At 40.9% G+C, this 126,263-nt stretch overlaps 1 protein-coding gene across 1 annotated transcript; it reads left to right on the forward strand.

The window, feature by feature from the left end:
• Positions 1-6,479: 6,479 nt before the first annotated feature.
• LOC149222781 (uncharacterized) lies at positions 6,480-121,613 on the forward strand. Its single transcript, XM_089387675.1, has 2 exons — positions 6,480-7,066; positions 121,431-121,613. The coding sequence occupies exons 1-2, from the start codon at positions 6,809-6,811 to the stop codon at positions 121,611-121,613; spliced, it is 441 nt and encodes a 146-aa protein (XP_089243801.1). The 5' UTR covers positions 6,480-6,808.
• Positions 121,614-126,263: the final 4,650 nt, after the last annotated feature.

Here is a 126,263-nt window from a genome sequence, read left to right on the forward strand (position 1 = left end):
CAATCTTTCTTAAGTTGATCATCTTCAACCATATCCAGAGCACCCGAGAAATAAGTTATCGACTGAGTCACTCCTTGATTTGCCAACCGATCTGCCACCTGGTTTGCTGATCTTCTGACATGCTGGAAGGTTATGTTGTGGGGAATGAGGAGCTTTTCCTCCAGGGATTCCAGACGACTTAGCAACCTCCAACTTTTTGCAATCTTGACAGCTCTGGCTCCAGCTTGTATTCTTTTGGCTGCCTCTACTAGTATGAGCGAGTCCCCTTCAACTTCAAGGGGGGAGAGGTTATACTATTAAGCTAAACATATTCCTTTCCATAGTCCTTCCAGCTCTGCGGCGTTATTGGTGTTTTTGCCTAATGTGCCAAAATACAAGAGTATCACATCTCCTGAATGATTTCTTATGACCCCTCCAAAGCCTGCAGGGCCGGGGTTGCCTTTGGCAGCTCCGTCGAAGTTTATCTTGTAGGAGTTTAAGGCAGGAGGGGACCAGGATGAAGGAGAGGCGGATTTGAAGCAAGGGGAGGTTTTTACCTTGACTAGGGGCTTGAGATCAAGATCCCATTCCTTCAGTATTCTGCATTCTTGCGGGGTCTCGGGCATATCAGTATCATTCCAGATTCGAATGGCCAAGGTTTCCTGTATATTTTGTTTGAGGATGAGCCAGAGATCATCCATGGATCGGTAAGAGTTGTTGAAAATTCGGTGGTTGCGCTCTTTCCAGAGAGTCCAGTACAGGAAGCCGGGAATGATGTTCCACAGAGAGTTTAGAATCTGGCATTTGAACGGATTTTTGGCCCAGTTTCTTGTATTTTCCGTGACGTCCGCCTGTCTGGGGATTGCTCTCATATTACAATTTTCTACTTTCTTCCATATTTGTTTTGCTAGGGGGCAATCTCCCATTAGATGACTGATTGTCTCATTATTAGTGTTGCAGTTTGGGCATCTGGAGGGCCCAATGAATCCTCTTTTTATTAGGTTGTCCCAAGTAAGAATGCGCCTTTTGCTTAATAGCCATATGAAGGTGGAAATCTTGGGCCATAGCCCTGTGTGCCAGACTTTCTCCCAAATTTGATCTTTCTCCTCTTGGAGATTGGAATATCGCAGATGGTGAGCTTCTTTAGTGGTGAAGGTGCCCCTGGTTGTGTAACCCCATCGTAATTTATCCTGCTGATTGGAATAGCGGATTCTCCTTTCTTTGAGTTCCTGTTCCATTTCTGTGTAGGTTTCTCCCTGCCAATCTATTTGCCATTGTTGCGCTGGTTTCCATGTCTGAAAATCGTGATTTGGAGAAGGCTGCCAGAACTGGTATACCTGGGTGATACCTGCTTGCTTCATATGAGCCTGCCAAAGAGGTTTATGGAACAAATTTGCGAGTTTTGGGAGCTGTTGCCAAGAGTCCTCCCAAAATCTGGCGGCAGTCCCTGAGTGTATTTCCCAAAAGCTGTGTTCTTGAATGAAGCGGCTTTGCGTTTTTGCATTGTTCCAGATGAGCGAACCTTGCGCCGTGGGATTAATTCTGATGAGGTCGCTCCAACAGCTACCCCTGGCATATTTTGCTTGCCATAATTGAGCCCATGGGGTGTTTGGCTTGGAGACCCAGTTCCACCATATTCTAGCCCCCATTGTGTTATTGCTTTGAAGCGGATCCCGAAGTCCTAAGCCTCCTTCTGATTTGGTCTTGCAAACCTCTGTCCATTTGACAAGAGCCCATTTCCTATTTAGGGCAGTGGAACCCCAAAGGAAGTTGCGTTGCAGTGTGCGGATAGCCTTCAGTATCCCTTTTGGAGTTGCCAAGATGGAGAAGAGATAGAGCGGCATTGCTTGTAGAACTGATTTAATGAGGACAAGCCTACCAGCTAAATTTAGAGCCCTGAAAGTCCATGAGGAAAGCTTTGATTCAAGTTTGTCCAGAAGTGACCTCCAAGACACTTGTTTGATCGCTGAGTCAGAGAGGGGGGCTCCTAGATATTTAGAAGGCAAGTGGGAGATTGTGAATCCCAGAATTCTGGCAATGTTCCTTTGCGTGGAGGGGGGAGTATTGAAGAAAAAGAGCTGGGATTTTGCAGCATTAATGGATGTGCCGGAAGCTTCAGCAAAGATATTTAGAAGAGATTTGAAGACGGAGGCTTCTTTAACAGAGGGATGCCCGAAGAGCAGAGTGTCATCAACAAATTGTTGATGAGTCTGGGGAGGGCGGCCGTGGAGGGATAATCCTTTGAGAGCTTGGGAGGAAACTGCTGATTTGAGGAGCCTACTTAATCCTTCAGCCATTAAAACGAAGAGAAATGGCGAGAGAGGATCCCCTTGCCTAATGCCTCGTGAGGATTTGAAGGGAGGTGAGGGAGATCCGTTCAGTAAGACAGAAAAACTTGGAGAAGTTATGAGGTTCATGATCCATCTGGTCCAGGTTGCATTAAAACCAAAAGCTAAGAGCATTTTATGAATATAATTCCAGCTAAGTTTGTCGAAGGCTTTGGAAAGGTCTAGCTTGAGAAGCATACCTGGTTTTTTGAGAAGCTTTAGAGAATGTATGACTTCATTTGAGAGAATTATTCCATCCATGATCTGCCGTCCCTCGACATACCCCGTTTGCTCTGGAGAGATGAGCATTGGGAGTAGCGGTTTGAGTCGGTTTGCAATGACCTTGGAAATGAGTTTGTATATCACATTGCATAACGTTATTGGTCTGTATTTCTCAAGCTTGCTGGAGGCTGCTTCTTTGGGTACCAAGGCTATGAAAGTTGAGTTGAGGGCAGGGAGGACCCAGTGCATGCTTCGGGATTCTTCCACTAGATTCCATACTTCAACTTTAATGAGCTCCCAGAATTCATGAAAGAAGTTGGCTGTAAATCCATCTGGCCCTGGAGCTTTGCCATCTTTGAGTTGGGCCATGGCTTCTTCTACTTCCTTCAGTGTAACAGGTTGGAGTAGCTGATTGTTGTGGTCCTCATTGATGATTTTAGGAATGTGCTGCGTGATGGCTCGGATTGCCTCATCCCGATTGACTTCAGGTTCCTTTAGAATGTCCTTGAAGTAGCCTGTGAATTCTTTTTCCATTTCTTCATGAACTTCTATTCTATCACCCTGTTGATTATTGACAAAGGTGATTTTGTTGTGCATGCGCCTTTGTATGGTAGTTTTGTGGAAGAACTTTGTGTTTTTCTCTCCTTCTTTCAGCCAGCTTATTCGGGATTTTTGCTTCCATAAAATTTCCTCTTGTTGATGGCGCTCTTCTATCTGACTCCAAAGGCTCTGCTCCTGTTGAATTTGTTCTTCTGTGCGTCCTTCCAGAATGAATTTTTGTTGAAGTTCTTTCATTTGCTGCTCCAGCTTTTGTCTGCTCTCCTGTATGTTGCCAAAATGAGTGCGATTCCATCTTTTTAGAACTTGTTTCAGATGTTTTAACTTTTCTTGAAACTGATACATCTTGGCTCCCGCTGGTGGTAAATATGATGTCCAGGCTTGGGTAACAACATCCTTTAATTTGCTGTTTGTGAGCCAAAAGGCTTCAAATCGAAAGGGTCGATTGCAGCCATGACCTGGTCTTGACCAATGAAGCAGAATTGGCCAGTGATCCGAGCCGCTTTGAGGAATGATTGAGGTGCTAAAGTCTCCTCCGAGGTGGATCGCATTGTCTGAAATTAAAAATCGATCCAGCCTTGAGGCAATTTGGTGAGCTCCTTTGCGTTTGTTGGACCAAGTAAAAATACCATTGGAGGTGGGGATGTCCATGAGCTGATTGTTCTGTATGAATTGCTTGAAGCCATTGCTGTCGCTGTCGAGCCGGACTCTGCCCCCTTGTTTTTCCTCCATTGATTTTATGATATTGAAATCACCCCCTCCAATCCACAAGGGGAAGAGTCTATTTGCGTTAAGGAGGGAGATCGTATCCAGGAGGTCCAATTTTTGCTGAATCGACTGAGGGAAATATACATTGGTGAGGTGCCCATGAATGTTGGTGCCTATGAGATGGAAGGTGGCTTGAATGAGATGGAGAGTGGCATGGAAATTGTCCAACATAACAATTTGCGGGTTCCATAAAATGGCCAAACCGCCTGACGCCCCTGAAGCGTCTACTGATATTGACCTGCTACCTGCCCATATTTTGTTGCTGAGCTTGTCTATCATTGTGCTACTGCCTTTTGTTTCTTGGAGAAAGACTACTGCTGGTTGTTCTTGCATAATCAAGTTTTTTATCATTCTATGTTTAGAGGGACTGTTGAGTCCTCTTACATTCCAGGATATGAGCTTCATGGAGATTGAGTTGTGGGTTTGTAGAACTTTGTCAGCTTGGGAAATAGCCCCGAATCCATAAGTATTTCCCCAACTGTTATTGTTCTCTGAAGGTCTGTTTTTCTGCCTCGTTTCTTTGTTTCTTTAAGGATTTTTTTTCCATCCCAGTGACTCCCTCCTTGAATACCCAGACTTTTATGGTGATGTACTCGCGACAAAACTCCTTCAAGTTTGTCTATTTGCCAGGGGGGGATTGAGTCATACTCTTTTTGTTTGCATGCAGTCTCCAGTTTGGAGATGTCAAGCTTAGAGATGTCAAACTCTTCCAGATTTACATCTACCCTGTCTTCCTCCATAATGATTGGAATGTTTGGTTCCATTTCCTCTGCATTATCATGAAGACTCAAGGCTAGCGCTGCATCAAGATCCATATCTGATGCTATTTGATTATCATTCAAAATGATTTTCCCCTTGGAAGGGAATGGGGGTTCGAGATCTGTGACAGATTTGATTTTCGCCAATGAGGATATATCTGCGGATTTGGAGGAGGCTGGGTCCGAGGATGATAAGGTGATGGAGCGGTTGGAGAGGGGCTCGTTGGGAATCTGTTGATCAGGGTTTTCAGAGAGGGGATGCTTTGGAGAATCCTGTGAGGCTAGGACAGAGAAACGGTTCTGATGGTGCACCTTGGGTCCTAGGTCTGGAATAGCTTGGTTTTTCTTGGCATGCCGGCGGCGGGTGGGGACTTTGGTGTAACCATCTTGGTCCTTAGATGCTTCATTGGAAGGAGCCAGTGGCTGAACATTTAAAGGACAGTCACGGAAGAGATGGCCGTGTTCATGACATTTTCTGCATCGAAAAGGGATGTGCTCATAATCTAAAGACTGCTTCCATTCATAGTCATCGTGAAAGAGACTTACCGTGTCTGCAAGGGTCTTGGTTAGGTGCATCTTGACGCAGATCCTGGCATAGGAGGTATATTTGCGAGTTTTTGTTTCGGTTGCAACTTTGATGAAGGTCCCCAGCTTGTTGCCAATGTCAGCCAGCGTTTCTTCTTTCCAGTATTCCACAGGAAGTGAATACATTCTTATCCATACAGGGGCCCAGCTAAAGTCTTCTTTGTCCGGGTTGAATCTTGGCTTCCATTCCGTTAGATACAAACCAGAGGAGTTGAAGAAGTACGGGCCGCCTTCGAATACCTTCGTTTTGTCTTCGAGACAGTTGAAGATAGCTGTGAAGAAGCCCTTTGGGCCAAGCTGCAACGTCACTTGTCCTTTTGGCTTCCATTTTGAGGCTATCCAGCCTTGTAAGGCTTTCTCTGTGGGCCAGAATCCCAGAAACTTTCCAATGAGGGCGTAGTCCTGCATGTATTGTATTTCTCTGTTGATACGGTGGCTTGGCAGATCCACCTTGATCGATTCTGCCGCTTTTGGTATGCAGGTGGCTGAGGTCGCTTTTGTCTTAGGTGGATCCGCATTGGTATGCTTATCATTGTTTTCTGTATCCTCTTCATTCTGAGCTGAATGCAGCTTTTCCTTCTGCGTCCTTTGCTGGGTTTCTTCTGTTTCCGGATCTGTGTCTGCGGAGGGCAGAGTCACAGGCTTTCGCTTGTTGTCAGATATGTGCATGTCCTGTGGAGGGGAGGCAGAGCTCTCCCCTCCTGCATCTGGTATCATGTGCGGCCGTCAGTGGAGAAGCCTGCAGCAGCTATGGCAGGTCCGTGTAATGGCGGCTAGGTTTTTGTCTTTCACTGTCGAATCGCCTCAGAGCGCATTTCAAAATTGTGTTCTTCACTACTAAGATCTCCCAACAACAATATTAACCATACATAATTTTTACATTTAAATTTAAAATTTATGAAATATTAAGGGACACAAATTTAAAAAGATGTTTGTATTTAAAAAAAAATGTTATTTTATAACATTTAACGATTAAAAATTTGATATTAAAATAAATTTAAATTAATAAATAATTTAAGAAATTAGAATTTAATTATTCACCTTTTAAACTAACTATACTTTGTTATAAGGAAATAATATTTGATGAACGATTACTTTATAAATGTATAAATAAACAATGCTAAAAAAAATTTAATATTATTATTATTTTTTTCTTTTCTATATTCACTTATTTTCATTGTTGGAAGAGTGGACCATTTTATCATAAATTTAAATAAAAAAATAATTAAATTATAAAAAGCAAAAAAACCTGTAATCTTATGAACTATTTTTAATATCTTAAACGTTAAAATATCATATTATTTCAAACCTTAATTTCCATAACTTCAGGATGAAAGATTCAACCGAAAAGCCGAAGCCCTGGCACATGCTCGGAGTCCAACCCTCTGAAATATTTTATCAATGAGAAAATCTTGGTTTCCGTAAGTTCCAACGAAAGATTCAACCAACAAGCCCGCGCGCAAGCACATGCGCGAATTCGAACCCTCTGAATAGCACATGCTCAAAGTCGAACCCTATGAAATATTTTTATTGATGAAATTTGTTGGCGACGTCTTACTTAGTGGAATGAAAGGGAATGCCGAACCATAGGAGCAATTCCATCTGCGAATAATGAAGGTTCTTGTAACGGGTGCATCGGGATACTTGGGAGGAGGAATATGCCATGCACTGTCGAGAGAAGGGCATTCAGTCAGAGCCTTTGTACGGCGAAGTAGTGTTTTAGACAGCCTGCCAAACGGAGTCGAGACTGCTTATGGAGATGTAACAGACTTGACTTCTCTTCTGGAGGCCTGCAATGGATGTGAGGTCGTCATCCACTCTGCAGCTCTTGTGGAGCCCTGGCTTCCTAATCCATCCAAATTAATTACTGTAAGTGATTTCCCCTTCCCACCTTAAATGGAATGAGCTCTGATTCCTGGTTCAAGAGTAATTCAGTGAACTTGTTAATGGGTGATCTTGGGTGTTCTTTCTAGTTCAACCCATATTCAGTTCCAAGCTTGGAAATTTTCGTCGATATTTTTCTTAAGGTGGTGTGGTCGATGGATGACTATCGACACCATTTTATGGATACTTTAGTTCAAGTGCAGGGTAAGTATCGTTTTCCGTTTACTTATATTTTGAGTGGCTACCATCACTGAGATGCATCTCCACTATTACAGGCGAAAATTACTTGCATTAAATGGGGAAACAGTACCGCTATTTTATTACTTCAGGTGATAAAATGCCCAGTTCTTCCAATTGGGCACATCCTAAAATAATTCCCATTTTGTATTCTACTTGCACCATCAATAGTGCCACGATAGCATCTGACATGCCTTTATTGAGTATATCCAGCATATATCATCTCGATGAAGTAAGACATGCACACAATTTGTATTAAGTGCCTTTAGTTAGGATGACATTGCAAAGGAATGATACAATTCAATTTCAATACCTTCATGGTGTGTACTCTTTCTTTCATCTATTGCTACTTTGAAATTTAACATGATATCAGAGCAGTTGTGAACTTGTGCCTGAGAGATGATCATAGCTTTGTCCAAGGAAGAGAAGAAGTCTCCTTTGCGCATCGGACTAAGGTATGGTGAAACTTTGCAAGTTAAGGAACTCATATTGTTCCGTAGCAAGTTGAGAGGAGAGTTGGACCCTAATGTTGAAGGAATTCTTGCTTCAATGACTTTTTGCATTTGGAAAGCGTCAAAATCAGATATAAACCAGTCAAAGAGCACCGTCAACAGCCAAAGAATAGTTATGTTCCACCTTGACAGCCAAAAAATAGTTATGTTCCACCTTGAGGAGGTCAAGCGATTACAGCAATTGAATTCCCCAACTCAAGCGATCACATTGCGTTGGATTCAATATATAGCCAAAGGAAACCTCCAACAAATTACTCTTCTCAGATTTCAAGATAACAACTACAACCTAATATGCTGGACAAAACAAGAATCCGTTGGTGTCATTGCTGAGCCTCTTATTATTATTTTTTTTAAAGAAACGGGTAGCAATTATGTTCATGAGAAGCTTTGTTTGAGAGTTTTGCAGATAAATATTCATAGAGACCTTACTGTTACCATTTTTATTTCTATATACTATCATTGCATCATTTAAACTATATATTTTCCAGAAAACACCACAGAGCTTTACTATCGACAAAACATGAAAATTAAAACGACAAACTAACCGCAGCGTCCAAATTCTTTGTCCTCCTAAGCCACTTCGGAAGGCTGGCCTAGATCCTCATTCCTCACAGCATTAGGCTCCGGTACACGATTCACTGCTTCTGCATCTTCCTCCGCCATTGGGGTGGGTGCATCACACAACCCAAAGACCTCTTTCAGCACTCCGACGGTGGCCGTTTCTACTTTAAATTCAGGTTGATCATTTAAGTGTTCAGGTGTTCCATGGCTTTCTGAAGCAGCTCCATATCTTTCCCTATTCCAGACAGGTGGGATAACACAACAGTCATTTGTTCCTGAATCTCCTTCGCAATTTGCTTGCTTGAGTTATCGATCATCTCCGCCACATTTCCACTGCTCTTGAGCTCCATTACCACTACCGTTGTTGCTAGCTGAGGCCATCTTTCTCGCAATCCTTCCCTGCACAAGAACAATGCTATGCTTGCGCTGCACCACCTAGCTCCTCTAAATCCCCGCTTGTTCCTTTTCGAATGAGGCTCCCATCTTATCGAAATTTAATGTCTTCCCTGCCTGCAACTCAACCAAGGCACGATCCTCCATCCTTATCACCGCCAAATTGCCTTCAAAATGATACACAGTGGTACTGAGTATGTTTTCACCTGCCTTCCATTTAATAACCAACGGGAATGAGACCACTTGTCGTGCAACATGGATGCCATTCTCCAACGTGCCCATCTGTTCATTGATACACAGCTACCCTCGACAGCTCCCGAGGAGCTCCTTACTATCCCCAATGTATTAATGTGATTAGTAATCCGTTGATCCTTGGTTATTCCAACATTCCACCTGTAATCCATTAAGGGTTTAATAATTAATTAATCCCTCCATTATGGTACACGACACATGACAATGGTTTGATCAATGTGTAATACTCCTTGTTCTAAAGCCACGCCCATGTTGGCTTGAAGGTCTGCCTTATGGTTGTTTTCCCTTTTAACATGAAAAAAAATTGTATTCCTCTAATTTAATGAGTAGATTCATAATCCTTATAATCAAAGGAGAGGGATCAGAGTCTATAAGATGCTCGTTCTTGGAGAGCCTTATGCATTTTTGAATTACCACCATTGAGTCACCAACAATAATCAATTTCTTAATGCCTTTGGAGATACTAATCTTCAGGCCTTGCCACAATGAGAGTACTTCGACTTGGTTGTTCGAGGCTTTCCCCAGTCCTCAAGCGAACTTTGTTTCAGTTTTTTCTTCGAGGTTATAAAACACCTCTCACGCACCTGCCTCCCCATTGCTGAGCCTCTCATCTTACTAATCTAATACTTGTTAGGTTTCTTGAATCTAGGTCAAATTTTATGCCCAATAATATTACACTCAGAACAAAACAAAAAATTAACTTTAAGGTCTGAATTTTATGATACCAAATACAGTGGGTTCCTAACTTAGCATGCACAACATAAATAAAATAACTAGAAAACCAAGCACATAAAAATATTTTGACACAGTTTTACCTTGGAAACCCTAATGTGGGGAAAACCAACAATGTTTGGGCTTCTACTAAGCTTGGAAATTTTGATTACACTAAATGGACACTTCAGAAACTTACATTAGCAAAAATACTCAGTAATTTCCCTGTCACGATCTACCTTGTGTGGCCTATTCGACCCAAAAAATACTGTTGTATGACTTCAGGAAATACAATTTGTACAACCCAATCATTTCTCCCTATATGGCTTGTTACCCACCATTTTGTGGGTGATATCCCTAGGAGAATTTTTTTCTCCAAGATGGTCCTCAGCCGACAGCCAACAACCCATTGCAGCCACCAACTAGCTCGTTGTGCCATTTCTCCGCCACCTGAGCCAACCATGTTGTCGCTCACCCATCTGTCATGATTGTATGTTTGAAAGTGGGCCTCCTGAACCTAAAGGTATGACTTGCTTATCATGGACACCTCTCGACATGGATTAATGGGGGGATTTGGCAGAAAGAGTGGGCTAGGTCTGTACTTTTGTTCCCTAGACCTCTTTTGGATGTTAACCTTGGACCCTAGTTCCGTGGGATCTCTTTTATTGACCTTTGGGTTTTAGGGATGGTACTACAGGGGAAACACTAATTTTGGTTGTGTGGTCCCGCTCCCTCATCGGCATATATCACTCCCCTCCCACTCATTATAGCCCCATTTATCATTTCTCCCACTTGGGTCCACATTCCTCCACTGGGTCCACATAGGGTTAGCCTACCCCTTTCCCTTGCCCACACCTTGGGTTGGGTCTGGAATGATGCTCTGGAGGTTGATGCAGCTGAAAAGAAAAGTAAAAGCATAATTGGCCACATTCAACAGGAAGATATACCACAAAATGCAAAAGATGGCTGAGACAAACACATTTAGCACATGGGCAAAAGCCAATACATGAGCTCTACTCCATCACCATGGTTCTTACAGGCCCTAGATGAGCCTCCTTTATCATTTAGGAACCCATGATTGTCCGAACCCCTAGTGGGCAATGAACCGCCCTACCTTAAAGGGGTTATCCACTACTATATCTCACACATCATGCTCTTATCCCTTGAGCCCCAAGCAGTGAATTAAAGAAAAATCATAAAAGGCAAAAGGCATATAAAGAAGGGTGGAAAAATCAAGGTCGGGGCACCTCATGTACCACGATTGCTCCCTCTTATACATTATATACCTCTGTGTGGGCTTCCCTTTTATTAGCTGCCCTTGTACCCCAGCATGTGGTCCAAGGCTGCCCCTTTTCATCCCCTACTACATTCATCTCTCTATCACATGCCACCACCCTTTAAAGGATGTACCTTGGACATACTATCCCCTTTAGAAGTAGAAACCACCTAATAGGATACTTGGTTAACCCCATTTGGAGCTTGGAGACATTAGCACATGCCAGAGCCCACTATGGACAACTGTTGACCATGGTTTGTAAACTCTTTAACTCGATTGCCTTGATGACTTGTTGTACTGGAAGGCTGGGGGACTTATTGGATCTTATGCAGGATTGCAAGTGGTCTCCATTTTGGGTTTGGTCTCCCTATATCGGGTCCTAACCCTCCAGAGGGCTACATTGGCACATGTAGGGTGTGTGTTGAGAGCCATGGGCCTCCATAATAGTAGACAACATTCCATGGATCCCCAGAGTGTTAGTTTTTGTAGCATCAGATGTGTTCTAGCCACAAACTTTTGTAGAGAGGCTAGAATACATGAGATCCCCAAAACCCAGAAATCATTTATGGAAATTCTACCTAGAAATAACTTAATTAGATTATTAACCAATTTTTAAATATTTCCTAAGTCTAAACTTAGGGAATATGGTTAATTTATCACTATTAATTAAGTCAAGGCGAGAATCATGTAGAAACTCTCACACGGATCGATCCAAAGATGATCCTAGCCATTGATTAAGTCTTGGCCGTTGGTGCTCCAATAGAGGATTATAAGAGGAGGTCGATGTGGTGATGGAGAACACACTCAAACAGTTCGATGTCTGAGCAGATCGATTTCCAGAGTAGTAGCAGTCAGTTGCCAGAGAGAGAGCTAGAGATCGAAGCAGTGAGAGAGGGGCAGAGAGTGAGGCTGAAGGAGGCATTCTAGATCCAACAAGTGCATTTGGAGAGAGGCAGAAGAGCCACAGAGCGGCTGATGTAGGGTCAACGCAACAGTCTCTAGAGGCAAGATCGATTTACTGAGAGGGAGAGACGTTTTTCAGTTCCAGAGGCCGGGAAGGAGTCCTCGAGTGTCGGAGAAGCATCTTTCCATTCAGCAGAAGGCATAACGACTTCTTTAGAGACTAGTTTGAGGTTAGACGTCCAATAGACGACGCAGAGCAGCGTAGAGGCTGGCGCAGAGGGTCAGAGGGCTGAATTTCTGAAGGCAAGTTGTGCCAAGAGTTTGCCTGTGGGGTGACGAAAATTCCTCACTATATTTTTTCCAGCATTTTTTCTCTGTAGGATTGCTAGATTTCGGCGTCCAGTTGTACTTAGAATTTCTCACTGTTGCTTAATAATAAAACCCTCAATTGCTGCACCAGTTGGGTTTTTCCGAGGACTTTTGTCCAAAAATAATTGTCTTAATTTTATGTGTGTGCTAGCATTTCTCAGCTTCCAACGTTTTATTTTTCCACAGAATTCTATTTGTGAAGGTTGCAGTGTATTTATTTTGATATTTTCCATGGCAGATAAATTGTTAATTAATTAACAATTAGGAGATATAATATCAGTTGCTGCAATAGGATTCCAATGTAGAAATTTTCACACAGAGATGTTCAAAGATTGCTCGAGATTCACCTATTGGGCGAGGAAGATGCACTTAGGTCACCTTTGGCTAGCCAACCCCACAGTTGTACCATGCACTTGGCAGATGACCTAGGACTTGTATGCTAATTTGGCATCACTTACACCATCATTTGAGCCCTTACAGATGGTCTATAGGCATCTTCGACTTGCTTGGAGACCCATGAGGTCACTTGTGTGCCCTCACACCAATTGGGAGCACCACAGGTTTATTATGTGGAGAACAAGGGGCCAACCCCTTGTCCATTACTTTTGGAAGTCCTATTCATCATTATGACACTTATGGACTTCATCAGGCCTCGTAGAGAGCCCAATGACATGTACTATTGATCATTCGACCTCTTGAGAGGCTTTTTTATTTAGTTTATGAGCTAGTTTGGTGGGTTTGTCACCAAAAGTTAGTTATTTGCACATTATTTTTATTTTAGGGGCTAATGTAGGCTCAAGTAGCTAAATTGAACTCATTAGGAGTGTATAAATACAAATGATGAGAGTTCATTTCTCATCATCACTTGGTTTGGACTTGTATCTCTCTTGAGATTTTCGCTATTCCTTCTTGGTGGACGAAATTTTGGAGCATGGATGAATTTTGATGTATGGATTATCTTTTCTTACCTTGGAGCTTCTTAATTGGCAAGTTTATTGATGGTTGGATATATTCTCTTACATGTAAGTACAAATTTAATGCTATTTCTTCTTTTATTTTGTCACATGCATTAATGATGAAATTTTTGCTATACTAGGGCTAATCGCTGCATGCATTTACTACGAAATTGTGGGATTATGTTTCTATATAACATCTCTTTATGCATGGGCCATGTATGTTGAACGAATTCTCCTAAGGATAATTTTATGACTGAATTTATCTTGACAGGCCATCTTACCTTGCTAAACGAAGTGTAAAAGCTTTTAAGGTTACTCTCCTTTGCCCTAATGACAAGCGAAGTTGTCCTTGAAGCCTCCTTGACCTAGAAACGAAATCCATTCTCATATTTTTCTTGACTCCAAACTCCCCAAAGGATTAGGCATTGGTCTACCATAAGGTGATCACTTAAAGAACCATTTTTCTTCACCTCTCTTTCTTTATTCTAGGTCTAGCTACATTAGGGCTCCTAGGGCATCATTTTCCTGACAAACAACCCATAGAAAAACTTCGATCTCTTGGCCTCTACTGCGCTGGTGTGTCTCCTAGGCCTCCTCCAAATTTGAGGGAATTCCGACAGTGGAGTTGTGAGAGATCCCAAGCCCTAGCCTTGAGATTGGTTTTTGCCCTATGTTTCCCTAGGCTAGTTCCTCATAGGGATCATTTTGCACCTTTAAGTGAAAATCACTTCTTTGATCCCCTTCTCCTCCTTATTTAGGTCAAGTCTATCACTGGTTACTAAACTCTTCCTTCTTGACCTAACTTGGGTCCACTTAATCTTGTGTGGTCCCATATCTTATCAAAGTCAACTCTTCAAAAACCACTTGGGAGTACAAGTTCCATAAGGATTTTAGGGTTTGGGAAGTTCCTTTACAATTCATACACCTTAAACCCTCATCCCCTTTTCGTAGAAAGCTGTGTACTTTGCTTTCGAAGTAAGCAAGTCTCATTCTTGAGTCTCCCCTAGGAAAGGGTCTCGAGATCACTTCACATCCATCTTAGTTGATCTATCCTTCATAAGTGATTCTCTATATATCGAATCTCCTCCCATCGGTGAAAGCTCGTAAAGAGTAGAAAGCTTTAGCTATGGTGACAATGGACTTTAGCTTCATTGTTGCTCTTGACCTTGCAAGTGCCCCTTTAGGACACCTGCTAGTTTGAGCGGTAACATTTTGGCATTGTTGCTGGGGAGGAAGCAGGTCTACCTCCCTAGTGAATCATTGAGGAATTGATTCATTAACGACAATTCAAGTATTCCACTGGCGACTCCACAACCTCTTTCCTAGATGGAAAACCCTGAGATTATGACTTACCATTGAAGAAGAGATGATGAATCCCATACTCCATTCTTTAACAAGAGGATCAATAAGTTGAGAAGGAAACACAAGCTCTTTAGACCTCTTAATCTCTCTGATATGGTTGGGGCTCTCTTTAGTTCCATACTCGAGGATCCTGATAAGCCTATGTTCACAGGGGAAGAAGACCCCCAAGAGCATCTTATGAAATTTGAGTATCGAACATGTGATGAATCGTACAATGAGTATAACCGAATGATTGCCTTTGCCACAACCTTGATAGGAAGTGGCTAGGAATGGTATTTTAATCTTCCCCCATCCTTCATCTCTACATGGGAGGGACTTGTCCAAACATTTGAAAGAAGATGGTTCCCCAAAAAGGACGTAGTCCAAATATACAAAGGCCTCTTGTCTAGTGAAAGAAAGGAGGGTGAAATCATTGCTGAATTCAACCAAAGTTTCAACATGATTATCCGTTCCCTCCCTCAAGAGCTGTCTCCCCCAAAGGAAGTAGCTATGGCTGCCTATCTCAATGCCTTCAAAGGAAAGTTAATCTTTGATGTTAGGAATAAGAACCCCTCTAGTCTCTTCCAAGCTCAAAATATGATGTTTGACCTTTGGCCAAGCCATGAGGCACAACTCCATCAACATGCTACAAATTAGCAAGAAAGCAAAGGAACCTCCTGACCTCGCCACGAGAATTCCTTTAAGATTGATTCTAAGCATGATTGGCCCTTTCTATGTAACCCTTGGGATAAACGGACACACCTTGAGAAATTGCATCCTAAACTCCAGGAGCCCAATCCATATCATGCCCTTGAGTATTATGAAAAAACTCGGAATCACCTTATCAAGGAAGTGCTTGGGCAAGATGATCCTAAACTATGAAGAACTTAGGGTGTGTGGGCTGGTAGAAGAAAGAAGGGCTTTTCTCCATACATATCTCGAGAAAGAATTCTCTATAAACATTGTCATAGTCGAAACAGATCTGACATGGGGGATGATTCTATCAAAACAATTGATTGAAGATCTAAACTTGTCCATCAGTGAAGATAGTTCCACTATATACCTCCCTTGGAAAGAAAACTCCTATGTGTCCATCCCTAGACAAGAATTCTCTGCCCCAATGATCGCTGCCTCCCAAGAATCTGATAATGACTTAGAAGAAGAGAATAATAAACTTGGGGAATGGAGGATTTAAAAAAATGAACATATCAATACCCCCCCTTCCCCCTAGGCTTTGGGTAATGTATTTTGATGGAGCTCACTCTAAGGCTGGATCGGGGGCTGACATTGTCACCATGTCCCCTTCCAAAGAGTACTTACTATTTGCTTTAAGACTCCAATTCACTTGCACCAATAATAACCCTATTATTGGGGCTTGAAGCAGTCTAATCAAGGAAAATTCAACAATTAGTCATAATTGGGGATTTTGACCTAGTTGTCTCACAAATAAGGGGAATTTTTGATACAAAGGACGAAAAGTTGAGGCCTTATAGGGAAAGTATCATTCATATGATCAAGGGCTTTAAAGAACTACATTTCAAGGCTCTAAATCAATGTTTAAACTTTAAACGACATGGCCAATGCCTTAGCCATAGCTGCATCCACATCCTCAATCATTCGCAGTGATATCACCAAGAGAAGGAAGTATATAATTGACACAATCCATAGACCCTCCATCCCTGACTATGAAGATCATTGGCCTGTTTTTGAAGACGACCAAGACATAAGCAATTTTCTTCAAGACCATGAGGATCCCGATAGGAGAGGTAAAGATATAATCAATGAATAACATTTTGATAGGAATGACATTAGTATCACTAAGCATGATGACCAAGAATCACCTAATACATTGGACCTCAATCTTGGATCCGAAACCTCTTCCTAAATGATCAAAATCGGGGAAAACTTATCTGAAGCAGAAAGAAATGAGCTCGAAAAATTATTGAGGGAATTCAAGGATATTTTCGCTTGGTCCTATGATGATTTGAAAGCCTATAGCCCTGAGGTCATCCAACATACCATCCCTCTCAAGGAAGATGCGAAACCTGTTAAGCAAAAGTTGAAAAGAATAAACCCCAAACTTGCCCCTTTGGTCAAATATGAACTACAAAGAATGGTTGATGTTGGGATAATTGCTCCTATACGACATTCATCTTGGATCTCTAATCTGGTGATCACTCATAAAAAGACTGGTAATATTAGGATGTGCATTGACTTTAGGGATCTCAACTGTGTGTGTCTAAAGGACAATTACCCCTTACCCAATATGGAGAATCTCTTACAAAGGATAACGGGATCCCAAATGATGTCATTTCTTGATGGTTTCTCCGGGTATAATCAAGTCATTGTGAAAGAAGAAGATCGCTTGAAAACCTCCTTCACCACACCATGGGGAACATACATGTATCTTAGGATGCCCTTTGGTCTCCTTAATGCTCGATCCACCTTCCAAAGGGCCATGGATTTTTCTTTTAGGGACCTCATTGGGAAAATCATGGAGATCTATCAAGATGACTTGACTGTCGCCTCTAAAGAAAGACACGATCATTGCAAACACCTAAGAAAAGTATTTGAGAAATGTAGGCAATACAACATCTCCCTAAATCCTAAGAAGTCGATATTTGGTGTTGACAAGGGTAAACTATTGGGGCACGTGATTTCCAAGGATGGGATTATTATTAACCCTGAGAGAATCCAAGCAATCAAAGACATTTCCCCTCCTAAAGACCAAGGTGCTCTAAGATCCTTTTTCGGCAAGATAAACTTCGTAAGAAGATTTGTACCAAATTTTGCTGAAATCATCAAACCCATGAATGACCTCCTAAAAAAGGATACTCCTTACTCATGGAACCAAGCAACAAATAGGGCCTTTGAAGAAATCAAGGAAAGAATTGCCTCTGCCCCTATCCTCATTAGCCCCGACTACACTAAGGATTTTATCATATATTCCTTTGCATCTAAGGATACTATCGCTAGCATCCTCATGTAAAAGGATGATGAAGGAAGGGAGAGGCCTGTAGCTTTCATGAGTAAGCCTCTCCTGGATGCGGAAAAACGATACACTATCACTGAAAAACAAGCATACACTCTTGTCAAATCTCTTAAGTACTTTAGGGCTTATGTGGGGTATAACAAAATATATGCATATGTCCCTTACCCCGCCGTAAGAGATGTACTATCACAATCCGATTAAATTGGATCTAAGGGGAAATGGGTGTCCAAAATCCAAGAGTATGACCTCGATATCTGTCTTAAGAAGGTCATCAAGGGACAAGGCTTAGCTGAAATTCTTACTGAGGGTAACAACGAAGCCATTAAGGAAGGAGAGGAGGAGCAGTTATGCGCCACATCCACTGAACTCGAAAACGATGACTGGTACACATACATTGTCTATTACTTATGCAATTTGTCTGGCGCCCCTCACCTTGTTGATCATAAGAGAAGAGCCTTGAGATTGAAAGCATCTAAGTTTTGCTTGACCGAAGATGGCCTTGGATGGATGAGTCCTGATGGGGTAATCCTCCGATGCGTTAGTAAGAAAGAGTCTGAGAAGTTGACGAATGAATTCCATGTTGGTTTTTGCGGTGGTCACTATATTGCCTGGACCACTACTCATAAGATCATGAGGGCAGATTATTACTGGCCAACCATCTTTATCGACACGCTGAACTTCGTAAAATGATGCCAACCTTGCCAACTATTCACTGGAAAGCAACACCTTGTAGCTATGCCATTGAAAAATGTTGCCATCTATGCACCTATCCAACAATGGGGTTTAAACTTTATCGGTGAATTCAAAGACAATTCAAGTAATGGACATAGATGGATCCTCACGACGACTGATTATTTCACCAAGTGGGTTGAAGCAACACCAACCAAGAAAACAATTGAACAGGTAGTTATGGATTTCCTCGAGGATAAAATTATTACCAGGTTTGGTGTTCCTGCCAAGATTATCACTGATAATGCTAAAGCTTTTGACTCCATGGCTCTGACATCCCCGTGTAACAAGTATGGCATAATCCTATCACATTATTCTAACTATTACCCCTCAAGGAAACGGACAAGCTGAGTCAAGCAATAAAAACCTCATAAAATCTATCAAAAGGACTATTGGCAATAATAAGAAGGATTGGGATAGCAAGATTAAGTATGCCCTATGGGGTAACAGTGTAAAGGCTTCCACTGGTTTTAGCCCGTTCCAATTAGTCTATGGTTATGAGGCCAAACTACCTATCCAAATGCAGTTGCCCATCCTTGAGTGTCTAAAAGCTTTCCCTGATCAACAGAATGCTTTATAATCCCGTATTGATGAAATAATTGAGAATGATGAGAATAAAAGGAAATCTTTTGACCAAATTGGCCGTAGTCATGATAAAATGAAAGTTGCTTTTAAGCACACCCAGTGCAAAGCCTTCAAACCCGGTGATCTTGTACTCCTATGGGACAAAAGAAGAGAGAAGCTCGACATGCACATGAAGTGGGACAACCTATGGATAGGTCCGTTCAGGATAATTGATATGGCAGGAATAAACACATACCACTTAGAGACCCCCGATGGAGAGTCCATTCCCCTCCTCGTAAACAGACAACTCCCAAAGGAGTCTTGCCCGAGGCCACTTTATATTGTATCATATGCATGGTAGAATAAGATGCATGCATGTTGATTTTGCATTAGAACTAATGTCATATGATATTTCTCGCGATAGATTAGCCGCATTTAGATTTGAAAACTGCATTTTACTTTTATGAGTCAATTTTATGGGTCTAATCCAAGCATGTGCGATCATGAGATGCTGCGAAATCATGTTGCCCTGTGTTTTTCATCTATTATATGTGCAAGTAACAGGTCTATGGTAACCAAGAGATTGCTGGAGTTCTCATGACCTCTCGTTTGAGTAGCTTCATCCACTTCTTTTAGAGATCATGTCCTAAATGGAGCCAGATGTTACCCACCATTTTGTGGGTGATATCCCTTGGAGAAATTTTATCTCCAAGATGGTCCTCAGTCGACAACCAATAGCCCCTTGCAGCCACCAACTAGCTTGTTGTGCCATTTCTCCGCCACCTGAGCCAGCCATGTGGTCCCTTACCATCTATCATGATCGTATGTTTGAAGGTGCGCCTCTTGAACCTAAAGGTATGACTTGTCATTTGGTAATTGAGTATTGTAGTTTGCTTATCATGGACACCTCTCGGCATGGATTAATGGGGGGATTTGGCGGAAAGAGTGGACTAGGTCTGTGCTTTTGTCCCCTAGACCTCTTTTGGATGTTAACCTTGGACCCTAGTCCTGTGGGATCTCTTTTACTGACCTTTGGGTTTTAGGGATGGTACTACAGGGGAAACCATGATTTTGGTTGCGTGGTCCCACTTCCTCATCCACATATATCACTCCCCTCCCACTCATTATAACCCCATTTATCATTTCTCTCACCTAGGTCCACATTCCTCCGTTGGATCCACATAGGGTTAGCCTGCCCATTCCCCTTGCCCACACCTTGGGTCGAGTCTGGAATGATGTCCCAGAGGTTGATGTAGCTGAAAAGAAAAGTAAAAGCATAATTGGCCACATTCAACAGGAAGATGTATCACAAAATGCAAAAGATGGCCTGGACAAACACATCTAGCACGTGGGCAAAAGCCAATACATGAACTCTACCCCATCACCATGGCCATCACCCTGGTTCCTAAAGGCCCTAGATGAGCCTCCTTTATCGTTTAGGAACCCATGATTGTCCGAACCCCTGGTGGGCAATGAACCACCCTACCTTAAAGGGGATATCCACTGCTATATCTCACACATCATGCTCTTATCCCTTGAGCCCCAAGCATTCAATTAAAGAAAAATCATAAAAGGCAAAAGGCATATAAAGAAGGGTGGAAATATCAAGGTCAGGGCACGTCATGTACCACGATTTCTCCCTCCTATACATTATATACCCCCGTGTGGGCTTCCCTTTTATTAACTGCCCTTGTACCTCAACATGTGGCCTAGGGCTGCCCCTTTTCATCCCCTACTCCATTAATCTCTCTATCACATGCCATCACCCTTTAAAGGATGTACCTTGGACATACTATCACCTCTAGAAGTAGAAACCATCTAATAGGATACTTGGTTAACCCCATTTGGAGCTTGGAGACATTAGTTCATGCCAAAGCCCACTATGGAAGGACATGCCATTATGAAGTCCCCACCCATTGTCCATGGTTTGTAAACTCTTGTACTTGATTGCCTTGATGACTTCTTGCACTAGAAGGCTGGGGGACACATTGGATCTTATGTAGGATTGCAAGTGGTCTCCATTTTAGGTTTGGTTTCCCTATATGGGGTCCTGACCCTCCAGAGGGCTATAATGGCACATATAGGGTGTGTGTTGAGAGCCATGGGCCTCCACAACAGTAGACAACATTCCATGGATCCCCAGAGATGTTTAGAGATTGCTCGAGATTCACCTATTGGACGAGGAAGATGCACCTGGTTCACCTTTGCCCAGCCAACCCCACAGTTGTACCATGCACTTGGTAGATGATCTAGGGTTTGTATGCTGATGTGGCATCACTTACACCATCATCTGAGCCTTTACAGATGGTCTACAAGCATCTTCGACTTGCTTGGAGACGCATGAAGTCACTTGTGTGCCCTCACACCCATTGGGAACACCACATGTTTATTATGTGGAGAACAAGGAGCCAACCCCTTTTCCATTACTTTTGGAAGTCCTATTAATCATTATGGCACTTATGGACTTCATCAAGCCTCTTAGAGAGCTCAACGACATGTACTTTTGATCATTTGACCTCTTGAGAGGCTTGTTATTTTGTTTATGTGCTAGTTTGGTGGGCTTGTCACCAAAAGTTAGTTTTTTTTTTTGGCTGTGGTTCACGGACACCCTGGTCAACGGGTGGCACTATGTCCACGAAAAAATCTGGGCTAATCGACTCCGAAGGGAATCTAGCCCTGCGGCCCACTAGCAAGGCCTAACCCCAAGGGATTCGGGGAGAATGGACCCTGTGACCTCCCGATGGTGAGACACTGATTTTGACCAACTGAGCTAACCCTTGGGACTACCAAAAGTTAGTTATTTGCACATTACTTTTATTTTAGGGGCTAATGTAGGCTCAAGTAGCTAAATCGAACTCATTATGAGTGTATAAATGCAAATGATGAGAGTTCATTTCTCATCATCACTTGGTTTGGACTTGTATCTCTCTTGAGATTTTCGCTATTCCTTCTTGGTGGACAAAATTTTGGAGCATGGATGAATTTTGATGTATGTGTTATCTTTTCTTATCTTAGAGCTTCTTAATTGGAAAGTTTATTGATGGTTGGATATATTCTTTTACATGTAAGTACAACTTTAATGCTATTTCTTCTTTTAATTTGTCACATGCATTGATGATGATATTTTTGCTATACTAGGGCTAATTGCTGCGTGCATTTACTACAAAATTGTGGGATTATGTTTCTATATAGCATCTCTTTATGCATGGGCCATGTATGTTGAACAAATTCTCCTAGGGATAATTCTATGACTAAATTTATCTTGACAAGCCATCTTACCTTGCTAAATGAAGTGTAAAAGCTTTTAAGGTCACTCTCCTTTGCCCTAATGACAAGCGAAGTTGTCCTTGAAGCCTCCTTGACCTAGAAATGAAGTCCATTCTCATATTCTTCTTGACTCCAATCTCCCTAAAGGATTAGGCATTGGCCTACCATAAGGTGATCACTTAAAGAACAATTTTATTCACCTCTCCTTCTTTATTCTAGGTCTAGCCACATTAGGGCTTCTAGGGCATCATTTTCCCGACAAACCACCCATAGAAAAACTTCGATCTCCTGGCCTCTACTGCGTTGTTGTGTCTCCTAGGCCTCCTCCAAATTTGAGGGAATTGCGACAGTGGGGTTGTGAGATATCCCAAGCCCCAGCCTCGAGATTGGTTTTTGCCCTAAATTTCCCTAGGCTAGTTCCTCACAGGGATCATTTTGCACCTTTTTAGGTGAAAATTACTTCTTTGATCCCCTTCTCCTCCTTATTTAGGTCGAGTCTATCATTGGTTACTAAATTCCTTCTTCTTGACCTAACCTGGGTCCACTTGGTTACGTGTGGTCCCATATCTTGTCAAAGTCAACTCTTTAAAAACCACCTGGGAATACAAGTTGCATAAGGATTGGGAAGTTCCTTTACTATTCATACTCCTTAAACCTAGCCCTTAAACCCTCATCTCGTTTTCCTAGAAAGATTTGTACCTTGCTTTAGAAGCAAGCAAGTCCCATTCTTGAGTCTCCCCTAGGAAAGGGTCTCGAGATCACTTCATGTCCATCTCAGTTGATCTATCCTTTATAAGTGATTCTCTATATATCGGGTCTCCTCCCATTGGTGAAAGCCCGTAAAGAGTAGGAAGCTTTAGTTGTGGTGACAGTCGGCTTTAGCTTCATTGTTGCTCTTGACGTAGCAAGTGCCCCTTTAGGACCCCTGCTAGTTTGAGCTATAACATGGCCCCAGTAATTTCAGCCTGTACAACCCTGAGACTATTGGTCTGTACTGCCCAAATAAACTCAATCTGCTTGCTATCCATACTGAGTCTGTTTGTTGCCTCTGAAACTTGACCTGTTCGCTGTCTTCTCTTGCTGTCAGTTTGACCTCATGTTTCTTGGCTGAAAGCCCAATCACTTGTGCCAAATCGAGTTTCTTCTCCAACAACTTATCTCCCTCTTTATAATTTCTTGCCTAATCTCCAAGGTGATGGAGGGATGAGATTGCATCTCCACATTTGAGACCTATAGTCATGATATAATTTTCGTTGACCTTTCTAATTTTATAAAAGTTGACCAATAGAGTAAAAAATTTAATTAGTGACTTTATGCCCAAGGTCCTATTGCCTCGAAATCTAATAGGCCTTGTGAGGGTGACTCATAAGACAAAAGCTAGACTAAGGGACAACAATATGAGGTGTGGTCTACTGTCACCACAACCACTACCTCTTGCTCTTTTGTGAACTTTCACCACTAGGAAGGCTTCCCATTATTAGGTCACCTAAAGAATTTATCAAGGACAAGGGATAAGGTGACAAATAGGCTCAAGGAGGACAACTCTTCCTAAGAACAACACTTAGCTAGCATAATAAGGCAATTCACAACCTCCAATATGCCTAATTAGGGCACAACATGATCTAGGGCTTGAGAAATAACAAGGTAAATAGATTAACCTAGGTGTTGAAAAGTGTAACTAGGTTCGTTCTTCATAATGACATGTGTAATTGTGATTTTATGTAATTGATGAAAAGAAGAAAATAAAATTATTTTTGTAGTACTTGAATCATGAGTTTCATGATCAAGGAATTTTATTTTAGTTAATGTTCCCATTGTGAACCTTTAGGTTTTGTCATCGAGTCATAAAAGTCAAATTGAGTCAATGTCATGTACGAAGGACCCTTCTTGGGTATGTTACATTTTTGTATGAGTAATTATATGAATAAGAAGGCTGTTTAAGACCAAGCAAAAGTATCTCCTTCAAGTCGGCTTCAAGATGGACAATGAAATCTCTCCAATGAACATGTCAGCCTAGATCCCTATCAAGTCGGCTTAGATGCATGGGCAAAACACTATATATAGGCAACTTGACTCCCATTTGGAAGTAAGCAATTTGGTCAAGAACAGGTCTGAAACAAAAGGTGCGAAGATCACTTGGGAAGGAGCCTGATCATCAACGAAGGAAGAAAAGGACGAGCAAAGTCTTGACTCCCATTTGGAAGTAAGCAATTCGGTCAAGAACAGGTCTGAAACAAAAGGTGCGAAGATCACTTGGGAAGGAGCCTCATCATCAACGAAGGAAGAAAAGGACGAGCAAAGTCTCTAGTATCATTTTTTGGATATGTTTTGGGTCACTGTAATATCACACGTGCGAGGAAGTGGAGGATCATTTTGCTGTAGAAGAAGCCGAGAAGAATTGCAGTCCTCTTGGGTAACCGAAATTGGAGAAGGGCAAGTTGAAAGAGAAGCCAAGCTAAGCTAGAAGGAGACTCTATCCTAAGCAAGCAATCAAGGGCATTATATAAGGTGACACTTTCCAAGAAGATGCAACTAGGGTTTCTGAATTAGGGTCGAAGATTGCAGACCTAAATCAAGGGGCCAAAATTTTGAAGGGTAGTCGAGAAGAAGGACAAAATAAGAAGGTTGACTATCGTTGACTCAAAGGAACTTGTTAAGGAAGCTTTGTGTCTTGGTCTTGGAGTGGCAAATAGGTCAAGGGTCTTGGTCTTGGTATTCGTCAATTGAAGTCTCTATAAGAAGAAGAATTTGTTTGGGTTTTCCTCTCAATTGGGAGAGGTTTTGGCCCTGGTTGATAGCCTAGATTGTGTGTCTCTTGTCTCTTTATTGTTTTTGCATTGGTAGTTGTTTGATGAAGAACTTTTTGATGAAAAAGAACACTATAATAACATAAGTAAAAGAAGATTCTAATCTAAGAAGTAAAAAGCATTCACAAGCAGTTATCAATAGAAGAGAAATCACTTAATTGCTATGCCCTAGATTTCTCAACACCAGGATCACAAGGCCAAGAAAAGACTTCTAATAGATGGATACCTTCAATGCTTGGAACAAGAAGCCTTCAATAAGCACCAAGTTGAAGCCCAGGGCAAACTAAGGCTTTTCTAGGGAAAAATCTACCTAGGGCACAAGATGTTAGCCCTAATATGGATGGATTAACCACTAAAAGGAGTTGATTTTGAGGCAACCACCCTTTGGACAAGGGTTGAATCCTCCCAAAGGCCAACAACTTCAACCCTAGTTGAGATTCGTGCCCTAGCCCTAGCTAGCAGCGCATCTTTGAGGGGTTGAAATTAAGGCTTATCCAAGGTACACTTACAAGATAAAATGCATGAAGAAAGCCTTTATTGCGCCAAAATGACATCTCCGAAGAAATAGCTCCAATAGCAAAAATCCACTATAGCTCACATCTCCACAAGATACAAGAACACAATTAAGCTAGGCTGAATTCTCCAAGAGGGCCAAAATAGTCACAAGTGATCATAAGAAATGAGATTAACCTACCCTCTATTTATATGAGGATTAGGTCACCTAATTTTAATTTACAAAGCCCCTATCAACAAGTTTGATTGCTAAATGTGCTTGGGTTACAAACCAACACTTAGCTTTACGAAAACAAGCCTAGTTTTCCCACCGTGTCAGCCCTGGCCTCTAAAATGTTTATATCATCCATCATAAATGCTCCAAATGCCATGTCCAAGGGTGATGAGGTGTCAAAGAAGGTGTAGATTTTTGGAAGGTCCATGATTTGAGGGTTTGCCCTCAAATCCACCTGTGGGGTCCCAAGATCCAACTGGGTTACCATAAAGTGGTCTCCATGGGTCTCCATTTGTAAAATAAGGCCTCCTTCTCTCCAACGTTAGGGCTTCCTCTAATGCAACAAGCCCTCCCTAGTCTCTCAGGGTGAGATCATCCTCATCCGAGCTCTAAATCAACTCTAGCCCATTAGGTTGTGTCAAGGCCAATCTGGGGGCATACTGGGTCTAGTGGTGTATTGGGTCTAGTGGTGTCATCCTGAAGAATCCTCAAAAGCGGGTCAAGGCTGACCAACCTGGGTCCTGGAGGTACTCTAGGACATGTGTCATCTGATAGTGCTGTCAAGAGGTTAAGATCTCTCAACACTGCACCTGCTTGTGCCATGTACTTCTCTGAAGGGCCATGGGTACTTGTGGAGTGGGTGCCCAAGGCTTGGGCTGTTGAACCATCTGACAAGAACAATAAGGAATCTAGTGAAAGCAACGAGTCATTAAGGACAAAAGACCAATAATGCATCTAATTGAACCAAACTTGAATGTTAAGGGCAATTTAACACTTAAACAAGGATCCCCTTCCAAAATTAGGACCAAGATCTCGCAAAAGTGTTTTATCCCTAGGTATGGGTGACTAATTCTCAACCCTATTAGCTGCTTCCAACCCTCAACGGGAAGTAATAGTTCCTTGGTCCACCCTTCAATTGATAGGTGTTAGTGAATAATAATTTGGAAATGGGTCTAGTAAGGGTAGATCGAGTGGTTGAGGTGGGATGCTAACTCCCTCACCACCCGTTTTCGATTCCCCAAAATGACATGCTTAGTTTGTTTTGATTAGGCTCAAGGAGTAGGTAACCCCAAGGAGTTTTCACTTCGTCCGTGGTCAATACGAGACGTCTCGGCTCTTGGTTAGTCGTTGGGTGATCACTGTAAAAAAAATAATAATGTGGAAATGGAGGGGAGAAGACTTCATGGTCAGTGGACCAGTTGATGGGAGTGTCCACATCCTCTATATAAATGTGAGGAGGGAGCATTCATGGATGCACGAGATACTAGCTTGACCTGATTTTTCCACCCCTCTTGTGCGCCTTTTACTTCTTCTTGATTATTCTTTGTATTACCACTTATAGCTCAAGGGTTAGAGCTTGCTTTGTATGATGCAATAGTTTTATTACCCCTTTATGATGAGTCAATTTATTGCTCATCAGGGTTGGGACATGCAAGGGTTCCTTTTTGATGTAATGGAGTATCATGTGCTCAGGAACCGGGTGATAGCCATACGATGGAGGTAGAGCTCATGCTAGGCTTTTGCCCACGTGCTAATTTCTATGTCCCGACCATCTTTTGCATTTTGATTTTTCTTTCTTTTGTTTTATTGTGGCCATGATATGCTCTTTCTTTTCTTTCAGCTGAATCAACATGCTAGGCTTTTGCCCACGTGCTAATTCTTATGTCCCGGCCATCTTTTGCATTTTGATTTTTCTTTCTTTTGTTTTATTGTGGCCATGATTTGCTCTTTCTTTTCTTTCAGCTGAATCAACTTCCCAAGGCAAAGTTTTTAGGCCCTACTCGAGGTATGTGAACATATGAGTGCCAAATCTTCAAGAACCAATGTCAAATACCTGAATAATGGAGGTGACATAGGGCTTGTAATGTGAGATGGAAGGTGTTAAGTATGGTATATGGGAAGATGGAACTACACTATCTCAATCATGGCTATCGAAGTAGTGCCCCTCCTATAACCCAAAGGGCCTTAAAGAAGGTCCCACTTGACTAGGGTCAAAGATTAACTCCCTAGTAAAATGAGAGAACAAAATTAAGTGTCATGTCCCCATTTTTATTTTCCTCTATAGTACAACCAGGATGGGTTTCCAGGGTATGTGGTGCCCAGGCCGTAGGAGTAAGCTTACATCATCAGGGGTTCGAGAGGAGTTTTGAGGAGTTTTTATGGGATTTGATGGCATTCGCTTGGCCTATTCCATCATCTGCATAGATTGCCTTTCGTTCCATTGCATTCCGACAAATTTAAAAAAATGGGGTTATCACTGGGCATGACTTAATTAATTATGCTTGAGGTGGCATTCCGAGAGGATCATTTGATGAAACGCCTCAATGTAATAGCTCGTTGGAATTGAAACAAGAAGATCTATAGGATGGGATGTTGAGAAGTGACTTCCAATGGCTGGAGAGAGAATGATGGGTGATTTATCATTTTCCTAGATTAAAAATGACTTTAATTAGTCATTTAATTAAAAAGAAGAAAACAATTAATTGGAGGAAAATGCCAAAAGTGACTTAAGCGAAATAAAATAAAATTAAAAGGTCACTTAAGATAAAGTCAAGGAAGGAGCTTCTAGAATAATAATAAAATAATAAAATAAGATGCTTCTAGAGGCTTGGGGATCTATCTTTGGAGTTTGTAAAAGGAAGAGGAGATCATTTGGGACATCTTGGATTGGAGTATTTGTCTTTGGTGTGGATTGGAGAATTCAATTGTCTACCATAGTAGCCACATGATGGAAACCCTTGGGTGATTCAGTGAGAGTGGGCGAGTACCCAACTCTCACCTTGGTGAATTCATCCAGAATTAATAGGAGCAGTGATCAATGTCGCTTTATTTTGGAAGCTGGTGCAGTATTGTTGCAGATTTCTTGAGGGCATCACCTCAGCCATTTCCAGTTTTTGTGTCAACATATTTTATATTAATAAAATAAGGCTGAGTTCTTTTTGCATGTTATCTTGTCAATTTTCAGTTGCAGATTTTCTTTCATATCTTTGCTGTATAGTTTGTGGTTCAATTTATGCAAATTGTTTATGGAGATTACAACCTAAATTTCTGAAGCTATTTTCTGCAAAAAATTCTCTTTGGAACAATACATTGGTATCAAAGCCTTGATCTTGGCTCAACCTGTGGGTTATCAGTTGCAGTTATTATGGTTCGAGGGTTTCAAGATTATTTGCAGTAATTCCGCAAAGTGCTGCATTCTTCAACTTGCTTGATTATCTCAACAATTCTGGGAGAAATTTGTCTTGAGTTTTATTATCAAGCAGTAGACAAATTCTTTCAAATTTGTCTTCTAATTAATAATTGTGCTACAAATTGGGCCAATGTTTTTTTTTGTTATTCTTTAAAAGCTGAATTATTAAAAAGGAGGGCCAAACTTTTATTGGCCAAATTATTATCATTTTTGAAAGGGCCCAAGTATTATTCTAAGCGGAGAATTAAAATTCAGCTTGATCAATTTTTTTTAAAAGGAGAGACCGTGTTAAATTTCAAAGGTCGTAAACATTATTGAAATTTCTAAGGACCGAAGGAACCAAGTTGTATTTCATTGCAAGATCCAAAAGGAGAGCGTATTTCCTAGGGCCGACAACTCACTTCTTCCAGAATTTTTTGAATAGCTGAATTCATTAAGAAATTTATAGAAGTGAGCCACTGTAGAACAAATTATTTGAATTGCCCTGTTGCTCAATGGAGGCCACAAGCATTCTGTTAGTGGATTGAGGATTTTATGTGCACACTTGAGGTCAAGGGATTTTATGTGCACACTTCAGGTCGAGTTTATCTCAGCACTTGATTGGAGTGTGTTACTTTCAAGAAGCCAATTCATTATTGGATGCAGGGCTTCTTTGTCTATTGTTCTGGCTGAGGCGTGCGTATTTATTTTTTCGTTTTGGCAGGATGAGGAGCATGGAGATTCCGAGTGAACTAAACTAAGATCATCATTAATTCTGGGCGCAATCCTCTTAATATGCAGACCAAAATCCTGGGCGTGATCCTTCTCCTTCGCCAGGGCGAAATTTCACATACTTAGGCATGCTTTTCTCTTATTGTGGCAGACAAATTCTCATTACAATTTTGGTCTGATTATTCCTAGACAGTGTGGAGTTTGATTTTGTCAGCAGAGGCCGATATTATTTTGCAATAAGCAGTGAATCCTTGAGGTCGAAATACTGTGCCAAATAGAAGGGTTGAATACTTGTGTAGTTGGTCTAGAATTGATATTTCACTGGGCCGTATTAATTTTGATGAAGCAGATCAGTCCTTCCATTGTTGGTTTGAGCCATTTATCCATTCTCACATCTCTGTCTACAAGATAAAGGGGATCAGATCATTATTGTCTTCTAAAATTGTTGAAGGGAGGGCCGATTGCTTGTGGAATTGTTGTTGCACTTCAAAAATTAACTCTTTAGTGGGCTGAAATTATCACCACTGTAGAAGACTTGTTCAGAAACAGATCAAACCATTTGTCTTAGGAAGAAAGCCAACCCATTGGAGTCTGCAACATGTTGACACCCAACTGTTTGACTAAATTCCCCAACAATTATTGACAGAATAGGGATATATTTTCAAGGCAGTGACCATTGTCCAACAATATTTTGGAGAGATTGAGTAGCAGTATATTGAGGATGTTGGTATCAGTTCCAAATAGAAGGATATGGAATGTTCCAGATCTGAAATAACACACCATACAACAACTTATTGATAGAGAACGAGTTGGTGTTCCTTGTAGCAGCTCTTTAGTTAAGGCCAAATTGGTTTTCAAGGCATCCCCAGCACAGTCTCTATTGACTGATAGTTCTTCCAGGTTCATTCTTTAAGTTTGCAATATTTTGTAAGCTAATAAGTTCCTATAAGTATTTCTGGGCATGCAATAATTATTTAGCATTCACTAAATAGTAAACATATCCTTTGAAGAAAACTCGAAAGGAAACACTTACAACAAAAACTACACAGTGAACAAACTATATTGACCCTACATTGCTATGTGCACTGCATAGTCATAGTGGTAGTCTATATGCTTCTGCCGTGGGGTATGTATTGTAAGGCTGAGAGTAGGGTTGAGTGTTATTGTTGGTACTAGTTGATGAGCAAAGTTTTTGCTGTTTTATTATCCTGAATTAGTCATATGCTATGGTTAGGAGAGTTGGTGAGATGATGTTCACATATTGCTAGTCTAGCTACTGTTGAGGGAATATATTTGTGCATATTGTCATAGGAGATTTACAGGCAAAATGGGTATTGAAAGGAACCTAGAAGACCTAAAAAATGCCCTTAATAACTTAAGATGGGAGCAACAACACTTTAAGAGATTACTTGGCTCTTCTTTGCACCAAGAAATATGTAGTATTCCTAATGGGAAAATTAACAGTGGTAATCAAGCAAAACACACATGCAACACAAAATTTCAGACAAGCATTTAGACACCCACAAAATTGCCAAAAACTGCACCAAGCTGAGCCATTTTATTATCATAGAGGGAAGTACAATATATGTATGGAATATGTGCACCTAGGCTTGCTAAAGCAAGCTAGACAAACTCCAGGTGAGGAAATGTGCTGCCCGGATGCTGGAAAGTACTTCCTCTTCAACCTCTGCATTGGTCCTGGAAATTTGTTGTTGCTGGTTGGAAAGGGACTGCTGTTTGACCCCTCTAGAGTGCTCAAAAAATTGTGTAAAATTAACCGCGAGCTCTCCTTACCAAACCCACAAAGACTCAGAAAGGGTTGGGCCTCGTTCCAACCTTCCGAAATTACCCCCAATTAGTGTGAGTTCCTCCTTCGGCTGGGTAATTCGCACTACCTGAGAATCTGCTGCCAAAGCCCTCCAAAAATGTTGAGAAATCCCTCCAACAATTCTCATTATGACCCCTAACAAAGCTCAACCTCAAACCCTTGATCAGGCCTCCCACAACAAGTGCACTCCTCAGGTGACTGCGCAGGCCCAGTCATGTTAAAATTGGCAACTAGGGCCAAACTCCATGTGGGTCATCTTATTAATGGCAGCTGATATTTTTCTTGGATCCCTCTCATCGAGAGGTGTAGGATTGATCTAAAGATCATCTGATTCCAATAAGTATTCATGGAGATATGAGTTTATTTGTGTTATGGGACAATTCGTCAAGGTCGGCCAACAACCAAATAAACCCCACATGTGCTCAACGTTTTAGTATAAATAGAGGTGCTTTGAAAGTCATTTGGATACACTCACTTGGGGTCTCTTCCTCTCTACTTGTCTTTGGGTTTTGGTGGGAGGAGAGATCCTAAGGGACAATGCTGCCCTAATGGAGAAAGGTTCTACGCTATCATAGGAGATGCCCTAGAAGGCTCTATGCTGTCATGGAGGACAACCCTTATCTCAGCCACAAGGAAGCACTGACGCTGCCCTTTGGAGAAGTACGCAGTCAAGAAGGGCAACAACGTAAGCCCTCTAATGCAACCATGGTAGAAGCCTAAGTACTCTACGTGGAGGAGAAAGAGTCCACCTACAACAACCCTAATCCCTAGTCGCAACAAGAAAGGGAGATTCTAAGACAGTGTGAAGGAGGCTGAGTTCATCAATGGAGGTTGAGTTAACTGTTGGAGCTATAGTGACACTTTGGTGGAGGCCGAAAGACTGTCATGGATGTTGCAAGCTGTCTTGAGGGCTGAAGGCATAGTTTTGTGGGGCTATAACCCTTGGAAAGGGCTACCGCAGCAAGGGATAGGCTTGCTGTAGCTAGCCGCAATCCCTATCACACCTACAGGTCTATGTTAGGAGGGCGTAAGGCCTGCTAGGGTATGACAAGCCAACGTGGGATGTAGGAGTGCTGAAGAAGGGTGACCGTAGCCTTGGTAGGGATGTTGCAACTGATGTGTGAAGGTTGGTTGGACTGTCATTGATGCCCTAACCAGTCCATGACCACATTGTGAAGGTTGTCCTAAATGCAGCAAACAACAACATGATATGATATGATGTGACAACATTGTGGCGAATGTTGTAGCATGATGATGGGTATAGTGATGAAGTGTATCACAACACAATGGTGAGGTGCAACAATATGATATATTGCAGCAGCATGATGTATTGCAACAACAACCGCAAGTTCATGGTGCTGCAATAGTATAGCACATTGGGACAACAGTATGGTACTTGGTGCAACAAGTACACAAAGCAGTTATGGTGCGCAAGCACATGGGTGACAGCTTGGTGCAACAGTGGCACACGGTACAATAGTGCCAAACACTGGGACAACAATGCAAGAGTATGATGTGAACAACATGGTCATAAGGTCCAACATTGTGATGATGGGTATAGCATGGTGCAACACGGTGAGGTGCAACATAATGATGAGATGTGACACAATGATAGGTGAAGGAGTCACCTTGGAGAATTAGTTGAAGCTGCATGTCTTCAACTGATCTCATGTATCATCTTCTTAGATATGATCTATGCTCTTATCTAGATAAGTCAAAGTGTTGACTTTTGTTGTAAATGTACTATCTCTCTCTTTGCTGAACTATTGAAGAACATATAAGAAAAATTGATCAAGGGTTTCCCCACATTGGGGTTTATCACTGGCTAGTGCCACATCTTGTGTCCTCTTGTCTTGGCTTGTCTTCTGCGATTTATGTTTATCTATCTGCAGTTTACTTTAATGCTGATGTGATTGCTAATTTGGAAAAGGTATTGAGCTAACTATGAAAATTGAAATAAATTGCTCTAAGCATAGAACATACCTAAACTTAACATGGTATCAGAGTTGAGGTGAAGACAATGCCCAAGCAAGAGTGAAAAAGCAATCGCCAAAGACAGTTGGGAAAGAACGAAAGGATCAATGGATTCCTCATCCCTCTTCTAATTCACCTAGGGTGAAGTCGAAGTAGAAAATGTTATCAGAATGGCGCAGCGGAAGTTTCTGATGGCCTACAAATCACTTCAATGGGAAGTCCAGATCTAAGGGTGGAAGGAAAGGCAGATGCCTTGTTTGTAATAAATTCGACCATTATGCGAAGGAGTGTCCAAGTGGCAGGGACACATCACTTGATGATGATAACAATCATTCCAGGACATCTTCAATGATCAGAGGAATGACAGGTAATGCAGGTCATCAAGGAAATAGTCGACTCTTCAAGGATAGTAAGGAACCCAAGGTATGGAGAATCAAATGTTGTTTCTAATAAGATAAAGAAGCGTTATCTTGTATTGGCCCTCTCCTTCAAATTCTTTGGGAATCTGGCTTATTGATTGTAGTGCTTCAAGGCATTTCATCGGATAGAAGGGTGCTCTCTCTAATTTTGTAGAGATGGAAACAATCGTGGGATGATACTTGGAGTCGATGCTACCTATCACGGAAAGGGTGTAGGGAATGTTACCCCTCAATTGAATGAGGGTAACTCGATTCATTTACAAGAATCTCTTTTGTGTCCCTGATCGCTAGAAGAAACCTGGTGTCCATTTCGGCTATGGAATTCAAAGGTTTTAGGGTGTCATTCATCGATGGAAAGGTACGTGTTTGAAAATGGAATTTCCATAGATGCTTTTACTCATGGGTTCAGGGTTGGCAATTTGTATCAAGTTGTAGGATGGTCCATTGGGGACCATGTCAGCTAACACATCTCATCTATAGCACCGAAGGTCTACTTATTATGGGGCCCTACCCAATGTGAGTTAGAGGGTGACAGGGATGCCTGAATTCAAAAAGAGCATGAAGGTACATGTCTGAGATGTACCGAAGGAAAATCTTACAAGGGGACCATTCCCCTCATGTAGCAGGTCCACAGGTTCGGAACAACCCGAGGGGCTTGAGATTCATGATCAGGAATCTCATGTATGCAGTTAGAAGAAAGCCCTCTATGGTTTGAAGCAAAACACCCCGGACATAGTATGAGAGGATTGATACCTGTCTGATGAAGCTGAGGTTCATTAGGAGTGAAGCCAATCCAAACCGTTGCTTGAAGGTTGTGGGTGATAGACCTCTCATACTGGCACCTTCTGAGGACGACCTATTTCTTACAAGTGCAGACCCTCTCATTTGCAGAAGTAAGAGGGAGTTGGATTTCGGATGTGGAATTGTAAACTGCAAGCCCGTGACTACTTTGAGGCTTTCAGAAGTTATATGGTAGTGATAGAAATGCCTCTGAGTTTCATAAACTCATTCGCGTTGATGTTCTTGGTGAACTTTCGTCCGGACATATGATTCGCAGTTAATATGATGAGCTCATACATGGTTGAGCCTCACTGGATTGGTGCCAAGAATCTTTTGAGATATCTTCAGGGCACAATCTCTCATGAATTGACATACATTGCCAAGCTGCATGATTATTCGAATGCTGACTCGGCAGGGAGTGTGAAGGATTGCAAGAGCATTTTTGAGTGCTGGTTCTCTTTAAGTTCTACTTTGATATCATGGATGAATAGGAAGCAGAAGTCGGTTGCTATAAGCACCATCAAGACTAAATACATAGCTACGAGTATGATCTTGTATGAAGCTGCCTGGTTGTGGAAGCTCTTCAGTGAGCTATTTGTACACATGATGGATACCACTGTGATCTTCTGTGTCAACCAGGGGGGATTCGATTGTTGAGGAATCCCATATTCTATAATTGCTCCAGCATATGGACATCAGATACTACCTTATCTGGGATATGGTATGTCGATGAGCAAGGAGGCTCCATCGCATTGAGACTGATGTACAAGTCGCAGACATTTTGTCAAAGCCCCGGGCAAAGGTCAGATTTGTGACTTTCCCAAATGACTTGGAGTCATTGAGGGACCTTCTTATAAGGGTCCTGCATGATGCATGCTTTGAGCTCTGGGAGCTCCAGGGGGCTTGGGGTACTGCTTGGAGCAACACACAACCATAGGGCGACTCACCCTCCTCTAATGGTACGCTATGTACAGGGTGAATGGCTCATCCTTCCCTTGTGATACCTCGTGGCGACTTAGGGACATGATGATTAGTTATCTTGTCGAGTCATCGTAACCACGCAGTCTGGGACTCATGGGAAGTACCTCTCATCTGATCAATGAGCAGGAAAATGGGGTTAGGGACAATAGTAGTACTATCAATGGACGCATCGTTGTATCTATCGTACTCGCTATGCTAGGATGACCTCCATTGATTTGGGATCAATATGAATGGTTTGAGACACTCTCTTGTGATATTGATCTGGGATCAATAAAACCGACTTCGGGTCAATAGAGAATGGTATTAGACATTCTCGATCAATTCTTCTTCTTCATGGTTCAACAGCGCAGAGCTTGGCAGAGCAGAGTAGAGTAGAGCAGTGCAAGGCACTGATGGCAGAGATAGTACAGTTGGACATATGGATTAGCGGATGGAGTTCTCCCTAGTTGAGAGGGAGTGTTAAAATTGGCAACTAAAGCCAAACTCCATGTGGGTCATCTTATTAACGGCAGCTGATATTTTTCTTGGATCCCTCTCATCGAGAGGTGTAGGATTGATCTAAAGTTCATCTGATTCCGATAAGTATTCATGGAGATATGAATTTATTTGTGTTATGCGACAATTCGTCAAGGTTGGCCAGCAACCAAATAAACCCCACATGTGCTCAACGTTTTAGTATAAATAGAGGTGCCTTGGAAGTCATTTGGATACACTCACTTGGGATCTCTTCCTCTCTACTTGTCTTTGGGTTTTGGTGGGAGGAGAGATCCTAAGGGACAACGCTGTCGTAATGGAGAAAGGTTCTACGCTATCATAGGAGATGCCCTAGAAGGCTCTACGCTGTCATGGAGGACAACCCTTATCTCAGCCACAAGGAAGCCCTAACGCTGCCCTATGGAGAAGTACGCAGTCAAGAAGGGTAGCAATGTAAGCCCTCTAATGCAGCCATGGTAGAAGCGTAAGTACTGTACGTGGAGGAGAAAGGGTCCACCTACAACAGCCCTAATCCCTAGCTGCAGCAAGAAAGGGAGATTCTAAGACAACGTGAAGGAGGCTGAGTTCATCAATGGAGGCCGAGTTAATTGCTGGAGCTGTAGTGACACTTTGGTGGAGGCCGAGAGACTGTCATGGATGCCGCAGGCTGTCTTGAGGGCCGAAGGCATAGTTTTGTGGGGCTATAACCCTTGGAAAGGGCTACCGCAACAAGGGATAGGCTTGTTGTAGCTAGCCGCAGTCCCTATCACACCTACAGGTCTACGTTAGGAGGGCGTAAGGCCTGCTGGGGTATGACAAGCCAACATGGGATGTAGGAGTGCTGAAGAAGGGTGACTGTAGCCTTGGTAGGGATGTTGCAGCTGATGTGTGAAGGCTGGTTGGACTGTCATTGATGCCCTAACCAGTCCATGACCACATTGTGAAGGCTGTCCTAAATGCAGCAAACAACAACATGATATGATATGATGTGACAACATTGTGGCGAATGCTGGAGCATGATGATGGGTATAGTGATGAAGTGTATCACAACACAATGGTGAGGTGCAACAATATGATATATTGCAACAGTGACCACAAGTTCATGGTGCTTCAATAGTATAGCACATTGGGACAACAGTATGGTACTTGGTGCAGCAAGTACACAAAGCAGCTATGGTGCACAAGCACATGGGTGATGGCTTGGTGCAACAATGGCACAAGGTACAATAGTGCCAAACACTGGGACAAGAGTGCAGCATAAGGTGCAACAATATGATGTGTATAGCATGGTCATAAGGTCCAACATTGTGATGATGGGTGCAACATGGTGCAACACGGTGAGGTGTAGCATGATGACGAGATGCAATGCAATGATATGTGAAAGAGTCACCTTGGAGAATTAGTTGAAGCAGCATGTCTTCAACTGATCTCATGTATCATCTTCTTAGAGATGATCTATGCTCTTATCTAGATAAGTCAAAGTGTTGACTTCTGTTGTAAATGTACTATCTCTATCTCTCTCTCTGTGCTGAACTATTGAAGAACATATAAGAAGAATTGATCAAAGGTTTCCCCACATTGGGGTTTGTCCCTGGCTCGCGCCACATCTTGTGTCCTCTTGTCTTGGCTTGTCTTTTGTGATTTATGTTTATGTTCTATCTGCAGTTTACTTTAATGCTGATGTGATTGCTAATTTGGAGAAGATATTAAGCTAACTATGAAAATTGAAATAAATTGCTCTAAGCATAGAACATACCTAAACTTAACAAGTCAAGCCACCTCTGTGCATGTCCAGAAATAAGAAATTTGGCTAGAAGAATGGCCACCCAATCAGCCCACCAAACCACTGCAAAAATGCTACTAAATGCCAAGGAAATGTGCTCCTAAAACCCCAGAACCAGCTCTGTCCTGAAGCTCTCTCTCCACAAGAATGCATGGTCCCTTTCTGCGCCCAGTCTGCTCCAAAGATAGCTCGAATCTCCCTATAGAATCTCCTAGAACAACTCCTCAAATGTAGCAAAGGCTCTCCTAGGGTGGCACTCGAAGTCCATCGAAGGAGGAGTTGAGATCTCCCCTCAGAAATCTAATGTGTTGAACAACACTTTGTAGACTTGGCTCAACAACTCAAGCGTACAAGAGAGTTTGTTTGTCAAATGATCAAAAAGCCCCCAAATGATGCCTTCTCCTCCTATTTATCATTGAGCTCTTCCTCTCCATGTGGGCCCCATACATCGACCCCTTCTTCCCTCTCTCTCCACAAGTGCGTTTTTCTCCAAGGGGTGCGTATTCCTCTTGGGGTGGCCCCCACCTTCCACTAGGAATTCGATTTGCCTCCTTTTCCCTATGTTGGAGCCTCCATAAGCCAAAAATGCCGAGTGGGGTCCTCCTAACCACTTTTCCAAAGTCTAAGATGGCAAAACTTCAAAATTGGCGAAAATGGTAATTTACCTAGGAAAATTGCTAAGTAGGAATATCACAGTCCTCCCAACGCAAATGTTGCTTGTCCTCAAGCAACTACAGTGATGCGTGCTGGAGTACCTGTTCCCCTTCCCAAGTGGCACCCTCCTCTGGCAAGTCCTTCCACTTCACCAGAAACTCTCGAACTGTCCTGTTCATGAGCCTCCTCTCTCTCACCTCCAAAATAGCCTCCGATACCTACACCAAATGCTCCTCATCATCCAAAGGAGGTAAATTAGTAGCCATTGCCACCTGCTGCCCCAGAGCCTTTTTCAAGCATGAGACATGAAATACATTGTGCACCTTGCTCCCAGGTGGGAGCTCCAGCTCATAGGCTGTTGAAGAGTCAAGGGCACTGGTGTTTGTTAGGATTCTTCACTGCTCAATAACAATTTGTGAAGCACTTTTACAATTATCTTAGCTTGATCTTCTTCTTCTTATTAGTGTGTGTTTTTCATCAAACTGCTACCAAAAGAAACATAAAGAGAAGAAATGTTGGCTCTTTTCTAGGGCCAAAACCTCTAGCTCTTGGAGAGGAAAACCCTTTGGTAAGTTTCTCTTGTTGAAGCTTCTTATTGATCACTGCCAAACCCTAGACCCTTGAATAGGATGTCCTCCAAGCACAAGTCAAGTCCTCTCCTCTTTTCTACACTTTGTTCCCTGGCACATAGACTTCCTCCTTCCGACACTTTGCTCCCCAGCGCTTCGTCCTCCTTCTTTGTTTCTTGTCTAGAGATAGACCATCCTTGAGTGAGCCTTCTAGATGAGATGATCCTCTTCTATCGTTTGCTCAAGTAGACTTCTTCAAACAAGATCCTTCTTGAGATATAGGTGTATGACTGTACTACTATTCTGCTGCCCTAGTGTTCTCACGTGTGGAGGGTACCCTTAGTGAATTAGGGTCCGTTTACCTTCGCTAGATAGAGAGACTTCTTCACTTGACTTGGGAGGCCTTGTAGGCCTAGTATCTAGCCCAAACACGAACAAATCTTGGATTGAAAGGTTACTACTGTTATATCTACAATTTGTCCTCCTTCTCCTCGCACGTGTCACTGTTTCTAGCCCTAGAAACAGTCCCCTACACTTCGGTCTTCCTCCTTTCTTTGCTTGTCTTGGAGACCCTTAGACTTGCCTTTTCCCTCCACTTTCTTGGCTTCTACCTTCTCTGATTTTAGAGCTTGCATTGTATGCTTTATGAGGGAGTGGACAACCTCTATATATAGAGAACTGTCCCTCCTCTAGGCTGACATTCTGTCTTCAAGCTGACTTGACCATATCTTCACTATTTTCTTCGTTTTACTTCATTTGGATGACGTTGCTGCATGGAGAGGACTTGGACTTTGCTTGGAGGTATTCCTTTGACCTTTATACTATTTTATACATAGTGTAACATGCCCTCAAAGGGTCTTACATAAATACATTGACTCTTGACTTCCTAGAAGCACTTTAAACATGTGCTTGACCTAATTCAATGAGCAAGAAACTCATTGACAAATATCATAAAAATAATTTCTCTTTTCTTGAATAAATACAAAAGTCAAACTTACATTTATGAAGACCGAACCTAGTTACACTTCCTCCAACATAGGCCACCTCTCCAACCTACTTGGTCACCCTGTAAGGCCCATAGAAACGTGGTTTGAGCTTCTTCGCTCTCTTTTGCTTTAGAGTAGACTACTTGTATGGTTGGAGCCTCAGAAAGACTAGGTCTTCTACCTCAAAATGTCTCTCAACCCTGTGCCGATCTGCATAGATTTTCCGGTGATTTTGGGCTGTCTATAAGTTATCCTTGAGAGCCTTGAGGATGTCTTGTCTCTGCTGTATGATGTATCTAGTCTTTGGTCCCTAGGGCCCTATTGTCTCGAAACACCAAGTTAGCAAATGTTAGAGCATCATAACCATATAATGCACGGAATGGAGACATACATATTGACATGTGGTATGTGGTGTTGTAGCAGTACTCTCTTAGGTGAAGTCACTCCAGCAATGCTCGCTGCTACCCAGTCACGTAGTTGCGCAAGTACCCCTCTAACCACTTGTTCACAATCTTTGTCTGATCATTGGTTTGTGGGTGATAACTGTTACTAGGTGTGAGCTCAGTCCCCACTAACCAAAACAATTCTTGCCAGAATCCCCCCATAAATCGGCTGTCCTTGTCACTCATTATGGTCATGGGGAGACCATGTAGCCTAAACACCTCCTTGACAAACAACTCAACCACCTCTGGAGCTGATGACCGGGAGGGTATGGCGAAGAAATGGGCGTACTTGGTCAGCTTGTCGACCACCACATATATGTAGTCCTGCCCCTGTGTTGCTGGCAGCCCTGTAATAAAATCCATGGATATACTCTCCCATTTCCTCTCAGGAATGGGGAGAGGCTGCAGTAATTCCGCGGGGTGTGTCTGCTCTCCCTTGTTCCTCTGACAAGTATCACACTCCTGTACGTGCCTCAAAACATCCCCCTTGAGGCCCCTCCACGTGAAATGCTCCTAGATAGCTCGGTATGTCTTGAGGAACCCTTGATGTCTTGCTAGTGGAGAGTCATGCACAACCTAGATAATCCTCTCCCTCAACTGCGAACTAGGTACCAAATAGATCCGGTTCTTGTAGTAAATCACCTCATCCATCACACGAAACTGGTCATCCTCTACCCGGTCATCAAGGATCTCACATGCATGATGATCCTTGGAGTACTCAACTAATAAATGCGCCTTCCAATCCGGGGTGATGCTCATAAGCGAGAGAGTCGTGGGCCTCCTAGACAGTGCATCTGCGACCCCTTGACATACTCTATGTCAAAGTCGTAGGCCTGAATATTGCTCACCCACTTCTGTTGCCTCTCCTCCAACTGCTTCTGCTCCAAAAAGAATCTAAGATTGTTGTGGTGACTCTTTACCTTGAACCTGTTGCGCATCAGATATTGTCTGAACTTGGCCAATGTGTGCATGATGGCCAACATCTCCTTGTCATAAATAGAGTACGACCTCTCATGGGGCTGTAGCTTCTGGTTCTCGAAAGCAATAGGATGTCCACCTTGCATCAAAACTGCCCTGATGCCCTCCCCAGAGGCAACACGCTCCAGTACAAACAATTGTTAAAAATCTAGCAGCGCTAACATTGGACAACTGCTCATCACTTGTTTAAGGCGCTCAAAAGCCTCCTGCGCTACATCCGTCCACTCAAACACACCTTTCTTGGTCAGATCGGTAAGGGGTGCTGCCAACTGTGAAAACCCCTTCATGAACTTCCTGTAATAGGTGTAGATGCCGAAAAATCCACGTCGCTCAATCACACTACTAAGTGTAGGCCAATCCAGTATGGCCTTGATCTTCTCTTGGTGCACACGCACCCCATCTCTCCGATGATGTGGCCAAGGTATATCATCTTTGTCAGTCCAAACTCACATTTGGATACGTTGGCATATAACTACTGCTCTTCAAGAATACGCAACACCTCCTCCAAATGCTTCAAGTGCTCCTCCCAAGTCTTGCTATAGATAAAGATGTCATCGAAGAACACCAGCACGAACCTGTGAAGCTGCTTGCAGAACATGTGGTTCATGCAAGACTAGAAAGTAGCTGGGGCATTGGTTAGCCCAAAGGGGATCACCAAAAAATTGAAATGCCCATAATGGCATTGAAAGGCTATCTTCAGGATGTCCTGCTCCTGAACTTTGATTTAGTGGTAGCCTGAGCGCAAATCAATCTTAGAGAAGTATTTAGCTCCTCTAAGCTCGTCCATCAACTCATCTATGCGCAGAATCGGATTCCGGTTCTTCAACGTCTTCTTGTTCAATGCTTGGTAGTTGATACGCATGCGGAGGGTCCCATCCTTCTTCTTCACCAGCACAACTGAAGAAGCAAAGGGACTCGAACTGGGCCTAATGTGCCCCAAGGCCAACAACTCGTGTATGGCACGCTCAATCTCATCCTGGTAAGCCTTGGGATGTCGGTATGGAGTGGTGATCACGACATGCACACCCTCCTCTAACTCAATCGTGTGCTCAAATCCCTGGTCAGGTGGTCGGCCTGGAGGAATGTCTCCAAAAACTGTTGGGTACCTGTCCAATATCTCCTGAATGTCTGGGTGTACTGGCTGTGGCTAAGTCCTTGCCTCTGTAATCCTGAGCTCCACTGCCCACTCTATGTCCCCATGTCATAAATCAACCTCCATCCGATGTGCTGACACCGTCTGTGGTGGGTATGAATGCATCCCTCACGACAACACGAACTTCCCCATCTGGCCCCTTAAACTCCATCTCCAACTTCCTTTAGTCTGTAGTGACTCATCCCAAGGAGTAGAGCCATTGGACACCCATGACTATGTTGGTGTCCAGAACATCGACCACAAAGAAGTGATCGGTCATAGAGTAATTTCCCATAGTCACTGTCAGACTAGGGACATATCTGGTGCACTGCATAGTCTTGTCTCTTGGCACCAGGACTAAAAACCCCTCAAAGCTCTCAGTCTGTATACCTCTCCGCTCCACCATCTATGCATCAATAAAGTTGTGGGTTGCCCCACTGTCCACCAAGACTGCTACACGCTGTCCCTGCACTGTGCCCCTGATCCTCAGCGTGAGATACTTGGGGACTCCCCTCAGTGAAGCGATGACCCCTCTAGTGGGTTTGAAGAGGTCTCCATCAGGTGGGGGTGGTGCTCCTCCTCCTCCACTACCTTTGATGGTCTGCAACTCACCACTTCCCATTGCATCCTTTGGCTCTGCACTGTCCTCCGACCCACTGTCAAAAAACACCTCTATATAATGGGCCTTGTCGTTGGTGCACCTATGCCCAGGTGCCCATGGCTTCTGGCAAGTGAAGCACAACTTCCTCCTGCGAAGGTCTCTCCTGGTCTCATCATCTAGCTGCCCACGCCCCTGAACATCTCTCTGTGGTGGGGGTCTAGTGTCACAACCCCTTTGTGGGAATGGAGCTCATGGTGGAATTGGTGCCCTAGTCTTAGGAATTACGTCAAGCAAATCCTTGTGTGATTCACTTCCTCCTGTAGAGTAGCGGGCTTGCTTGCCCTCACTAGCCCACGCAAGGGATCAACCAAACCCTCCACAAAGGTGTAGACCCTCTTGGCATCTGATACGTCCGGTACCATCACCAACACCCTCAACAACTCTGTGATGCAATGCTCGGGGCTGTCTATTTTCTTGAGCTGAGTCATCTCTTGAAAATGCACCTCTGGATGCTTCCTATCAAAATGCTCTACAACCCTCCGTGTGAAGTCCTCGTAGGAAGTCATGTTGGCATGCCCTAGCATGGTCAACCCATGGAACCACCAATCGTGTGCCTCTCCCTCCAAGTGCAAGTTAGCCATTTTGATGGCTCCCACCTCAGTCATCTAGCTAAGTTGAAAATATTTATCTAACTTCTCCATCCATGCCCTAGCCGTGCACTTGGATGAACCATCAAATGTGGGGAGATACATCCTCCCAATGGTACAATGCAACTCAGAGTTCTGAATTCCTGAACCTCCTGTGCCCTTGCTCTTGTCATTTTGCTTGAGTTGGCAATAATCCCAAAAACTCAATGTAGCATGAAATTCTCTCCCATTGACTAACACTCCCGGAAGTACTCTCCCATGGGTCTTGCCCAACTTGCTCACCAACTCCTGAAGATAAAAATGTGGGCAATGTGGTTCTGGTTTGCCCACTAAAGGCGAGTGGGTGAGTCAAAGGGGAATGGTGATCGTATTGGTGGGAAGCCCTTGAAGTCTCCCCAAACACAAAATCCTCGTGTACACTCTTGTCACGGTTCTGCTACTTAAGCTCCTCCAACATTTCTTTTTGCCCCTTTGCCAGGTCATTCAAAGCCTTCAAGAGGCTATTGAATGTTGCCTCCTCTTTGCTTGTTGGTTCCCCCATGTTCACTTCCACTACCTCCTGTTTTGGGGTTTCAGTATCAGGTGTGATCTCCAATTCCCTCTTCTGACTCTTGTATCTATACCTCCTGTAGGTAATGTTCTGCTTCTCTTATGTAGTCAGAATATTTCCTCCACGACTGAGCCAAGACCGGTGCTCTAATACCACTGTAGTATTCCTACTGGGAAATTAACAATGATAATCAAGCACAACACACATGCAACACAAAATTTTAGACAAGCAATTAGACACCCACAAAATTACCAAAAACTACGCCAAATTGAGCGATTTTATTATCATAGAGAGGGAAGTACTATATATGTATGGAATATGTGCACATGGGCTTGTTAAAGGAAACTAGACAAACCTCAGGTGAGGAAATGTGCTGCTTGGATGCTGGAAAGTACTTCCTCTTCAACCATTGCGCTAGTAAAAGGACCAAAAATCTCCCAAATGATGCCTTCTCCTCCTATTTATCATTGAGCTCTCCCTCCCTCCATGTGGGCCCTATACATCGACCCCTTCTCTCTCTCTCCACAAGTGTGTTTTTCTCCAAGGGGTGCATATTCCTCTTGGGGTGGCCCCCACCTTCCAGTAGGAATTCGATTTGCCTCATTTTCCCAATGTTGGAGCCTCGTTAAGCTAAAAATGCCAAGTGGGGTTCTCCTAACCCACTTTTCCTAAGTCTAAGATGGAAAAACTTCAAAGTTGGCAAAAATGGTAATTTACTTAGCAAAATTGCTAAGTAGGAATATCACAAAATAAAGCAAAACTACAAACTATTTTCCAGAAAGGTCCATAATATGTTAAGGCAGAAGCAACAAAGGGACTTATAGAAGGAAAAATAAGTGGGAAATTGGCTTTATGCACTTGGGATGTGTTGTCACCTGCCGCGTACACCTACCTACAGGTTAGTGAGAAAAGCCTTCAACCCCACAAGGTGTGGTTGGTGGCAGGGAACTCAAAGAAGGGGCTGTCACACTAATCCTGACTCTCTTCGTTTGAGCTATCTCCTAGGTTAGCTAAGGGGGGTGGTCCCTAATGAAAAGTTAAGTTAAAAGTGATATGAGGTTCTAGGAGGAAAGTTAATTTGGATTACTTGTCAAAAATAACTTGTTTCCAAGAATTAAACAAGCATATAAATGCGCAAATTTCAATGATATATTCAAAGTATAGACCAGTAACATTAGCTTGCTCAAAAAATGAAATCAAGATACAATGATAGACAATTCGAATGTTAGACCAGAGTAAGCATATAAACACTAATTGCTACTATAAAGGAAATAATACTTTGGAAGAAAATGCCCCAAATAACAAGATACATCAATTACTCATGAGCATAATTATCATCAAAGCAATAACATGAAATAGAACTACAACAATGATCAATATTCTAAGTACAAGAAAATTAAATTGTTGCAAAAGTAAAGGACTCACAATACTTGCATCATAAACGCTTCTTGAAATGAAAATAATGATATTTGCAAATGAAATTCAAAACACATCAAGATAGAAAAATGGGAAATTTCAAGTAAAGTAAAATGATGATGTAAATGTGCTCTTGGTTGATTTTATTAGTTAAATTCTAAAAGCAAGCTTTCAATTAAACTCCAATCCTTAGACCTCATCCTCGCTTGAAAATTCGGACCTCACAGTGATGAGTCAATAGAGGTGGAGGGTTCCTAAATGTTTGTACAACTAACTTAAGTTGGATGTTAATTTTGAATGAGACTTTGAAAGCTTGTAAAATGCAACTAATTTAATATGTCTACTATGTCATGCAAGTAAATATGCAAAAGTTAAGTAAATGATAGAAATTGCCTTAAACACAAGATTGCATACACGTGGGATTTGTGAAAAATATTTTCTTTGCCTTATGATAGTTTTGTGATTTACCAAAAAACAAATAAAACTTGAAAAATCCCTTGCATGTAAGTAAATAGCAATGCTTGTAATTAAGTGAACTCAAGATTGATTAACTTTGCAAAAGAAATGGTCTTGAATTTGCAATATGAAATTAAAGTGACATAGAAAATTAAGTTAATGAACATGTGAAGAGTAGTTTGTTCAAAGTAAAATGTTTGTAGCTCAAATCAACATATAAAATAGAGAATGCAAAACCTTAAGTTGAATTTGTAGCAAACTTATTTGAACAAAATAAAAATGTGATAAGTGAGGTTGTGTAAATTTTAAGCATGCAATTAAAATGGAAAACGAGAAGATGCAAAAGTTAATTCACCCACATTTTTCTCTCTAAATAGAGAGAATCGATGCCATGGGTAAAACCCAAGATTCCACAAGAAAAATAGATCTTTTATTAGCTTTTTACAATGAATAGAATGCCCCTTAATGGGCTGCCCAAAAGATGGAAGAGACAATTACAAAATAGAAGTCTATAGGAACCAAGATCTTCTTCCAATAATTGGCAACCACAATGCCAAAGAAACAACTCTTCAAATCTGAAATTACAAGTGCACAAAGGTCCGTGGCCAAGCTAATTTGCTGCTATCCAAGATTGCCCACGACCTCCCTAAAGTTGATCGTCAAGTGCTCTTGGAGTCCTACAACAAATAGTTAGAGTTTCAAACTTTAGCTTCCTCAATCTTGTCAACACAAAAGGTGAGCATAATCCATAAATAAATCTAAATTTTTTTGCAAAACCCACACTCAAACTTAGTGTAAAACAAAGAGGAAAGTTAACAAATATAATTTACAAATATTCTACAAAATTTAGACTAGGGAATTGGAGCGAAACTCCAATCTTTGCCTAATTTTCAACATGCTCTTCAATAGCAAAATAAAATCGTTATTAGCACAAGAAATTGAGACAAATGATTTTAATTGAAATTGGATTTTGAAACACAAGCTAAAAGCCAAGGATCCCTGCAACACAAAATCGTGAGATGAGGCCTTGGGAGATGACAAATGCGGGTTTTTCAATGAACTTGCTCAAGAGTGGGATGATTCCTCCAAGAATTTTCCCTCATGCTTGAGGCTTGATCCAAGAGATGTCTCTACACAACTTCAAATAAACATTAGATTCACATGGGTTAAAAGAAATACAATGATAAAGAGATCTTAGAGATTTATTGGAAAATCAACTAAAACTTTATCTAGAGCAAACTCTCAAAACCAAATGCCAATGTGAGATAGTTGCACATTAACAAATCTCTAAAAGCATAATGGAAACTAATGAACACAATAACATAAGTAGAAAATGAAACACAATGATCAAGATATTACCTTGCTCAAGAAAAACAACACCTCATATGTGAATCCCCAAAGTCTTTTATTGCAATAGAATACAAGTGTACATAAGAGTAGTGATTCCTCAAGCACAATAGCTCTTTTTCAATAATAATAATACGAGAACCAAAACTCATTTAAACATACAAATGTGAGCCAATCCCAATGACCAATCCATCAAACAAGTGGCACATAATTGTCAATCTTGACGTGAAGTCCAACTACATGTGGCAAAGATAACTGTCCCATGTGTTTTCAAACTGCTGGTGTGAATTCCTGTGACTAACTGTGTGTGTCATCTCCACGAATCGTGTAGATTTCCTTGGCTGCCAAGTACCTTGAGAGTAAAAGTGGTAGGGGAGACAAACTCCGATCAAATCTCAATAAAAATCCAAGGGAATGACACCTTGAAAACCAAATTCCAATGCTGTCCTCTTTGCTGCATATTGACGGTTGTTAACTGTGCGTACAAGTGTAAAGGATGTGAAGTTGTGTGGAGATATGCTTCCAAAATAATAGCAATCAGATCCACCATCACAAAATCTGAACCATGCGTTGATTTCCCTTGCTGTAGCATTGATCTTTGACTGCCAACGTGTACCTAATTTGCCATTACGGGGAGCTGTCTCCTTGATTGGCAATGTAAATATCTCCTTAAAAATCTGTTGTGTAACATCATGTTGTTGCATTGGAGTTTCCCTTGCTGCATGGAACCTTCTTTTCCCTTTGCGTTGAATTCTTTAGTGGCGTGTGCATAAATCTGTTTTGATTGCCTCCTACGTAGACTATATGATTGAGGTGGGGTCCAGTCCCCACCCACTTTAGTAAAATTTAGACTTTAGACTTATGCTCCATCACATTTAATCCATAACATTTGAATTATATCCTAGGTGAACTTTTGGCCATATGTATGAACTCAACAAGGGCCCAGTTTGACTTTGACTTGAATTGTAATTGAGCTAGTGCCTTTTTGGTGGGCCCCATGTAACTGCCACATCACCTTTGACTTCCTTGGAATTGCCATGTTAGTTGTTTGACTTTGGAAATTTTTTTTTTTTTAATTGAATTTATTTATTTATTTTAATTTTTTTTTTCCTCTTTTTTGCCACTCTCATTAGGAAAATTGGATTTTGCGGGACTTAAGTCGTTTTTTTGACCCCCAAAGTGGATCTTAGGCTAATGTTGGGTCTCTAAGGATGAATTTCGAGTAGTCACATGCCCTAGACATTTCCTAAGGCCACTTATTTACATTATCACATAAAAAATAATTAAAAAACTCTGTTTTGCGGGAAATTTTTAATTATTAAAAAATCCTACTTAGACCTAGCCAAATTCCACGAAATTTTTTGTGTGATTTAGTATGGTAATATACATTGACTCTAGACACTAAGATGTGTTAGGGGTTCAACCTTCAAACCGTCACCCCGACTTTGGGGTAAAGAGAGAAAAAACCTAGAAAATTATTTGCCTCTGAAAAAGAAGGGATAATTAACCAGATAAAAAAACACTCCAAAGTGTACTCGTTTGCTAATCGAGTCCCAACATCGACTTTGGGGTAAAGAGAGAAAAAACCTAGAAAATTATTTGCCTCTGAAAAATAAGGGATAATTAACCAGATAAAAAAACACTCCAAAGTGTACTCGTTTGCTGCATATTGACGGTTGTTAACTGTGCGTACAAGTGTAAAGGATGTGAAGTTGTGTGGAGATATGCTTCCAAAATAATAGCAATCAGATCCGCCATCACAAAATCTGAACCATGCGTTGATTTCCCTTGCTGTAGCATTGATCTTTGACTGCCAACGTGTACCTAATTTGCCATTACGTGGAGCTGTCTCCTTGATTGGCAATGTAAATATCTCCTTAAAAATCTGTTGTGTAACATCATGTTGTTGCGTTGGAGTTTCCTTTGCTGCATTGGAGTTTCCCTTGCTGCATGGAACCTTCTTTTCCCTTTGCGTTGAATTCTTTAGTGGCATGTGCATAAATCTGTTTTGATTGCCTCCTACGTAGACTATATGATTGAGGTGGGGTCCAGTCCCCACCCACTTTAGTAAAATTTAGACTTTAGACTTATGCGCCATCACATTTAATCCATAACATTTGAATTATATCCTAGGTGAACTTTTGGCCATATGTATGAACTCAACAAGGGCCCAGTTTGACTTTGACTTGAATTGTAATTGAGCTAGTGCCTTTTTGGTGGGCCCCATGTAACTGCCACATCACCTTTGACTTCCTTGGAATTGCCATGTTAGTTGTTTGACTTTGGATTTTTTTTTTCCTCTTTTTTGCCACTCTCATTAGGAAAATTGGCTTTTGAGGGACTTTAAGTCGTTTTTTTGACCCCCAAAGTGGATCCTAGGCTAACGTTGGGTCTCTAAGGATGAATTTCGAGTAGTCACATGCCCTAGACATTTCCTAAGGCCACTTATTTACATTATTACATAAAAAATAATTAAAAAACTCTGTTTTGCGGGAAATTTTTAATTATTAAAAAATCCTACTTAGACCTAGCCAAATTCCACGAAATTTTTTGTGTGATTTAGTATGGTAATATACATTGACTCTAGACACTAAGATGTGTTAGGGGTTCAACCTTCAAACCGTCACCCCGACTTTGGGGTAAAGAGAGAAAAAACCTAGAAAATTATTTGCCTCTGAAAAAGAAGGGATAATTAACCAGATAAAAAAACACTCCAAAGTGTACTCGTTTGCTAATCGAGTCCCAACATCCTAGGCCTATTACAGACTCAAAAACTCGTCATTACTAGTATCACTTATTACAATTCCCCGCAGGGTGTGGAATCTGGGTACAAGAAAGATGATGAGAAGATAGAAATAGAGTTAAAAAATTCTGTTGACCGATGATATTTGATGGTACAAATGTCCTCTGGATCATCTTTGGGCATGGAGTCTTTCATATAATCATTAGGTGCCACTCTAGTGGTCAACATTTGGCTCCATATGGGGATGCGTGTTAGATACGAAGTGATAGTGTGCAAGAACCTGGAATTTGCATCCACCGACAAGAGACATATATTAGTAGTATCCATTCAAAATATCATTAAATGAAATAAAGTACAAAAATGAAGAAATGGAAATTTATTCTAGGAGCATAAATGACAAATTTATTCATGAACTAAAATGACAAGGGATAAAGTTAGAAATATGATACAAAAAGATGCCCCATGGCATCAGATGTCTTTGGTGAAATCCATCTTGAGAACCTGTCTACTCATAGGCAAGTCCATAGGTTCTTTTTTTGATGCGCCTTGTCCAATTCTGACTATCTTGGGACTATGACTTGCCCCAATATTAACCTGTTTGTGGCCATTAGATATACCAAACCTCTTCCTTTTCCTTTTTCGACTATTGATGCATTGAGGTTTGATCCTGCTCAAAACTGGTGGTTCATTTTTTTATATCTTTTTTATTTTTTCACTTTTTTCTTTTCTTCTTGGTTAGTTGCGATGGTGATGATGATGCATTTATTGCCAATCCTACTGCTTTGTCTTGAAAATGCTCTGATGGAAGATTTGAAGTACCCAAGCTTTTTGAGCTATGCCTAATTTCTTCGTTTTGAATCTGTTCTGTTAGAGGGGGAAGAAAATTTGTCAACACTGCATCACTTCCTGTCTGGCATGATCTATAGATAATCTCATTGTTGGGTTTCCTTGGATCCTCAACATGATATCTTTTCTCTAACTCCCAATCAAGTTTGACAAAGGTATTATTAGGCATGGGGATGGTGGCATATGATAAGTCCATTTGAAGGCTACCACCTAAATCTGATGCCCATTTTCTTGATAGGAGCATTCCCCATGAATCAGGAACATTTATCACAACAATATCCATAGTCATTATTCTGTCTGGGTATGCAGCTAGGAAAACCTGTAAATCTTTAATTATCCCACACACTTCAATTCTTTTAGAATCCATTGAACATATGTTGTGATAGGGCCTAGATACCCTTAAATTTAGTTGCTCCATGACTTTCTTGGTCATGACATTTGATGAAGCCCCTGAATCAAGCATGTAGTTGTGTAAAAGACGATCATTCACTATCAAAGAAACATAAAATGGTAGATGATCTTCGTTCCCCACATAATAGTTTATACTTTTAAATACAATTTCCTCATCTTCTGGTTTGTCACTAGGCTTTTCTTCCCTTTGAGTAACTTCAATGGCACTTAGTAACTTGGCCCTTTGAGATGGTATCTTTGAAAGCTCTGTCACTGGAATAGAAACCTTTGCATTATTCACCCAATTGCCCAAGTCAAAATTTAATTCTGAAGTAGGAGGAGAATTTTTTTTGTGATTATTCCAGTCTTGGATATCCCTTCTCTGATATGTCATCCATTTGTGTTTTTCCATAGCAAGAATCTGTCCAGATGTAGGCTTTTCCCCAAAAATCTCAGCGACTTTGTCAAAATTTGCAATCATATTGTCAACCCCAAGATTATTAGGCCTATTGTCAATCTCTTGATTTCTCTCAATGGTGTATATCTGATCTTCCATGGAGAACATATTGATTTGACCACTTGTCCTTACATGTTCATTTCCTAACATGTCACTTTCCATGATTCTCTTCACATATGGGCATGTGGCCTCTTCATGGAATTCATTACATGGCCTACAAAAAAGGGGAATTCGATCTACCATGTTGATGGATTCCAATGGATTAGGAGGCCTATAATCTTGTGTAGGGCCTTTGTTCTTTTGCCATCTATCATTTGGCCTAGGTTGGAATCTTTGCACTATCTTTCCATGGCCACAAACCTATTTTGCATGGCTTGCATTTCTTTAATGTGATTCATTTCCATGCTCTTGATGAGTTGAGTTAATTCTTTAATAGGATCATGTGTAGTCTCTTCCTTGCCCTTGTCTTTGGAATCATTAGATTTTGATGGCCCTCTATTGAAACCAGGAATTTCATATTTTCCTGATTGCTTTCTAGCCCTTTCTATCTTCAAGGCTTCAAATTGAGCTACACTTAAATTCGTAGGCTCCTTCCTCTTCAACTCATAGGCAGTGTCAACACCAAAAACATCTAGATATGAGTATAAAAGAAATTCATCAGGGGGTTTAATAGTAGCAAGCATGCTTTTTACTAATTCATTGAATCTCTTGTTAAACTCCTCCATGGTTTCATTCTCATTTTTCTTCATGTTGCTAATGACATTGATCAAATGCCTATTTTTCTTCTTCTCTCAAAACTTATCTAAAAATGCAGTTAGAATGGCTTATAAAGAGTTATATGAGTTAGCAGGTTGCTCAATGAGCCAATCAAGAGCATCCTCTTCTAAAGATAAAACAAAAAGTCTCATATTCATATCTTCATAGTTAGCAGTGTTACACCATTTAAAGATACAAACATTAAAGTTTTTCACATGTGATGTAGCACTAACGTAATTGTTACCTTGAAAGGAAGACAACTTTTCAATAGCCTTGTCAGGGATCTTGTGAGGATAACCATTTATGTTAGTGAAGTCACAAGGAGCAAAAGGATCTTTCATGATGCTAGGCTCTACTTGTTATTGAAAAAACAAATGAATATCAGAAATAGCCTCTTGCCCAAGACTAGCAAGAGCTCTGTTATGAGAAAGTCTATTCAACATTTCTCTAAAAACCCTTTCAGGATCAGGAGAGGGGCTAACTAGACCACTTGAATTTCTCCTAGTAGAGATGTTTGCAAAATTTAGATTGAGTGGAGTTGCCACTTGAGCAAGAATCTAAATCTAAAGTTCTAAAATGATAAAACCAAAAGGTTAGTCTATTTCCCAGGTACAAGAAAGCTTGTCCCCGACAACAACGCCAAAGATGTTGTCACCTGCCGCCTACACCTACCTACAAGTCAGTGGGAAAACCCTTCAACCCAACAAGGTGTGGTTGGTGGTAGGGAACTCAGAGAAGGGGTTGTCACACTATTCCTGACTCTCTCCGTTTGAGCTATCTCCTAGGTTAGCTAAGGGGGGTGGTCCCTAATGAAAAGTTAATTTAAAAGTGATATGAGTTTCTAGGAGAGTTGTTAGAGTTAAATTGGATTACTTCAAGATTATGAGCAATTTCAACAAGTATGATGGGAAATACAATATATGAAATGAAATATATTCCCAATAATCTTCAATACATAATTCGAAGATAAGCATGTAAAACCAATGCCTTAATAACTGCCTCAAAATAAACACTTGCTCAAAAAAAACAAACAAGTAATCCTGTAAGACAAGTCAATATTAGATCAAGATGAGCATATAAATATCACTTGCAACTATAAAAAAAATGGTACTTTGGAAGAAAATGCCCCAGATAACAAGATACATCAATTACTTATGAGCATAATGATCGTCAAAGCAATAACATGAAATAGAACTACACCAATGATCAATATTCTAACTCTAAGTACAAGAAAATTAAATTGTTGCAAAAGTAAAGGACTCAGAATACTTGCATCATAAATGCTTCTTGAAATGAAAAGAATGATATTTGCAAATGAAACTCAAAACACATAAGATAACAAAGTGGGAAATTGCAAGTAAAGTAAAATGATGATGTAAATGTGTTCTTGGTTGATTTTATTAGTTAAATTCTAAAAGCAAGATTTCAATGAAACTCCAATCTTCAGACCTCACCCTCGTCAATAGAGGTAGAGGGTCCCTAAATGTCTGTACAATCAACTTAAGTTGGAGGTTAATTTTGAATGAGACTTTGGAATTTTGTAAAATGCAACTAATTTAATATGCTTACTATGTCATGCAAGTAAAGTTGCAAAAGTTGAGTAAATGATAGAAATGGCTTTAAACACAAGATTGCATACACATGTAGGATTTGTGAAAAATATTTGCGTTGTTTTATGCTAGTTTTGTGATTTACCAAAAACAAAAAAATTTTGAGAGATGCCTTGCATGTAAATAACAATGCTTGTGATTAAGTGAACTCAAGATTGATTAATTTTGCAAAAGAAATGGACTTGAATTTGCAATATGAAATTAAAATGACTTATTAAAAAATTAAGTTAATGAACATATGAAGAGTAGATTGTTCAAAGTAAAATGCTTATAGCTCAAATCAACATATAAAATGGAGAATGCAAAACTTTAAGTTGAATTTGTAGCAACTTTATTTGAACAAAATAAAAATGTGATGAGTGAGGTTATGTAAATTTTAAGCATGCAATAAAAATGGAAAACGAGAAAATGCAAAAATCAATTCACCCACATGTTTCTTTCCCTAAACAGAGAGAAGAAATGTCATGGGTAAAACCCAAGATCCCATTAGAAAAATAGATATTTTATTAGCTTTTTACAATGAGTAGGAGGCCCCTTAATGGGCTACTCAAAAGATGGAAGAGACAATTATAAAATAAGAGTCTATAGGAACCGAGATCTCTTTCCTAGAAGTGTCAACCATCATGGCCAAGAAACAACTTTTGAAATCTGAAAATTACAAGTACACAAAGGCCCACGGCCAAATTAATTTGCTGCTATCCAAGATTGCCCATGGCCTCCCTAAAGTTGATCCTCAAGTGCTCTTGGGGTCCTACAACAAATAGTTAGAGTTTTAAATTTTAGCTTCCTCAATCCTGTCAACACAAAAGGTGAGCATAGTCCATAAATAAATCTGAATTTTTTGCAAAACCCACACTCAAACTTAGTGTAAAACAAAGAGGAAAGTTAGCAAATATAATCTACAAATATTCTACAAAATTTAGACTAAGGAATTGGAGTGAAACTCCAATTCTTGCCTAATTTTCAACATGCTCGTTAGTAGCAAAAAAAAATTGTTATTACCACAAGAAATTGAGACGATTTTAATTGAAATTGGATTTTGAAACACAAGCTAAAAACCAAGGATCCCTGCAACACAAAATCGTGAGATGAGACCTTGGGAGATAACAAATGCGGGTTCTTCAATGAACTTGCTCAAGAGTGGGATGATTCCTCCAAGAATTTCCCCTCACGCTTGAGGCTTGATCCAAGAGATGTCTTTACACAATTTCGAATAAACCTTAGATCCACATGGGTTAAAAGAAATACAATGATAAAGAGATCTTAGAGATTTATTGGAAAATCAACTAAAACTTTATCTAGAGCAAACTCTCAAAACCAAATGCCAATGTGAGATAGTCACACATTAACAAATCTCTAAAAGCATAATGGAAACTAATGAACACAATAGCATAAGTAGAAAACAAACATAATGATCAAGATATTACCTTGCTCAAGAATAACAAGAATAACAACACCTCATATGTGAAACCCTAAAGTTTTTAATTGCAATAAAACATAAGTGTGCATAAGAGCAACGATTCCCCAAGCACAATAGCTCGTTTTCAATATGATAATACGAGAGCCAAAACTCATTTAAATAGGCAAATGAGAGCCAATCCCAATGTCCAATCCATCAAACAGGTGGCACATAATTGTCAATACCAATGTGAAGTCAAGCTACATGTGGCAAAGATAACTGTCCCATATGTTTCCAAACTACTGGTGTGGATTCCTGTGACTAAATGTAGGTGTTTTTCCCTTCGATTTTTATTGAGATTTGATGGGAGTTTGTCTCCCCTACCACTTTTACTCTCAACGTACTTGGTAGCCAAGGAAATCTACATGATCTGTGGAGATGACACACAGTTAGTCACAGGAATTCATACCAGCAGTTTGAAAACACATGGGATAGTTATCTTTGCCACATGTAGCTTGACTTCACATTGGGATTGACAATTATGTGCCACTTGTTTGATGAGTTGGTCATTGGGATTGACTTCCATTTGCCTATTTAAATGAGCTTTGGCTCTTGTATTATCATATTGAAAATGAGCTATTGTGCTTGGAGAATCGCTGCTCTTATGTACACTTATGTTCTATTGCAATAAAAGACTTTGGGGTTTCACATATGAGGTGTTGTTCTTCTTGAGCAAGGTAATATCTTGATCATTGTGTTTCATTTTTTACTTATGCTGTTGTGTTCATTAGTTTCCATTATGCTTTTAGAGATTTGTTAATGTGTATGTATCTCACATTGGCATTTGAGTTTGTTCTAGATAAAGTTTTAGTTGATTTTCCAATAAATCTCTAAGATCTCTTTATCATTGTATTTCTTTTAACCCATGTGGATCTAATGTTTATTCGAAGTTGTGTAGAGACATCTCTTGGATCAAGCCTCAAGCGTGAGGGGAAATTCTTGGAGGAATCATCTCACTCTTGAGCAAGTTCATTGAAGAACCCACATTTGTCATCTCCCAAGGCCTCATCTTACGATTTTGTGTTGCAGGAATCCTTAGTTTTTAGCTTGTGTTTCAAAATCCAATTTCAATTAAAATCATTTGTCTCAATCTTTTGCGCTAATAATGATTTTATTTTGTTATTGAAGAGCATGTTGAAAATTATGCAAAAATTGAAGTTTTGCTCCAATTCCTTAGTCTAAATTTTGTAGAATATTTGTAGATTATATTTGCTAACTTTCCTCTTTGTTTTACACGAAGTTTGAGTGTGGGTTTTGTAGAAAATTCAGATCTATTTATAGACTATGCTCACCTTTTGCGTTGACAAAAATTGAGAAAGTTAAAGTTTGAAACTCTAACTATTTGTTGTAGGACCCCAAGAGCACTTGAGGATCAACTTTAGGCAGATCGTGGGAAATCTTGGATAGCAAAAAATTACATTGGATGTGGGCCTTTGTGCACTTGTAATTTTCAGTTTTCAAGAGTTGTTTCTTGGCCATGGTGGTTGCCACTTCTTGGAAGGAGATCTTGGTTCCTATAGACTCATATTTTGTAATTGTCTCTTCCATTTTTTGGGCAGTCCATTAAGGGGCCTTCTACTCATTGTAAAAAGTTAATAAAAGATCTATTTTTCTCGTGGGAGCTTGGGTTTTACCCATGACATCCCTTCTATCTATTTAGGGAGAGAAAAATATAGGTGAATTAACTTTTGCATCTTCTCGTTTTCCATTTCAATTGCATGCTTAAAATTTATAGAAACTCACTCATCACATTTTTATTTTGTTCAAATAAGTTTGCTACAAATTCAACTTAAGGTTTTGCATTCTCCATTTTATATGTTGATTTGAACTACAAATATTTTCCTTTGAACAATCTACTCTTCACATGTTCATTAACTTAACTTTCTACAAGTCATTTTAATTTCATATTGCAAATTCAAGTCCATTTCTTTTGCAAAGTTAATCAATTTTGAGTTCACTTAATCACAAGCGTTGTTATTTACATGCGAGACATCTCTCAAGTTTTATTTGCTTTTGGAAAAATCACAAAACTATCATGAGACAAAACAAATATTTTTCAGAAATCCTATGTGTATGCAATCTTGTGTTTAAGGCAGTTTCTATCATTTCCTTAACTTTTGCAAATTTACTTGCATGACATAGTAGACATTAAATTAGTTGCATTTTACAAGCTTTCAAAGCTTCATTCAAAATTAACTTCCAACTTAAGTTGGTTGTACAGGCATTTAGGGACCCTCCACCTCTATTGACTCCTCACTGTGAGATCTGAATTTTCAGGCGAGGGGAAGTCTGAGGATTGGAATTTAATTGAAATCTTGCTTTTAGAGTTTAACTAATTAAATCAACCAAGAACACATTACATCATCATTTTACTTTACTTGCAATTTCCCACTTTGCTATCTTGATGTGTTTTGAGTTTCATTTGCAAATATCGTTCTTTTCATTTCAAGAAGCATTATGATGCAGGTATTGTGAGTCCTTTACTTTTGCAACAATTTAATTTTCTTGTACTTAGAATATTGATCATTGGTGTAGTTCTATTTCATATTATTGCTTTGATGATCATTATGCTCATGAGTAATTGATGTATCTTGTTATCTGGGGCATGTTCTTCCAAAATACTCTTTTCTTTATAGTTGCAAGTGATATTTATATGCTCATCTTGATCTAATATTGAATTGTTTTGTAGGATTACTTGTTTGTTTCTCTTGAGCAAGTGTTTATTTTGAGGCAGTTACTAAGGCATTGGTTTTACATGCTTATCTTTGAATTATGTGTTGATGATTATTGGGAATATATTCATTTTCATATATTGTATTTCCCATCATACTTGTTGAACTTGCTCATAATCTTGAAGTAATCCAATTTAACTCCAACAACTCTCTTAGAAAACTCATATCACTTTTAAATCAACTTTTCATTAGGGACCACCCCCCTTAGCTAACCTAGGAGATAGCTCAAACGGAGAGAGTCAAGATTAGTGTGACAACCCCTTCTTTGAGTTCCCTGCCACCAACCATACCTTGTGGGGTTGAAGGCTTTTTCCACTGACTTGTAGGTAGGTGTAGGCAACGTGTGACAACAAGATGGACTTAAAAACTGGAAAATCATAAAATTACCTTCTCACATTGGAAAAGCTGGAATCTTGTCTTTCCAAGGTGGAGCAATCTGATTGGAGTTTAAATTGGGCTCTGGAGCCAGCTATGCTTGCATTGGCACAAGCCACATTCTTGGAGCATCCGGGTGGGAGAGTCAAGCTTATAACTGCCTCTTGTTTTAGCAATATTTTTATGATAGTAGCATCCTTTCCTCCCTATAATGACAACATCATGAAGAGGGTCTTTCATTTGATTGTAGAGTGCTATTCAGGACTGCATGACACCCAAATCTTAAACTTTGATAGAAGACTCGTAAATTTAGACACCATGGCCAAATCAGATCCTTCATAGTCATGCTTGATCTAGTGTAGGATGATCTGTTCTTTCAGATGTGTCAATTCTTCTTCACCAACATCAGAGAGCATCACCCTCAGGAAGTAAAAACCAACATGCAAGATATCTTATCTTCATTACTAGTTGAAGGTGATATCATTCACAAACAACTGCAGACAAAATTGTTAGCCATTTGGAGGAAGACATAGGTTGTCTCACCAACTGCCTATGAGCTAACCAAAAGGGTGGTTGAGCAAAACATGAGATTCTTCAAAAGGCAACTAACCCAACAAGAGTTGCGGAGGATTTGTGGTGACCAACCATGCAACAAGAATGAGCTGAGGAGAAAAGGTCTTTGCTTCATTTGCAAGGAACCTTGGAGACTTGACCACTCATGTTTGGGTGACACCGAGGAGATGACAACGGTAGATCAAAAGGAGATTCCTTCCGACCTTTAGGATGAGGATTTTTCTTCTATAGATGAGTCCATGGGTTTTTATGAGGATACCTCTGAGGAGCATGAGCAGTCATGTGGGGTTGTTGGCAGCATGCCAGACTTATATTCCGGTGTGTATAGTGAGCAGTCAGTGGACCCTATGGGAGAATTCAAGGTGATGAGTCACCAATGTTGATTCAACATGAGCATCATATGGTGGAGTGTGAGTCAGCTGAGGAGGATGACATGGACAATATGCATGATGAGCCTTTTGTGGAGAGCCAGTTGGAGGTTCATGTTGAGCCCATGATAGAGGAGGATGAGCAACCATCTTTTGGACCATCCGCTGATGAGGAGCAGATAGATGCATAGACAACCAATAGGGTTGTACTTGCAAACACTTGTCGTCAGGGGGTGCTTGACTCTGACAGGATAGTTTTGCAGGATGTCGGTAGGCTGGAGGAGCATGGTGATTCTTTTTAGATGAGGGAGATGGTGGTGCATCCATCTTTGAGTCTACCCATTGATGAGGTGCAAGCCGATCCAACGACAACTAGCAAAGCTGCAACATTTTTAGGCAACAGGCCTCTCCAGGAGTATACAGATAGGGCTTGCAACACAACTTGCCCACTTTGGCCCATTATAGGGAGAGGGGCAGGATTTCTTGGACCTATCTTGTTGATGGATTGGATAGAACAACATGAGTTGAGCATGGGCGACCGACAACATAGTAGATTTGTTCCCTACATAGGTGTCCATGCATTCGATTCTTTCCACGAGGTAGATTGGTGGGAGATCATGAATTGGTACCCTATTGATGGAGCAATATATCTAGTCAGGGACATGGTGTAGTAGGAGCCCTTAGATTTGAGGGATACTGCATGTTCCAGTTGGCCGTGGGATCTAGACCGCCTGTTCTTCAACATTATAGTAGCGCTAGCCCAGTGTCACCAGAGTGGGATTAGCATTGGTCTATGCCAAGGGTTGGACTGGAGAGAGGTGATGAGTTGGTATTTTACTAGTGAAGTAACATCTATGGCCAGAGACAAAGCACAGTTAAAACCATGGGACATGGACAATGATGGGCCATGGTGGCATTGGGATCCAGGTGGATCTATTAATAGCAGATTGAGTCAAAGATGGGCTTGGGATCCAGGTATAGGAGAATCCATTCATGTTTGGATTGCATAGAGGTATGATGTGGTCCAGTGCGTTGGAGATAATACTGAGAGGGGGGGTGAATCAGTATTATCAGATCAATAATTTTTATTTCCCATTCAGATTTATATACGCTACTTTTCTGAAGTGAATTAGCATGTACACATAACTGTGATTAGAGAAACCAGCGTATACCCAAAGAACTTGTGATTTAGACAATTTATCATGTGTTGATCTTTAACCAGTGCATTAGTAACTCATTGAATAGTGCAGTAAAACATAATAAACCATCACACATAAGCAACACACATGAACACCAAGATTTAAGATGGAAACCCAATGTGGGTGAAAACCACCTGTTGCTATAGTCTCTGTCTTTTTTTAATAATAAGAAAATCTATTTACAATCTTGTACTGGTGCAGACTCATACCAGTACGCAGACACCCACCTGTAGAGGGCTACAACCTTCACTCATTTTCCAGCTTCTACTGGAAGGGAGCTGCAACCCCCTAGCTCTTGTACTAGCCAATGTGATTACTAGTATGTAGGCGCTGCGCTATAGAAGGCTACGACCTTCTTTCTTCCTCCAGGGACCACGTTTCATAAATTTTTAGACTGGATACTCCTGGTACATAACAATACACATGAAGGCCTTGTTTCATCAAATTTTCATACTGGACCATTAGAAACTTTTAAATTTAAACTGCATCAACCAACATTCAGTTAATCTGAACAATCAGATCACTGACACCAAAACACTGTGCTGAACCCAAAGACCTGCATCATCATTTAGAACCAGCGGTAACCTCAAAAATCATGCATCAAATGTATACGCTACTTTACTGAACCCAACTGGCGTGTATACGCTACTTCCTTTAATCAAACCCGCGTAATCCTTCAAAACTACTGAAACATAAAACCTCTGAATCAAGTTTGTACCCACCAGCAATATACTGAACATCTACTGTCAACTTACAGATCTTTACACAGGCAACAATAGAGATCACTCTTCTCACTTATACAATGAATCAATCAGATACCAACCTCCTTATGCATTCAAATTTACATTCAGATCTAAGAAGACTTCATTGACAGACAATGATAAAACAACAGAATTGATAAGATAGATTAGTCAAATTTGAAGAAAAAGGCTTTTCTTTTGTATACGCTACTTTGAAGAGCAGAACCTGCGTGTACACACGCTTTTATCGAGATGAACCAGTGTACATATCTGCAAATATTAACTCATAGCTTCGCTGCAATTCCGGACTTCAGACAAACCCATATCATGACATTTAAAGAATAACACAGGTGTACATAATCAGATCTAGCCCAAACAATATCAGGTCATTCAATGATAAGTCATTTCAGGTCTCATGATCCTGATCCAATATTGAATTCAAGGTGCATAGAGTATTTCAGATCAAATCACAAACACAACCCCTACGACGTAAAATATACTTCAGATCGAAGTATTCCTTAGAAACCCATTCACTTGCACACCTTGGCCTTATGATCTTCTCCTCCTTATATAGTTTTAGGCCTTTCTCAATACCTCAGACCAAAACCACTTAGGACCAATACCTTGGACCAAATACCTCAGACCAATACCTTGGACCAAATATCTTGGACCAATACCTTGATTTTCCAACCTGCACTCGTTTTTCTTCTTGTGAGAGTGTGTGTATACGTATACACTCTTTTTGTTCTGTGTACCAGCGTGTATACGCCGTTTTTACTAAGTGGACCTGCGTATACTTCTTAAACTGCTTTACATCAACCTTTTGAATCAGTGATCGGAGAATCCACAGTTTTAACATCTTTATACCAACGTTTCAAATCCCAAGTGGGATCCATCATCAACCTTTTCCTTCACCTTCTTTATTCTGATCAGTAGACCTTAGTTCCATCTTCCTATTCTTCTGTACCGCTGCCTTGTTACCTCTGAATATACCTGTTGTACTATGAGTTACCTTTTATCAAGACTGAACTGACTTGTGAGTGAGTTGCCATCAAGAGCAATACTTGTATCATATTGCCAACACAGTGGTTCATATGGGATATTGGTATCAGTGTGCAGATGCCTCTACAATGGACATGTATGGATTGCTTGAGGGCAAACAATCTTGGGGTGGGAGGATTTGTCATGTCCTCATTTTTATTTTCCTTTATAGTACAGTTAGGATGGGTTTCTAGGGTATGTGGTGGCCAGGTTGCAGGAGCAAGCTTACATCATCAGGGGTTCCAGAGGAGTTTTTATGGGATCTGATGGCATTCGCTTGACATATTCCATCATTTGCACAAATAGCCTTTCATTTCGTTGCATTCCAACAACTTTCAAAAAACAAGGTTATCACTGAGCGTGACTTAATTAATTATGCTCGAGGTGGCATTCTAAGAGGATCATTTGATGGAACGCCTCAGTGTAATAGCTCGTTGGAACCAGAACAAGAAGATCTATAGGATGGGATGCTGAGAAGTGACTTCCAGTGGCCAGAGAGAGTATGATGGGTGATTTACCATTTTCCCAGATAAAACATGACTTTAATTAGTCATTTAATTAAAAGGGAAAAATAATCATTTGGAGGAAAAGGTCAAAAGTGACTTAAGCGAAATAAAATAAAATTGAAAGGTCACTTAAAATAAAGTCAAGGGAGGATCTATTAGAATAATAATAAAATAAGATGCTTCTAGAGGCTTGGGGATCTATCTTTGGAGTCTTTAAAAGGAGGAGGAGATCATTTGGGACATCTTGGATTGGAGTATTTGTCTTTGGTATGGATTGGAGAATTCAGTTGTCTACCATAGTAGCCCAAGGACAGAAACCCTCGGGTGATTCAATGAAAGTGGGCGAGTACTCAACTCTCCCCTTGGTGAATTCATCCAGAATTGATAAGAGCTGTTATCAATGTTGCTTTATTTTGGAGGCTGATGTAGTATTGTTGCAGATTTTTTGAGGGCATCACCTCAACCATTTCCAATTTTTGTATCAGCGTATCTTATATTAATAAAACAAGGCTGAGTTCTTTTTGCATGTTATCTTGTCAATCTCCAGTTGCAGATTTTATTTCATATCTTTGCAGTATAATTTGTGGTTCAATTTATGCAAATTGTTTATGGAGATGACAACTTAAATTTCTGAGGCTATTATCTACAAAAAACTCTATTTGGAACATTACATTATGGTTAAGGTTTGTCAATCTTCTAGATCACCCCATCATCCATACTAAATGCCCAAAATAAACAAGCATAAGTACCTGATTGCAAAATGATCAAACAACCTTTTGAATAGTAGCCCACCTTCATGCAAGTGCTAATTGCTGCATGGGTGAGAGGCACATGGCTGATGCAAGTGGTGGAGGCACATGGCATATCATCGTCTAATGGTGGCTGGCAAGGGTTGCTGGATGTCTCGATGGATATCAAATGTAGGAAAAATTTTCCTCCTATGGGGTTACCCATTTTGGTGGGTAACATCTGGCTCCAACTTGGAGACATGAGCTCACTGTAGAGCACATGATCCATATGCTCGAATGGTGTGTTGAAATTTGGTAGCTCGAAAGGTATTTCCGAGTGGAAAAGCCTTTGGGGGCTTTATGGGCAAGGCACCCAAAGTTGGAGTTTTTGACCCAAAGGAATGGACTTGGAACACAAAGAGATCATTTTTATATTGTAATTAATGGTTGAGGTTGAGTTTGTAACACCTTGAAGGACCAAGGGGTTCCTTAGGTGACCTATGGACAACTATAAATATAAGCCAATGGAAAGACTATTATACACAAGTGAGGAGGACTTATTTGTGAGTGAGGAGAGCCCTGAAGGAGCCGCGGCCCGCAACAAGCTAAGGAGGGACAAGTTTCACTATGTTCTGGTTAGCTAAAGGAGTTACTGCCAAAGGGAGGAGGCCGTGACCTAGCCACAGTTGGTTGAGTCTTTCTGAGGTAGAAAAGAGGCCAAGTAAAGGCTTGTTATGGAGGCCACAATCTTGCTATAGGAGGTCGTAGCTAGGTGGGACTGGCTGTAGGCCTAAGGAGCAGCACACTGTTGATAAAAGAGGGTTGGCCGAGTTGGGCAAGAGGTCTGCTAGGGTAGACCGAGTGATAACAGGAGAGGTCGAGGCCTAGAAGAAGCAGGCCAATGGCCTCAAGATCTGTGGAAAGGCTGATCAAGGGCTAAGATAGGCATCCGAGGTCTCTATTTAGGGCTATTGTAGTAGCATGTGTGGAATGGAAGGGAGGTCGAGGTCTACATAGGACATCCAATCTTTGAAGAGGCCACTCGCAACTAAGAAAGGGGTATGTCTAGAAGGTCGAGGGCCTGGACCTGAAGTGGAGGATCGAGGTCTTGTGAAGTGAGCTGCTGAATGAAACAAGAGGAACCAAGGTTTGTTAGGGCATGAACAGACTAGCTGAAGGCAACAACAACTGGCCAAAGGGTTAAAGGAGAGCTAGAGATAAGTTGCAGATTGATGTTCTAAGGGGGAAAACCTGTATTAGGGTTGGTAAAAGAGACCGCAAGGATAGGAAAGCTAAAGGAGCAGTTTGAGAATTAAAAGGAAGGCTTGTAGTGGTTGAAGGGACTGGCTGAGGGCTACAAGAAGGCTGGTAGAGGGTTGTTGTGCATAGAAAAGGAAGTCTATGAACAACAAGGAAGAAGGCCATTGCCAGGTAAGTTGATTTGTATTTTGGGTGGATGAGATGCTAAAGAAATTGGTCTCAACCCTAGATTATTGGTCAAAGAACAAACTTGTATGATAACATTGTATTAGGTATTGTAAAGGGCTATGATCCTCAGTACGAGAGCCCTATGGTTTTCTTATTGAAGGACTAACAAGGAACATGTTTTGGGCCACATAACACTGTGTATTTTGGGATATGTGCTTAGCTAAGTCATAAAATAGACCTAGGGTGTGTGGAAATTCCAATATGGGGAGTTCTTGAGAACAACAATCCCTGGGCTCACAGACCTGTAACCTGCACATTCAAATCAACTTGTTTGGGAGAATGTGAACTGGATGTAGGGTATCACCCATGTTTTGGATGATAAAAATCCGTACAAAAAATCTTTTCTAAATGCAAACTAATCTATGATGAAAAATAATATGAGAATGCAGGATGTTAGAATGCTCACACAATATGCAATGCAACTAACTAACCTATACTAGCATACAATGGATGACCTAAGTGTAGTCATATAACTAATGCAACTAGCATATCATTAGATCAAAATCACACCGCTTGCCCCTATGGCTAACCATGGCATAAAAGAAAGCAACATCACAATCATGATAATAGTCACATGCTAGATCATAAGGGTGGGAGGTGGGAAAATAAATCGACCATGGATTAGTTCTACTATTGTGAGAAGGGATAAAGGATAAAGGAGGGGAATTTAAATTTTGCTTACTCTTGCTAATCTTTTATTGCAACCAAAGTATGGAGTAATCGATGATCAATTTCAGGAACTTTTGCCAAATAGCTATCACAGGCATACAACCTTCATTGATGCCCTTAGGGACATGCTGGGGGCGACATGATGAAGAAGATGGCTGGAGGACAAGATCTCAACAACTAGGTTGCTCGTCACAATAATCAAATTCAAAAGGGTCAACCAATGTTGGTTCATCATGTTCAAAATTTATGTGACCCAAATATGATTGAGGGGCGTCAACAAGAAGATCTAAGGATGGCTCAAATACATGAACAATCATATCTTTCTGATTAATAGCAGCGCAAGGGAGGGGAAGGTCATCGTTAACATCATCATCAGTATCATAAATTGGATCCTTACCAAAATGATGGCTACTCGTATCCAATTTCCCTTCTTCGATATGCAGAAAATCACAAATTCTAACCTCCAGGGAATTTATGGGATCACCCTTTTTAGGGTCTTCGGAAAGTGCATCTTTCCCATGAAAAGGATGGAACTCACCTCAACTTCACTTGTCAAAGTGTCATCTATGGGATGATTCTCACCATGATCCCTTCCTAGATAATCTTCACGGTCACTTTCAATGTGTTCATCTTGATGATCCAGAAAGCGCTGTTCCTTTTTCTCATGATATTCTTCTTCATCACAACCTCGATTTGTTTCATCAATAGAATGATCAAGATTTTCTTCAATATGATCTACTTGATAATCAAGGGTGATGTTCTCTTTGGGATCACAATGATCTTCAACTTCTTCAACATTATTGAGGAGGCCCTCCTATCAGAGAGCCACGGTCAAGTCTTGAAGGACAACTTCAAAATGACACATTGGTCCCCAATACTTAAGAAATTCTTCAATGAATACCTTAATGGAAAGGATGCTTTTAGATCTACAAGAATGTTTAAGCCAGTCTCTTTGATCAGCCCCAAAGGAATTAATGAAAGGCCTCATGAGAGTATCCTCATGAACCATGTTGATCTCTAAAGTATACTTGACAAATTTGGTAACATGATCAACAATTGAAGAAGGATCACCATCGAATTCTGGAACATTTGCCATAGAACTTGTATCCCATTGATTTGGATATCCAAGAATATCCTTGATATCTAAAGCAGGGTACATCTCATGTAGATCCCAAGGAGCCATTCAGTCGAGGCTTGCATAACAATTGAATGGGGAGTTGCCAGGGTGAATTTAAAATGCCTTAGTGGATGCTTGCTTCACTCTACAAGTATTGAAACTTTGAAGCTCAATGAAGAACTATGGCTTTGTTCTTCTAATGGAGTCGCCAAATGAGCACATTTATCCTTGCCTACGGGATAAACTCAATCAAGAATACGAAGCTTAGATTTCAGATTATGAGGTGGTTGACTCAAATCCTTGTCGACAACGATGCCAAAAATGTTGCCTCAAAATCTAACAGGTCTTGTGAAGGTGACTCACAAGACAAAAAATAGATCAAAGGACAACAATATGAGGTGTGGCCCATTGTCACCACAACCACTACCTCCTCTTTTGTGGACTTTCACCACTAGGGAGGCTTTGCTCTAGTAGGTTACCTAAAGGATTTATCAAGTACAAGGGATAAGGTGACAAAACAGGCTCAAGGAGCACAACTCTTCGTAAGAACAAGGGGCAATTCACATCCTCCAATATGCCTAATTAGGGCACAACGTGACCTAGGGCTTGAGAAATAGCAAGGTAAATGGATCAACCTAGGATCACAAGGCCAAGAAAAGGTTTCTAATAGATGAATACCTTCAATGCATACAAGAAGCCTTCAATAAGCCTAGGGAAAACTAGGGCTTTTCTAGGGAAAAGTCTACCAAGGGCACAAGAAGTTAGTCCTAATATGGATGGATTAGCCACTAAAAGGAGATGATTTTGAGGCAACCACCCTTTGGAATCTTCCCAAAGGCCAAGAAATTCAACCCTAGTTGAGATTCATTCCCTAGCCATAGCTAGCGACTTATTGTTGAGGGGTTGAAATTGAGGTTTAGGAAGGGAAAATGTGAAATTTGAGATGATTCTAGATGATCAACCATGCAACAAAGGCTAGTGCCTTGACCTTGGGTGATGGAGTCTAGGGGATGTTTAAAGCTTGCTAAACCTTAGCAAAAGAGTAAGGGAATATAAAACCTTAGGTTTCAAACCCTAACTATCACTTTTGTGAGGGAGCAAAATCAATGGGGAGAGCTAGTTGAAAGGTTCACCCATGGGATTATCATTCACATTCTATAAGTGAGTAATGCATGCAATATTACCTTCTAGAATCTATTGAATGATTTTCAACAATAACTAGCGTAATAAAAACTCTAGATAAATAACCATTCCATCCATTAGACACAAAAAACAATGACTTATCAAATCTAAGGCACACTTACAAGATAGAATGCATGAACAAAGCCTTTATTGCTCCAAAATGACATCTCCAAAGCCAAAGAAATAGTTCCAATAACAAAAATCCACCATAGATCAAATCTCCACAAGATACAAGAGCATAATTTAGCGAGGCAAAACTCTCCAAGAGGGCTGAACTAGTCACAAGTGATTATGAGAAATGAGACTAACCTATCCTCTATTTATATGCGAATTAGGTCACCTAATTTTAACTCATGAAGCCCCTAATAACAAATTTGAATGCTAAATGTGGTTGGATTACAAGCCAACCCATTAGCTTTATCAAAATAAGGCTAGTTTGCCCACATGTGTGAGCCATAGCCTCTAAAATGTTGACGTCATCCATCATAAATGCTCCAAATGCCATGTCCAAGGGTGATGAGGTGTTAAAGAAGGTGTAGATGCTTGGAAGGTCCATGATTTGAGGGTTGGCCCTCATCTACCTCAAATCCACCTATGGGGTCCCAAGATCCAACTAGGGTGCCATAAAGTGGTGTCCATGCATCTCCATCTATAAAATAAGGCCTCCTTCTCTCCAACGTTAGTGCTGCCTTTGGTGCAACAATCCCTCTGTAGTCTCTTAGTGTGAGACCATCATCATTGTCCTCTAAATTAGCTCCAACCCATTAGGTTGTGTCAAGGCCAGCCTAGAGCACACTGGGTCCAGTGGTGTCATCTTGAAGAATCCTCAAAATCGGATCAAGGTTGACCAACATCCATGATTTGAGGGTTGGCCCTCAAATCTACCTCAAATCTCTTGCAGAGTCCCAAGATCCAACTAAGGTGCCATATAAAGTGGTCTCCATGGGTCTCCATCTGTAAAATAAGGCCTCCTTCTCTCTAGCATTAGGGCTTCCTTTGGTGCAACAATCCCTCTCTAGTCTCTCAATGTGATACCATCCTCATCTGGACTCTGAATTAGCTCCAACCCATCAGGTTGCATCAATGCGAGCCTGGGGGCATACTGGGTCCAGAAATATCATCTTGAAGAATCCTCAAAATCGGGTCAAGGCTGATCAACGTCCTGGGTCTTGGAGGCTTTCTAAGACATGTGTCATCTGCAAGTGCTATCAAGAGGCTAAGATCTCTTAATGTTGCACGTACTTGGGTCATATACTTCTTTGAAGGGCCATGCGTACCTGTTGAGTGGGTGCCCAAGCCCTGGGTTGTTGAATTATCTGACAAGAACAACAAGGAAACTAGTGAAATAAACCATTCATTAGGGACATAACACCAATAATAAATTGAATGTTAAGGGCAGTTTAATATTTCAAATAAGGATCCCCTTCCAAAATAAGGACCACGATCTCGCAAAAGTGTTTTCTTATTAGGTAGGGGTGGCTAATGGTCAACCCTATTATGTGCTTCTAGCCCTAAAGGGGAAGTAACAGTTCCTTGGTCCACCCTTCAATTGATAGGTGTTAATGAATAATAATATGGTAATGGAGGGGAAAGACTTCATGGTGAAGTGTCAGGGTCAAAGGGACCAACTGATGGGGGTGTCCACATCCTAAGTGCATAGATGTAAAGAGGGAGCATTCGTGGATGCATGAGTTCCCAGCTCATCCTGATTTTTCCACCCTTCTTGTGTGTCTTTTACGTCATCTTGATTATTCCTTGTATTACCGGTTATTTCTTAGGGTTTAGAGCTTGCTTTGTATGATGTAGCAATTTTATTACCCCTTTAAAATGAGTCAATTTATTGCTCATCAAGGTTGGGACATGCAAGGGTTTCTTTTTGATGTAATGGAGTATCATGTCCTCAGGAATCAAGTGATGGCCATATGAGGAAGGTAGAGTTCATGCTAGGCTTCACATGCTAATTCTTTTGTCTCGACTATCTTTTGCATTTTGATTTTGATTTTTTTCATTTTATTTTGGCCATGATATGCTCTTTCTTTTCTTTTAGCTACATTATCCTCCCAAGGGAAAGTTTCTGGGCCCTACTCAAGGTATGTGAACATATGAGTGCCAAATCTCCAAGAACCAATGACAAGTTGTACTTGAAGAATGGAGGTGATATAGGGGGCTTGTAATGTGAGAAGGAAGGTGTTAAGTATGATATATGGGAAGATGTAACTATGCTATCTCAATCATGGCTTTCTAGGTAGTGCCCCTCTTGTTACCCAAAGGGCCTTAAGGGAGGTTCCACTGGGCTAGTGTCAAAGATTAACCCCCTTGGTAAGGTGAAAGAAAAAAATTATGGTCAAGGTTTGTCAATATTCTAGATCATTCCATCATCCTTTCTAAATGCCCAAAACGAACAAGCATAAGCACCCGATTGCAAAATGATCAAAGTACCTTTTGAACAACAACCCACCTTCATCCAAATGATAATTGCTAGATGGGTGAGAGGCACATGGCTGATGCAAGTGGTGGAGGCAAATGGCATATCATTGTCTAATGGTGGTGGGGTAGTGGTTGTTGGATGTCTGGCTAATTGGTTGGCTATTTGTTAAAATTGGCAACTAGGGCCAAATTCCACCTTGGGACAACTCATTTGATGGAGATGATGATTGCATTAAAGTCCAAGAGGACCAAAATTGATATAACGATCATCTCATTTGGAGAAGAAGAAGTGTAATTTTGAATTTATGCCCACACATGTGCAAATTGTTCAGGTCGGCCACATCATACTGTAGGCTCATGAAGCCTAATGGACATGACTCTTCACCCTCAACGACTTGTATAAATACAAGTGACCTCTCACCTCATTTGGCATCATCATCACTCACACATTCTCTCTCCTCTCATTGGTTCGTACAACATTGGGCATTCTGTCTCTCTCCCACGTGTGGCACAAGGAGGTCGACTTACAGGACAAAATTGTAGGGCCAAAAATCTTAGAAAATTCTACAGTTTGACCAGTGTTGACCAACGTTGACTATGACTTTCTGGGCATACTTTGACTTCGATTTTCAGGGTGGATTTCTGTCTCAAGAGGTTGCATTTCTAGGCACAAAAAATCGAGGCAAAAGGAGGACTTTGACCTGCATTAACTGCAGGTTGACCAAGTTTCACTGCATATTTCATCACTGTTTTGCGTTGACTTTGACTACTATTGGAGGCCGAGTTTGACTACCTTTTACTGAGCTTCAAAGGAGAAGTTTGAGTGTTGCGTTGACCATCTTTGACTTTCTGGTTAGGGCTGATTTCACTACTGTTGACTGGGACAGTATTGCATAATTTTGACAGGCTGTTTTGATCTTCTATTGGCAAGTCAATTTTGACTTTTTGTACTTTCTCTCTCTGTTGAACATTTGATATAATAATAAGAAGATTTGATCAAAGGGTTTTCCCCACATTGGGGTTTTCCCTAGCATCCGCCAAATCTGGTGTCCTCTTGTCTTGGCTTGTCTTCTGCATTTTGTTTCATGTTCTATCTACTTTTACTGTCAATGTGATTAATGGTTAATGTGATTGCTATTGGAAAACTAAATTGAAATTGTCATTGGGCTGCTAAAGGAACATTGAAGTAATTGTGCTAAGCATAGAACATACCATTGTTAACTAAAATTAACATGGTATCAGAGCACAAGTGAAGACAAAGCCCAAGCAAGAGAGAGAAAAGCAATCACTAAGGAAAGCTGTTCGTCAAGAATCTTGGCCTAACTTCAATGGCTTCTACGTCCTACTTCAAATATGAGGATAAGCTCAAGGGACAAACTTGACTTTGGAAGAGCATGATGCCATGGACTACGTGAAGGGAAGAGTGGTGGAGCCTCCTTCAAATGCATCTGCTGCTGCAAGGACAAAATACAAGAAAAGTGAGGTCAAAGTTAAAAGAATTTTTATAGACTCCATTCAAAAGCATTTGGTTGCTTATATTTTTGATTTAGGAACATCTAGGGAGATGTATGATAAGCTGGTTGGGATGTTCAAAACTTCAAAGTGAACAATGCAAATCAAATTCTCTTTCTCAAGAACAAGTTGAAGGACATCAAGATGGATAAAGGGGAGTTTATCCAATCCTACTTCATGAGGATCACTCAAATCAAGAACGACGTTCTATCTATTGGAGAAGTTATTGCTGATAGGGAGCTCACTCTCATTGCACTTGGAGGTCTTCCAAGATCGTGGGATGTGTTTAACACCCATTCTTAACAATGTCAGATTCCTGGTTTTGATGAATTATTGGCTAGATGCACTCAACAAGAAATAAGAATGATGGAGAGAGATAAGCCTTCAAATGGAAATGATCCTACTGCTTTCTCCGCTCATGCTAAGAGGAAGAACAATGTTGGTCCAAGGAAACAAGGTCAAGGATTTAAGTAGGGATTCAAAGAAGGAAGAAAAGGAAGATGCTACAATTGCAACAGGTTTGGCCACTATGCTAGAGAGTGTCCTCACAAGAAGGATACTCCAAGGGATGATGACAACAACAACGACAACAACTACAAAAGCAATGGCAATCAAAGGAACAAAAAGTTCAACAATAAAGGAAAGAGGAATGCTCCCGCTGCTCGATATGGAAATAGACGACCTCCCAAAAGATCAAGAAATTCCAGGTATGAGGAAAGTAATGTTGTAGAAAAACAAAATGAATTTTATCTTATTTCCACTTTATCTACTGCTTCTCCTTCGGATACGTTAGATCATTGGTTGATTGATAGTGGAGCCTCAAGGCACTTCACTGGGTACAAAGAGGCCCTCTCAAATTAGATTGAAAAGAAGACTAATTTGGAGATCATACTTGGAGATAATGCCACCTATCCCGTAAAAGGCATAGGTACTGTCACTCTTCACTTGAATCAAGGTCAAACCATTCATCTACAAGAAGTATTGTATGTGCCAGATTTGAAGAAGAACCTAGTATCTATTTCTGCTATGGAAGATAATCAAGGTAGCATTCGTTGATGGAAAGGTATGTATTTGGCAAAGAAACCCTAAATGTGCATTTACACTTGGATTTAGGGTTGATGGTCTTTATCAAGTTGGAGAAATTCCTTTGGGAGCCATGTCTTGTGATACTTCTCTTCAATCTGAATTATGGCATCAGAGATTTGCCCACTTTCATTACAAAGCCTTACCTAGGGTAAGGAAGATGGTCACATGTATATGCCCGAATTCAACATGAATCATGAAGGTGTTTGTCAGGGTTGTGCAACTGGGAAACTTACAAGGGGACTGCTCCCATCAAGTGAAAGTCAAACTTATGATATTCTTTAACTGGTCCATTCTGACCTGTCTGGTATGTTTCTCATAACATCATTGGGAAGATACTTATATTATGCTATCTTTGTGGATGACTTCTCTTGCAAAACATGGATCTATTTCTTGAAGAAGAAGGATGAAGTGTTCAAATGAACCTGTTCTTTCAAAGCTTTGGTTGAGAATCAAACAGGGAAGAAGATCAAAATATTGAAGACCGACTATGGAACTGAATATGAATCAAATGAATTTAATGACTTTTGCAGAGAGGTTGGCATTAAGAGGTAGACAATCGTTGCATACACTCCTGAGCAAAATGGAGTTGCTGAAAGGAAGAATCAAACGATCATGGAAGTCACTCGTGCCATGCTCCATGGTCTAGGTCTACCAAAGTTCTTATGGGGAGAAGCTATCAATACTGTGGTGTATGTTCAAAATTGGTGTCCACATCAAGCATTTGATTTCAAGACGCCCGAAGAAGTTTTCACTGGTAAGAAACCCGATGTTTCTCATTTTAGAATATTTGCTTGTCCTGTATATTTTCATGTGCCTAAAGAGAAGAGAAACAAGTTGGGAGCATGCGGGAAGAAAGGAACATTTGTGGGTCATAATGTAAATTCAAAGGCATATAGAATCTATATGCCTGGTCAACAAGATGTGGAAGTAAGCCATGGTGTTACATTCGATGAAGAGACTGCCCTTGGGAAAGCCATAGATCTCCCCCTTCTAGGAAAGGAGAATGATAATGCTGCAGATAAACAAGTTGAATCTTCGACAGATGAATCTATGCCCAATGTTGAAGGCTCAATGGATCCCATTGATCCACCACCTAGTGATCCCTCTACCTCAAGAAAAAGACCTTTGTGGCTCAAGGATACTCTTGAAGATGCTGAAGGACATGTTACTCCAAGAGGGACATTTCGTGAAAGTAAGAAGCCAAACAGGTATCAAGGGTACCTTGTTGCTATGAGTACTATTGTTCAATTTGAGCCATGTACATTCGAAGAAGCCATAAAGCACCAAGTCTGGAAGGATGTGATGAATGAGGAATACAAATCAATCATGAAGAACGATGTTTGGGACGTGGTTCCTAGGCCCAAGGACAAGTATGTGGTTCTATCTAAATGGATTTACAAAATCAAACATGGAGATAATGGGAGTGCTGAAAAATATAAAGCCAGGTTTGTTGCTCGAGGCTTCTCTCAAAAGGAAGGAGTGGACTATGATGAGATATTTTCATTAGTTGCTTGATATACCACTATCTAATCGATTATTGCTTTCGTTGCCTCTCAAGGATGGAATCTACATCAAATGGATGTTAAAACTGCTTTCTTGCATGGCTCGCCTAAGGAGGAAGTCTACTTGGAACAACCTCCAGGGTTCGAAGTACAAGATCGAAGGACACACATGTGCAGGTTGAATAAAACCCTCTATGGGTTGAAGCAAGCCCCCAAGGCTTGGTATGAGATGATTGATAGCTATCTTATGAAGTTAGGATTTACAAGGAGTGAAGCTGATCCTAACCTATATTTCAAGGTTCAAAATGACATGCCTCTTATTCTAGTCCTTTATGTAGATGATCTCTTTCTGACAGGTGCAGACCCTCTCATTTATCAATGCAGGAGCGAGTTGGCTTCCGAGTTCGAGATGAAGGACCTAGGTCTGATGCACTACTTCCTAGGCCTGGAGGTCTTGCGGAAGCCAGGTGAGATTTTCCTTTCTTAAAGAAAATACATTGTGAAGTTGCTCGAGAGATGTGGGATGTTGGATTGCAACTCTGTGTCTACTTCGATGGAACTCAACTTCAATAAGTTATCTGGTAGTGATGCTGGGCCCGAATTGGCAAAACCTTCCGAATATAAACAACTTGTGGGGGCCCTGATGTTCTTGGTAAACTATTGTCTTGACATATGCTTCACTGTGAATACGTTGAGTCAATTTATGGTTGAGCCTCATCACATACATTGGATTGCTGCTAAGAATCTCTTGAGATATCTCCGGGGCATAATCAATTATGGACTGAGATACACTGCTGAGAATTTGAGGCTGCATGGATATACAGATGTCGATTGGGTTGGCATTGTGGTGGATCGTAAGAGCACATTTGGATGTTGCTTCTCATTGGGGTCTACTTCAATTTCTTAGATGAGTAGGAAGCAGAAATCGGTTGCTCTAAGCACCGCCGAGGTTGAATACATTGCAGCTAGTATGGCCTGTTGTGAAGCTATTTGGTTGAGGAAGCTTTTTAGTGAGTTATTTGAACACGTGTTGGATACCACCGTGATATTCTATGACAACCAAAGTGGGATTCGTCTTTCAGAGAATCCTGTGTTTCATGACCACTCCAAGCACATTGATATTAGGACCACTTTATTCAGGATATGATACAACGGGGAGCATTAAGGCTCCAACACATCAAGATTGATGAGCAGGTCGCAGACATCCTCACGAAGTCCTTAGGGAAGGTCAAATTCTTAGCTTTTCGAGAGAGACTTGGAGTCGTGGAAAGACCCTTTCGTGAGGGTCCTGCTTGAGTTGGACATTGAGGTCTTGGAGCTCTTGGGGGTTTGGGGTACTTCTTGGAGCTATGAGCGACCATAGGTTGAGTGGTTCACCTTCCCCTGTGATACCCCATCATGGTTGACATGTGTGTAGGGTGAGTGGTTCACCTTCCCCTATGATTGTCATATGCATAGGATGAGTGGTTCTCTTTCTCCTATGGCATATGAGAAGGATGAGTGGTTCACCTTCTCTCGCTGATGCCCCAGCATACATCCTACCCATGTAGTCTGGGACTCATGGGAAGTACCTCTCGTATGACCAATGAGTTGGTAAAAGTGGATAGGGACCATAACACTACCGATGAATGCATCATGTACTGCTGTACTCCCTATGTCTAGGATGTATGGTTTTCAACCACATGACTTGGGATCAAGTCTGATTGAGGTTCTACCTCTAGACTAACTTTTGTCAGTGGAGAGTGGTAAGGTCTTGTGACTCACTCTCGATTGATTCTTCTTCATTATTCCTATTAGTGTTCAATAGAGATGAGATGAGATACAAAGATGGTATATGATGACAGGATGGCATGATGATCGATGATTGGCAGGTGAAATTCTCCCTAGTTGAGAGGGAGTGTTAAAATTGGCAACTAGGGCCAAATTCCACCTTGGGACAACTCGTTTGATGGAGATGATGATTGCATTAAATTCCTCTTTTCGAAAGGACCAAAATTGATATAAAGATCATCTCATTTGGACAAGCAGAAGTGTGATTTTGAATTAATGCCCACACGTGCAAATTGTTCAGTTCGGCCACATCATCATGTAGGCTCATGAAGCCCAATGGACATGACTCTTCACCCTCAACTACTTGTATAAATACAAGTGACCTCTCACCTCATTTCGCATCATCATCACTCACACATTGTCTCTCCTTCTCTCATTGGTTCGTACAACATTGGGCATTCTCTCTCTCTCCCATGTGGCAAGGCCAAAAATCTCAGAAAATTCTGTAGTTTGACCAACGTTGACCAATGTTGACTTCAAATTTCTGGGCATCCTTTGACTTTGATTTTAAGGGTGGATTTCTATCTCAGGAGGCCACATTTTTGGGCATAAAAAAACCGAGGCAAAAGGAGGACTTTGACTTGCAATGACTACAGATTTCATGATTTTTTTGTGCTGACTTTGACTGCTGTTGGAGGCCGAGTTTGACTACCTTTGAGCGAGATTCAAAGGAGAAGTTTCATTGTTGCGTTGACCATATTTGACTTTCTGGTTAGGGCTGATTTCACTACTGTGACTGGGACAGTATTGCATAACTTTGACAGGGCTGTTTTGATCTTCTATTGGCAAGTTAATTTTGACTTTTCGTACTTTCTCTCTCTGTTGAACATTTGATATAATAACAAGAAGATTTGATCAAAGGGTTTTCCCGACATTGGGGTTTTCCCTGGCATTCGCCAAATCTGGTGTCCTCTTGTCTTGGCTTGTCTTCTATATTTTGTTTCATGTTCTATCTACTATTACTATCAATGTGATTAATGGTTAATGTGATTGCTATTGAAAAACTAAATTGAAATTGTCATTGGGCTGCTAAAGGAACATTGAAGTAATTGTGTTAATCATAGAACATACCATTGTTATACAAAATTAACACTATCAAATGCAGGAGAAAAATTACCTCCTATGGGACCCATTTTGGTGGGTAACAAGTCCAAACTTGGGAACTAATTAAATAATTTGTTGTGAGAGAATTTTGGTGATTCATTGCATCTCATGGCACTTGTCTAATGTAGAATCACCTACCAAGCTACAGTTTCAACAATACCCCCTTACTGACTAAATTAGATACAATCATTGTTGATTTTTGGTAGCATCGGATGTGCTCTAGCCTTGAAATTTGGAGGAGAGGCTAAGGGACATGAGATTTCCAAGACCCAGAAATCGTTTTGAGAAATTCCACCTGGATGAAGAGTTATTAAAATAATTAATATTTTTAATGGGTTCGTAAGTCTAAACTTAGGAAAGTAAAAATATTAATGGATATTAATAAAGATAAGGGTGAGAAGCTTCTAAGAGACGAGGATCAAGTCTGTTTTAATCTTAGCCGTTGATTAGGGACTTAATCTCGACTGTTGATTCGTCAACAGGAAAAATATAAAAGACTTGAGGATCATTTGGAGACACACCAACAGATACTTAATATCTCAAGGAAAATCGATTCTCAAGGAGAGGAGATCGATTTCAGAGGGAGAGTTGCAGGGTGGAGGAAGATGAGGGCATCAGCAGCACACAGTGACTGAGGAGGAGGTGACACAGGGATAGTGGGAGACATCCCAGCGAGAGATGCAGTCCAGAGGAGAGACACAGATCTTACGCGAGGGATGTAGAGCCACTCAGAGCTACGCTGGGCCACGCAGAGTGATGCAGGGGTGATGCAAAAAGTGGGAGCAGAGTCCCCAAAGTGTCAGAAGGTCTCAAAGGGAAAGTCTAAGGTGTTTTCTTTCAGTTTCTTTGTAAAATCATTCCTTGTAAAAGCAATTGTTGCTGAAGATGTATAAAGTCCTCATCCTCTGCACCGGTTTTCCCACATTGGGTTTTTCCGGGGACAATTGTCCAAAAATAACTGTGTTGATGTGATTGGTTCTTGTGCATGTATTTTTCTCTGGGTAATTGTGTGATAACTACAGTAGAATTTATTTTAATATTTGCTGAAGGGATTTCGTAAATAACTTATTGTGAATAATAAGTAGGTGAAATAAATCAGTTGCTGCAGTAGTAGAATTTCAGTTTAGAAATTTTCACATGGTATTAGAGCAGAGATTCGACAACAGGAGAGGAAAATCGATTATGGGTCAAGAGCATGATGCAGAGACATCCACTCAAGGGGACTCACGCAGATTTCCAGAAGAATTCACAAGGGACATATATTACGATTATTCTATGTTAGCTTCCAGACTGGAAGAAGAAGTCGCTTGCTTAGCAAGCTTTGCCTCCTCGGAGGTTTGGTATATAGACAGTGGAGCTTCTTGGCATATGACAAGTATCCGAGAATGTTTTTCAGATTATCATGAACAAAGAATGAATTTTTAGACCACCATGCGAAATAAGGCAAAGTGTACTCCAGTAGGAAGAGGTACTATAGTTTTTCAAACTGAAGCAGGAGAGAGGCTTCGAGCAACCAATGTGTTGCATGTGCCAAGATTGGGGATGAACTTACTTTCCGTATCTCAACTTCAAAACAAGGGCTATGACGTTTTCTTCATTAAGGAGAAAGTATATGTCAAACACCCGAGTTGGAAAAAGAAGGCCCAGATTGGAATAAGAAGTAACAGGTTGTACAGGTTGCAGCTAGAATCACCAATGGCACTGATAGGCAGTAATGGAGACAAAGATTTGAATGAACTATGGCACAGGAGGATGGGACACTTACACCATGGGGCTCTGAGAATTCTTAGGAAAATAGTGTTAGGAGTTCCAGAACTAAGTACTGAACGAGATGATGTATGCAGAGGGTGCGCTTTGGGCAAGTATGCCAAAGCAGTGTTTTCCAGAAGTAACAACAGGGCTAAGAGTGTGCTAGGATTCATACACTCAGACATCTACGAACCGATGTCCATAAAAGCTCTTAGTGGTGCCGAATACTTCGTCACCTTCATCGTTGACCATTCTAGGAAGACTTGGATCTACTTTTTGAAAACCAAGGATGAGGTTTTCAGTCGATTCAAAGAGTTCAAGGCTCTAGTGGAGAATCTGACAGGAGGGAAGATAAAAGTGTTGCGCTTGTTCAAATTTCTAAGTCTATCCGTAAGAAATTTAATTTGTATTCTTCTGGTTTATTTCTTCTACTTGTTAATTATGAACAAGTTATTTAAAACATATAAATAATGAAATAAACACAATACAGTGTCAACCATCTATAGATCAACAGCTGAAAGAAAACAAACACACAAATGACACCGTTATTTTTGGACAACTAGTCCCCAGAAAAACCTAATGCAGGAAAACCGGTGCAACAATTCTGAGGGTTTATTATTATGCAGTATATCCTGGAGTACAACTGGGTGCTAAACTGGTTCGCCTGACAGAGAAAAACAATTGGCAGTAATACCTCTCTATTTGGAAGAAGGTATTCAGAAAACCTGCCCCACGAAACCCTCTCCAGCACCACTGAAGCACTGTGTCAGCCCTCCTGGCCTCTTCGTCAGCCTCAGAACCCTCTGCATCAGCGCTTTGAGGCATTGCGCGGCCTCTGGGACCCTCTGCGTCACTCCTGCTGCCCTCTGCGTCAGCCCTTTGAGGCACTCCGCAGCCTCTGGGACCCTCTGCGTCACTCCTGCTGCCCTCTGCATGGATGACGCAGGCCCTCTGGCTTCTGCGCTGTCTTTGCTGGGCTTTGCGTGGCCTGCTCTGGTTTCTACGTCTGCCTCTTTGCGTCTACACTGGTCTCTCGACACTATCTCTGCTTCTCTGTTCAGTACTCACTGCCCCTCACTGTTGATCATTGATTCGATTTTACTTAGCAACCCCACTCTAGTAAATTGAATGACTGATCACTCTGGTGTATTCTCCAACTAACCCTCAAGCCTTCTCTTATACTTTTCTTGTTGGTCCTTCCACAACCGAGTTTACATATCTAATCAATGGCCGAGATCACATCTCTAATCAACGACTAAGATTAGATTTGGCTTGATCCATGTCTTTTGGAACCTTCTAACCTAGTTTTATATTAATACCCATTAATATTTTATTTTTTCTAAGTTTAGACTTAGGAACGCCATTAAAAATATTAATTATTTTAATATCTCCCAAACCGGGTAGAATCTGTCCAAACCATTTCTGGGTCTTGGATATCTCATGTGCTTTAGCTTCTCCACCAATTTTCATGGCTAGAGCACATTCGATGCTACCCCAAATCAACACTCCCTCTTAGCGAGGACTATGCTCTAGTAATACTCCACACTGAGCATCACTCTGATTATATGGCACCGGTACCTGTGCTGATGCTAGGCCTCCCCGCCCAACATCCTCTACACTGCTGCATCCTGTACTGCTGCCCATGGCCCTGCCACTGCCACTGCTGCATCCGTACGACAGCTCCCTCTGCATCTGTGTTGTTGCTAGTCCTTTCTCCCAACACTGCATCTGCACTGCAACCCCCTCTCATCATGCTGCATCGTGCTACTGCATACTGCTACTGCACTGCAACTCAGTTACTGAGAAGTAAGTAACTGATCCACCCAACTACTGACATCCTTGTCAGGCTAGAAACACTCCCAATGCTGAAGCTCCCTCTGCCGCTATCAAGTGCTCCCTCTATGGCCTTTGCGTTGCTGCAACAACTCCCTACATTTCGCACCGTTGCAAACCTCTTTGTGCCATCTTGCATTGTTGCAACACTCTCCGTGCCTCTTGCACTGTTCCAGCCTGCTAGCCTCGCGTTGCTCGGGGACTGCTGCACTTTAGCACTCTCCGCCGCTTCATCCGCATCCGTTTCTACCTACATCCGCTAGTCCTGCTACGTCTCTCTTCGGGGCTCCCATAGCAAGGTATAATCCAAGATGTTGGGTACCTCAAAGATCCTACCCCTCATCACCTATAGTCTTCCTGACTATAGCTCGATGTCTCCCCACCTCTTCTCTAGAGGTACATGAGCACTTATGGCACAATCGTCATCCTCCTCTACCTCTTTTTCTGCCTTCGCTTGCGCTGCCTTAGAGTTAGACGCCTCTCCCTTGTTCTTCTTCCTCGGACACTGGTTCGCATAATGACCCGGTTCCCCACAGTTGAAGCACTTGACCTTGGAGAGGTCCTTTTTCTTCCTCTTCTCTTGCTTTCCCGCAGATGCTAGAGCTGCATCCTCTTCCTCTTCCTTTTTGATGCGGACTCCTTTATTGCTACTTCTCATTTTGCTCAGTCGTTTGATCTCTTATTGGCGAAGAGCTGCCCACAATTTTTCTCAATCTAGAAGATTCGCCCTACCCAGAATGCTCTGGACGAATGTCTCCCAATCCTCGGAGACTGCGTTTAGAGCGGTCCTCACCATCAACTCCTGATCCAGCGTGGCCCCTATGGAAGTCAGTGGGTCTCGGATCTCCTTCAATCTCCCAAGGAAGTGATCTATTTGTTCCCCCTTTTGCATCTAGTATGACTGCAGTTGATTCTCAAGTAACATCTTCCTTTGCACGAAATTATGCTGGTACAATGTCTTCAAGGTGTCCCACATTTCCTTTGCCGTCTCCTTCTCGGCAATATGTTGGACCACATGATCCTTGACCCCATCAAGGATGATACATTTCGCCTTGGCCATTGCCTCCTCGTACTTCTCATTATCAGCCGGGTCAACTGGGATAGCCACTGTTCTCAAGGCGAAGGCCTTGATGCGATGTCTCTCTAGAATGGACAGGATCTTGGCCTTACAGACCACAAAGTTGGATGCCCTGTCCAGCCTGTCTTGATCCCTTAGCCCATTCATGGCCATCTCTCTGCTCTTCTTGTCGACTCCTTCGAGTCTCTCTACTTCCCTCTAGAAGTTCTCTCTTCGACTCTTGTTGAGTCTCTCTACTTCCTGCCAGGAAGTTTTTTATTCGACTCTTGCTGACTCTCTTTACTTCCTGCCTGGAAGTTCTCTGCTCAATTCCCTCTAGATCTCGATTTCCCTTCTGGAAATCCTCTTGCCAATCGTCAAGTCGCACCTCTTCGATCTTCTATGCACCTGCAACACTGATCCGGATTCCTTGGCTAGAAATATGCCTTGGTAGCGACTCCCTCTACCTTGGTTTTGCCCTGTTAGGTACTGTTCTTCCCACAGTACCCCACCAACTTCACTCCCGCAAACTACCGACAGCTTCCCATGCCCCATCAACTGAAGGACTGAGCCTCTAGGTTTCTGCACAACGCAGCACTGGCAAAAATGCTCCCTCAGCCAATTGCGTCAACCCTCCTGATCTCTGCGTGGCTTTGCGTGAGCCTTTTTCTGCCCTCCTCGGCCTCTGTGCTGGCCTCTCTCTGGCCCGGATTGATGATGCAGTCCCTCTGCGTCAACCCTTCTTCTACCGCTTTCTGCAAGGATTAGCTTCTGTCACTCAGGATAACTGATTTTGCTACAAATGATCTGCTTCAGTTGATGCCTTCAGCTCTCCTGTGATGTGCAACCATGCTTTGATACCATGTTGAAATTTCTAAGTCTATCCGTTAGAAATTTAATCTGTATTCTTCTGGTTTATTTTTTCAACTTGTTAATGATGAACAAGTTATTTAAAACATATAAATAACGAAATAAACACAATACAGTCTCGACCAACTACATATCAACAACTGAAAGAAAACAAACACACAAGTGACACCGTTATTTTTGGACAACTCGTCCCCCGAAAAACCCAATGCAGGAAAACTGGTGCAGCAATTTTAAGGGTTTATTTTTATGCAGTATATCCTTGAGTACAACTGGGTGCCAAACTGGCTCACTTGACAGAGAAAAACAACCGACAGTAATACCTCTCTATTCGGAAGCAGGTATTTAGAAAATTTGCTTTATGAAACCCTCTGCGTCAGCCTCAGAACCCTCTGTGTCAGCGCTCTTGGCCCCTGCGTTAGCCTCAGAACCCTCTGCGTCAGCCCTCTGAGGCACTGCGCAACCTCTGGGACCCTCTGCGTCACTCCTGCTGCCCTCTGCGTGGATGACGCAGGCCCTCTGTCCTCTGCGTTGTCTTTGCTGGGCTCTGCATGGCGTGTTGTGGCTTCTGCATTTTCCTTTTTGCCTCTGCGCTGGTCTCTCGACACTATCTCTGCCTTTTTGTCCAATACTCACTGCCTCTCATTGCTGATCACTGATTCGACTTTACTTAGCAACCCCGCTCTAGTAAATCGAATGATTGATCACTTTAGTGTATTCTCCAATTGACCCTCAAGCCTCCTCTTATATTTTTCCTGTTGGTCCTTCAACGGTAGAGATTACATCTCTAATCAACGACTAAGATTAGATTTGGCTTGATCCATGTCTTATGGAACCTTCTAACCTAGTTTTATATTAATACCCATTAATATTTTATTTTTCCTAAGTTTAGACGTAGGAACGCTAGTAAAAATATTAATTATTTTAATATCTCCCAAATTGTGTAGAATCTGCCCAAACCATTTCTGGGTCTTGGAGATCTCATGTGCTTTAGCCTCTCCACCAATTTTCATGGCTAGAGCACATCCGATGCTACTCCAAATCAACAATGCTCAGATAATGGTGGAGAGTATGCTGACAAGGACTTCACCGATTTTTGCACTAAGGAAGGCATCAAAAGAGAGTGGACAGCGCCGTACAATCCGGAGCAGCAGAAAGGAAAAACAAGACTATTGTGGAAACAACTAGGGCGATGCGGTATGATTAGGATATGCCTAAATTCTTGTGGGCAGAAGCATGCAACACGACAGTGTATATCCAGAATAGGACTCCTCACAAGGCATTGGGCAAAATCACTCTGGAGAAGGTCTTCACCGGGAAGACACCTGAAATCAATCATTTCAGGATATTTGGGAGTTTAGCGTATTGCCGTATACCCGAAGAGAAGAGAAAGAAATTAGATCAAACTGTTGAGAAATGATATCTTGTGGGATATAGCGAGAATGCTAAGGCATATAGAGTCTATCTTCCAGGGAGTAGGAAGGTAGTAGTTCGGCGGGATGTAAAGTTCATGGAGGATAGAGCTTTCAGGAAATCCCGAGAAATGCCTTCCGAGGAGCAGTCGAAAGACGAGCTGTTGGTCAAACCACTTCAACCAACGGAAACTAGTACCAGAAATTCTCTTGAAGACAAAGCTTCAGAACAGGAGGAATCTCAGGAAGAGGAAGAACTGATAGATGCACCTACTACCAGTGGAAGAACGAGCCAGGAACTCCGACAGATTCTACGGGATGCAGAAGACTTCATTGGTGCACCCAGGAATAGTAAAAGGGAGCAAAGACAGCCAGACAGATACCAGGCCTTAGTAGCTCAGGTTGGGGAACCTTCTAGTTTTCAGGAGGCCGTTTAGCATCAAGTATGGGTGGATGCTATGGTGGAGGAATACAACTCTATAATGGTCAATGATGTCTGGGAAGTGGTACCTAGGCCTCAAGACAGATAATTGGTAGGTTCGAGATGGATCTAGAAGGTCAAATATGCTGCAGACGACAATGTGGAGAAATACAAAGCCAGTTTGTGGCTAAGGTGTATGCTCAGGAGGAAGGGATAGACTACGAAGAAACCTTCGCCCTACTAGCCATGTATACTTCTATTAGAACCGTGATATCTCTTGCAGCACAGATGGGGTGGGAGATTCATTAGATGGATGTCAAGACGACATTCTTGAACGGGGTAATAGAAGAGAAAGTATACATTGAACAACCAGAAGGTTTTGAGACACATGAGAAGAAATCTCATGTATGCAGATTAAAGAAAGCCTTGTATGGGCTTAAACAGGCACCTAGGGCATGGTACAGTGGAATTGATGGCTACTTGCAGAAGATGGGGTTTGTCAAGAGTGATGCAGACCCTAATCTCTACTATCTGGTCGTAGAGAATGAGCCTCTAATCCTAGTGTTATATGTGGATGGTATCTTCTTGACAAGATCATCCAGGCTCATCAAAGATAGCAAGAAGAACCTAGCCACAAAATTCGACATGAAGGATTTGGGACAGATGCATTATTTCCCGGGGTTGGAAGTTTGGTGGCAGAAGGGTTGAGATCTTCCTTGGACAAGGGAGATATGCTATAGAAATCTTGAAGAGATTCAGGATGCAAGACTATAGACCTATGGCTACTCCAATGATCACCAACTGGAAGAAGATTGATGCATCAGAAGATAAAGACGTTGATCCCACCTTGTATAGGCAACTTATAGGGTCCCTGATGTATCTGGTCAGTACCAGGCTAGACATTTGTTATGCTGTTAACACCCTCAGTCAGTTCATGGTGGAACTTAAGGGGGTGCACAGGGCAGCAGCCAAACATGTTCTCAGGTATATACAAGAAACAGTTGAGGATGGACTAGTGTACACCAGAGGCAATGACATCAGACTGAGTGGGTTCACTGACGTAGATTGGGCTGGAAGTTTAGTAGATCGGAAAAGTATAACTGGGTACTGCTTCAACATTGGATTAGGAATGACCTCTTGGTGCAGTAGGAAACAAAAATTCGTGGCTTAAGCTCAGCTGAAGTAGAATATATGGCAGGTAGCACAACTTCGTGCGAAGCCATATGGCTTAGGAAATTGCTTGTGAAGCTATTCAAGAGAAAGATGGAAGTGACCAAGATCATGTGTGATAATTAGAGTTGCATCAAGCTCTTTGAGAATCTAGTATTTCATGTTTGGTCGAAGCACATTGATATCAGGTGTCACTTTGTCAGAGACTGTGTCCAACGAGGGGCAATGCAGTTGAGATACACTCCTATAGGAGAACAGGTGGCAAACATCCTCACCAAGGCTCTAGGAAGAACAAAGTTTGCTTATTTTAGGGAGAAGATGGGGATGTTAAAGAATCCATTTCAGTAGTAGAAATGGATAAGTGTTAGGAGTTGCAGTGCAGCAATGGTAGTACTATGGGCAACATTATGCAGCATGTTGAGAGGGAGCTGCAGTACAGGTGCGGCAGTGGCAGTGTCATGGGCAGCAGTACATGAAGCAACAGTGCAGGGGATGTGAGGCAGCAGGCCAAGCATCAACACAGGTACCGATGCAGAAGATCAATGTGATGTTTCTATAGTGAAACATTGCTAGAGCACATTCCTCGCTAAGAGGGAGTGTTGATTTTTGGTAGCATTAGATGTGCTCTAGCCTTGAAATTTGGAGGAGAGGCTAAGGCACATGAGATCTCCAAGACTAAGAAATCGTTTTGAGAAATTCCACTCTGATGAGGATTTATTAAAATAATTAATATTTTTAATGAGTTCCTAAGTCTAAACTTAGGAAAAAAATATTAATGGGTACTAATAAAGATAAAGGTGAAAAGCTTTTAGGAAAAAAATATTAATGGGTACTAATAAAGATAAAGGTGAAAAGCTTCTAAGAGACGAGGATCAAGTCTGTTTTAATCTTAGTCGTTGATTAGAGACTTAATCTCGGCCGTTGATTCGTCAACAGGAAAAGTATAGGAGAAGACTTGAGGATCATTTGGAGACACACTGGTAGATACTTGGTATCTCAAGGAAAATCGATTCTCAAGCGGAGGAGATCGATTTCAGAGGGAGAGTTGCAGGGTGGAGGAAGAGGAGGGCATCAACAACAGGTAGTGACTGAGGAGGAGGTGACGCAGGGACAGTGGGAGACAATGCAGAGAGAGACGTAGTCCAGAGGAGAGACGCAGAGCTTACGCACGCTGACGCAGAGCCACTCAAAGCCACGATGGGCCATGGAGAGTGACGCAGGGGTGACGTAGAAGTGGGAGCAGGGTCCCCAAAGTGTCAGAAGGTCTCAAAGGGAAAGTCTCAGGTGTTTTCTTTCAGTTTTTCTGTAAAATCATTCCTTGTAAAAACAATCACTGTTGAAAATTAATAAAGCCCTCATCTGCTGCACCGATTTTCCCACATTGGGTTTTTCCGGGGACAATTGTCAAAAAATAACTGTGTTGATGTGATTGGTTCTTGTGCATGTATTTTTCTCCGGGTAATTGTGTGATAACTACAGTAGAATTTATTTTAATATTTGCTGAAGGGATTTCTTAAATAACTTATTGTGAATAATAAGTAGGTGAAATAAATCAATTGCTCTAGTAGTAGAATTTCAGCTTAGAAATTTTCACAATTATATGTTTATCTCTAAACTTGACATACTTCTCATTACCAAGTGTTTTTGTCATTATGTCAATAGTTTGCTTTACTGTAGGACAATAAAAAGACATTCTTTATTATCAACCAACGGTCTGCTATGATGGTGATGAAATTCAATATGCTCAGTTCAAGCATGATAGACTGGGTTCTTCACCATCTTGAGAACACTCTCTGTGTCACAAAAAAGTGAAGTCAATATTTTTTGGTCAAGTTAAAAGATCAATGGATATCTTCCATGTTACCACAAAATCTAGTAGGCCTTGGAGAGGGAAACCCTACAAGACAACTAGCTAGACCAAGTGTTAACAATGGGACAATGGCCCACTGTCACTACACCCAAGGTCCCCTGCTCTTTATGTACTTTCACTGTTGGCAGGAGTCCTGGTAAGATTATTGTCGCCTATAAAGGTATTCTAGGGTTTAGGGTGTAAGGTGATAGACTAAGACCTCCCAAGAAAGACTCAAAGTTATGATTTAAGGCCTCAAAATGTGCTTCACTTTCTATGAGAAACTTAGGAACAAGAGGCACGAGATCTAGGATTTTGTGAATTCTCGTGGTTTGAGGCACTCCCAAGATCAAGGAAATGATGAGAAAAGGCTTCTTATGATATACTTCAACAAGTACTAAGCACATACAACCTTCAAAGAAGTCCCCAAGTTGAGGAAGAATAACTAGGGTTTCCCTCTTAGGGCAACACCTAGGGCAAGAGATTTTATGGAGAAAACTTAAGTGGATGCCCACCAAGCTTTGGAGGTCAAGAAGCTAAGACCCTTAGCTTGATGTTTAGGCTTTCAAGTTCCCACAAAACCACTCCCAAGGAAATTAGCTCTAAGCCCTATTTAGATGTCCTATCTTAAGAGGACCAAAATTTTAGAGAGAGAATTTGTGGATAAGAAGAAAGGTTGACCATCAAGGACTTGGATTAGTGCCTTGTCCTTTAGGCGTATGGAGTCTAGGAGGTTCACGACGAGCTAAATAGTTTCTAAGGAGGCTAAAAATTGATGCCTTAGGTATCAACTTCTAGCATTTGCCCACTTCTAAGGAAAATGGAGTTTGATGGAGAGTTTAAAAGATTCTCGCACTAGGAACATTCATCACATGTCATACAATGAATAACATATGCAATTCTCAACTAGATAGCCTTTCAAAAATTAATTTTCAACAATTAGGGCACAAATTAGGTTAATCTAGAAGCAACAATTCCATACATTGGACAATTCCAAGAAAGAAAATCTTCAACAATAAGCACTTACAAGACATGTAGTATATCCATCCATTATCCAAAGAAATAGCTCCAAAGATAATCCAAATAGCTTCCAAATGTCGAAATGCATCCAAAAGATCCCCTATAGCTAAGAAGGAACAAGTGCGAGTTTCTCTAGTGAGGTCAAAATGTCCAAGAGATGATGATGAGAGGATCAAATGATCTCTTTCTAATATATACATGTCTAATGAACTCTAAATTAGCATAAAAGCCCCTCTTAGTTCGAAGATGATGGGCAAAACTAATCGAGGTTACAAGTCAACCTCATAGCTAATGCAAAAGATAAGAATTAGGTTAATCTAGAAGCAACAATTCCATACATTAGACAATTCCAAGAAAGAAAATCTTCAACATTAAGCACTTACAAGACATGTAGTATATCCGTCCATTATCCAAAGAAATAGCTCCAAAGATAATCCAAATAGGTTCCAAACGTCGAAATGCATCCAAAAGATCCCTTGTAGCTAAGAAGGAACAAGTGCAAGTTTCTCTAGTGAGGTCAAAATGTCCAAGAGATGATGATGAGAGGATCAAATGATCTCTTTCTAATATATACATGTCTAATGAACTCTAAATTAGCATAAAATCCCCTCTAGTTCTAAGATGATGGGCAAAACTAATCGAGGTTACAAACCAACCTCATAGCTAATGCAAAATATAAGAATTAGCCCACAAAGGAGGCCGAAGTGCTAACATCATGCATGCGTAGGCCCTTTTAGGGCATGCGTTGGGCTCCTCTAGTGCCAAGTAGAGTGTAGAGGGCTCCAAAAATTATCCTCTAGGGGTTGGCCCCTAGATCTCTCGGAAAATCATTGGTGGACCTTAGGTTTGTGTTTGGGGCACAAAATGGGTCTCATGGGTCTCTTGGTGACATAATATTTTGATTTTGCTCCAACATTGAGGACTTAGGGGATGGTGCTAGCCTTCCCATGTCTCAAAATGTGAGACCAACCTCATTTGGGCCTCTGATCAGCGGCCACAACTTGTACATACTATTAGATTTTGGTAGCATCAAGCAAGTGTTATAGTCTCGATTTGTGTCTAAGAGACTAAGGAACACGAGATCTCCAAAACCTAGAAAAAGTTTTGCTCTAGAGACTCACATGGATAAAGTCTAAGACGATCTTAGTTGTTGATGAGGATTTAATCATGGTCGTTGAAGTTACAACGAGAGATTATAAAAGCAGGATGATGGGATGGAGATAGATAAACTGTTGACACAAGAGGGGAGCGAGTTCCTTGGCAGATTGAGCTATCTAGTTGTAGAGATTCAACAAGGAAGTGAGTTCGAGCCTGAGAAGGAGAGCATCAGAGATTGAGGGAGCAACAACAGAGAGTTTTGGAGGATTTTCCAGTGCTGGAGAGTTAGTAGAATGGAGGCCAAAATATTATGCAGAGAAGGCCGTCCAAGTGGTGTGAGTTAGCTAGTCTAGTTGAGCGAATTGTTGGCAAGGGTTTGGATCAGTTGCCGGAGGCCAGAAAGACATTCCAGAAGGCAGAGCGATTTTTTCCAGTGGCAGGAGGAGGCTAGACGACCTAGTTTGGAGCAGTTCCAGATGCCAGACGAACTGTGTAGGCCAGTAGTGCGAGCAACAAAGAGGCAGTGTGAGAAAACCAAAAGGAGGTAGAGTTTTTTTTGCAAAGGGAGACTTTTTCTCCTAATTATTTTGGCGAGATTATTTGTTGGAGGATTGCTAGTTGGGCATCCAGATATTGTACTCGGTTTTTTACAGCTGCATAATAATAAAATGAATCCTCATCTGCTGCACCGGTTTACCCTTGGGGGTTTTTCCGGGGACTTTAAGTAAAAATATGTTGGTGTCTATTTTATTGTGTATGTGCATTATTTTCTCAGCTTCCAGTTTATTTTCTGCAACATATTTTGTTTTGGCGAAGATTGCAATTGTGAGTTTATCGATATTTGCTGTAATAACAAATTAACTACTAAACAGTTAAGAGATGAATTTCTAGTAATTACAATCAAGGAATTTTCACATGTTGATTTTGGGGTAGCATTGGATGTGCTCTAGCCACGAAAATTGGTGGAGAGGCTAAGGCACATGAGATCTCCAATACCCAGAAAGGGTTTGGGCAGATTCTAAACAGTTTGGGAGATATTAAAATAATTAATATTTTTAATGGAATCCCTAAGTCTAAACTTAGGGAAAATAAAATATTAATGTGTATTAATATAAAACTGTGTTAGAATGGTCCAAAAGTCATGGATCAAGCCAGATTTAATCTTAGCCGTTGATTAGGGACTTAATCTCGGCCGTTGATTTGTCAACGAGAAAAGTATAAGAGGAGGCTTGAGGGTCACTTGGAGAATACACTGAGGGAGACTAGTCAGTTCAATTTTTGGAGCGGGGTTAGCTGAGAAATTGAACCAGTGGTCTGGTGAGCAGTCAGGAGGTAGCAAGTATGGAGCAGAGAGGCGGGATCAGCCACTGGAGATCAGCGCTGAGGCAGGAGAGGCAGATGCAGGGCTTTTCAGGCAGATGCAGAGGTAGTAGAAGACTGCACAGTCACTTGCTGGGCTTGCGTGAGTGACGCAGAGAGGCCTAGGGCTGATGCAGTCAAGCAGGGGCTGACGCAGAGGGTTTGAGAGCCACGCAGAGGTCAGCCGGGCTGACGTTGGGATTGGGAGAAGTGCTGGAGAATTATTTCTCTCTGTGGGTAAGCCAGTTTGGCACCCTGTTGTACAGAAGAATTGCTGAATAATAAAATCCTCCCTTGCTGCACCGGTTTTCCCACATTGGGTTTTTCTGGGGACTGTTGTCCAAAATATCTGTGTTAATGTGTCAATGTGTTAATGCTTGTGCATATGTTTGTTTCTGTATTACAGTGTGATATCTGCAACAGTATTTATTTTAATGTTTATTGAAGTAATTTCATAAATAACTTATTGTGGAATAAGTAGGAAAAATAAATCAGTTGCTGCAGTGATAGAATTTTCACATGGTATCAGAGCAAGTAATCAAAGACAGAAAGGGAAAATCAGTTATGGGTCGAGACCACGATGCAGAGGCATCCACGTCAGGGGACTCACACAGATTTTCAAAAGATTGCACAAGAGAAAGAGATTTCGATTTCTCTATGTTAGCTTCTAGGCTGGAAGAAGTGGCGTGTATGACTAGTGCTGCATCATCAGAGGTATGGTATATAGACAGTGGAGCTTCGTGGCATATGACGGGAATCAGGGAATGTTTCTCAGAATATCGAGAAGAGAAGATGAAGTTTCGATCACCATGGGGAACAAGGTAAAGTGTACTCCTGTAGGGAAGGGTACCATAGTTTTTCAAACAAAATCGGGAGAATGGTTCTGTGCTACAAATGTACTGCATGTACTAGGATTGGGGATGAACTTACTTTCCATGTTGCAACTACAAGGCAAGGGCTATGACGTCTACTTCATCAAGGAGAAGGTATACGTCAAACACCCAAGCTGGAAAAAGAAAGTGCAAATCGGGATCAAAAGTAATCGGTTGTATAGATTGCAACTAGAATCACCAATGGCACTAATAGGCAGTCATGGAGACAAGGACTTGAATGAACTATGGCACAGAAGAATGGGTCACTTGCACCATGGAGCTTTGAGAATTCTCAAGAGCACTGTAACAGGAGTTCCAGATCTGAGTACGGAACGAGATGATGTATGCAGGGGATGTGTTCTAGGAAAGTATGCCAAGGCAACATTTCCTAGGAGCAAACACAGGGCCAAGAGTGTACTAGGATTGATACACTCTGATATCTATGGACCTATGTCTGTCAAAGCTCTCAGTGGTGCCGAGTATTTCCTTACCTTCATTGATGACCACTCAAGGAAAACTTGGATTTATTTTTTGAAAACCAAGGATGAGGTTTTCTGTCGATTCAAGGAGTTCAAGGCTCTAGTGGAGAATCTGACTGGGAAGAAAATAAAAGTTTTGCGCTCAGATAATGGTGGAGAATATGTCGATAAGGACTTCACTGATTTTTGCGCTAAGGAGGGCATCAAAAGAGAGTGGACAAATCCATATAATCCGGAGCAGAATGGGGTAGCAGAAAGAAAGAACAGGACTATTGTAGAAGCAGCTAGAGCCATGATGGATGATCAGGATATGCCAAAATTCCTGAGGGCAAAAGCATGCAACACAACAGTCTATGTTCAGAATAGGACTTCTCATCGGGTAGTGGGAAAGATTATGTAATATCCCTTTTCAGGGATACCCCTCAAACACAAGCAAACTCCAACCAGAGATGGACTGGGAGGGTGTTTACCAGATATGTCGCCTCTGAAAAGAGGACGAGATCTGGAGGCTACTTGGCCCTTTCCAGACTCTGTCTAAGAGTATAGAGAAAAACACACAAGTGGTATAGTAGCTGGGAAGCTCAAAGAGATAAAAATAACAGTAGTGCAGCATACAATAATGTATACATGGAATATAAGCAGATACTCTAGAAATGCAGAGAAAAATGCTAAGCCATTTTATTATACTGAGTAATGGAAAGAGTACAAGAGGTGATCAAAAAGATTAGGCAAGTGAAGAAATACACTCAGAATGGTAAGGAAATGGCCCCTCTCTGAACTGCATCCAAGCTGCCGGAGCACTGCTGTGCTGCTGCTACTGTTGGAATCAAGTGAGGATTTGGGGCTGCTCCCCTCTTCAGAAAATGCTGAAACTCTGGAATCAACCTCTGCTCAATAAACCCAGAAAAGCCCAGAAAGCTTTTCTAAAATAGCTGACCCCCGAAAATCACCCCCTTGAGGATCTACGCTATCCCTCAAGGCTCTGTGCTGCCACTGAAGAGAATCCTCCAAAACTCTGCCCGAGACTCTGCCAAAATCCTCCAATATGCAAGGGTTGATCCCTTGCTCAATCTCCAAGCTCAAATCCTCCACATAAACCCAATCCGGAGCTCCTACCAAAAGAGACTGCGTCCTCCTCTCTCAAGACTGCGCAGTCATCAAAATGCTCAGTTCCTCCTCAACTCCAAAGATCGATCCTCCTGCAAAAGACTGATGAAACTACCTTGCCCGAGCAGGCACTCGAAGTCCCTTGGGGCTAAGGGTGAGATCTTCGAACGGAGACATTTGATGCACTAAACAGTGCTGCAAACAGGCTAAATAGCCAGCGTGCTCTAAGTCGAAGTGACTGGCTCAAATGCAACATAATCGAATGCCAAAATGAGGAGGCTCCTCTCTCCTTTAAAGCGTTGGCCTCTCTCAAAATCCTAAGGCCCACCTCCTCCAACGTAGCCTCTCTCTTGCCATGTGCTCCTCTCCATCTGCGCAGTCCCTCCAGCTGTCTACGTGGGCCCCCTTCTCTACGTGGTCCTTTGGCCCCCTCTTGGCTCCCCTTTAAGTTACAATGTTGTGCTACTAGGGAGTGACTTTATTCAAAAAAAGTAAGTTATGTCCCCCCTTTCCTCATCTTTTTATTTATAAATAACTATAGAAGGCAAAATTGAGCAAAATCGAATATTCCAATTAGCCATGGCTAATTAGGAATATTACAGATTACTCCAGAGAAAGTCTTCGCAGGGAAGACACCTGAAATTAGTCATTTCAGGATATTTGGGATTCTAGAATATTGTTGCATACCCGAAGAAAAGAGGAAGAAGCTGGATCACACTGCAGAAAAGGGATATCTGGTAGGATATAGAGAACGCTAAGGCATACTGAATCTATCTTCCAGGGAGCAGGAAGGTAGTAGTACGACGAGATGTAAAGTTCATGGAGGATAGGGCTTTCAGAAGATCTTGCGAGATGCCTTTTGCAGAGCGGTCGAAAGAGGAGTCGTTGGTTAAGCCTCTTCAACCAATAGAAGTAAAGAATTCTTCTTCAAGATAGGAAGATTCTCAAGATGAGGAGGAGCGAACAAAAGCACCTGCTGGTAGAGGAAGAACTAGCAGGGAACTTCGTCAGATTCTGTGAGATGCAGAGGACTTCATCGTTGCACCAAGAAATAATAAGAGGGAGCGAAAACAACAAGATAGATATCAGGCATTAGTAGCTCAGGATGGAGAGCCTGCCAGATTCAAGGAGGCAGCTCAACATCAGGTTTGGCTAGATGCGATGGTAGAGGAATGTAACTTCATAATGGTAAATGATGTCTGGGAGGTGGTGCCAAGACCTCAAGACAGATCAGTGGTAGGTTCAAGATGGATCTACAAGATCAAATACGTTGTAGACGGCAGTGTTGAGAAATACAAGGCCAGGTTTGTGGCTAAGGGGTATGCTCAAAAGGAAGGGATTGACTATGAGGAGACCTTCGCCCCGGTAGCCAGGTATACATCTATTAGGACCGTGATATCTCTTGCAGCCTAGATGGGATGGGAGATCCATCAGATGGATGTCAAAACGACATTTTTGAACGGGGTAATAGAAGAGGAGGTATACATTGAACAACCAGAGGGCTTTGAAACTCATGAGAAGAAGTCTCATGTATGCAGATTGAAGAAAGCCTTGTATGGGCTGAAACAGGCACCGAGAGCATGGTATGGTCGAATAGATGGCTACTTGTAGAAAATGGGGTTTGTCAAGAGTGACGTGGATCCGAATCTCTACTATCTGGTTGTAGAGAACGAGCGCTAATCTTAGTATTGTATGTGGTTGATCTCTTTCTGAAAAGATCATCCACACTCATTGGAGCCTGCAAGAATAATCTAGCCACAGAATTCGATATGAAGGATTTGGGACGAATGCACTACTTCCTAGGGTTGGAAGTTTGGCAGCAGAAGGAAAAATCTTCCTTAGGCAAGGGAGGCATGCTACAGAAATCCTGAAAAGATTTGGGATGGAGGACTGTAGATCTATGGCTACGCCAATGATCACCAACTGGAAGAAGATTGATGCATCAGAAGACAAGGATGTCGATCCCACCCTATACAGGAAGCTCATAGGGTCCCTGATGTATTTGGTCAATACCAGGCCAGACATTTGCTACTCTGTCAACACCCTTAGTCAGTTCATGGTGGAATCAAAGAGGGCGCACTGGGCAGCAACCAAACATGTTCTCAGGTATTTACAGGGAACAGTTGATTATGGACTCTTGTACACCAGGAGTAAGGATATCAAATTGAGTGGATTTACTGATGCAGATTGGGTAGGAAGTTCAGTGGATCGGAAAAGTACCTCTGGGTACTGTTTCAACATTGGATCAGGAATGACCTCCTGGTGCAGTAGGAAACAAAAGTCCGTGGCTCTGAGCTCATCTGAGGCAGAATATATGGCGGCAAGCACAACTTCGTGTGAGGCCATATGGCTTAGAAAACTGCTTGTGAACCTATTTAGAAGGAATATGGAGGCAACTAGGATCATGTGTGATAATCAAAGTTGCATCAAGCTCTCTGAGAATCCAGTGTTTCATGATAGGTCGAAGCATATTGATATCCGGTGTCACTTTGTCAGGGACTGTGTCCAACGAGGAGCTGTACAGTTGAGCTACACTCCTATAGGAGAACAGGTGGCGGACATCCTCACCAAGGCCTTTGGAAGGACAAAATTTGACTACTTCAGGGAAAAGATGGGGATGGTAAAGAATCCATTTCAGTAGCAGAAATGGGAGTGATAACTACAAGGATGCAGAGGGAGTTGCAGTGTGGATGCAGTGTTGGGAGAAAGGACCAGCAGCAGCACGGATGTAGAGGGAGTTGTCGTACAGATGCAGCAGTGGCAGTAGCAGAGCCATGGGCAACAGTACAGGATGCAGCAGTGCAGAGGATGTTGGGCAGGGAGGCTTAGCATCAGCACAGGGACCGATGCCGAATGATCAGGGTGATACTCAGTGAAGAGTATTACTAGAGCACATTCCTCGCTAAGAGGGAGTGTTGATTTGGGGTAGCATCTGATGTGCTCTAGCCACTAATATTGGTGGAGAGGCTAAGGCACATGAGATCTCCAATACCCAAAAAGGGTTTGGGCAAATTCTAAACAGTTTGGGAGATATTAAAATAATTAATATTTTTAATGGAGTCCCTAAGTCTAAACTTAGGGAAAATAAAATATTAATGTGTATTAATATAAAAGTGTGTTAGAATGGTCCAAAAGTCATGGATCAAGCCAGATCTAATCTTAGCCGTTGATTAGGGATTTAATCTCGGCTGTTGATTTTTCAACGAGAAAAGTATAAGAGGAGGTTTGAGGGTCACTTGGAGAATACACTAAGGGAGACCAGTGAGTTCAATTTCTGGAACGGGGTTAGCTGAGAAATTGAACCAGTGGTTTGGTGAGCAGTCAGGAGGCAGCAAGTATGGAGCAAAGAGGCGGGATCAACCACTGGAGATTAGCGCTGAGGCAGGAGAAGTAGATGCAGGGTTTTTCAGGCAAATGCAGAGGCAACAAAAGACTGCACAATCAGTTGCTGGGCCTGCATGAGTGATGCAGAGAGGCCCAGGGCTGACAGTGGGGGTCTGAGAGCCATGCAGAGGTCAGCTGGGCTGACGCTGGGATTGGGAGAAGTGCTGGAGAATTATTTCTCTCTGTGGGTAAGTCAGTTTGGCACCCTGTTGTACAAAAGAATTGTTGAATAATAAAATCCTCCCTTGCTGCACCAGTTTTCCCACATTGGGTTTTTCCGGGCACTGTTGTCCAAAATATCTGTGTCAATGTGTTAATGCTTGTGCATATGTTTGTTTCTGTATTACAGTGTGATATCTGCAACATTATTTATTTTAATGTTTATTGAAGTAATTTCATAAATAACTTATTGTGGAATAAGTAGGAAAAATAAATCAGTTGCTGCAGTGATAGAATTTTCACATCACATGGTATTTAGAGCATTGAAGATCAGATCAAAGGCTCAAAAGTGAGGGGAGAAAAATTGTGCAACTTCAGAGGGAGATTTGGGCACAATTTCTCTAGATCTGCACACTCCAGTCAAATTGCTAATTGCAAAGGCAGTGGGGTTTGATTTCCAGTTCTAGGGGGAGGAAAATTCGAACAACCTCAGTAGCAAAATTCGCAGGCAGTGGATTTATCGAATAAAGGGTTTCATTGAACAAATCAGTTAGTTAGTTGAGCAAATCTGGGTGCAGTGATTTTGCAGCAAGGGTTTCAGCTGTAGCTTTGTGCAGGGATAGGAAGAGAAAAGCACACATAAATTATACCTAGGATTTCTTCAGCTGATCTCTGAGATTTCTTCAGTATGGCTGCAAAGAGATTCAACATTCAGGAGGATACAGATTTGTCTTCCAAATTGGAAGATGAATTCGCTCAGATCGTGTGCTTCTCTAGCTCAACTTCACAGCGTGTCTGGTATATCGACAGTGGAGCGTCAACTCATATGGCAGAAGTTAGTGAATACTTCTCTAGCTATAGGGAGGAGCAAATGGACTTCCAAATTCAGATGGGAAACAAAAGTAAATGTACTCTAATCAGAGTAGGTACCATCGAGATTCAGAGGGAGTTAGGAGCAAGCACCAGTGTTATAGATGTGCTGCATTTGCCTAGCATGGGTATGAACCTTATTTCACTATTACGGTTACAGGATAAGGGATATGATGTCCACTTAGGGAAGAAGGTGTTCATTAAACACCAAAATTGGAAGAATGTAAAGTAGATTGGATTTTGTAACAACAAATTATACAAGTTGCAACTCTACTCTTTAAAGGAACTAGTTAGCAGTAGCAACAGTAATAGCAGTAGCAGTGGGAGGGACTTGAATGAGATATGGCATAGGAGGATGGAACATTTACATCATGGAGCACTTAGGATGCTCAAGGAGACAGTGACAGGTGTTCCAGAATTAAGCATGGAACACGATGATGTGTGCAAAGGGTGCGTACTTGGGAAGTATGCTAAGGCAACATTCCCAAGAAGTGACAGTAGATCAGAAGGTGTGTCACAACTTATACACTTGAATATTTGCGGTCCTATGTGCACAAGATCCCTCAGACGGTACTAGTATTTCGTTACCTTCATTGATGACCATTCCAGGAAAACCTGGATCTATTTCTTGAAGACCAAAGATGAAGTCTTTAGTCGATTCAGGGAGTTTAAAGTGTTAGTAGAGAATGCAATAGGAAAGAAGATCAAGGTGCTTCACTCAGATAATGGGAGAGAGTACATTGTTAGTGACTTCATGGATTTCTGTGCAAAGGAGGGCATTGGGAGGGAGTGGACAACTCCATACAATCCACAACAGAATGTGGTAGCAGAGCGGAAGAACAGTTCTATAGTTGGGGCTGCAAAGGCTATGTTATATGATCAAGAGTTACCCAAGTTTCTATGGGCAAAGACATGTAACACTACTGTGTATATATAGAACAGAGTTCTTGACAGGGCGTTAGAGAAGATAACACCAGAAGAATTATTCTCAGGGAAGAAGCCAAAAGTAAGTCACTTCAGAATCTATGGCAACATAGCTTACTACCATGTCCCAGATGAAAAACGCACTAAGTTGGATCAGGGTGCAGAAAAGGGGTTCTTTGTTGGGTATAGTGAAACTTTGAATGCATACAGGATCTACATTTCTAGCAGTAGGAAGATTATCGTGAGACGAGACGTGAAGTTCATGGAGGATAGAGCCTTCAAGAGATCTCACGAGTTGCCAGTAGATGATCAAAATGCTGCGAGGACAGTCACAAGGATCTAGTAGATTTATTGGTACTAGCACGACCTCAGGTGCAGGAGAACCTGTGAGTTCACAACAGATCCTCCCACCACTAGTGGGTGTACCAACAGAGAAGTTCGTCAGACGTTGAGGGATGCGGAGGAGTTCAGAGGAGCTCCTAGGACAAGCAAGAGAGAACGCAGACAACCAAATAGGTACCAAGCATTGGTGGCACAGGTTGTAGAACCTTCAAACTATCAGGAGGTCGTACAACATCAGGTGTGGGTAGATGCCATGGTGGAAGAGTATAGCTCTATCATGACAAACGACATTTGGGAGGTAGTGCTGAGACCTATGGATAGATCGATTGTGGGATCTCGGTGGATCTCTAAGATCAATTACACTGCATATGGCAGCATGGACAAGTACAAGGCTAGGTTTGTGGCAAAGGGGTATGCACAAAAGGAAGGCATAGACTATGAGAAGACCTTCGCTCTTGTTGCTGGATACACTTCTATCTGGTCCATCATATCTCTAGCATCGCAAATGGGATGGAAAATTCACTAGATGGATGTCAAGACAACATTCCTGAACAGTGTGATAGAGGAGGTATACATCAAACAACTTGAGGGCTTCGAGACACATGGGAGGGGGGACTTGTGTGCGGACTAAAGAAAGCACTATACAGGCTCAAACAGGCTCCCAAGGCATGGTATGGTCGGATTGACAAGTACTTGTAGAAGATGTGATTCGTCAAGAGTTATGTGGATCCCAACATTTACTATATGATAGTAGAGGGTCAACCACTCATCCTAGTATTGTATGTGGATGACCTCTTTTTGATAGGGTCATCAAGGCTCATAGAAGATTACAAGAGGAACCTGGCAGCAAAGTCTTATGAAAATTTCATCTATCACAACAACTGGATAAGGTCCTCTCTAAGTGTCCTCCTAAAAACAAGAAAGAAAATTGTGGAAAAGTTTACCTTCCATTCATCCAAGGGATTACGGATAAGATTGCAAAATTTTTAAGAAAGAATAACATAAACACTCAATTTACAACATGTGGAACAATAAGGCAAATGATGAGGTCAGTAAAGGATAACATCTATCGTCAACAACTCAAGGGTGTGTACAAGATTGATTGCTCTTGTGGCAAGAGTTATATTGGGGAAACAAGACGGTCTCTGAAAATAAGACTTAAAGAGCACGGAGTTGATATAAAGAATGAGAGATCCTGTACATCAACCCTTGCGGAACACTCATCCAAAACCAAACATCATGTGTGTTTGGATGACACTAAAATAATTGCCAAGAGAGGATAATTATCAAAAAAGAAAAATCAGAGAGGCCATCGAAATTATGAAATTTCCTCATAACCGCAACAGGGACAATGGGAGTGAGATTAGTGGAAATTGGCTTCCCCTGATTAGACAAATAAACCCCTCCAAGCCTTTAGAAGCATAGTATCAGATGTTTTCAAAATTAATAAATTTAATTTTAATTAAATTAATTAAAATTAATAAAATTAATTAATTAAATTAATTCTAATTAAAAATTAATTAAAATTAGTCAATTAATTAAACTGAAAATTAATTAATAAGAACCAAAATTAACATTTGATAAAAGAAAATTATAAAAATTATAAATTAATTAATTAATTGATTAATTAATCAAAGAAATTAAAATAATTTACTTATTTATCAATTAGACAATTAGGGTTAAATAAAATTAACATTGAAAAATTGGAAAATAATAATAATAAAATAAAAAAGAAATTATGAATTAAATTAATTAATTAATCAATTAAATTTAAATTAATTAATTTTATTAGATACTTAGGATTAATTATCTAAAATAAAAATAAAAACAATAGAAAGAATTATAAATTGATTAAATTAATTAATTAATTAAACTAATTTATGAATTAATTATATCAATTAAAATATTTTTAGATTCTTAGGTTAAATAAAAATAAGAAAGATAATTAAAACAATAAAACTAACCTAATCTCTATTATACATGTAATTAAGTAATTTAGTAATAAATAAAAATAAAATTAATTTTAATAAAATAAAATAAAACTAATTATTAAAATAATAAAAATTTCATTACATTATATAAAAATAAACTTACAATTAATCAATTAAGTAAAACAATTGGAATAATTTTTTTTTTTTGACAAATTCGGTTGCTATTATAAATCTAAAAAAAAGGTGGGAGATTGAGCTCTAGAAATACATGCTGAGGTGCCAAGAAGAGCTAGGGAAGAAGGAGTTACAGCTTAAACAAAATTCCTCCTTAATCCTGCCTTTTGGGCTTCTAAAAACCAAAGACCAAAGGTAAATCCTAACAAACTAAAGTAATAAATAACAACATTTACAAAGCATCAGTCTATATTATTGTGGTTGATGTGTCGAGCAATGGACTCTTCAGGTTTGTCGTCGGTGTCGACTTGCTTCAAGCTTGACGAACTTGTTGGAACTGCGTTTTTCTTTTCTGTTGTTCCATTGTTCTTGTTGTTCCTTTTCTGCTGTTTCGTTTTTTCTGCTTTAAAATGCGGAGGGGTATATAAATAGAGAGGGGAGAACAGGGGTCTTCGTTTCTCAGGAAAAGCAGAGAAGTAAGAACCGGCAAGCAAGGAACTGCGAAGGGAGGAGTATGCGATGGGGGAAAAATAGGGGTAGTCACTGAAAAAGAGCGATGTGAAACAATAGTGATCCGAAATGATTGAAAGAGTCGTGGAATAAGCGAAGATGGGAAGGGAGGCTTGGGGGTAAAGAGAATGCATCCTGGTATAGGTAGCAAGCAAACAGAGAGGCGTGAAGGACATGATCACGGGGTGAGTGCTGAGGTGGTCACGGATTCTGCGCGGGCAACATAGATTCAAAAAATCTGAGGAGACTGCAGGGAGAAAAGGGAGGATTTCCGGCAGCGTGGAGCAGATAGCCTCGGGATTGTTTTTGATTTGGTCAGGGTACGCCCTGAGCAAGATGTGAGTCTTTAGATATGAAATTTTTTTACAAGTCATGGGAATCATGGAAGAAATTGGAATTGTTCCTCGTTGTTAAAGAGGATATTTCCTTTTGGTCTTATACAAGCTTGGCTGGCATGTTTATCAGCTTCCCAATTGATGGTCCGAAGGATATGGTAAAATTGGAAATCTTGAGTTTGATTGATCATGACTTGGCATCTGCTGATGGTTTGCTGTAAGAAGATGTTGGAGGCTTTTTGTTTGCTAGTCATTAAATTGATAATGATAGCAGAATCGCTGAAGATCATAGCTTTCTTGATTTCATGAATTTGTAGTTGAAGAATTCCTTGATAGAGTGCCAGAGCCTCTGCTCTATTGTTTGAAAGGATCCCTAATCCCCACTCAAAGGTGACTAAGGGCTCACCATTGGGTTTGTAGATAACTCCCGCTGCTCCTGCTGCTCCTGGATTTGATTTGGAGGCATCGTCAAAGAACAAGGAGTGGGTGTTGCTAGTGCGGAGCCACTTGTTGAAGTCATCCTGCTTTAGTCGGATTTTCCAGTTGTGACTATGATTACTGTTGAAGTTGCTGTAGATTTTCGCTGCTGGCAAGACACTGATCTTATCTATCAGACTACTTATGAAATCTTTTTCTTCAACCCAAAGACTTGTCATGTCCATTTTTTGTGCTCTTAGAAGCGATGGTTTCTATCGCAAGGCTTTTAGCCTTGCTGCAAAGATGCCTGATTGTGGTATCTTTATCTTTAAAGATCTTGCTGTTCCTAGCAATCCAGATCCTCCATAAGAGGGCAAATGGGAGGGCATCCCACACTCTCTTGGCAATGTTGTTTTTCATGGATTGCCAGGGGTAGTTTTTTTTCCAGTTGTTAAGGACTTTCCCAATGGATTGCTTGAGAGTTCTAGGTAAAGGGAACGATTGGGGTAATATTGTTCCAACAAGAAAAAGCAAAAGGACACGAAATGAAGAGGTGCTGGATGGACTCCTCCGCTTCTTGGCAATTAGGGCATCTGGAGGGTCTAGCAATGCCTTTTTTTAAAGATTTTCTGCAGTGAGAGTTTTTTATTTTAAGAGGGTCCACGTAAAAAATTTCACCTTAGGGATGGCTTCTGATTTCCACACTGTTTTCCAATGTGTCCATGTTGGTGCCAGCTAGTCCCTGTTGCATAGATAATTGTATCTTGCTTGTATTGAGTAGTTGGTGCCAGTGGGGTCCCATCGGAATCCATCCTTGCCATTTTTTAATTGTAGGAGAAATGTTGTGGAGGTGTTTTTGAAAGTTGTCAAGATTCTCTTTGAGTCGTTGAGGGATGGGAGGAAGTCTCCATCTCTTCCAAGCTTGGGTATTTGTGTCCCATTGCGAAATTTGATCTAAACTGTATATTCCTTTACTTTGAAGAAAGAGAATTATTGGAGCCATACCTGGAAGACTGCTAATTGGTTGATTCCCCATAATTTTATCAGTGCCAATGTTGATTTTGTTGCCGCCTTTGGGAACCTTGGAGAAATTTTGAGCCATAAAGGAGATGGCTTTTTTACAGAGTTTCCAGATCCTTGTGCTGTTCTTGTTGGGTATTTCAGTTGTAAGCAGATGCTGCCTTGGGTGGCTGAGATATTTGGCCTCCAGAACTTTTTTCCACCAAGCTGATTGGTCTTCAATAAGCCTCCAGACTATCTTGCCGCCAAAGGCTGAATTGGTGAGAGATGGGGATCTAATTCCAAGACCTCCTTTTTCTTGGTTTTGAATTACTTGTTTCCATCCAACCAAGTTATATTTTCTCTTTTCATTTTTCCCTCCCTGCCAAAGGAAAAACCTGAGAATACTGTCCATTTTGCGGAGAAAAGAGGCTGGAGCCTGGGCAAGGGAGAATTGGTAAAGAGGAAGAGAGGAAAGGCCCGATTTGAGCAGTACCAATCGTCCAGCTGGGTTGAGCCAAGTGGCTCCCCACTTTTGAACTTTTCTTTTCATTTTATCTAAAGTTGTTTCCCAAACATCAACTCTTGCATTTCCTATATTCACTGGCATTCCCAAATAACTGAAATGGTGCCAATTTAACTTGCAAGGCACACCGAAGATGTTGGCTATGTTTTGAAGCGTTTGAGCTGAGGCGTTCCATCCATAAATACAACTTTTGAAGTGATTAATCATTCCCCTTGAATATCTCATGAATTTGTCTAATAAAGATTTGAATCTTCGAGCTATGATTGCGGACGCCCCTCCAATCAGTAGGGTATCATCAGCAAATTGGGAGTGATTGATGTTTTTCACTCCATCTTCAAATTTGATTCCAGTGATGAGGCCTGTCTGCCGCTTATGGTCAAGGGCGCAACTGAAGGACTCAACCATTAAAAGGAAAAGGTAGGGGGACAGAGGATAGCCTTGCCTTAATCCTCTTGAAGATTGAAAGGTAGGGCCGGGTCTGCCATTGATAAGGGGAGCTATCCAAGGGCCAGAGATACAGGCTCTTATGAGATCAATAAAGAAGGATGAGAAGCCCATTTTTTGAAGAATAGCAAATAGAAAGGAGTGTTTAACCCTGTCAAAAGCGTTTGCCAAGTCCAATTTCAGGATGAAGCCCTTTTCATTTCTAGAATGGCTTGAGTGAATGGCTTCCTGGACTAAGAGAATAGAATCTGAAATATGCCTATTTGCCATAAAGCCACCTTGGTTTTCAGAGATTAACATAGGCAATAGAGGTTTGAGACGGGAAGCAAGAATTTTTGTGAAAATTTTGTAGGAAGAATTACATAAGGATATGGGCCGGAAACGGGAGAAATTTGAAGGCTGGTTCTCCTTTGGAATGAGGGCCAGATGTGTTGAATTTGTGTAGCCTCCTAATTTATTTTTCCTCTGAATCCATTTAAAGTATTTGATGAGGTCCTTTTTGATCATTTCCCAATACTCCCTATAAAAACAAATAGGAAAGCCGTCCGACCCTGGTGCCTTGTCTGGCTGGAAGCCCCAAATTGCTTCCTTGATTTCTTCTTCTTTTATTTCCTCTGTCAGCCTTTCATTTGCTTCTGCTGCAATCTTTTTTGGCAAATGCTGTAGGAAGTCAGCATAGTTTTCGTCCTCCCCTGATTCAGTTAGCAGCTCTTTAAAATGTTCTGAGGCAGCGTTTTTGATGGCAGTTTGATCATTGTGTTGAGTGCCTGCATTATCTATGATAGCTGTTATATTATTTCTGATTTGCCGAACAGTGGCTTGCTTATGGAAAAAAGCTGTGTTCCTGTCTCCGCTCTTCAACCAAGTCTGCCTTGATTTAATTCGCCATTTTTCTTCCTCTTCTCTTCTGATACTGTATAGCTGACTGTAAAGATTTTCTTCTTGATTTTTTCAGCCTGATAATATTCTTGCTTTTCTAGTGCATAGTGAAGTTCTTCAATTTTGGCTTTCACTTCTCTTTTCTTTGCTTCTGGCTCTTTATATTGGGTTTTTGCCCAATTCTTGAGAGCATTCTTTACATTTCTAAGTTTGCTTTCCCAAATAAAACTTGGAGATCCTTCGACATGTTGGCACCAAGTTTGCTGGACCATCACTTTGGCTGTTTCAATGTCATTCCATAAAGGACTGTATTTAAAAGGGAGAGGGCCCAGTGGGCAGAGAGATTCAAGGGTTAAAGCAGTGGGATAATGGTTTGAAGCAGCAAAAGGAAGGATGGAAGCGTTGACAGCTGAAAAGGTGGAGAGAAGGGATACATTTACTAGGATTCGGTCGAGCCTTTCCATAATATTATTTCTCCCCAATCTGCGATTACTCCAGGTGTATTTGCGATTCTTTGGAATGATATCGACAAGATCACCATGTTGCATAACATTTTCCAACTGATTTCTAAAAGGATCTGGGTTGAAGCTGCCTCCACGTTTTTCATTAGCATGTAAAATGAGGTTTAAGTCACCTCCTAAAATGATGTTGCTGCTGTTTTCTTCTGCTATATTATTGCTGAGAGAGTCCCAACAAACTTCTTTATCCCTGTAATGATTCGAGACATAAACATTGTAAATTACTATTTGTTGACTGTTGATAATATTCTGCAATACAATCTTGACCCAATGCTGTTCTTACTATTTCTGCTGTGCTGTTCCATTCATCTTGAAGCCAAAGTGTAGCAATTCCTCCTGAGGCTCCTCTGGAATCACATATACATCCTTTGTAGCGCTTATGTTGTTCAATAATCTTGTTCATCTCTGGCTGTCTCTGCTTTGTTTCTTGGAGTAAAACAATGGTTGGTTTCTCTTGGTTAATAAGATCCTTTAAGGCATTTGATTTGGAGGGGTGCCCTAGTCCCCTGCTGTTCCATGAGAGGATTTTAATCATTTCAGGTGAGAGGTGCGAGGAGTTGCTCTCCCTCCCTTGTCTTTGTTTGCTATGTCTTTGTCTATTGGTCCTTGAATATATGATTCAATGGGGTTTTGGAGCCCCAATGCTATGTCTTTTTGCGCATTTTCATCCCTGTGCTGTTTGGCAGACTTTCTTCCAGGCTTCTTTTGATTGTCTAGAATGGATCCATGCTCCTTGGAATTGCTTCTGGTGATTCTGAGAGGGGGAGGATCAGACGGGAGGGAAGAGGAAATGACCTGGGGAAGGGGAGAAGAGGTAGGATCAGATTGAATCAAGGGAGGGGATTCCTCGAGAAGAGAGAGGATGTGAAAGGGATTGGAAGAGGGAGAAGAGGTAAGGGGATCCGGCTGGCGATCAGAAGATAGGGGAGGTTGTGGGGAAGAAGGGGGAGGAAATGAAGGCGGGGGAGAAGAGGGAGGGGAAATTGGGGGAGGTCGAGAGGAAGGACCTGCTTCATGGGATGGTTTAGGATTAGGGGCTGTCTTTTTCTTTTTAACGGTTTCCCATTGCTCTTCTTGTGGATTATTTTCTACATTAGAAAGTTTAGTGCAACGATTAGCAAAGTGACCGTACTCGTGACATACCTTGCACTTGAAGGGGATCTGTTCATAGTCAAGCTGCTGAATGTGCGTCCAGTCGTCAACCTTGAGCTTGATGGCTTCTGGCAGGCCTTTACCCAAATCAACTTCTACACAGATGCGGGCACAGGCCTGCATGTTATCTTTCGGTTCACTCTGATCAATGTATTTCCCAACAGCATTCCCAATAGCACGCACAGATTCGTCTCCCCAGCAATGCAAGGGGAGGTGAGGAAGCTGGACCCAAACAGGGACCGCATTAGGAATATCAAGCTCCGGGTCAAAATCCGGAGTCCATTTATTTAAATATAAACCTCTGGAATCCATGAAATAAGGCCCATTACGGAAGATTAAATCCTTGTCTTCCTTTGTCTCAAAATGAAATGTAAAATATCCCTTTCCACAAAATCTGATAGAGATTTTCCCTTGTATTTTGTCTGTCCAATTCCTTTCCACCCACCTCTGGACTGTTTTTGGAGAGGGCCAAAGTCCTGTAAATTGCCCAATAAGTCCTTTTTCTGCCAAGGCAAGAGCAGCCATTCTGGGCAAAGTTGGAGGGAGAGAAACTTCCTGTAACCCATCAAGTTTTTTCACGAACTTTGAGACTGAAGGGCGAGCTCGCTGAGGAGGCATGGACTTGATCAAGGTAGAGAAGGCGTGTTGGTGAGCTGCCTCCTCCGGCGAAGCCTCCAGAGGGGCCATCCCGAGCGGCCGAAGATCGATTCAGACCTAATGTTTGTAGGCGGCGGCAGGAGCAGAGCGCGTGTTCATTGTTGGGTCCTTCGTTCTTTTTTAAAACAATTGGAATAATTAAAGCTAGAATAATAAGGGTCGACTTCTTTATAAAAATTTATCAAGATCTAGGTTTATTTATACTCTAGTCGAAAGATTCTTCTCTCAAGGAACTATCATTCATATTCTATCAAATTTAGTCCTGATGATGGACCCCCTTTGGGGTTTGAAACGTCGATAGAATGAACACAATACTGTGGATAATCCGGATCATGCTACTCCAACAAGTTATCTGTTGTTTGCTATGACAAATATCAAATAATTCATGCTGTGATTTTTACAAATAAGCCGCAGAAGAAAATAGCACTGGAAACTAAGAAAATCTAGGACACACATAAAATTTACACAGTTATTTTTGGACAAATGTCCCTGAATAAACCTAAACTGGGAAAACTAGTGTAGCAGCTGAGGGTTTTATTATTATGCAACAGTGAAATCTGAGTACAATCTATGGATGCCCAACTACCAATCCAAACAACATGTATTTGACAAAAATAATAAGAGAGAATAAATTCTTTCACTCCGCAAGCAATTCCGGCACTGGCTCCTACTGAAAAACTAGTCGTCCAAACCCTTGCTTAGGTCCTTTGCGTAGTCCTTGTACTGCCTCTCACATGTGTGGCTCAAATCAGCTTCTGAGCAAGTTGTCTTGCCTACTTTTGTTGCTGCAAGTGACTTTCTAGTCCTCTAGAAGACTTTCCCGGCCTTTGGAAGCTGAATCGATTTCCACCCTAGCTAAATCGAACTGCTCTGCTTTAGCTACTACACAGTCCTTGTGCTGCTTCTGCATGGATCACTTCTGCCACTCGCTGCTGCCTCTCCGGAACTGGAAAACTTCCTCCAGATCACTGTCCCTGCCCCTCACTGTCTCTGCTTTGAACTTTGGCTCTCCGAAAATTGTGGTGCTCTTTGGAAATCGATTTTCCAAGGAAATTGAATTGCACAAGTGTCACAAGTGTGTTCTCCATTTACCCATCGACTTCTTATAATCCTCTATTGGAGCACCAACGACCAAGATTAAAACATAATCAATGGCCCAGATTAATTCCCTATTGATCCGTGCGAGTTTCTAGATGATTCTCACCTTATCTCAAATAATTCTAATTAATTAGACTTAGGAAATATTTAAAAATCGGCTAATAATCTAATTGAGACACTTTTAGGTGGAATTTCCAGAAACGATTTCTGGGTTATGGAGAACTCATGTATTCTAGCCTCCCCACGAAGTTTTGAGACTATAACACATCCGATGCTACAAAAATTAACACTCCTTCTTAGCGTGGACTGTGTTCTAGTTCTGCACACCTTGCGACAACACCCTGCCTCTGTACCATCCTCTGTCATGTTGCTGATATTTGGCCATTGCCCACCAACCACTGCATAACTCTGATGCTGCATTTGTGCTGCTTCTAACACTGCCATATTACTGCCAACCCTGCATCTACACTGCAACTCACTCTCATCTATTGCTGCTGCAACTACAACTACTACAACTGAGGAGCACCCTAAATACTGAATCAAATGTGTTCAATACGATGCATTTGTCTCCCGAGTCTTTGACTGCTACTAGCTACTCCACTGTCCACTAAGGAATTTGCGTTGCTGCTAACTCTGCACTGTGCCACTCTGCACTGCGGCCTACTTTGCACTGCGGCCGACTCTGCACTGCGCTCCTCAACGTCTGACTGCTACTAGTCTACAATTGTCACTCTGGATCTGATTGCATTGCTAACAATGATCCATCCTACTGCTGAATACTGTGGGCCCCTGTAGCAAGGTAATGATCCATGAGGAAGACACCTCAATGAACCTTGCCAAACCTCTGCAACTCTGGAACTATAACTCCATATCGCCCCACCTCTCTCCTAAAGGTATAACTGCATACATGGCAAAATCTTCCTCTAGCCTGGAGGAAAACTTGTCTATCTCTACGGACGCTGCCCCCTGGTCTTGCTTCTCTTGCTTGTCTTTCTTCCTAAGAGGACACTGGGTACTGTAATGGCCAAAGTCGCCACACCTGAAGCACTTTACCTTACATAGGTCCATTTTCTTCTTCTCCCCTTGACCGTTTGATGCCAGGGCCACATTCTCCTCTTCCTTCTCACCCTTCGCGCCCTTGCTGTTGCTTCTATTGATTGATGTTGCTCTTCAACAAAGCTCGCCTCAACTCCTCTTGTTGCAGATTGGCCCACATTCTGTCCCAACTAGGCAAAGTGTCTCTGCCCAATATGCTTTGGACAAACACTTGCCAATCCTCTAAGACACTATTTAGTGCCAATCATAAAAGCTCTGTAGGTTGGGGTGCCTCCACAACGGCTACTAGCTGATCACGGACCTCTTAAATCCAAGTGAAGAAGGGATCTATGCCTTCACGCTTCTGCATCCTGATGGTTGTCAGCTTCTATTGGAGAAAAATCTTCCGCTTCTTGGAAGAACTTTGATATAGCATGGAGAGAGCTACCCACATTTCCCTGGCAGTATTATTGCCAGAAATATGCAAGACTATATGATCTCAGACTCCATCCAAAATCATCCTCTTCAACTTCGCCATTTCCTTTCTATATTCCTTTAGCTAGTCTGCATCTTGGGAACTGTTACCACATTGTCTACGTAGGCTTTCAAGCCATATTTATCTAGAAGGAAGGACATCCTAGCCTTCCAGATGACAGAGTTGGAGGCTCCCTCCAACCTATCTTGATCTCTAAGCCTAACTGTGGCCATCTTTGAATCTCTCGAAAACTCCCTCTTTCCCTCTGCTTGGCCGCTGGATCTGTTATACGCACTCCCTTTTGGAGTGAGGAAATCTGGACGCAACTATTGCCAATCTCTCTGGAAAAATCAAACTTCTGAAACTTGAAGTTCCCTGAGAGAAATTTTCCCTTGTGTGTGGTTTTTTCTTCCACCCGATGTTGATTTTGTTGCTGCAAAACCCTCTGCGTTCAACCAAAAATCTGCTTAGCGAAAATTTGAGCTCCTGCTGCTCCCTTTGACGGCTGGAATCACTATCCTAAGCAAATCAATTTTTTCTGCCAACGTGCACTGAGAAATCAAACTCCTGCCCCAACAATTCGAACTGCCAATCTGGGTATTGCACAACCTCTGAGAATTTCAGCTTGCTGCTCCCTTTGAACAACAAAATTCTCCCCTCCGCTTCTGAGCTTCCTGGCTGATCACACACGCTCTGATACCATGTGAAACTTTCATCTATCACAACAACTGGAATTTATTTTTCTAATTGTTGAGTTATTTAACAATTTTTCTACTATTTGTTACGAAAAATATCAAATAATTCACACTGTTATTTTCACAAATAAACCGCAGAAGAAAATAGCATTGGAAATTGAGAAAATCTAGCGTGCACACATAAAATTTACACAATTATTTTTGGACAAATGTCCCCCGAAAAATCCAACTTGGTAAAACTGGTGCAACTATTGAGGGTTTTATTATTATGCAGTAGTGAAATTTGAGTACAATCTATGGATGCTCAACTGGCAATCCAAACAACCAATGTCTGACAAAAATAATTAGAGAGAAGAAATTCTCACTCTGTTGTAACTTGTTTTTACCCTTAGAATTGTTTTACAATTTTCTTTTGATTGCAAGAAAATAAAAAAATAATAAAAAGAAATGAAAAATGAAAAAATCAAAAAGAAAGAAAGAGAAAAAAGGAAAGAAAGAAATAAAAGAAAAAGAAGAAAAAATATTTTTATGTTTGAGAATAAGCGCGCAAATTTAAATGCCACTAATTGTATTATTTTTATTCGGCAATTATATATTTTTCAAATAAAATATTGTAAATAAGTTTTTGATTTGATTGCTGCCGAAGACACAATTTTTACGCAGATCTCAATGGTCACGATGCCACGTGCCTAAATCGACGATGGTAGATGAATTGTGGGACCCCCCCCCCCCCCCCCCACAACTCCCGACAGTTAATGGAGGGGGGGCTGCAAAGTGGTTTCTCCAATCCTGCTTGTGTATATGTGTCGACCTCTAATCAATTGTGGGACCCCCCTCACTTAAAACCATATACCACCACTACCCCCTGCACATTGCTTATCATCCACTATTATTTCTGCCATTTCTAGTTGTAGCCATCTCTCCCACCAAACTAGCCAGGCGACCGTTGTCGCATTAATTACTCCCACCAACGTTCAAAACATATAATCTTCCATGCCAATAATGGTTAATTCGACAAAAGATTGTTATGAACAAAATAATAAAGCCATTACCCCCTTAACCAAATTCTTTTACCTTCCTCTTGCAACCAGAGCTCTCAGAACGTGATCTGAGCAAATTCCAGCGACCAACAACTATCAATCACCGCTACTCTCGGGTAAATTCTCAATCATTCTCAGTGATTTTGATTCTTTCCAAAATGGCAAGCCATAAAGGAAAATCCAAAGTATCTATAGAGAATCCCCTACTACCTCTTGTGATTAATATAGATGAATTACCTCTCATTGATACCCATTTCAAGATTACTGAAACCAACTGTGAATTCGATTGTATGAGCTTCACAATTGAGCATTCCAAAAGTATGAGGACACTAGTGACAAATTCTCCTTCTGGGAATCCTTACTTCCTCAATTTTGTTTCCCTCAGACACACCATTTCCCAAAGTTTGTCACCTAGTGTGAAGTTTGATACCTCCCAAGTCAGAGAGTTATAGTTGCTCAGAATAATGAAACTCTTTTCTCCGTAACTTTCGAATGGATTTTTCAAGCCCTGCAATTAAAACCTCAAGACTCCCTTCACCCTTTTTCTATTGATGCCCTTATGGAGATTTATCAAAAGCTTTATTTCTCACAAAGAGCTCATATTTTTGAGTCATTCCTACCAGAGAATTTTGAATTACCAAGGACAAATCCACCTTATGCCTCTGCAATGTTTCCTGAGATGTTTAGGCAGATAATTTCCATGGTTTCTTGTCTGTTAGGATATCCAAATGATAAGTGGGTAGACAAAGTTATCATAGTGTTCTTATCAATGTTTTCATCCGGCAAGAAACCCTCAATTGTGTTCAATTATAGTCAATTCTTGTTAGATGTAATTCATGATCAGTTCTTAAAGTTCAGCGCTGAAGGATCATTCAAGCACTAGTCAATTGTGGTTTATTTGTTTTTGTATCATCAATCAGAAAGGTTCAAGTTTCCTCTACAGAGATTGGATGTTGAAGGAAAGCCACAGTCAGTAATTCATTGGACCTCATTAGTTGGGAAATTTTTTGAAGATTTCTCTTTCATTGACTTTCTCAACCAATTCTTGTAGATGACAATTTTTTTGTTAAGTAGTGATGCAGTTCCCAGGTTTTCTATAGAGATTAAAAGGATTCTACACTTTAGTGAGTAGTCCAAAATTGGAGACTGGTATCTATACCAAAACTTTTCAGAGATTAGAATCTATGGTTGTGAGCTGCCACCTTACAAACTACCAATTTTCCTCCTGATGAGGATTTTTGCATTAGAATATATCAGACAAATGATGAATATGGATGATACTCATTTTGTTTCCAGGAAGCAGAAAGCTCACTTTAAACCAATGTTTTAAAACTCCGACTCCGACTCCGACTCCGACTCGGCCGAGGGTCGACTCTGACTCTGACTTCGACTCGGTATCGACTCGGCCGGCTCGATTTCAATGACTTGGTCGTTGTAAAAAATACATTAAATATTTATTTTTTATAAAAACACATAATTTTAAAGATTTTCATTCATGTTTCCAAACACATAGCATTAGAATATAGATAGAAGACAACATATGATCAAAGTAGGCTCATGAATATATCCATTATATCAAAATGGCACCCAGTGCACTGTCCAATACATACGCGATGATGATATAGAGATCAAAACAAAAACACATAACCAAGGAGGCTATAAATGACCTCTACAACAAAAGTCTGTGACCAATAGTACTGGCTATTGCTAGAGTTGCCAACATCATCTGGCTCAGTGTTACTTGGGAGTGGGAGCGAACGTGGGGAGCGAGAGCGAAAACGGGAGCGGGAGCGACATTTTCAGAAGCTCTTGGTTTGGGAGCGAATCCCAGAGGAGTTCGACAACCAATGTCACTAACATCAAGGTACATAGAGGGATTGGTGCTCTTGATTAAATACGAGTTCCATACCTTAATACATGACAAAATTCAATGGAAACATTGCAATCCTCCAATCTTGAAATCCCGAAAAACTGATAAGTCTGCTGGATTTTGAATGAAATCTAAAATTCTACTTTCTCCATATGAAATCCAATGAGGCCAGAACCACTCTCAAACATTCTGAGTCATTTCATGGTAACGTTAAAAATTTAAGTAAAAGGATGAAAATGAAGATTAAGGAGAATGTCACTTTTACTTTAAGAATTTAACGTTACCATGAAATTTGAATAGCATATCAATACTAGGAGAGGGGAATGGACCCCAAATAGCATTTAACTAATTTAGAAAACACCTTGGAGTCCAAACCAATCAACAAACACTTCAAAATTTCATTAAAAAAATGACAAATCGCTGTTTTGATGGGGTTACGGGCCGCAGGTTATGACTCGGCCGAGTCAATACGGAAACGGCCGAGTTGGCCGAGTCATGGCTGACTCGGCCTCCCGAACCGTTTCCTCCACCGAGTCACAATTCTGGGCATTGAAACGGATCAACTCGGCCGTTTCCATTTCGAATCGGCCGAATTTTAAAACTATGCTTTAAACTGAAAGCATAGATTGGCCCATTCATAGCCAATACTAGAGCTGCAGAAAAGGAGGTTAATGATTTGTTAAAACAGATGAAATTTAAATTAAGTTTCAGCTGGTCATATGACCCATTGGGAGTAATATCATCCATGAGAGTTGAACAAAAGTCTACACCATATGTACACATTGCAAAGCCTGAAATTGAGCAGTATGCTAACTTAGAGGAATGGGAAGAGAACACACTACAAGAGGTTGAAGAGCAAGTTTCCATTCAAACAACATTGGAAACTCCTAGGCTGAAGGAAAAATAATTGAAAAGGTTGAGAGAAAGCATATCCCCAGCAGGTTCAGAGTTCCAAAAGGTGGCATTCAAAGTGTTTAAGAGAAGAAAGTCCATCAATGTTGAAGAAGAGTCATCAGAAGTCCAAACTTCTGAAGAGCCTACCATAATCACACTTTCAGGAGAGCCTGTATTCTCATTACAACAAACAAAAGAAGCCATCATAGATTCTCCTTCTTCTTCAAGACAACAAAGTATTTTTGCAAAATTCATAGAGATGAAAAAGAAAAATGAGGCATTGAAGACTTCAACATATGCAGAGTTCTGGAAGCAATCTTCCACAACTCAAACCAGGTTGCTATCTGCCTTAGATAGTGAAAAAGGATAGTCCCAGTGAGCGTCTCCGGAACCAAAGGTCCTTGTCCCTAGAAGTGCTGATGATTATAAAACTTCTGTATTTTCCTTTGATACTAAACAGATACATCCTATAGATCAAATTGATCTCCACAAACTAGTGGGTGAAATGATCTATACATCATTGACATGTTCTGCTATGGCAGCGTCCAAATTACAAGCTTCATTAAACAATATTCACTCCCAGCTAAAGCTAGAAAAGATGTCTTCTCTAGCTAAAGATACCAAGATTAAGGGGTTAGAAGATCTGGTTATAAAGTTAGGATTGAATCCTAACAATGTAAAAGAAACTGAAGAAATAATAAAAAGCAGAAATGCAGACTTTCAGGCATTAAGGAAATAACTGAAGTTACCAACAACTGAAAATCGTTAAGCATAGGAAGTGGGACAACTGGAAAAAGAAAAGGAAAACATCCTTCGTATGCTAGTCAAACAGAATGTGCAGATCCAGAAAATGGAGGTAGAAATGGAGAAATTAATCAAGGAAAGAGAACTTCAAATCAACACTGGAGCAGGGACATCTACAACAATAGTATCAACAGTAGAAACAAAGTCTACTAGTCAGAACCCAACAAAACAATTGTAAAAGGCTATGGAGACCTATCACTAAAGGACATGGAGATTGAGAAGCTAAGAGCTCAATTAGAGAAGGCCCAAGACAATAAAATAAAGGTTGACAATGCATATCTTGCTGAAGTATAGAAAAGCTTCAGACTAACTAAACAATTAGAAAAATACATGAATGAGTCAGCCACTGCTCTGACCTTGACAAAAGCCAGACAAAAAATATGGGTAGATATCAATTCAACTTTTTTAGAATTATGGACTTCAATAGAAATTATATTTGAACAAGAGCAACTTGTTAATAAAGCCAATGAAGCCATAGCATAGATCAAAGAAGAATTGGAGCACAAGCCTGGAGAGGCTACCAGGATTATAAAATTCCTAAATTCCAAAACTAAAGAAGAGCTGGAAGATTTAGGGATCGAGGACAGAACTAATACAATCCTCGCAGTTAGGAGAGTTATGACAAAGAAAAATCTCATGTTACAGCTGGAGAACAAGTGCCAAAGTCTGAAAGCTTAGATTAATAAATTTCACAAGAAATTCTCTATTTTGCTTAGTAGAGGTCTTCCTTCTTTGACAAATCAGAATAATCAACGAATTTCACAAGAAAGTTACCAGGAGAGATTGTACAAAATAGCAAAGGATAATTCCAAATTTGCCAAGGTAAAAGGAATGATCAGTGGTAAAGCTTTCTTAGAAGGTCTACAAGATGATTTATTCATTGAACATGAAATTCACCACCTCTTTCTAACTAAACCTACATTTGAGAAATATACTGAAGTGGATGAAACTTACAGAAAAGTCATTAAGTTTTCATGCCCTAGTGAAGAGGAATGGGATAAATTCCTTGAGCTTATTGAATAGGAAAAGTGAATTTCTTAGAAGTAGTTGCAGAGGAAAAGGGAGCAGAATGCAGGATTTCAACAACCAATTGTAGTGAAAGGAGAAAAAAGCAGGATAACAGGAGCATAAAACATAGAATTCAGTTTGAGGCAACAATCATCAAACAACACCCTCGAATAGTTGTGCTGATTAGACAAAATTAATTCAAAAAGTCTATTTTTGTAAAAAAATCCAAATCAGTTTGGATAATATTGTATTTTAGAAAAGAATTATATTAGATTTAGATATTTTTGAATTACACTCTATAAGTATTTTGTAATTCAAAGTAAAAAGGGTTGAACCCTTGTGATGATCTAGTGACACTATTGTACTATTTTGAAAATTTTCTGAAGATAATCAAAGGATTCTGACTTCACTCTTAACAACTTCTGTGTTCATGTGAGTCTTTCTGGTTTATTCATTTATGTTTTTCATCATATATTCAAGGTAACATAGGAGTTAGGGTAAGGCTAAGTTAAGTATTAACTTCCCTAATAGCCCACTGCAAAGTTATTATCTTTATAGAGATTAACTAATTGAATAGTCTGTTTAAATTAGTTCCTCTAAATCTTTAAACAACCTTCTGTCATCTCTTGAATATAGTGTTTGGCTGTAGAATTCTTTTGCACGCATCAACTATATTTGATTAATTAAGTATTCAATATGAATGTTTGATTATCACATATCTTCTCATTTTCCACTTTCAGAACTAATTAAAAGTAGTGAGGCACCACCCGTATAAGACCCGTGAGTACCCGCGGGTCTTGGCGGGTTCTATAGCGAGCCGGGTCACTCACATAGAACCCGTGCTTAAGACTCGAACTCGGTGGGTATTTTATTAAACCCAGCTACCTGTATAAGATCCAGGGGTTTGCCATAAAACCTGCATCGGACCCTTATAAGACCTGTCGATCCTCAAAAGGCAATTTTTTTTTATTTTTTTATTTTGATTTTTAAATTTTTTTTTTTTGGAAATGAGGAATGCTTTATTATTGTTGTAATATGCCTTTGAAGGGGTGTTGTCACCCAATAAGAATATACTCTTCAAATTTGGTTATTTGATATGTCTATTTCTTTTTCTTATACTTCGAAATCCTAAATTATATGTTCATCTCGGTTGGCTGACTTATTTTCAAGGTTTCATGTGTAGGGGGCACCTATCTACTAATAATTTTTCTTGGCAAAGATCTTAAGGAATAGTAGGTGCCTCAAAATTTGAAGACTTGGGATCCTTCTTGGTTGGAGTACCCATCTTCAAATACAAAAGAAGGTCATTCCCACCTTGCACCAAGTTTCACCTCCAATCCTTTGAAGATTTCTCCAAGATATTTCCTTCTTTTCTTGCACTTAAAATTCTCTTCAATATCTTGTGGTTTGATTTTGAAGGTTTTCATTGCTAAATCTAGTATTTGAAGGTTAAATTAGCTGTTGTCCTAACACCAATAAAATCAGCTATGAAAAAGTTAAGTTACCTTGGCTTTTCCTTAGTTGCATAGTGTAGAAATTGATATCTTTCATTCTATCATTTCACTTGGTGTTTTTTGGGTTTTGTATACTAACAATTTTGAGTGTTCCAAAAGCATTTTGGGCACTTTTCACATTGATTTGTTTGCTGGTTTTTAGATGGCCAGTGATCCTAAATGCTGGAAAGATTGTTATGAGACAATCATTTATCATTTATGACATATGTATTTGAATTTTGAACTTGCTGACATTTTTTATTTTAATTATGGAATCATGAGTCCTTTTCTTATTCAATATCTAAATGTTTTGCTTACAAAAATCGAATATGTTATGTTGTACTTTTATAGATATGAAATGATGTTATGAATTATTGCATATATTGTGGTTTTTATAACTTATAAGGATTGGAATTGTCATTAGTTTCTTTTTTTGTGCTTAAAATTTACCATATTTAACGTTTTTTTGTATTTTGACGAGTCTTATACGGGTCATTCCCGAGTCTTATATGAGTCGACGAGTCAATAGCGTGATGAGTCTTATACGAGTACGAGTCGTGCAACATTGATCTATACATAGGGAAGCCTTGTGGTTTATTTGTCACTAAATAGCTGGAGAAAGGCTACTGAGGTGACAGTGGTGGTGGATTTCTTGTTGTCACAAGGTTTGGATCTGCCTAGCAAGGCTTTGCACTAGCCCTGCTAGATTTTGTGGTAACAAGGCTGTAATTTCAGATATGATGTATGCTATGTACCTGGGCTGTTCTCTTTAATAAAAGACTGTCTTTTACTTCATTTTTCAGATTCTGATTTTATGTGAAGAGGCAAGAATGAAATAAACACTGTTCTGCCTTTATGAACTTGGTATGGCTGGCTGGAGCATGCTTTTACAGCACTATTATGACTGAGATTGGCTGCTATTTTAAGCATCTTCTTGGGTTTAATATTGTCTATCATTAAGGTTTTCAAGCTTCAAAGTGTTTTGACTCCATTTGGGCCAAGGCAAGCACTAGTCTACTTCAATTCACAACAATAATATCCATTGTCATCACAACTTTTTAGATTGCTAAATTTGGTTTGTTGAAGAAGATTATAATGGTAATTTGGCAATCATACGTGGGGAAAGCACCCTTGTGCTGGAGCAGAGCCAGCTTAAAGTGAAGGGAAATCCTACTGAGGTGACATTTGGTAGGGTTCCTAATAGGTTGCCCTAGGTTTTCTTTCTTGCATAGGCTTGAATACTTTGTGGGTGTAGAATTAAAAGGTAACACTACCTCTAGTTACTTGTGTACTGAGTACCCTTGGTTCTGGAAGAGTTTCTTGGTGTTCTAAGAAGCAATAGACTGTGGTTCTATCTTCTACGAAATGTATGCCAACACTCTCCTAGCTAGGAAGCATCTTTTCTGGATCAGGATAATTCTTGATTAGCTGGGTCTTCCTCAAAAGGTGCCCCATCTATCTCTATTCTGACAATCAAAGTACCTTCAAACTTATTCATAATCCCATGGATCATCATAAATTTAAACATGTCCAGCTTTGGATGCACTATATCTGTCATCTCTATGCTCCTCGATGTATTGTGCTTGCCTTTGTTCTTTCCAATGATCAACATGTAGATATCTTCACCAAAATCTTGTTGAGTCCAGCATCACTAGTTTATGGCATTGTATTGGTTTGGGTGACTTGCCATTAAGGGGGGAATTCTGTGCTATAATGACATCTCTTTGTGGTCCCTGTTCAGTTTAAGCAGGCTGTTGGAATTATTAGTGTTATAATCTGTACCTATAGCCACAACTTATGTACGTTATTACTTGTAACTATGGGTAAGGCCATATTTTTTCTTATTTTATTTTATTACTAGGTATGGTTAAGGATAACCTGTTCAAAATTTCAAACTTGATATGCAGGATTAATAACTATCTTGGGGCATGTGCACCTATGTTGTGTGTTCATAGCCTCCTCTCGAAGGGATGCCTCACTCAAGTTGTATATAATTACACAATTTAAGCTCTCATTTGTCTGATTTCATCTTGTGATTTTCTTAATCTGAAATAGTGTCACAAGCCTAATTTTGGTGGCACTGTCATGTAATTCTGTTTTTTCAACACGTGCTTGGGTTTTGCACTCTCGCTAGCACACTTGTGAGAAGGCTTTTTCAGAATTCGGATGTGATTTGGTTTCATAAATTCTTGTATTGACCCTTCTAAATCACAATGTCAGTAAGAAGTGAGATTGGAATATTGTGCAACTTATTTGTTCTTGGAACATCCCTTAGAAAATGTAGAAAATGAACAAAACCATAAAAATGAATTATGTTATTTTGATTCACTATATTGGATAATATATTCAATCAGTTTTTCACATGTCAAATTTTAGTCATAAGGAAATTGTATCTTTGAAACTACTGGTTATAATGCTCTCTGCAACTTTGTTGTCTTCACACATTTTTGTTTGCTTGTCCAAACAGGTTAATGTTGGGGGTTTAAAAAATGTAATAGAAGCTGTGAAGCGCACATCTTCAATTCAGAAATTAGTTTACACTTCATCCTTCTTTGCCCTTGGACCAACTGATGGGTACATTGCAGATGAAAGACAGGTAATAAGTCGTCTCTGTATTTCAATGTTGTTTTGTAGTTCTATGTTTTATTAACGATTGGTTTCTCACAGTTTCTTGTTGGTTCTTTAGCCTATAATCTCAAGGACTCGGTCAAATTGTAAGGTTAGTCACACAAATTCTTGTAACACTGTAATGACCCGTCTATAAATAAAATACGAGTATGAGCATACATACGAGACCTCCATACGATAGCTACGTATGCATGGACCCGCATGTATCGCACCATATGTAAATTAGTTACTACAGAAGGAGATATAAAATTAAGGTAATAAAGTAATACCTCACCAGAGTATCATAAATATGATAAGTCCTTAAAACCAGCAGAAAATATTAATTTTAAAGTACAGATTAAAATTTACAATTTAAAATTAATAAAATAATAATATAAATTAATTAAAAATTAAAAATTTAATTAATTTAATTAATTCAAAAATAAAATAATAATAAATAAATCTTATTTCAAACTACGTATCCAAATAAAAATCAACGAAATCAAATGAGATTTGATTTCATGAAAGTTACACGTAACCAAAATATTGACACGGAGATGAAAAGAAGGCGGTGGATGAAGAAATAAAAGGAGAAGGGAAAAACCATTTTGGGGGGGGGCAGCAGAGTTAAGAGCAATTTCTGGATACTGTAAGTCTTGATTATACTGAAGTTTTTGGGCACGGGGGAATCAGATTGCTTCAATTGGAAAGCTTTCTGAGACTAAGTACCTAGGTTGTACTCAGTTCGGCAGGGAGGTTTTGGCCGTTTAAGTAACGCAGTCGGACAAGAATTGCAGCAGAGCGGACAGATTGTCAGCAAAGCAGACAGGTTAGTATTCATTAGATTAATCTTTCAAATTCAGTTTTCAAATTTTCATGTTCTGGTAAAAAAAGAATAAATTTACAATTTGGGATCTTACAAAAACAGTAAACATAGACAAATTTTGTATGAATAAGATCACTCAAACAGTCAAACTAACCAAAGAAACAAAGAATTTGCCAAACCTTTAGGAGAATGGCCCCATTGTATAATAACGATGAGGAGTTGCTCAATTGTATAATAATGATAAGACCTAAACACAATACACGAAGTTACAAACTACACCTTAAAATCTTAAATATGTGTTATATGGTCCTGTTACCCGTCCTTCACCACAGGTACATATACACAAAATCATTTTGGGCAGTGCCATTGTAAGCCCAAGGAATGCAAGTCTAAAGCCCTATAAATCCCTGTAGGATGATGATTATACAAGGGTGTATCCTACATCCTTGATGGTGGACGGTCATAGCTGGTATTCTTAGCTTCATCTTCATGGTGCTTGGTTTTATGGCACTCCTAACATTCCCTTGGTGGGTGGTAACTCCTTGCCTTGGTGGGAATTCTTATGTCCAGGGGTGGTATCTGGGCATTATGGAGGTGGAAATACTAGGACTCGTGATTTATGGGAATACTCAATGTATAGCCTTGTAAAGGTGATTGTTTATTGTAATTTTGAAATTTTCCCTTCAATCCCGATGGACCTATTTGTTTCCCACATGATTGTCTTATTGAGTCTGTAGGCATTCATTGGTCTTGGTTTCTTCACCTTGTCACAATTCTTCAATATGTCAGTGTCATATTTTGCAACAATTTGCTATTCCAAGGCAATTTGTGGATCCCAATCCATAGGTCTTGTTACCTCATAGATTAACGATTTTTCAAAAATCCGGCAAGATGCTAGATGCTAGAGCAGCACCACGGAAGACAAGTTCCCACAGTCATGTTGGATGAGTCACCACTCTTTAAGCCAACTCTTAATATGCCATGGGAGGCTTCCTGCCCTGTCCCTTCTCAAACACATTAGTAACAGGGCGCCGCTACACAATTTTTCACATTTTTGACTAAGGAAGAGGGCCCCACACTTTCCACTTAGGGACTTAGGGGCCAAATCGAACTTTATTTCGCTGCTAGTGGAATATGGGGCCACCCACATAGGAGTTTGAATTAGCCATTCGATATGCTTGGAGGGAAAATCAATGGGTGGATGGAGGGGCCCACATGAGGCTAAGGGGGGGCAAGGAGTTATAAAGAGAGATCAACTCTCATTTTATTTTCATTCTAAATATTTGACAAACAAACTCACTCTTGTACGCTCTGCTGCTTAGCGAGTCTACCGGTGTTTAGCCATTAGTCTTCTGCAGGGAATATTCAACCTCTACTTCGGGTGACCATTCGTGTCCGCCCTAGGGAGGCTGTTCCACAGAGATTGCCGGAGTTTCCAGTAGCAATTCATAGCTCAACCAACCACACAGAAGAAGGGACTGCGTGTTTTTTGGGCAGCCAGAAATATGCAAAGGTTGATTTAGCCAGCCAAGAGCCCCTCACTTGCTAGGAGTTTTCGGGAGTAAGGAAGGTGGAGCACGCGGGTATTTTATCAGCGTTTTGCAGCAACCAGTCAGTACATGCAATAGTATATATTTCTGGGCAGAGAGACTGTGCAGTGGCCTCCAACAACAAATTCGTGGGGCTTGATTGAGCAACCATCAGGGCCAAGGACCATCTGGGAAGCAAGGGATCAGATAGTACAAGGGAAAGCAACATTTGAGGGGTGTTTCCAGGTGGATTTGCAGGTTGTTTCCTGCAAATCGAATTTGGCAGCAGTAGTCAGAGAGCAACTCCCAAGAGGCCGAAAATCCAAAGTCAAAATCAGAGAAATTCCCTTCTGGGTTTTTCTGGGTTTTGTCCAAGGAGTCTAAGGCTAAAAGAGAAGAATTTTCTGGGCAGTTTTTGGCACTTTCCAGCAGGACGAATGTCAGAAGATGTAGCTGGAGAGCAGCGCCCAAGAGGCTGAAAATCCAAAGTCAAAATCAGAGAAATTTCCTTCTGGGTTTTGCTGGGTTTTGTCCAAGGAGTCTAAGGCTAAAAAGGCAGAATTTTCTGGGCATTTTTTGGGCACTTTCCAGATGGCTGAAAGTCAATAGATATAACTGGGAGAGCAGCGCCAAAGAGGCTGGAAATCCAAATTCAAAATCAGAGAAATTCCCTTCTGGGTTTTGTCTAAGGAGTCTATGGCTAAAAGGTCATAATTTTCTGGGCAGTTTTTGGGCACTTTCCAACAGGACGAATCAATAGATCAACAGTTTACTGAGACAACGCAGAGCATAGTAGAGCAGTAGCTGAACAACTATCTTTCCAGCTATTTTACCACCTGGGTTTGGTTTAGCTTGTCCTTGAGACAAGCCCAGGTGCACTCCACTCCATTTATAATTGTACTCATGATCTCATATTTCATAATATATGGCTCAACAGTTCTAGTATTATAGTTCTTCATGGGTGTTCGCTAAATGTTTTTAATTTGCCACTGTTGCACTGTTTGTTTAATTGGTTTATCACTTAATTCCTGTCTAGGAACACTACAGTGGTATCAAAGCATGATTGGGCCAGTTGTGGGTAACCAATAAGATCATGGGAGATTTGGGCATGTATGCACAGTGACGAGTTACACCATACACTACCATGGCTCAAGGGAGATTCAATATGTAGGAATTTTGGGGTGGAATCCGCTGGAGTGATGAGAGGTTGGCTCAGTTGAGGAAGGTGTCAGACTAGATCCATCCTTGTCCTTACAACATAGACACTAGAGGTGCACAAGCCGTGGGAGTACAACCATCTACACTATGTGGGGAAAGCCGACAGAATCAGGGCACCAGATCTCCTGAAAAGGAGCAGGCAGGCCAGAGACAGTTAGAGGATGAGTCAAGGAGACGATTTTGCTGGTGGAGACCTAGTCTTAGACATCAGGGGCCTGAGGAGGAGATTGAACATGAGGTAGAGGACACGCGGGAGTGTGAGGATCACATTGGTATACATTGGTATACCCAATGTGGCACAAGAGTCACCATTGTTGGAGGCCTCTTTGATAGCACTAGTTGACACCTTGGGGGAGAAAGTAGAGCATACACCCATAGGACCATCCATTGATGAGGTGTCAGGAAACATCCCCACTGTTGATGAGGAGCCAATAGGATAGAGGCATCCAGATCTATGACACAGTTGTCGGAGGACAGTCACCTACAGCTGATTGATGAGCATGTCTTGCATGTTGGGTTGCCTAGGGAGGAGCAGTTGGAGGCTCATGTCGTGTAATATCCCGTTTCAAAGATATTTTCCAAAACCCCAGTAACTCTGACCAAATACATACAAATGATATAATAATCGAGAAGCTCAAAATGATAAAAATAACAGTGGTGCAATATATAATAATATAAATGTGAAATATACGCAGATACTCAAGAAATGCAGAGAGAAATGCCAAGCCATTTTATTATACTGAGCAATAGAATGAGTATAGGAGGTGATCAGAAAGATGGCACCTCGACTTGCACAAGGCATAAGTGAAGAGAAATACACTCAGAATAGCAAAGAATGGCCTCTCTTTGATCTGCGTCCCAGCTGTTGGAGAACTGCCGTGTGCTGCTGTTGCTGGCAACCAAATGAGGATTTGGGGTGTTCCCCCCCTCAGAAAAGACTGAAACTCTAGAATTGGACTCTACTCAAGAAACCCAGAAAAACCCAGAAAGATTTTCTGAAATGGTCGACCCCGGAAAATCACCCCCTTAGGGTTCTATGCAGTCCCTCAATGCTCTGCGCTGCACTGAATGAAATCTCTTGTCATATCTGTGAAACCTTTGCCAAAACCCTCCAATATGC

Source organism: Pinus tabuliformis, chromosome Q (assembly GCF_031772625.1).
Source record: "Pinus tabuliformis cultivar Carrire ecotype Pingquan chromosome Q, CPIR1, whole genome shotgun sequence".
NCBI lineage: Eukaryota > Viridiplantae > Streptophyta > Pinopsida > Pinales > Pinaceae > Pinus > Pinus tabuliformis.

Bases quoted from the DNA above. Each gene is read 5' to 3' on its own strand.
- LOC149222781 (XM_089387675.1), top strand. From the start codon at position 6,809: ATGAAGGTTCTTGTAACGGGTGCATCGGGATACTTGGGAGGAGGAATA. The intron at 7,067-121,430 runs GTAAGTGATTTC...TTGTCCAAACAG, and splicing joins ATCCATCCAAATTAATTACT to GTTAATGTTGGGGGTTTAAA.